General features: G+C 43.7%; 4 protein-coding genes across 6 annotated transcripts in view; 3 read left to right on the top strand and 1 right to left on the bottom strand.

Moving 5' to 3' along the window:
* The window catches only part of AGK (acylglycerol kinase), a 29,654-nt gene extending 8,813 nt beyond the window's left edge, over positions 1-20,841 (top strand). The window contains exons 4-15 of the mRNA XM_065742708.1: positions 1-76; positions 1,456-1,548; positions 2,432-2,464; positions 4,421-4,515; positions 6,658-6,727; positions 7,519-7,598; positions 9,582-9,639; positions 11,500-11,647; positions 12,904-13,001; positions 15,198-15,268; positions 18,598-18,682; positions 20,373-20,841. Of these exons, the coding sequence (XP_065598780.1) occupies positions 1-76; positions 1,456-1,548; positions 2,432-2,464; positions 4,421-4,515; positions 6,658-6,727; positions 7,519-7,598; positions 9,582-9,639; positions 11,500-11,647; positions 12,904-13,001; positions 15,198-15,268; positions 18,598-18,682; positions 20,373-20,510 (1,045 nt within the window). The 3' untranslated portion in view covers positions 20,511-20,841. The remainder of the gene's footprint in view (positions 77-1,455; positions 1,549-2,431; positions 2,465-4,420; positions 4,516-6,657; positions 6,728-7,518; positions 7,599-9,581; positions 9,640-11,499; positions 11,648-12,903; positions 13,002-15,197; positions 15,269-18,597; positions 18,683-20,372) is intronic.
* Positions 20,842-24,295: 3,454 nt separating this feature from the next.
* On the bottom strand, positions 24,296-37,370 carry DENND11 (DENN domain containing 11). Its single transcript, XM_065742707.1, has 9 exons — positions 37,127-37,370; positions 32,462-32,561; positions 31,284-31,442; positions 30,429-30,582; positions 30,034-30,172; positions 29,446-29,577; positions 29,113-29,263; positions 28,610-28,678; positions 24,296-27,566 (listed from the first exon to the last, which is right to left on the bottom strand). The coding sequence occupies exons 1-9, from the start codon at positions 37,368-37,370 to the stop codon at positions 27,371-27,373; spliced, it is 1,344 nt and encodes a 447-aa protein (XP_065598779.1). The 3' UTR covers positions 24,296-27,370.
* Positions 37,371-40,277: 2,907 nt separating this feature from the next.
* WEE2 (WEE2 oocyte meiosis inhibiting kinase) lies at positions 40,278-57,084 on the top strand. The gene is given in 16 exon segments (XM_065742721.1): positions 40,278-40,643; positions 43,106-43,302; positions 43,463-43,511; positions 46,306-46,478; positions 47,063-47,184; positions 47,696-47,842; positions 48,503-48,604; positions 48,914-48,999; positions 49,656-49,826; positions 49,903-50,059; positions 52,212-52,246; positions 52,742-52,805; positions 54,016-54,156; positions 54,742-54,829; positions 55,611-55,699; positions 56,938-57,084. Coding segments are annotated over 16 exon segments (1,992 nt in total). The 5' UTR covers positions 40,278-40,316; the 3' UTR covers positions 56,982-57,084.
* A 6,572-nt stretch (positions 57,085-63,656) lies between these two features.
* CREB3L2 (cAMP responsive element binding protein 3 like 2) lies at positions 63,657-139,058 on the top strand. 3 transcript variants are annotated; one of them, XM_065742700.1, is made up of 13 exons: positions 63,657-63,852; positions 101,418-101,634; positions 115,816-115,892; positions 115,932-116,021; positions 117,570-117,657; positions 125,426-125,607; positions 126,263-126,409; positions 128,012-128,070; positions 129,429-129,497; positions 135,934-136,033; positions 137,047-137,173; positions 137,823-138,048; positions 138,959-139,058. In XM_065742700.1, exons 1-13 carry the CDS (start codon positions 63,748-63,750, stop codon positions 139,032-139,034), a joined length of 1,563 nt encoding a protein of 520 aa, XP_065598772.1. In that variant the 5' UTR covers positions 63,657-63,747; the 3' UTR covers positions 139,035-139,058. The 3 variants fall into 3 exon arrangements, with proteins under 3 accessions (XP_065598772.1, XP_065598771.1, XP_065598770.1); XM_065742699.1 differs by having other exon boundaries at positions 115,816-116,021; positions 125,429-125,607; XM_065742698.1 differs by having other exon boundaries at positions 115,816-116,021.
* Positions 139,059-141,798: the final 2,740 nt, after the last annotated feature.

Here is a 141,798-nt window from a genome sequence, read left to right as displayed (position 1 = left end):
TAAAGCCAGGAACCTTTTTGAGAAGAATGCTGCTCCAATTTTGCACCTGTCTGGCTTGGATGTAAATATTGTTACGGTGAGAACCAATAGGTTCTGTTAATACAGATATAGCGACTACTTTGCTTTCTACTCTTCAAAAACTGAAATTCCATTTTAGATGTATTTGAAATTCCCAGTTGTCCTGCAGGCATCTGTTGGGAGGAAATAATTACTGAGATTTTTAGAAGACATTTAAACCTTTTAATTCACAGTTTACAAACTGTACTGAGTTGTAAATTGTCAGCTAAAGCAGTGCACATACATACCTGACTGTCTGAAGCAGCCCTTCTGTAATTCGTGTTTGAGAGAAAAATCTCTCAGTAGTTGAGTGCTGGCTAGTGGTGCATGCCCATTGCTGCTGAAATTGTCAGTTCTGCTTGAACTTGCAGAATTCAGAATTGAAGTATGTTGACATGCAGTGGAACTCCTCAAGTTAATTAAAAATAACTTCATGTTTTTACCCTAAAAATTTCTCAGTGTATCCCTAGATACTTCACAGAAGCAGAACACTGAGCTCTAAATGGCCTGACTTAGCAGAGAGGTTTTCTTTGGAAAGAGAAGAAAAAGTAAACATGAAGAGATCCTGAAGCCTTTGCATATTTTTGTGGCTGTGACCTGTGGATTGTTTAGTAGTCGCTCTGTCCTGCAATGTATATCTTTCTGTCTTGGGATATTTTTCTTAAGCTTCAGTTTAGTGTTAAGATATTGTTTTTTATTAATGCCTCTCTCTGATCATTGAAAACACATAGTCCAGCATAAGAGAAGAAAATGTTCTGCAAAAATTAAAACTAATGCTTTGTATCTTCAGATCTGGAAAGTGAACAGAACAGCTAGGCTGTAGCTGGGACTGAAATGTCCTTGTAGAAAGCATGCATTTTGCAGAAAACAGTCTGCTAGTTTAGAAACCCAGCATACTCTTTAATGCTGAATTAGTTTTTAGCAGCTTTCCTAGCCTGCTGTTGGGCAGCAGCCCGTGATGTAGCTGATTTGTGCTTCAGGAGATGCACTCAATCACTTTGGCTTCTAAAGGGGCTTTTTTCTGCAAGAGTGGTTTGTTTCTGGGTTTATTTAAATGTAAAACTATCTGCAAATTTGTTTATTGTTGGATATTCTAAATCTACTAAATGAGAGCCTCGTTAGGCTGTGTGTGTGTGTGTGTGTGTGTGTGTTTATTTTCTTACATTGTATTAGGCAGAGGACTGGATTCATAAGTTGAAGAAATTTCAGAATATGTTATGTAAGAAGCATACAGTACTGCATACTGATGTGAAAATAACTATTAATCAAATAGGTAGATTACTCTTTTTCTCTTTGGTATATTAAAAATACACAAACACATGCACACACACACACACAGATATATATATCCCGGAAATAGTCACCTGAGTTCTCATGTTTGGATTTCCATTTCTTCAGACTGACTATGAAGGACAAGCAAAAAAACTGATAGAACTGATGGAAAACACAGATCTGATCATTATTGCTGGAGGAGATGGCACAGTACAAGAGGTACGGCAGCAGCATTGTCCTAGTTTGCTGAGAATCATAGCAAGGCTGAGGGTGAGAAGACTGAGTCTACGTAATGTGGCGACAGCATCACAGTAGTCATTGCTGTACTCTACTGGTTTTTATTTGCCTAAAAGTGATGATGGGAACAGGACTGTTTGGCATAACTTTCACAGTTTTATTCTAGAACAAGAAAATTATTTGGGGATAACTGTTTCCAACTTTTTCTTTCTGTGTAATGTAACTGTAATGGTTTAATTTTCAAAGTTCATTCCTAGCCTGTCTACTTCTGAGGATGAACATAAGTTTTCCTAAATGGGAATTGAGCAATTTAAATTTGATATGGGAGTGATTGTAAGCATGGTATGCATTTAATAAATGTCTGTTGTCAAGACGATTAATGGCAGGAGTGTACAGCCAACAGAACTGGGGAATACTCTCTTTCAAGGCAGGTTGTTTTTTACTAAAGCATTTCCTGAAATGCTAAGTACTGACTTTGTCAGGCAATGGCTAAATGAAATGCAGTGATTTTAAAAGAAAGTGGTTGGGATCCATCTACAAGTTTCTTCAGCCTTAGAATGTGTTAAAACATTAATTGCACACTGAGCTGCACTGTTCTCACATCTGCGCAGGACTGTCTTGGTCTATTCTGTGTTAAAACATTCATGCTAGCATCAGATGTCAACACATACTCATTTACACTCATTTCTGCTGCTTCTGCCATGTGTGCTCACTGGACACGTGTCCTTTCCCATGCAAGCAATAGCAAAAAGAATAGCTGCTTCTTCAATCTTTGCAAAAGATAAATACATGTAATTTTTCACAGCTTTCCACTGTCACTGCAAAAAAAGAATTCTTAAAGGTGAGCCTTTCTCATGTTTTCTAGGTTGTAACTGGACTTCTTCGCAGAGCAGATGAGGTGAGGAAGCCTGTCATTATTTTAGTATTTTGTTTATTTCCTAGAAAAGGTGTCTTGTGCATCCCACCGTGATCTCTTGATCCAACCTGGCTTCTGCAGATATTGTTGCTTCCTAATCCCAGGCCAGTTAGCTGTGTAAGGACTCAGCTGCACTAGCATCCTGCAGTTCTTCCCGTTGTTGTTCTTTGTTCCCTTTCTCAGGAAGTACAGTGGCTCGCAAGCCATGTCTTTGGGAAGCTTCCAGCTACAGTGCAGGATTTGCTGAGAAGCCAGATGTGCAACTTTCGGTGACCTATAGACAGCTGTGTATGCTTTGTTTGGCAGAAATACTGGGCAAAAAATACAAGTTTTTCTTGTATTGGTGCAGACTTGAAATTGAATTTGGGTTTGCCCGTGCCCATGTTGCTTATGCTTGTTTTGCCTTTTCTTCAAGCAGTGAATCTCCTTGCATAGATAGCTGCAGAGAACTAATTGTAACCTCTAAAGGTAGAACACTCAGAATGGAAATCTGAGAGATTTTTCATTTCAAAGCGGGAGGACAGTGTTGAAGAAAGGAGGGGATCATTGCTCCCAAGACCTCCTGGCAGGAGCTGGCAAAAGCTCAACTAAATGAACCAGGCAAGATTATGATGGTATCCTAGGCAGTTAAAATGTATCTGTTGAGGCGTTCACCTTGCCTGAGTGTGACAAGAGAAACGCTGCAGCTCTGCCAGTGTTTCTTATGAGGTGCTGGCTGTATCCATTCTGAGACACCAGGTATTCTTAAATTGGGTGCTGCTATAGCTGACCTGAAACCTCTGTAATCTGGGGATTCTGGAAGAAATGTTTTGGAGGCTTTACTGGCTAGTTATTTCTTCTGCATTTTTGACTTACTTTGATGTAGCTCATGTTGATCTGCAGTAACATAGAAAATCCTGTAATCAGCACTATTTTGGGTGGAATACTGTCTTGTAATATTGCCACTGAGTTACTTCATGTCTTTGGCTCCTTGCCCTTCATATCACTGTTCTAGGAATAGAGACCTGCAGCTCAGTCCCTCAGTTTGTACTCTGCTTCCCTTTCTTGGGTATGTCATACCACTGTTGTCTGGATAAGGAGAGCCTGTGCACGGTGTTTCAGAAACATGGCTTCTAGTAGGCAAGGGAGCAGAGCATGACTGCATCTGCTGTGAGCAGCCTGTCTTCTGCAAGCTGTGAAGCAATGCTGAAGATGAGAGAAGGGTGTCTGAGATGTGTTAAGACTCGCAGGTGAGGCAGAGATAACAAGGAAGAGCAGGTAGGCTTAAAGTGAGAGGAATGTTATTTAGCTAGCATGGACTTGCAGTGGCCTGGCATTGCTGGTAGCAGCACCCGGGAGGGAGATGGTACGTTGTGATGTGCAGTAGTTTACTTTGATTTGCTGACACGATCCAAGAAGCAGAGTTTATTTTGAGGTACGATGTAATAACTTGCTCCTCCAGCCCTTTTGCTGAACTGAAAAATAACATGGTCATTTGAGTTTCAAAAATTAGACCTTCTGCTGCTTCGTGATTTGGATGCCTGAGGAATCAATTAATTTCCTTCGCTTAACTGAGAAAATCTCCTTTCCATACAAGGTTACTCTACCAGAGTGGCATTTCTGCAGTGGTAAATGAGATTCACAGATTCCTGTGCCTCCATCAGTTTTAAGAAAGATGGCAGATTGCTGACAGAATCCATGCATTAGTTAGAATGTGCGTGCCAACCTGCATGTAACAATACTTGCAATGATTACAGAGAGCTCCTTTGCACCCAGTTGGCAGTGATGGGTTCAGAGATTTGGATGCCATGTTCTGAATCATTACATATTACTGCCTCATTTAAGGAAGTGCCTGGCTGCTTAGTGCCAGAGGGGTGATATCAGACACAGCTGTGATCTCCACACAGAAAGCTTCATTCAGCTGATGCAAATATTATTTTACTCCCCTTGTGTGTCCAGGCTGCCTTCAGTAAGATTCCTATAGGATTCATACCTCTTGGAAAGACCTGCACTTTAAGCCACACTCTCTATCCTGAGAGTGTGAACCAAGTACAGTAAGTATTATGTGCTTCTGAAACGTAGCTTTTGTTTTCAAGGAGCAGTGCTTCTTGGTGGTTTGACGCTTTCTTTTTCTTCTATGTTGCATAGAAGTTGGCAGTCTCTGGGCAGAGCCTGATGATTCTCTGGACTTGCCTGTGTTAATGGCTTCCAAAAACTGACTAAAAAATAAAAGAAGGAAACGTATGTATCATTAGAACATGAAGCCATTTACTATGGCTAACTGCTCTGTGATCCTGTGATGCTTAGTTTGGCATGTTTCAAAAAGAACAAAAAATAAAGAAACAATAACAACAAAGCAATCAAAAGGGTCAAACCCATTAGGAGTATTCAGAAATATAATACAATAGCAAGGATGTGAGCAAACAAACAAGCAAAAAAACCCCAGAAGAAATGATACTCTTTCCAGCCCTGTTTCAAGAACTTTAGAAACCAGTCCCCAAGTAACCTGATGTGTACCTATGTAGTGAGGCGTAAGAGAATCTCTTTATGGAAGAGGTTGCATCCCATTACTGACTTCTGCAGAGTTTTGTACTCTTCTTGTGTTGGGACTAATGCTGGCAACCATCTAACACCCTGAATCTCATCTGTTGGTATCCTAGACCTGATCTGGTCTGGCAGTATCTTTTGCCTGCATTTTGGTTTGATATGATTGTTTTGCCCACTTCTGATCTGAATTCTGGCCAGTTAATCTTTCTTATCCCCACACTTCCTCCCTTTTCAATTTTTCCTCCTTCTCCCTCCATGCTAAAGAGTATATTTGTCCTTGCCTCTGAAATCTGTTCACCCTGGTTCTCCCAGTAACGAATTAGCATTGTTATTCACGAGACCCTTGCTGGTATCTATCACACATAAAATCCATGAGCCAACTGTTATAACATCCTTCATTAAAACTACCAGAGTGCTTTGAAGCTCAGCAGGATGGACAAGCCTGCAATCAGCAGCAAAGATTAAAATAATAATTTATGTTTGAGTTCTAAAGAAGCTGTTTGAAATGAGTGATCTTCTTGTCCCCAGGTAATGAACTGTGCAGGTAAGACTGCAGTGTACTGGTGAAACTGAAAGGAGTTTGGTCAGTAGGTTGCTGAATAACCCACACCCGTAACAGAACCTGACTTAAGGAGTGCAGAAGTGATATTTTAAAAAGAACTTGGACTTTGATTCCTTTGTCACTATTAGAGCTGTTCTTTGAAGTGTAGGAATTGCAGAGATTGCAGAGAGGTGGGAGCTAGGAGAAAAGAAAGGCTGAGGAAGAAACAGTTTCCTTCTCTGTCTCAGTATCCTAAGCCTGATGAAGCCAAAGGCAGTTTCACTTGTTGATTCGTGTAGATATTGGGCTGGATCTGAAAACAGTGTTTGGCTTGGTTGTTTTCCAGCTGAAACAGTGAAATGATGCACAGTGTGGAATTTAAATTTTACCCAACTTTGTTTAAACAGAGGAAAAAAAAGAGGTTCCAATGAAATACATGCTTCAAAGCCTGAGTATAGAGACTTCCTTTGTGAGCAAGAACACTTCTGTTATGAAGTCATTAGTGCTACCTTGTATGACAAGAAATGAGGCAGTATCTTAGTTAATGTCCCCAACTTAACGGAGGCCAAAACAAAATGACCACTGCTCATAGGTAGTTTTAAATTGATTAAGAACTTCAAAATGCGTTAGCATAACAAGGTAGTGCAGTCCCAGACACATGAATTGAGATGGGGGTCTCATGCTTACTCCTAGGTTGTTACACTCGCCACCATTAAAATAAGACCATGTTTGGATCCTTAGTATGTATCCATAACGTCAGCTAACAGAGCTGGTGCATGATCTGGTAGATCAGCTGAAGAAGGAGAAATCTGTCTGCAGAGCTTAGGCTGGGAACTTCCTTTTGTTTTTCTGGTCTTTGCTGTTTGTTAGGATGCCTTTGGGCTTTGTTAGGCTTTGCCACAGCTTGCACCCACCTGGTTTGCTTTCTCATTTCAAGGAAGTGGAGCACTTTGTTGGCATTCTTTTCTCAGGGCTGCATATAGTCTTTCCTACAAGAAAAAGCCCCATCAGGGTGCTAGTGGAGTCTGCTGGGAAAAAAAAAGTATAATTTTAAACCTTATTCCTTCTGCCTTCCTGTTTGTTTTCCTTCTTTCTTTTTGTTTTGCAGACATATTACTAATGCTACATTGGCCATTTTGAAGGGAGAGACAGTTCCACTTGATGTCTTGCAGATCAAGGTAAAAATATCTGCTTGTTTGGCACCCAGCATTCCTAAAACTTTCCCATTCTCATATTGTTCTGTTTAAATGAACTACTTTTCGTCTGTGGCGTGCTGCTATGAATTTTGGCTTATCATATCAGCAGTCCTGTCAGCAGTCATTTCTCCACTGTATACTATGACATCACTTTGTCTGAACTGGAGAAAATACTTGAATGGCTGAATATATTTTGGGGGGAGTTAAGACAGTTTTGATGAATGCAGAAGTTGCTGATATTTCTGTAGAAATAGTGAGAGATAACAACAGCTGTCTGAGCTGATTTAATAAGCTCATGTGTGTTGCAGAATTAATAACTTTCAAACTGAAAGATGCGAAATGGGAAAACCTTTGACTGCTCAGTATTGTTTTTTTAGTATCTGTTATTTTTCTGTTACGTTGTAGAACAGACATTTCTGCAGAAAGAACTTAGTGTTGCTGTGTAAGAACACCTTGCTTTTGGCTGACACTATCCACAAAATGAATATTTTGACTGCACACCTATTGCTGAGTGTGCAGTCAGACTCAGTCAACCCTTTAAAAAATGCATGTTTTATATTTCTCTCTGGGAGTAAATGGGATGTGTAGCACTTAAATTGAGGTTAACCTTTATGGCAGTTAGCTATTTATCATGCTTTTTCTGAGAAATTCCTTTTTTGAGATTAATCAGAATTCAGGTTTTATATAGAAATGAGATTTTTCTGCTTTCAGAAGACAAAGTTGGAAAAAAAGATAAGAGAATGCAATTTTGTGCTTTCTAATTTTCTTTACAGGGAGAAAAGGAACAGCCTGTGTTTGCACTGAGTGGTTTAAGATGGGGATCTTACAGAGATGCAGGAGTTAAAGTCAGCAAGTAAGAAAGCACATTTTTGAAGCATCTTGTCTAAAAAATAACCCTCTGTCACAAAGAAGCCTTTCTTGAATGTAGACATTTGACAGGCAGAAGCACCAACTCTTTTTAGCATTAGCATTACAAGAGTGTAAAACATTTCAGGGATTTTGCCATTCAAAATAAACATGTATTTAGTGCTGAGCATTTCTTAATGTAATTGCTTTCCTTTTGCCTTTTGGTGCCCATTTCTGGAACTTTGTTCAGATTGCATCAGTCGAAAAAACTCTCCCTTGAGTAAAGTCTAAAGTTGTTTTTCATCAATTGCCAATGAAAAGATGGAGATTCTGTAACTCAATTCTACCAAGGGACATCAGATGCAGTAGAAATGTCCTTCAGCTCCTGCCAGAAATGACATGGACCGTACTGTCTGATGATGGTTTTCTGAATGCTAAACTAATAATTGCTGGGTTTTCTCCAAGTGGATATTTAACGTGCCGCTGCCTGCGTATCAAATGACTAGCATTATCTGGTGAGGGAGCAGCAGGGCCATATCAGTCCACTTCACAGACTGCCATAGAGGAATTGCAGGACAGTAACTATGATCTGTTTTGTGAATGAGCTATCTTCAGGGAAGCAGGAGATAGCTGACCTCTGGTATCTGGCAGGTAAGTATGTAGGTTTGAGAGGTGATGTGGGATAGGAGAGATGCAGCAAGTGGTCTGGGTGCTTGTCTTTGAGAAGCATGGGATAGGTAGCTTGTGTGGGTACTGACTTAGCTATCCTGAGGACTCTCCTGCCAATTGTAGCCCCAAGATTAAGGAAGTACACTTCTGTCCCCTCTGTGTTCTTACTAGGCTTCCTGCCTATGCTTTGTTTTATATCTAGTGTCAGCCTTCACATCTTTTCCTGCAGCAACTGCCTTTCATAGGAGTCATGAACGCCATGCTGAAGGCTTGACAGCACCTCCTGTACTCGGGGTAGTGTGAATGACTGCAGACCTCATTTTTCCATGAATGTTTTTTGAGTGTCCAGGAGACACATCCAGCTTGGAAAACACTTCAGCCACAATTGAATGGAGACTTAGCAAGCTTGGGTTAAGGACCCTGTGTCCTTTCCTTTTTTTATACTTCTGTCAAAATGTATACATTTGATCCCTGACAAAGATATACTGGGGCTAAGTGAACTTTTGGTGTTCCAGTAAAGCTGAAAAGAAGGCACCTTCTACAAAGAGGAGTTGAGCTGTCAGCCACAGTTCCAGGAATGTGTCTAGCTATCCCTAAGCTAAGCCCTGTCCTGGTGAATACGTACCACTGAGTGTTGGTTTTGAGGATTCATAGTTTTACAGACAATTTCATGGCTTGATGGAAGTGGTGTGACTGCTGCACACCTTAGTAGTTAATGATAGCCTTACATCTTCAGTGTTGTTGAGCTGATGGTGCTTAATGTAAATTGTTGACCTTTTGTGGAGGATGGTGATCAAAATGTGTACCAAGCCTACCTAAGTATAGTCATGGATTTAGATTCTATACTGTATTTCATGACAGACAGGATTTTTATTTTGTAAAACGTCGATTTTGGTCTGAGAATACTTTGGGGCAAGTGAATGTTTTCTGGTTCTTATCTCTTGCTGATAATTTTTGGTTTGCTTGTTTCCTCCAACTTCATTCTTTATTACAGATTGTAGAGGTGCATCCCACCAACTAGTAGACTACAAACCTTTAAATTAGTCCCAGTTGTGTTGCATAACTAGGTAAAATTCTTCTACTCAGATGTCAGGCTGCCTGTAGGAAATGTATGCTTCACGTTGATGATGTGTAACTCAAGGATGGAGTGTCACTGCTAAGCTGCTGGTGTGTAGAAACTGGTGGTATCACAAGGCTAAAGACTGTAGGGAAGCACTAACTTGACAAACAAATCTATGTGCCCTAACTTCATACAAGATTTCTCCTTCCTCCGCTCTCATCTCCTGAATATCTTAAGAGTTCTTTCTATTCTTTTTTTCAGATACTGGTACCTTGGGCCTCTGAAAACCAAAGCAGCTCACTTTTTCAGTACGTTTAAGGTAAAAAAAAAATAACAGGAATGGAGGGGAAGTGTTTTTGATGATTGTATAGCTTGGAAATGAAAAGGCTGACTGCTTTGTACACATTATCTGCATTGTTATCTGAAGTTCTGGTAGCAGTATAAATTGGGAGTGAAGCTCCACTCATTGAAAAACCTAGCAGTCATTATAAATTTATATCTTAAGAAGGGGGAGGCAGAATACCTCTGCCTTAGAAAAAATCTTTTTTAAGAATCTGTTGCTGCAAGATCACCAGAGGGAGCCAGTAACCACGTTTGGAGCTAGGGAGTAGTAGTGGTTCTCAACATAGCACTTGTTCTGTCACCTTTTCTAAACAGTATTTCTTATGATAACATTTCATTATGATTTATTCATTTGGCAAAATTATATATATAATTTGACTGCTCATGAATGTTGATAATCAGGTTCCCATATGGAGGAAAATGAACATGTAGATTAGTATCTTAAGATCTCACCTTTAACTTGCTTAAAATTGACCCTAGAAAGATGAAAATTTGATCAGCATGAGAGGCAAAGCACTTTGACTCAAGTGCCTTTCTCTGCTCTCTGAACATGCAAGGAGCCTCGTGAAAAGGCTGTAGGGGGATACCTAGGAGCTGCAATGGTAGATGAGATTGTGAAGCCAAGGAGTTAGACTGTAATGTATTCATGAAAGATTACCCCCTGCTCCCCATCCCTGAGAGATTTGAGGTGATTCTGTGTGCTGATATTCTAAGTAGAAACTTAGTCTTCACCTCTCTCCAGCACCTTTCTCACTTTTATTGATGCCTCAGTGAGTGGCAGTGATAGCGGGTCTCACTGGCAACTTATTCATTCTGCATTTAAAAGATGTGTTTAACCTGCTGAAGGTTAAAGAGAAATGCTCACTTTTCTGGATATTAAGAAAAAAACGTTTCTACCCAATCTCCCCCAGTTGTACTATCCATTGCTTGTGTCTCTTATGTTACCGTTTTGTTAATTTCTATAAGAAATGGTCCCAGCCTGCTGAGTTTAATCTCTTCCAAGTTCGTCCTTGCTGCTGTGCACTGTATCTTTGTTGATTTGGCTGTAGCTGTCCTTGGAAATGGAAATATGTTTTTAAAAAATCATATTATTTCATCCATAAGTCCTCTGCTTTAAGCATATCAGAAATTAGTTTTAAAACAAAGTGAGAGAAGTGTCAGTGTTCATAGGTGTTCAGGAGCTAAGGTTCTGCTATAGCTCATCAGTTTTTGGCAGTGGAATGTGAAATATCACTGAGAATAATGCATTATTTTATTTCCTCAGGTGCTCTATAAAACTCTACTGACTTGCCCTATGACCTGTTGTGTACTCTGCAAGCACCTGACTATATGATCAGTCCCTGATTGTTTGAGGTGCTGAAGAACAAAAGCCTGCCAGATTTGGGTGCCCCTTGGCTGCATGCAGCGCTGTAGTAGTCTTTGCCTTTTGGCACTGGGCCACACTGCAGCTGCTCCTTGAGGTTCCCTTTGTGCCATGCAGAGAGCAGTCGTGTAATGTTGACCTTGCCAGTTTTGGTTGTTTCCCACAGCCAGAAGCAGCCATGTTACCCTGCCACACATCTGCAGCAAAGAAAAGATCCTTGGAACCTCCCTGTTTAGGGAAGGAGTAGATTAGTAGATTTGGGAACTGTGGGTGCTCTTATTCAAGCTGCAGGGATGTAATCTTACATGAATGTAGAGGCCAAATAGTAGACAGAGGCAGTGGCATCATCTGGGTAGCTCTGAAGCAGTGCTTGTCATCACATGATGAATAGGCTGTACGAACCCGCAGAATAAACAGAAAGGTTCTCAACAGAAGGCCCTCTGTCTTTTGTGTTTTTTTCCATGTAAATCCAAGGAATGGCCTCAGAAACACCAAGCTGCTCTCATGTATCTGGGTCCAACTGAGAGACCTCCAGAAGAGCCAGAGAAGAAGCCATCCAGGCCTCCTCTGTATGTGAGGCTTTACAGACGACTTCGCTTATACTTGTCACCTCCCCGAAAAGGTGAGGTGTGTGTGTTTTGGCATAAAGTCCCAGACAGCTTTTACTTATCTAATAGATCAGAGCTGTGGATTGTTTTGTTTTGACTTTTTCTTTCTTCATTACTTTTTTTGTTCTCTCTTATGTCTTTCCCTTTCCCTTTGTCTCTGCCTAAAATGCATTTTTAGAGAACTCACTGTTTTCACTGAGCTCACAGTTGCTTGCCACTGAAGTATCTCTGTCTCCTGTAAAATGACTTCTTTGTTGGGAGAAAGGAGCTTCTCTTATTTTTCTCTGTGGAAGGAGATACTGCTGAAACAGAACAGCTAACAATGATTAAAACAGAAGCCAGTAAAATTAGAGCTGTGCAGAAGCCTTAAGTATCTCATACTACCTCACTTGGAAACAGGCATAAATTCCCTTCTCTGTGTTCTGTGAGCCTTTCTGGAGAGGTTAGCTAGGCAATTCATGTTGCAGAGTGCAAAAGAAAAGGAGCGTGCACATTGTATCATAGGATCACAAGGTTGGAAAGGACCTAAAAGATCATCTAGTCCAACTGTCCAGCCATTACCATTGCTGCCACAAGCACTAAAGCATATCTCATAGCTCATCATCCAGATGTCTCTTGGACAGTGCCAGGGATGGCAAATCCACCACCTCCCTGGGCAGGCCATTCCAGTGCCTGACCACTTTCTGAGAGAAAAAGTTTTTCCTTATGTCCAATCTCAACCTCTTTTGGTACAACTTGTATCCATTTCCTCTGGTCCTGTTTGTTGCCTGGGAAAAGAGGCCAAACCCTCTGTAATGATGCAACCTCAACTGGTGCTTCCCCTTCCTCCTGAAAGCTAGAAGAGGTGATTCAGGTAGAGGTGTAGACTAAGTGACATGCATGTGAGAACTGAACCCTGGAGTTTTTTTCCTAAGGTACATGTTACCACAGCATCCTGAACATTGGCTATCCTGGTTTTTTTTGGTAGCTGCACTAAATGTTCCTGTAATGCTAGTCTAGAAGATTGGGTAATCCTTGGTCTTAAGAACTCACAGAGCTGCCAGGTAATATGCTTCATAGTCTTTCCTGCCACTGTGTGAACACCAGTGTTGTGGTTTTTTTTCCTTCAGTACTTCCAAATTTTTGATGTTTGAAAGAAAGAAAGCTAGTGGTCATGGTGGGTCAAAGTGATTTTTGTGTCTGGCATTGATGTTTTGTGCTTCTCAGCAGTGAAATGGTGATCTCTTTAAGTAAATTTCCCTTAATGTTATCTTCTGTATTGGCTTCATAGAAATCCCCCAGGAGGTAGCCCCAGAGGACTGGCAAGAACTGAAGCTCTCCACCGTCGAGCTTTCCATTGCAACTCAGAACAGACAGCTTGATCTGACAGTAAGACCACAGTATTTCACTGGACTCCAAATACTCCCTGCCCACAGTTTTCTTTTATTGCTAAACTCCCATTCTTTTGTCTTTATAAATAAAACATTACCCTGTGCAAGTTGAGGCCCTTGGTTGAATCTAGGAAAGGGCAAAAAGCAAAAAAGGCAAAAAGGGTGTAAAAGCACTGGAAATTCCTGTAAAACATGCAGTGTGATCAGGAAGGATCTCTGTAACTGGAAGGTGTCATTAATTCAGTGGGAGCCTTAGTGTTACCCAGGAGGCATTGGAAATGGATACTCCTTTCCTTCTTGACCCATGGGAGCAGCAAATCAGATACAAAACTTTTATCAATGTGTGCCGGAGTGCAGCTGTGAACATGAAAGTCTCCCTGGAAATATGGTTTCTTCTCTCCCTTCTGACTTGCAGAGCAAAGAATTAAGAAGAAATGGCACTAAAGAAAGGACAGGGGCTACGATGAGTTAAAGGACAGGAAATGTGGATGGTTGTGGAAGAGCAGAACAAGGGAGCAAGGGAACTGTTCCTGTGATAGCCTTCTGTCACATCCTGCCCATAAGGCTTATGCTCTTCATTGCGTGCTTTAATTACCCGTCTTTGGCTTATGTCTATGTTTTGGTGCATTGTCATTGCTATGAAAGCTTTTTGGGTAGATGCCAGTCTTTAATTCTGCTGGAGAATTTTAGCACAGTGATCCATTTCTCTTCATGTCTTCCTCTTGGCTGCAGGAAACCACAGCTACTATCCCAGATTGACAGGAGATGTTGGACATTCTGCAACATGTTTTTTGTACAGGCTCTTCAAAAGCCTGAAAATCAGAGTATTGTTGCTAGGTTATCCTTGTAGGATCAGACAAAAAAAAAAAAAAAGTAAAAATCAAACCAGGCAAATCTAGACTTAAAATTTCCTCCTGTGTTCTCCTTAGCCTGTACTGCATAAACGTTAGTTTCTTCTCCATCAGTGATTCATGATTTGCACTGCTGGTGTCCTGCTTATGGTAGAAACAAGACTGAACTACCAGGGTATTTTTTTTCTTTACTGATTCCCTATGTCCTTTGGACAAAATATCCCTTGTCTAGATGTCCCCTACACTAGAGTCAGTGATATGAAGTGAAAAAGACTTATCAGAACTGGAAAATCTCATTGCCACAGACTAGCCTGTGCTTTAATACTTTAATGCTTTAGTACTTTAACAAAGCAGCAGTGTAGGGTTCTCTCTCATTTCTCTTGCATATTGCAGAGAAATGGTTGACTTCATATTAAGACAATTAGACTTCTCTGTTTCTAGAACTGGATGTGTCTTAATCTTACATCTTTTTTTCTACTGATAGGTACCCCATATATCTGCCTTTGAATCCCACTTTTGAAGCTGTTGTCCCTGCAGCCATCAGAGCTGAACCACAATATTGTCAAATGGACATCAGGGCATATCTGCTCCATACTGCCAGCCAGTCATGTCTTTCTTTCTCACTCATTCCCAGGCTCTCCTGTGGAGCTGATAAAGTTATACAGGTGCAGCCTAGGCATTGACAAACTTACCTCTGCAGATACAGCAAAGGAATGAAACAAGTGTTACGCTACTAAATCTATTTGGTTTTACTTTTGACATTTTGATTGCATCTTTGCTAGGACTTTTGCCAGAGCAGAAATGTTTTCTTTAATTAAAAAAAATAATAATAATGATTTACATCTAAATCAAAGTTGCTTTCCCAGCAAAAGCTTTATTGTATACTTAGTTTAAGGACGTGCTGCAAGTGGAATAGTAGCTAAGTAACGAATTTGAAGGAGTGGTAACAAGAGCACTTTGATTTCAAATGTGTATCATTTGAAATTCTCTTACTGCACTGTTTGGTGGCCAAATGCAGCATCGTTATACTATTGCTTAAGGTCATGAAAAATCCACTGATTAGAAATCTGTGGACAGAGGTGACCCAACAGTCTTTAGTAAGTGTGCAAAACATAGCAAGAGCCAAATATGTGAGTCATTATTTCACTTCTTACAGCATTTATTCTTGAATAATCGTCAATGAGAAACTGTTCTCTATAATTTATAATCTGTGTCCCTCAAGTCAAGAAAGGAACAAAAGAATGAAATGCATATTTTGTCTCTTTCTCTGGGACAAAGAGCTGGGTGTTTTGTAATGTGTTTAATGTTAACTGCTTCACTTGTGAATCTTTTATTTTGCTTAGCGCACTGAAGACTTCATGAATATTTGCATTGAAGCAGATACCGTCAGCAAAGGACAGTTTGTGAACAGAGGGTGAGTATGGGAACACTGCAAAAAGAGGTCCAAATCTCCATACAGGTCAGAACACTGATTTTTATTTTTCTCTCTGTTTTTCTGCTGTGAAATTCTGCATCAGAGGTCATTTGTCAGTGATACGTCATGGAGATTGCTAGCTTTGTTCTTTAAAATTTGTACAGATTTTCTGGAAACAAGGCAGATCAGTCTACCTTGAGTTCTTCCTTGCTTCTCAGTTTCCTGTGGCTTTTCTCTTGTTCCCCACTGGAACTGAGTGATGCTACCTAGAAGACACTATAATAACCAGTGTTTTATAGGCAACCATAAAGACTGACTCCAGAATCTCTTATCTCTAGCTGTTCAGTGGTTTAAGAGTCACAGAGCTGATAAGCTTGTACTAGTGGTACCTGGAATTTCTGAACTCTGATAAGACACAGCTTTTAAGTGAAGGGCTCAGTAACTCTTCAAAGATATGAGGTCTGAGCTTGAGCCACTTTTGGAAGATATGAATTTATAGAAGGACTGTAATCAAATGTGTCATATGCGGAGCAGGGAATCTGCGGGTGTGAAGAAGCAGCACACAGAGAAAGAGTGAGCATGTATTTCTTTCCTGTGTTTGGGGTCTTGTCATGTGATGTGATTGTTCCTCTGCTCTCACCAAGTATAAATCAGAACTGCTTTTTCCTGCTCCTCCATGCTGTCATACCAGCAAATATATTGCATCTTCAGTGCAGTTTTTATTAGCAATTGGTTTTCTTACTAAACCCAAGGCTGCTCTTCTGTATGACCATTTTATTTCCTCATTCTGTTTTATAGTCATAGGGCTCCCTCTAGTGAAATCAGATGGAATACATTTTTTGAATACATTTTTTGCCTGATTGTCATCTCATGAGTGTCTTGTAATAGCAGAAGTGAGCCCCTTATTTGAGCATCTCTTGAGCCTCGGTGGGAATATGGTCTTCTGATGTATGCATACACAGTGGATCAGGATGCCACCTGCATCTGCTTTTAGGTTGCATGAGCCACGTGGTCCATGTGTGCTTTAGACTGAGATCTTGCTTTAAAGGCTACAGAAAGAAAAGGAGGAAAGACAGCAAGAGAAATTCAGCCTCTTAAGGGGGAAATGAAGGAAATTACAGCGTGATGGTTTCTTGGACACTGCTCCCTGAAAAAATGTTGATGGTTTTGGGTGATATAAAGGAGGGGTGTTAGGCTGTACACCCAATGTACAGTATCCCTCATGTGAGTTGGACGTGATTCACACAGTAGCGTGTCACATTTTTTTCTGACTGAAGTACACTGCTGTGCAGAAAAAGCTTCTGGTAAGCAGTGACACGCCCTGCTAGATAGCTCCTTGGAGACACCACCACCAGCTTTGAGCTGCTGTTCAAGCAAAGCTCAAAGAAGAGAGCTCTTTTGGTTAAACAGTGCCCAAAAGTCTGTAAGTAACAGCAAAAGAAAAGCAGGAGTGTATGTGTTGGGGAACAATAGGAGTACCCAGTTACTCCTACAGAGAAGAGTCCAAACAGAAATAAAACACTGATTTTTGAGGCAAAATCAAGGTGCTCTGGGCAGCTGTCATCTGCAGAATGCCCCTTGGCAGTTTGGTTTGAATCAAGCCCTTATTACAGGTTCCCCATTGCCCAGCACCAACAGGGTTTGCTTTTGGAGGTATAACAAAGAAGCCTTTCGCTTGTTTGTTTTGTTGTTAAAGCACCACCACAAGAATTTGGAGGAGTTGAAAAGGTTTTAGAGAAAATGCCACATCAGTGTGAGTATCCAGTTGTTTTTTTCTATTGAAGAGGGCACTGAGCTGATCAGAACTGGTGGAGCCCAGAGGAAGCCACACAACCTGTGTTTTTATGGCACTGGGGGTGGTGCATCAGAGCGCTGTGGAGCAGCTGCTATTGCATCTCAGAGAAAGGAGCAGTCATCCTAGGTGTATGTAAGTGCCCTCTGGATGCAGATCAGATTTGCATGAACAGGAACATCTGTAGCAGTGTAGTCATGGTCAAGTAGAGTTGTCAGTTCGCTCCTCCTAGCATTCTCCTTTGACCATTCTTTAGTTACATGTCTTGTCCCTGTTGAGCTAACCCTGATCCCATAATTGCATTTACGTGGATCCTCATTTACCATTGTGAATCAAAAAATCTTGCTCACCAGAGTGCAGTAAGTAGGACCTTACGTGTTGAACTTTGGGCAGGTTAAACATTAAGCTGGGAATCTTACTGCTTATGTGTATAGCTCTGTATGAACTGTATAATTGCATGCCATCAATGATTTATCATTTGTACTGCCAGGGGGATGTTTAATTCCCTCACATTCATTCATTAATCTTTTAGCATATCCATATTGGATTAAAAACAAACTTTCCATAGACAATATTGCTCCTGCCCGTTCCTTTGGTGCCTGAGCTTTTCTTCTTTTGTCCTTCAGTTATTCTCACCTCTTTCAGCCTTTTATCTCTTTCTCCGTGATTTTCTGTGATTTTAAGAGGAGCTTGCATTTCTGGGGCATGGAATCTTTGGTGTATAGGGTGTTTCTGACATGCTTTTTTCTGACATTTCTTTTCTTGGGCAAGATGAAGTTATTTTAATTATTACTTTAATTACAGTCCACAGAATGGACAGAGTTGCTGGGGACAGCTGATGTGAGAATTTCAGTGATTAACTGTGCAGCTGTGCTGCCCCCTTAGCTATTTGTGTGTTGTCTGTTTGGATGGGGACCAGACTGAGGGATGGGGAGTGGTGTGCCCTATGTGAAAAGCAACCCAAAAGGAAGTGTGAGTTCTGTTTGGAATGGATAAAATGCTGATGTTCTGGGGTTTCCAGACAAGAAAAATTGAAAGCAAACAATGAGAGACTTTATGCTGAGTGGTGTTGATGTGAGAAGACAGTTTTTTTGTTTGGTACTGTTTCCAGAATGATAATGCAGTTGCTCAGTATAACTAATTCTACCTTGTTGTTGTTAAGAGTTTTTTGCACTGCTGATAAGGGCATGGAATTTGAGGAGATGGCAGTCATCCACTGTGGGCATTGCACATTCAGCATATAAGTGAGGAGCACAAGACTGTGCTATAAGAGTATATTCAGATTTATTCAGCAAACCTCAGAGCAGAAGTTGGTTGGAGGCTGTCAGTGCATACTGATGCGTACTGACTGCACCAGCAAAGGCCATCTGTATTTTATTTTCTCACAGTTAAGCTCACAAGTATTGTATACATATATATAATCTTCAGGTTTGTCAACTTCATAGTGATTTACGAACCCATAACAATGTGTCAGCTCTAAAGGTAGCTGTTTCTGAAGAACCTTCTCCTTAGCTTACCTCTCTTTTGATTGAAACAGAAGTCAGAAGATGCGTGATCCACATATGTGTCCCGAAGGGAGTCAGTGCATCCAAGCCAGCAGATGCATCTTGCAGCTTCCAGAGGTGAGAAGTTGAGGGATTGGGGAAACTTTGTCAATTCATTTCCTAGTGCCACATGATACTGCACATTAAGAAATCACTACTTCAGATCTGGGAGGCTGGGTGTACTGTTCCTCAGTGCAGCATCTCCATCCCCAGCCACAAGGCACTTACAGCCCAAGTGGTTTGTAAACTAGAGGGGGAGCTTTGTTCACCCAGGAAATAGGCTGCTCCACTTCTGCATACATGACAGACTTTTTACATATACAGCAGTGGAGGTTGTAAAGATTCTCTTACTCAGGTGCATTTAATAGACACACCTTCTCTGTAGTACTGAAGATAGAATTCCTCATCTATGTTTTACCCTAAAAGGGACTGTGCCATAGAGAAAATAAATATCAGAATCTTTTATCAGAATAGATCAAACTGAAAAAGAAGCCTAAACAGTCTGTCTGAGTAGTCTAGGTTAGTCTGGTGTGACCTCTTAGAAGGAAGAGAATGCTGTTGCAGCTTTGGGATGAGTGTTTCTTGGTTTTGCAGGGGCACTGAGTCAATCTCATGGATCGTTTCTACCTTCAAGGACCTTCATACCATTAGGAAAACAAATTTCTTATTAAGGGAGAATGGAACTTGCCATAAAGGGAAAAAATCTGTACCTACCAAGTGAAAATCATTAGTCAGCATCCTAGTATTTACATCAAGTTAATATTGTGGCAGCCTTGTATTTCTGAAAGAGTACTCTAGAGTCTGGTCTAACTACAGATGAACCGTTAGTAGGGGTTGTGGTATAAAACGAGCTCTTCATGCTACGAGCTGAGACCTTCAGAGTATTTGTGCTTGCCACAGAGCAGTGTTCTTTGAATCCTTGATCTAGGGCTGATGAAGGAACTGGAGACAGCTCAAGCGATTTTCACCAGTTTTGAAATAAGTAGGATATGTTATTGATCCAGGTGGACTCCTATAGCTCTGTGATTTACAGGGACTATACTTTCTCCAGTCTGAGCTGCTTTGACGTACCAGCTCATTTGGAGCTAGTTTAAGAATCAGAGTGGCAGCCCTGCCTTGAGTGAATGAAGTGCGTGCAGAGCAGACACCGGATTTGTTTAGATAAAGTCAGCCTGCCATTTTGATGAACAGTTTTAATCACTGGTAATTTTATAAGCATTAAAGAAGAAGCTCGGAAAAATTCTGCCGAGTAATTCCTGACCTGTGAAATACTTTCATCTCACGTTTCAGATCAATATTGTAAAACAGTACCAAAAGGTGTTTGTAACGTGGATTTAATAGGAGTAATTTAACAGGCACTTCTGCAGATTAGCTTGGGTCACCACCGGCAGACCAAGAAGAGCCTAGCATGTATAATATAGTTCCAACAGCAAGGAGTCTTTCAGTATAAACAATGTGGGTCATCAAATCTTCCTAGCATTTAATTATCACCAATTAACAACTAACTGAGGTAACATCTTACGCCACAGACTCTTAGTACATTCCGTGCAGTGAAGAATTGCTTTCTCTGTGCTGTAGAGACCAAAGGGGCTGGAAGGCATGTGGAGGCTGGTTAGCACCCAATGAAGTGGGAAACTGTACTCACCTTGGTTAGCACCCAACAAAGTGGGCAACTGTACTCAATCAGTAATATCAGGTCTCAGTATTACAGCATCGCTGAAATAACGTTTGCTGTTTAGCCCTGACCAGCACTGTTGCCTGTACACAGGGCACTGAGGGATCCTTTGGCATTGATAACGAGGAATACGAAGCTATGCCTGTGGAAGTGAAGCTGTTACCCCGGAAACTCCGGTTCTTCTGCGATCCCAGAATGAGAGAGCAGATGCTCCGTGCAGCTGTACAGTGAGAATGAATATCAAAGGGGCCAGTCTTCACCACTCCTACCAGGTTCTCTTCAAGGCGTGTCCTCACTAACTGGATTAAACCCACCAGATTAACGAGCCATTCAGCTACTTTATGCACAAGGTACTTCCATTGAAGGTGGCTATTTGGCTAGTTTCAAGGGGGTTTGAAAACGCAAGTTAGAATTCTAAGAATTGCATGTTAACTCGATGGCATCTTTTTTTCCCCTGGAGTCAACGGTGTACCATTCACAGCACTACAGGCTGAGTGCTGTATGCCAGATGTTACTGCTTTAATGCAATTGTATATTAAAGCAAAATGAAAGAATACTTGTCCTTGTGTTGTAAGAGTTTACGTTTATGTATAAATTTCGGGAAAGCTGGGATATTGGAAAAACTTGTTTTGGGGGGGTCTAATGCTAAGTATGTGAAATGCTGGAATTGCTGTATGGAACAGCTGAACGGTTATCTACTCTGCCCCAAAATAAATTGGGTATCTGCAACACGATTTCAAAGGAAGTTTGAAAACACCCGGTATGTATCTATCCTGGTAAGATCTTTGTTTTCTCTTCACCTTACCAGATTCAATAGCACAGAGTCAGCAACATAGTAGAAATATATTCTTTTGGTCAAGTTTAGGTATGTTACACAGGAGCACACTGGAGAATCACCACTGACCTGGAGCTGTATGAAGTCCATGTGGAAAGATTCTTACCAGCCAAATGAGCCTTTCTTGTAAGTATTCCTTTTATTCCTATAGTAGCATAAAATAAATAAGAGCATCCAAATAATTTTTATGATTAATTGTTCCCAGTTGCTTTTCTCTTTAATATAAATAGTGTTCATCGCTCCTTATGTAACCTACATCCCTTTGAGCCCCAGTTCCATAATTCACTTTGTTGATTTTGAGGTTTTTTTTTTAATAGTTTAATTGCTGAAAGGAAATGTTACTGACTTCATCAAGGTTAGCTGTTGGCTTTATTATAACTTACAAGTTTGCTTGATTCTGTCTTGTTTACTTGAGAACAATTGATGGTTATTTTTCTGATGTGATTGCTGTTTGTCCATAGCCTCCATGCCTAGTCTAAATGTATCTGTTGATTCTTTCCTGCAGTCAGAGTAAGGACATTAGTGATTAGATTTCCAGTCATTTTCTTCAAGACAGCAACCTGGCTGTGTGCTGCTGCAACAGCATCCTCTGCTGTTAAGCATGCTAAAATCAAAATGCTTTGAGAAGGCAGAAACAGGTTGGTTTTCTGGGTGATTGTGGAACCAAACTGCATGCTGACCTTTCCTTAGCCCTAGTGTGAAGAAACTCATTACCTAAGCACTAAACCCTTTCTTGACTATGATACAGGGGAGTAGAGGCCTGTTTGATGTTCTTAATGACAGTGCTGCTGACAGAGCCTGTATTGAGCTGTCTTTATGTGATCTGCAGTCACAAATGTCCAACAGCTCCCTTGGGTCACTCAGACGTTGGCTGCGCTCTGTTCTTTTTGCTTGCCACAGCTACATTTGGAGTGTTGTTCTGCAGCCTCTGTCAGGGGCAGTTCTCACTAACTTAGTTTTTCCTGAAGCTGAGGCTTCTATAGGAAAATCAGTGTGTTTGCCCAAGTAGCAGGAAAGACAAGGCAGCAGCCATTTCAAAAAGGTAAGCTTTAATTCTTTTAAAAAATACCCATGTTTAATAAGCAGTTCTACTACACAGCCACAGGCCTGTGGGAGCAACCACACATCTGCGAGATGCAAATAACACCAGAGCTCTTATAACTACAACCAGCCTGCTTAAAGGGGCTAAGTAATACTTACAGCTTCTGGTTCATCTCGACCATTTCAAGGGGAAAATGATTCTCCCTTACATAGTATCAGTCACATGGCTCCTGCACAGTGTGATTCTTTGCTCAAGGGTAACCAAGAACTCTTTTCAGACCTCGTGTTGGTAATGTGCTGATGCTGACGTACCAAGGCCAGTCTGAAATACAGGCTGATACTTAAATACATCAGTGTAATCTGATTAGCTTATGTGAATATCATTCAAGTGATTTTTTCCCCTTCTTTCACAATTCAGAGGTCTCTCAGTATGAAGTGCTTCTAGATACTTGAATTGTAACATTCAGAGGGAAAGATGTGAGGAAATCATAACATAAAATAAGCAGAGGCTGGACATACTACCTGCAGTGTAGAAGAAAGGACTCTGTTCTTATGTTTCTATGACGGCAAGACAAATAACTTTATTTGTATGAACCCTAAGACAGGAAAGAGGAGAACACTAGGTCCCACTCCGTGAGAACATTTATCCTGGCTTTAATTTACAGTACGTTCTAGAAGGGCTTAAAATACCGTAACATAAATGAAAACGAAGGATAACAACCTAATAATGGAACAGCCCAAGGCACCTGTTTATTTTAACCACAATTAATCATTTCCATTTGAATGGCATGCTGCATTAACCAGGATCTGAAATCCCAGTTCACTGCTGTATTACCATTCTGTGTTATCAATACATTCCAGTCCCTCAAAAAAACAAACAAACAAACAAACAAAAAATCCTACCACTACCACTGTGTTGTCATCTCCTACCATCACCATTAGCTTGGGGTGAGAAGGAACAAGAAAAAACAAACCAACGGCAAACAACTTAGAAGTTACAGCTATGATGAGAGAATTTGGGGTACTTAGCATGCTATGTAACTTTTGCAAGAGTACAGAGTACTTTTGCCTTGCTGTTTCAGAAACCACTCCCTTTCTCCCTCCCAAAGTACACCTCTTCTTTGCCCCAGAAGAGCCACAGCTGCTTCTGACTTCTTGCCCATGAACTTCGGCACTTCTTAACATGCAGTAAGTATTATAGCAACACTGCTGTACTCAGTAAGCCTGTACAGTAAGCTACTTTGTTGAAAAGGTGATAGAACTTCTTTTTGCCCTTCAGAATGTTGGCTAGGAAAGCTCATCTCCTCTGACAGATGTCACCATACTTAAGAAATTACTTAAATGTTAGCTAGAAAAGAGTGTATTAGCATGTGTCTAAGATTAATCTGAAATCTAATTCAGTAAAATGTTTCCCTCCTATTATCTGCTATCTGTATGGGAACTGTTGAATCACAGCCTGAAGCACTGACTGATCACCTGAGGTGGGCACTGAGTCAGCCGCAGGAGCACAGGTGAAGGCAATGCACCTGTGTGACCAGAAGGGGTGGAGTCTGACTGCACCTCTCTCAGACCCCATTTAAGGGCTGACCACCACTGGGGAAGGATCTCTTGTTGGAGATCCCTCCCCTGTGGAGTTTTGGGCAAGCCAAAACGGGTCTGTGACGGGTGAGCCTTTCTTTATTTACTGGTTGTCTGTATACCACCCAGATAAGCCTTATAAAATATACCATCCACTCCCATTATTTCCTGTGGATACTATTCTTCTGGGTTATTCACCCTACGCTATTGTTCTTACTTATAGTTGGCTCAGTGCTGCTTGTTGTACACTTGCAGTGAGATTTTCTCAGAATTTAAATGCCTAACGTGGTATATCACTTACTGAGACTTATAAATTCATATTTGTTTTTTTTCTTCTGAGCTTTACTCCAGATAGTAAAAATAGTAATAATTCATTACTTAATTACATGTCCAGTACAACTAAAGATGCAGCTGTGAAGCTCTTACTCTTTCCTGTAATTGCTGTACTACGAAGCCAATAGGAGAGAGAAACTACCAGCCTGTGTTTAGTGGGGCACTGGGTAGTCATGGTTTCTAGAAGATTCAACCTGACCTCTGGTCACTTGCAACCAACCAGAGACATCATACTACGAGAATAAAGGCACCACTATGAAGGCAAAGTACTTCAACTGGAAAAGATCTTATAGTACTTGTCAATGTCATACCTTATGCCATACTTTTCTTCCTCTTTTAGTTTAAAAAGTACCAAATAACTGACCCCCCTCCAGCTGCCAGTACTCAAAAAAGCAGCTATCAATTTCCAAGGAGGAGATTTAAACATCTGTACTTAGTTCAAGGTAAGACAGTTAAGTTAGCTCCTGAACAGGAAAAAAATCAGTGAAATTGGTTCAAAGGATATGAAACAAAACCAGCCTGCTAAACAGGCCTTCATAGCACAAGCTTTAGACATTCTTTTGTATTTCTTTCTGCTCCGTCAAGGATTTTCTACATGCAACACCAAGTAAAAGCAATGCCTGATATTATTAGGAAAAGACACAGTAGATGAAGAGTTCATTTGCAAAGAAACAAAAAAGGAGAGTTTAGGCTAAGTCTTTTTGTTCCGTTTTCTATTTGGATACTTCTGACTTCCCTCCAAGAAAGACTGCAGAGAAACAGAATTACAAGAGTAAAACAAGCTGTAGCAGTCAAGCTGGGATGTAACATGAATGCTACTCCTGCAGTAGTCCGCTTGCTTTGCTGCTTCTGCACCCATGCCCTGGATGACAACTAGTTTCTTTAAAAAAAAAAAAAAAAAAAAACTAGTTTCTGAAAAGCAGAGGTTTAATAAATGTTAAATGATTGAGTCAGGAGGTTCTGCTTGGTGGGTTCTAGCAGTGCTGTCTCACGGCCCTGATGTTCTGACAGCTTGTGAACACGATGCTGTAATGCAGTTTGTTAGAAAAACTTGGACTGCTGAGGCCGTGAAACTTCAGTGACAAGTTAAAGGATTGTTCCTGTTTGGTTCAGCGAAAGAATTTCTGATACCAAGGAGAACAGAAAGTCATCAACAGCTGATCACAGCTAAGCTACATAGAAAACAAAAGAATTGTTAGAGAGTAGTTTCAGTTCTTTTTTTTAATATCTGATGGAAATTAAGTCACAGCAATATGAAGACTGCCAGACTTCACCAGAGGTCTTCACTGCAGACAGCATGTTAAAACTGAAGTGGAAGCAAGAAGGCATAGAGGTTGTGAGTTACTTTTATACCACGGGTGTCGATTTAAAAACAAAACCTTTCCTCAGGAGAAAAACAAACAATCAAAACCCACCAAAACTGGTAGTATAGGCAACATTGTTTTCCCCTGTGGAAAAGCATTCCAGCTCCTGAAAAGCAAGATGGGGATCAACTGTTTGGAAACAGATCACGAGAACATAATGCGCTTAAGTTCATACCAATGAACTGTGCAGTAAATCTTGTGAGGCCTCTGATCCACATCTCACTGAAACATCTGAATCTACAGCAAGCAAAATGGCACCTTTGCTGCAGGTAGCCTTCAAGAAAAAATGCCAGCCTTCTTCCTTACAGACAGACACAACCCGTAAGAAGTCTACTTGAGTAACATTTGCTTCTCTTGTTTTAAGAAGAATTAGCAGGTGAGGCATCTGAGGTTCAGGTGCTGTCTCATTATATAAAATGCTGTGATAGATGTATAACACCAGCTACAGTTTGCATTTCTACAGACTGCAGAAAGGCTTCAAGGTGCTGAAGTCTCTTATGGTCAAGGGAGCGATTAAGCAGCTATAGTGGTAGTTCATGAAAGAACAGTTAGCTTAAAGCTGATGCTACTACTGGTAAAGGATTTTTGACAAAGTACTGTGTCACACCTACAATGCATAGTTCCATTCCTGGACTTTGCATGGCAAAAGGATTACCCTTCACAAGTGTAGACTTTCTGGAAAAAACCTCTGTCCCTGTATAAAGTGACTGCTGCTCTTTCCCCTCCAGAAGTGTGAGAAACTCTGGTCTTCCCAAGTAGAAAAAGGCTTGCCATTCGCCATTGCTTCCAGCCAGTTAGCAACACCAAACTACAGGGGAACCTTTTGCTAGAAGGTCACATACTGCTCTCTGTCTCATACTGAAAGACAAGGACAGAGGAGGCAGTGCTGAAGACTGCTTGACAAAGGAGAACTGGCAGACAGTGTTAAAATAAAGGAGTGGTGAGTACTGTCTGCTACAAAGGAAAAGCTAGTGACATTAGTTAGGGCATACTTCTTCAATGTCATCCTGCCCAGCATCATCTGAGCTGAGGCTGGAGAGCATAGCAATTGCAAGGTGGCTCAGTGGTGTTGGACCCTCTTCAAATTGAGGGCATCTTGCTGGTTTGAAGATAATAACCCAAAGCAGCAGGTTTGATACAGCTGAAAACCGAAGGAAGGATTAAGTAGAGATGGTGCTCTTTTCCAGCTGTGAGATAGACAGGTATAGTCTTATAGACAGTTTATACCTTAAATGCCAGAACTGAAACAGTGCCACTCTGGTAAGCAAAGTCATAAGATCCTATATTGCACCCCCTTATCCCAATTTTTTTTCTGCCATGAATGAGAAAGGGTGGCTTTCTTCCACTTCACCCGCTAAAAGTTGGGCGAGGAGAGTTCGAAGGAGTCCCAGTCTTCATCGTTTGTTTAACTGTCCCCACCCATAAACACGGTGGGACATGAGATGTTTTGTGATACTGGGGCACTAACAGCCTGTGCTGAAGCTCTCTTAAGTGGAAGAGGGAATGACAGGAGGATTTTCCAGTCAAGTCTTGAGAGCTCAGCGGCAGCATTTCACATTGGTCCCCATCAGACAAAGTGCTTTCCTGAAGTCTTCAGCCCTCACGCATCCGTACTAGGCCACAACCTAGCTCACTGGCACCAGTGAGGGTTGGTGCAGAGATGCCACTGGTCCTATCTAAAAAAAACAAAAAACACAAAGAGAAAAAGAATAGGAGATGAAAACAAACAACCAAAAAAACCTGGAGTGGCTACTCCTTGGGAAAATAAGGGGGTAAAAATAGAATCACATTTTCTTTTAAATTATAAATACTTTCCATATAGAGTTATTAAATAAAATGAGACCCATCCAGTGGCTGTGGTCAGTTCCAGTGATGCTCCTATGCAATGTCTGATAGTCTTTAAAAAGTGATCTTTGCTCCCCGTTTCTCTTCCTCTTGGTTTAAGTGCAGCAGGGGTTGTCAATGACGAGCATAACATCAATGCCATACACTTCCAGTAGGTCCATAAGGAAACTTCGATCCCCCTGGGGATCCAGGCCCATGCCTCGTGCGTGGTCAGCTGTCAGGGTCTTGTCCTGGCTGGCTGACACCTCCATCAGTGTCTGAAATATGCGGTTGTTCTGCTCCATGAAAAACCTATAGGATAAAGTCAGCTGAGATGATGGCAGCGAAACCCCAAAAGACAGCATATTTACCAGAGAGCACCAAAACTGCATTTAGGCCACTGTAACCATAGATCCCACTCTCTTTGTGATAGTGCAGTAGATTTCTATCCACTCTATGACAGAGAGTAGAATAAACAAAAGCAATAACTTATAATTTACAGAGATGCTTCCATCTGGCTGACTTATGGTAGGCACTCGCCTCTTCAGAAGAAACCCACATTGTAAGCTAACGTACTTTGTGGTAACTAAGTAGGTACTTTAGACCTATAACTCCCAGAGAGCAAAGGAGGAGCAATGTTTTTATCCACCTAGTATGCCACTGAGTAAATAATTCTCCAGTATTGGAGAACACAGCAGTAAGAGCTGCTGCTTACCTAATGCTTTCCTAGGAACATGCAAGGCTGTGCAAGAAGAGTTCTGACTAAGTTCTGCCCTGATGGTCTTTCCAGTTTCATCCTATAACTTCGCAGCAGCTGCAGACTGTGACACAATAGCAACAGGCAGTGAAAAGCTGCAGAGATGTAAAGTGTGGTTTTCATCTAATTCTCTACCTCACAGTCTACCCCTGCTCTGGTTTCTCTGTTTCCCATTTACAGAGCCAGCTGCACCAATGGGCTAATCCTCCATGGTCTTACCTCTGCATTGTACCTCCCCCACAGACATTGGTGCTTTCCTGAGCCAAATGTTTCTGGTATGAGAAGTCCTATGGTGCTTATGCTTTCGGAACTGGGAGGGGAATCTTGCATTTCTGATTATGTTTTAAAAAATTTCCTTTTCCCTTCCAGCTTTTAAGAGACAAACATGGCTGCCTTTGGCTTCTCAGATTGCAAGAAAGATGATCTGAAGAATAAGAACCAGTTTGGCTCTTGGATCCCCTGAGGAACACAGAACTGACTATGGAATTACATTAACTGTGGTGTTTCATAATGTGCTGAGCTCGCACAGCATGAAATCAGTGAAATGTGTTTCTTAAGCCCAACAGTGACCAACTAAGCATTAGGGGTAGCCACTCACAGGATGAAAAGGTCCTCTTCACAGGAGCTACAGTCCTCACCCACCTCTTGAGAATACATTAACATCTGTCTGAGAGAAGGGAGACAGATTAAATGCACATACCTCCAGTGAACCTGAAAGCATTATGAGCAGACAACTCACACTGAGTTCACATCTGTTTCTTTTAGATGGTCCAGTTAGCACCACTGCCCCAGTATCTGAGGCAACACGGTAGTCTTTATAAGGTGCTGGGCTACAAGTCATGGCTTAAGGGTAATATTTTCAGGTCTGCTACCTATCAGTAATACATCACAATCTCTACTTCTCTTGCTGCCTTCTGTCTGCTTCACCAGTTCACTGGTGGAGCGATTAATATATGTATGCAGAGTACCCAGTGACTCTCATACAGTTGAACAGTGGTAGCAGAGTCTCAGATGAGCTGAAGCAGAAGAAAACTTGAATAACATGAAGACATCCTGCCTTACATCCCTGTCAGAACCAGGACTGCTCAGATCTGTTATTACCTCTGGTCATTAAGCCGCCGGTATTTCTCCTTATCAGCACTGTTAATTTTCAGGAGTGGTTGCAGACGCTCGTGATGAGTCTTCACATTCTGGTTGTCTACGTAGACATCATAGAGATCCCGTTTCTCCTCAAAGATCTTTTCTGTTGTACCTGGCAAAAAATCAGACAGGATTTTTGAGAACAGCACGTTGCTTTCCCTGCAGACTAACTGTTCTCTCTTGCTTTTGTGGATAGCTAATCCTTGCACGTCCTGTTTCTCAACAGTGTTAATTGATAGCCTGGTATCTCACAGCCTGAAATTAAAAAAGTTCTGCCTAATCCATCATACTTACAGGCCACATATGATACTTCTGTCTCCAGCATTTCTATGTCTGCCACGTTCACATAGAAGAATGGTTTGGATTCTGGGACAGTTCCTCCAAGACCAGGTAGAGAAACGTTGGCAAGGCAACAGCAGCAGTACACTGCAGACGAGAGAAGTGCGTGCTGAGATGCTTTCAGTATTCCCTGCAAGGGCATTATGAACCCTGCTTACTCAGTTCTCCCACACGCTCTTATGTAAACAGTGGTTAGAGCTTTGAAACGCCCCTGGACACCAGAAAAATCTCAAGTGGGAGCAGCATGTTTTGGATAGGAAATAACCAGTTCTCCCACTGGAATCCCATGTTCCAGATTCCACAAATTCATTCGGCAGCCTTATTTTCCAGCGTTTGATAGTGCCAGGTATGCCCTCAGCCAAAAGGCCTGAAGAAAAGTGTTTTGTAAAAAACAAATACGTTCAAGGCAAACTTTATCCCCCCACAAAGAACGGCTGTGATGGATTTTTAAGACCTGTGTGACGTTTTTCCCCTCAGTACCCACAGGCAATTTGGCAGCTCTTCAGCCTACTCTGTAGCTCTGTGGTGTCCCTGGAAACATACCTCTATAGCAGACAACTCCAACTGGGGGTGGTGAAAATATCAATATGCGCTTGCGCAGTAGGGCGAACTTCCAGAGGACAAGAATCTGCTCACCAAAGAATTTGATGAACTGAGACATACAGCCAGCAGGGTGTGTGATCTGCAGGTCGAGGGAAAGGGAAGAATACAGTTTAGAGGTGACACAGGGACACATGCACAGATGCTAAGTCTAAATGTGGGAGCAAGACCAGCACATGGCAATGACAGAGAACTACAGCTTGTAATAGCCCAAGTCAGTGTCATCTAAAGCAGCCTACAAAGTGCTGGAGTAACTTCTTACATAAAGAAGTATGAGACGCCAGTAAAGAACAGCAGCACACTGCACGTTCCCACAAGCTTCAGAGCCCCTACCTCACCTTCATCTCAGGGTACATGTATCTGTGGATGGATGGCAGCCAGTGGACTGGCTGCTGGGAGGTGGTGGTGCCCTTGCTATCAGGGAGAACACCTTTCTTGTCGTCATAGAATGCCTCTAGATGGGAGTAGTGCCCTGGCATCTCCAGCTGGTGTCTGGAAGAGAAAGGAAAGAAATGTGTAGCATCTCCGAACTAGCTATTCAATGCCTTGCCCCCAGTCAGTATCTGCTTTTGGAAGAAGCAAAGGAGCCCCAGGTGCCTCAGTTGCACGGGCAGTCTAGGAGGGCAGCCTGTGCGTGAGGAGTAACACCAGCTTTCTGTGCAAAGAACAGGCGGGACTGAAGCAGACAGTGAACTGATTTATGCTTAGGACTGATCCTCTTTCAAAATGCACTCGGGTAGGGACAGCTTTCCTTTCTAACACACTCATTTGCCTCACCAGGCCCGCTGAAACACAGCTGAGGCATACACTGAGACAGAATCACAGTGATGGGCTTTGAAGCCTCCTGTGAGCTCTCCGTAAAATAGTTTTCAGAAGGACAAGAGAGAAATTTGTCCTCTCAACAAGAGGACTCTAACTTCTTGTTGTCTCCCCTAGCAGTTGTGTCCCCACAGTGCTTCAGAAGGTTTGGATAGCATTTGATAGCCTGCTAGCAGTGAAGAGACTGCTGCTAAATCAGTTCCTTCATTCCTTCCCTATTGTGAATTGTACCCTCTCTCTGGTGAACCAGTCATTCAGCAAAGTTATAACTCAGCATTCCACTTGAGTTCTCACACATCTAAGACTGCTTTCCACTGAGGCAGTGTTACCTTTCCCAGGTGGGGAGCAACCAGTTCCTACCCAGGGGAACTTACCTGACCTGGTTCTCCAGGAAGTGCATGTACCTATAAAGCAGGGTGTAAGAAGGAGACAGAATCCCCACAGACTTCATACGGGCACCACGCTCTAACTCACTCTCCACAGGCATGTTGGCAAAGCAGGCCAGGCCAAAACACAGCCCTTTCCGGAAATAACTGGGGACAAAGATTTCACAAAAGAGTTAATGTTAGAAGAAAGTAAAGGAATGAAAGTATCCCGGCACCAAAAATACTGATTTTTGGAACACGGTTCCTTCTTTAAGGAAACCTCTGAAATCCCACCATGCAATCTGAAGGGTTGAGAGCTGGCCCTCTACAGGACAGGACAGGACCACGCAAGGGTGGAGTTTTAGTGCTTCTACCACCATCACCCCTACCAGCCACATCATTACATTGCAGCAAGGAGGGAAAGAACTGGGAAGATCACTAGGGGATGCAGGACACAGTCGACACAGTGCTGCCCTAAGGAAGAAGAGTGTATGATGCAAAAGGCTGTGAGCAGAGTCTAGCTACTTGGTCATTACTTTGGGTGCCAGCATGTGGAAGCATACTTCAGCTGAGTGCAAGCCTGCACGCCTTTGAGAAAGTAACTGACCAAAAGGAACAGCAAGAGTGCAATTCATTGTGAAACACTGTCGCATTGCAACAGTGGGCTAGTAAAAGCGTGAGAATGCAGAACTAGCCATCAGACTTTCCACCAAAGGAAGAAACCAGGGGTGAAGAAAGTGACTGAGACTGTTTATCACAACATTAAAAGAACCCAAAAGTGCTGACAGAATTAAGAACCATAGAATTTCTAAGTTCTGATCCTGCAAACTCCTTCCTATTTTACTTCTGCCGTCCTGTCTCCTTCACTATAGGTCTCTGCTGACAATTTGAACGTTTGCAGTGCAGTATGATTTGCCTAATAAGCATTAAAATTTGCACACCCCTGAGTAGCTGGCTGACCTCCATAGTCACAGCCATGCAGCAGATGCCATACAGCCACCTGGTACTGGATATGATACTGAGTGTATCTAAACAGTGTCTGACTTGGTGACATACAGGTTAGCAGCACAGCAGTGCAGGAGCTTAACTTCACAGGTGGTATTTTTCTTGCATGTTATGGGTTAAGGATGGTGGTGTAGATGTACAGCCAAGAGAAGGAAGAGGTAACCCAGCTCAGGCATACTCACATGAAGTCTGACTGGATTTTGTGGGACCCGCTCGCCATGGATTTGAATTCCACGCCTTCCAAGTCAATATCTTGAGGTAAACACCACTCCACCATGTTGCCTGCAAATAAGCACATTTATTTGGGTGAACGCAGACACGGTTCTCATTAGTGAAAAGTCAACACTAATGATAGCCAGCTGCTGCTTTTACATCAGCTCTGTGCTGGTAACGCTGAAGTAAGGCTGCTCCTGAACTCCCTCTGTCCTGGACAGAAGCTGCAATACTGTACTCCACTGTACTGTATCTCCTGCAAACTTGCACAATGCTCAGGTATTGCAGGACTGCTTTGGAACCCAGTGCTGTTTTGTGGGTTTATCCTTTATATGCTTTATCACAGAGCAGCTACCACTCTACCTCGCCAGGTACTGTGATAGTGGATGAGCTGTAATGTTAATACAGAAAGAACCTTAAGTGTAGATTGCTGATCCTTAGGATTAGTTTCTATGAGCATGCAGGGTAGGACTGCTCAAAGAGGAGCCCCTAACTAAGCCAGCATCCTGATCATCGCTATGCCCTGGAATTTCTTTTATTTGTATATTTTCAGGGTAGGAGGGGATCCCAGACACTGCATATTTGTACACGAAACAGTAACCAAACAAAAAAGTACACAGGTTACACAGCAGATTAAGATTAGCACACAGATGTCCCCTGACAACCCGGGCAGACAGCATGCAGTTCAGTGGAGAAGACCACCTAAGGATCCCAGTCCTGGAACAGATGGTATCAGTGACAAATCCCTAGAGCATACCAAGACGTGCCCTGCTGTGGTAGTTCACCACGGGTGAAAAACAGGCTTTCCCTTCAGAGCCTCCCTTACTCACCTGGGCACTCTTACTGCAACAATACCTGCTGTACGTTCAGCCACTGGTGGTTGAAACATGTTGAAACTTAGTTTTAAGAAGAGGAAACAAATGCTACTCTAAAGCAAGGACACAGGCACTCGTGGAGACGAGCATCCCCCTGCACAGACACTGCACGCATTTGGAAGGGGCCTGCCGTCAGCGAAGGCTTTTAGAAATAGAGGCCTCAGATTTAAATATCTCCGAGACCTGTGTCCTATGTTATTACTCATACTGCATAAGGACATGCATGCAAATTCACATCAAGTTGAGCGGTTGACATTTAAATAGGCTATATATATATTATTTTCCTCACAGATATTGTACTTAGCAGACCTCCCCCAGCCCTGCCTGGCGAGGACTTTAAAAAACAACAGCATGGCACTGGGAGAGATGTGGCACCCAGGCTGCCAGCCTGCAGGCACACAGCTCCCATGGGCTGGCTGAGCCATGCAGCTCGTGCCATCCCATGCTCTGCTGCAGCACGCCTTTGCCTTTAACAAGAGTGAAAGGCTGGCAGAGGGAAGCGGTGACATCATGCCACTGCACGGTCCCCTGTAGATTTTGCATATTATATATAGATGTTGGCTTTTGTTCTGAAGCGGTTTTGTTTTTTTAAAGGCACAGGACCCTTCCTTGAGAGAGTAAAGAAATGACTATTGCCTCCTAACCACGAGGCTGTGGTTTCAGCTAGATCCTCTTTTAATGCTCGCACCACAGAGGATTATGTGTTGGTCATCAGCTTTATATTAGTGCATCAGTAAGCAAAGGAAAGTAACTTTGTTTAGCTTATCAGAAGCTCTGCTGTCTGCCAGCCATGGAGGTGGTGGCATGGATATGGTTCAGACAACCTGTGTGCTACAACACTTAGGAAGGAAAAGGCGTCTTGAGAAGATTCTTATCAGCTGCGTACCCACAAGACCTATTGTATGTCATGTAGGTATTTGTCCTGGGCCCTATCATTGAGGGCTGACATCAGCAGCCCACACCTGCACTCCTGGCAGTTCCTCACACCGCCGTGCCCTATGAACATACAGGTGACGTGGCAGCCGGAGAGCCAACAGTGAGATAAGAAGACTTGAAGTCAGTCTGGTGAAACAGCAAACAAAGGACACGATGGCAACTGCCAGCCTGCATGAGAAACAGGAGGAGGGAGGAGAGCCACGCTGTAGAAAAACAGGAAGCATTTGCCTTCCCCTGCATACAGCAGCTCTCGTGCACACGGGAAACTTTCCAAGCAAGAGCTAAGCTGGAGAAAGGTTTTGTCGTGAGACAAATCTGGAGATCTTGTGGGAGCTGTTTCCCAGCACCAGGTCAGTCCGAAACAGCACTCTCAGTCACTGGTGTGCAAAGTTAAGGATGTTCTTCCACTTCTGCTTCTCTTTTCTTCCCCCTCACCAATGACACAAGCACCTGATGGCTGCAGTAAAGTCACCACCTGGCCCTCCTCACCAACTGGACGTTCCCAGACCTTGGTCTTTGGTCTGGGAAGGTCTTTGGTCTCCAAGGTCTTTGGGGTGTTGTTCGTGCAGTGCTCCTGTGCTGTACTGAGGCAGGAGATGTACCAGGTGAGATCTCACCACGTTCTGGCTCAGTTTCCCAAACAGAGGAAATGCAGGACAGAAAATCAGAATGTTTACATGCTTACTGGTGGGAAACCGATTCCTTATAGATTCATAGATTCGCTCTTTAAGCCAACAGGCTGTGCAGGACCTTCACGAAGTCAGCTACTATCTCCATCACAGAAAGAGGAGCTAAGAAGGTTCAGCCTCTTTTCCAGTATTCCAGAACAGTGAATGAGGCATTGACTTCACCTTTTTTCTTCTTGTCTCCTTCTTAAAGCAAAATTTATTGCCCTATTTCTTTTTCTTACCTTACCCAAGGCAGGTATGAGTGTAGGAGAGCACGTGGAGCCTAATGCCAAGCAGGTCACACCTACCGGATGTGTCCCAGCTGCTGCCCAAGGTAATCTTGGGTCTTCCATTAACTGCTCACCCCAGAAAACATCGGCACTGGGAAGTTCAGCAGCCTCACAGAAGCACCTTGTGACTGCAGTCTTTGTAGAGCCATGTTGGCATGGACCAGGTGCTCACACTTTTTTAAGTTGTCAGAACAATCTCAACCCTTTATTCCCTTAAGGGGAGGTTTGCTACAGGGCAGGGAGCAAGGAGAAGGCAGCACAGTTGGCTCCTGGCCTGCCATCATTCTGCTCTTCTTGTAACAGCCACCAGGAGGTCTCTGTCAGGTCCCACAGGTTCACTGTGCTGGAAGTGGGGAGAGTACAGCTGGGTTAGGGGCTGTCTCTGCCTCCTGCGTTCAGTGCTCACACAGGGTCCCAGGGACACTGGAGCTATGTCAGTGAGTTGGTAACCCCGTAACCTACCCTTGTGAGCCCAGCACATTCCCCTGACAGAAATATGAGCTCATCTGCCTCACGCCCTTTCAAATTTAGGAGGGAAGCTGCTAGAGTCTTTATTAGCGCAGTCACCACATGCTCCTTCTACAGAAAAAGATCCCTCATGCTGCTGTCTGCCTGTATTTGAGCAGATATTGCCAGTTCTGCCTTCTATGTGACTGAGTAAGCTTCTCCTGGGCAGTGCCAGCCTGCTTTCTGGCTCAGACACAGTATGGATGATCTTCTTCAGGTCAGAGCAGGGAACAGGTGCCCTTATGCTTATTACAGAAGTCCCTTGCACAATCTGACAAGCTAGAGCAGGAATTCCTCTTTCCAGCACCAGCAAGCTCCTACCGCTGCAGCTCTGAGAGCTTTCTTCTGGGTCTGCATCCTGCGTGGGGCAGTTTGTGAGTGAAGCTGACACATGATGTGCTCCTCACCTGGTACTCCTTGCGTTCAGCACCAGCACCGCACGGCAGCGGCACACTGACCCTCCCTGAACACAGCAGCCTGTTCCTGGGCCCAGGACACCACACAAACTGCACGTCAGATGTGAGAAGAGCTGTTGCCCAACTGTCCCTGGACTCCGTTCAAAGCAACAGCTGGCCCAGACAAACTCCTGAGAAAGCCAAGCTTTCTGCCAACCAGGAAACCTCCCAAATTCATAGAAGGCATATGCTGTGAGATGGAGAGCAACCTGCTGCCGCCACCATCCGCGCTACGCTGTGTTTTGGGTACTTATGGGAAACACCTCCCTCCCCATCTCCGGTTGGAAAGGCGGCAGCCAACCTCGTTCTGTGTTTTGGGGAGCCCCAAGCTTGTGACCTCCAGACTCTCCCTGTGGCAGAGCAGAATAAGTCATGTTTGGAGAGCCCTCGAGTGCCACAGGGCGCAGCAGGCACAGGTTGGCAGCGCGTGGTCCAACTGCATCCTGGAGCTCCGTTCTGCGCATCACTTCTGGGAGCTGCAGCTCCAGGCAGGGTCAACGTTCGCTTTCAGGGACTCCCACAAGCTCGGCCCCTCCATCAACAGAACAACACCAAAACAAAACAAAACCAGCACGTTTTACGCCAGGAATCCTTTGCTAGGAATTTCCCATGCGTCTATCGATAGAAAAAAACAACAACAAATAAGAGGACCCCGTTTGCAGGCCGGGCTGTGCGTGCGTTGCTGTGCTTCCCACGCTGCTCCCAAACTTCCAGCCATGCCCCGCTCCTGCCAACACCCCAGGGCCGCCGCCGGGCGCAGCCGCTGACCGCACATCCCCACGCAGCCGCCCGCGCCCACGGATGCGTGAGAGCGGCGCGGCTCCGCCAACGGCCCCCGACAAACCCCACGGCTACGGGGGATGCTCCGGGCCACCGGCTCCCGCCGCGCCCGCCCGTGCTCACCGGTGCGGGGGTCAAAGGTGACCACGAAGACGGCCACGATCTGGTCCTCCTCCGCCCGCGGCGGCCCCGCCGCCTCTTCCTCCGCCTCCTCCTCCTCCTCCTCGCAGCTCCACGGCGCGGCGCTCCAGCCGCCGCCGAGCCGCCGCCCGCCGACTCCTCCCGCCTCGGCCGCGGGCGGCGGAGCGGACACAGCCGGGCCCTCGGCCCAGAAGAGCAGCGGCGCCTCGTCCGCCCGCTCCACCATGGCCGCGCCGAGCCCAGCCGAGCAGCGCCGGCCGCCGGCGGGGGGCGGCTCCGGGGCGGGGCGCAGAGGGACACGCCCCCGGGGAGGGGGGCACCGCCGGGAGTGGGCGGGACCCGTGCAGCCGGGCGGGATCCCGCCAAGGGCCGCTCCCCTGCGCGGCGCGGGAGCGCTGCGGGCTGGCGTTGCGGAGATATATACGCGCATATATGTATATATATATATATATATATATATATGTGCCGCGTGAAACGCGTTGTTGAGGAACGGGCAGAAGCAGCTGTGGATGCCCCCGTCTCTGGGCAGCCTGATCCGCCTTGCTTCCTGGGCTAGGTGGGCTTTGAGGTTTTCTTAAGCCAAACTCGCTGAGTTCGGCTCAAGACAGAAACGCGGAGACACCGGCACGCCCAAGGCACCCACAGCAGCCAGCCTCACTGTAATTACCATCCTCGTTACTCTACCACCATTAGGCATCATTAAGTTTAGCTCATTTCCCTGGGAGTTTCTGATTAATTGGATTACCCAATTAAGCGGGCCACAATTAAAGGGAAAGCATCGCTATAAAGGCTTTAACTGCACAGCTTTTTGCCTGCTGAGCAGCTCCGTGTGTTCAATACGCCATTAAGAAGCTCACAATGCAGTGCCATCAGCATTTCTTTTTCTGTGACATCTGTGTCCATTCACTGTGGCTCAGCCAGCACCAGCACGGGCCCAGCAAAGTCACCCAGAGGAGCTGTGGGTGACAGTGGGCAGATAGAGGTATCTGCAAAAGACGATGGGCAAGGAAGAAAACCAAGAACCCTGCACAACTCTTGTTGAAGGGTTTTATAGAAAGGCCAAATTCTGCTCATACCCACACACGTTGCTTTCACCACATGGGCAGCGCCAAGCTGTGCTTTGAGGAAACTTTGCCTGTATGTTGCTGCTGACAGCTCGCTTCCCCATCTCTGTGGAGAGTTTAAAACCAAAGGCTCTCTGCTTTTGTACTCTGCTGAAATCAACAGGTCCCAGTCTCAGGGAATGTGGCCACACGAGGAAGAAAAGGTCTCCCTCTGATGAAGCACTAAGAATCATAGAATCCTTAAGAGTCGGAAGGGACCTCTGAAAGCCATCTGGTCCAAATCCCCTGCAATGAACAGGGATACCTACCACTAGATTCGTTTCCCAGGGCCTCACATTGAGAGTCTCTAAGGGACAGGGCATCAATCACATCTCTGGGAGACCTGATCCAGTGCTTCACCACCCTCACTATAAAAGACTTCTTTATATCTAACCTGAAGCTTCCCTCTTTGAGCTTGAAACATGAACTAGAACATGATCTCCATATCTTTGAGCAGTTCTTCAGGATAAATAAGAAGTAATAATGTGGTGGCTTTTAGTTAGATGCGAAATGAGCCTTCCTCACACTCTGACCAACGTTCCTCCTTGTGGCAACATCTTCCCATAGCCCCTGGCAATGACAAAAGGCAAACAAAAAAACAGTCTGAGAGGGGCAGTGAAAACCACACTGAGCACCTGGCACGTCCTCCTCACAGCAAGTGCATGGCCTGCCACAGCCTTAGCGGGCAGCTTCAAAGACTTGAGTGCCCACAGTTCTAACAGGCCAGGTACAAGGGCAGGGTGACCTCAGCTTGACATGTCCCTTTGTTTTACAGTAGGAACCTTCCTCCACCTGTGCTTTGGGAAGCACGTGCCCATGCTAACAAACCCTTATCTCTTCTGGACTGTGACCACTTCCAACTTCTGCATGGCCTTCCAGCAGCTCTCCCTGATGCTAAAAGGCTTCTTTGACCCCATTCCCAGCTCATTAAAGCTCATTCTGGTTCCTCTTAGAAGTGCAGGCTAACAGAGGCAGCAAGCGATGAGATTTACACAGAGGCTTTGTCCACTGAGCTGTGCTGGACAACCTACATATGCCAGTGGCATTGGCATGTTCATCCTCTCCTCTCCCAGGGCATTCATATGGAACACTGAGACAGGAAGCCACATGCAGACCTGTGTATCGTCCCTCATAAAGTCTAGCACATTAAGGATTAAGCTGCTAACATCCCTGCTCAGGCTGTAATGCTTTCCAGCCTAACACACATCTCAACACAAGAAGTTAAATTCAGACTTAAAAAAGAGGAAACACTGGATCCATCCCTAGCAGATTGAGCATTTATGTAAGCAAAGCCCACAGAGGCTGCATCTCTGGTGGGATTAACACAGAGCAGCCTGGCTGTCAGCAAACATCACCTCCCCACAAGATGAAGGAGAAAAGAGTGCAGAAGCAAGGGGATGACTCACAGAAGAGCTGGATGCAGGCACAGCATTCAGGTCCATAGCAAAACCCCAAACCAGCAGCACAGGCAGCCCTGCACAGGTGCTGCTGAGCTCCAGCTGCTTTCCATTAGCAGTGGTCCTGAGGTGTGTAAGGTAGTTATAAATATGCTGGGGTGGGAGAGGAATGTTTGTAGGGTGGCTGGTGGTTGCTTGGGGGTCTTTCTGCTTTTACAGCTGTATGTAAAGGGGGTAGCGTTTCCAGGTTGAGAAATTTAAGAGCAAGAAGGGTGATGGGAGGGTTGTAGCCCCTTGTTCTGGGGTGCTTGGTGATAGAGTGGTGGGTGAAGTTCCCTTTGAGGCTCACTGGGAAAGGCAGTGGCTTCTGAGCTGTGTCTGATTTGCACCAACAGGGTGAAAGCCCTATGTGTTATGTGAGAAGTAGCTGGATAGCATTATATGTGGGGATTTGGTGAAGTTCATCAATGCATTTAAGTGCTAGCTTTATGTACTCTGTGCCCCTGTGTGTAAATGGATAGGGGAATAGGCTCAATGAGTAAGACTGTCAAGGTGAGAAAGGGGCTAACTAATCTGACTATGTAATGTTATGCTGTCTTTCTCTCCTTCTGTTCCTCTCCCACCACCAGGCAGGCCAGGGTCCACTCTATCAGCTCTATTTCATATGGTGAAATGGATGACTGGGAGAACAACAATGACTTCATTCAGAGGCTGGATTTCTCCAGCTGTGGAGAAGAGGGTGAAGACAGAAGCATTCATGAGGAGGATACACTGAGTTCCAGCCCAATCAAGAGTTGTGACTTCCAGAAGTGGAACAGTCCCCTCCCTGCAACTCCTCACAGGAAGCTTGGTGAGCTTTTCCTGAGCAGGACAAAATCCTGGGTGAGCCCTACTCTGAAGTCATCCCCAGGTGTGAGCAGGACCCCTGGCAATGCAGAGACACCGCTGCACATCACCTGGAAGAAGCTGCAGCTTTGTGATACCCCACACACTCCCAAGGTACTGGTGTGCATTTCTGTGTCCAGGCAGGCAGGGGTTGTGGCATCACTGGGTCACTGCTGTGTGTGCATGTAATGTGGGAAATCTACTGCTAGCTCTGTGGGAAGTAGGTTTTTTTAGTGTAAATCCTTTTTGGCCTTCTCCTCTTCCGTTAGAAACTGGGCCCACAGGCTCCTTAGCTGATTATTTTCTAAGTGTGAATAGAAACCTGTGTGTGGGAGCAGGTGTCTTGGCACTATCCAAGTTGTTGGTGTTGGAATTAATTAATTAGTATTGATTCAGCCTGAGTTAAAAAAAAAACAACAAGCAGCCTTGGCTATTGGGTCCCTCATGCTCTGCATAATGTACTGGACACGCGTAGCATCTCTGTAGGTAGTATGCACAGTGCTACCAGAAGGATAAATATATCCCTTCAAGGTGCTAGTTACACAGGGGCAGCTTGGAGGCAAACCACTGCCCTCACTGTCTGTTCTGTTCAGCCCATTTTTGGATGCAAGTAGGTTTTCTCTTGATGAGAAGGTTGGAAATAATGCTGCTGCTGGGGCATACTTTCACTGGTGGAGCTGGAAACCTGATTATGTGGATAGAAGGATAGCCCTAAGGTCACATGTGACTGAATATGTGGCCATATAGGCTTGGAGAAGTGTCCTGCCTATTTTAAGGTGGATGTGGCTCTAAAGGACCGTATTCTAACAATCTCTTGCAATGATCCTCTAAGAAATCTTCATGAATCTCACATCAAAATAGGTGAGAAGCATCTCCTTTTGGAGCAGATGTGCTGCTGGTAATGCTGGGTGCTTTCAACTCCTGTGTAGGTAATGTTGGCTGGATGATTAAAGACATGTTTCGAGCTTATCAGCACCAAATCGATAGTTTTCCTTACCTTTGTATTCTGGGGGGAAATATCTTTGTTTCCCTGTATACTACAAAAGACAGGCTCTAAAGGCTGTAAATCCAGCCATGGTGGCTGCTAGAGTTGATCTTGGAACATCTGAAAGAAAAAGAACAGAGCCACATCTACACACAGAGATGCCCTAGCTAGACTGCATGGCAGAGTAGGAAGACAATCATATTTTATAAACTTATTCAGCCCTCAAAACTGCTACAGCTAATTATGATAGCTGCCTTGGTTTATGGTGAATATTAGCAGCTACTCTCAGATGATGTCACTAGAGACAAGTCTGTCAGATATTGAAGTAGAGCCCTAGTAGAGCAGTTGGTAAATGCATGCATGCAACAGCAGGCTGCAGTGATATTTTATATTCACTTCTTGATTTGTGGCTACACAAGAACATAGCCACAAGCCTACAGAGCTTCAGATTGCTGGGCAAGTAGTACTTGGTCCCATACTGCTTTTAATGCACCTATATGCAGAGCAATACAGAGTGCAAGTGTATAGATTGGACCTTGAGAAAGTGAGAGGAACTTCAGGGCTATAGTAAATCAGTGGTGACCCTTGCCAGGATGATGTTGAAGTGGAGGGATGTCCCAGAAGTAACTACATCCCTGAGTGCAACATCAGTAGGTTGATGCACCACACTGTGTAAAGCTCTTTTTTTCAGTCAAACATTGGGGGAAGAATAGAAGGGAGCTCTGGTTGTGATTCTAGAGTCATGTCTTCGCTCATGAGACCACTCTGTTGGACCAAAAAGATTAATATCTTGATAGTCATGGTGGGGAGTTCTTGGTTAAAAGCCTGTTTTTAAGAGCTTTTCAACTAGGTGAAAGAGAACTAAAAACCCCTTTAGAAATAAATCAAATCCAAATGAAATCATGAGACATTTCAAAAATGGGATCAAATCACTGTGAAAATAAAGGAGATCTTTCTGTCTTTAGATCAAGATGGGGTGCTTCTCTTAGGCCAAGGTTTTAGATAGGTTGACTGAAACCTAGTGGCCTGTCTTTTGTGGAAAGGTAAACTAAAGATCCTGGGGTTCTGAAACGGTAGTTTTCCTTCTCCAGGGAAACAGTTTTCTGTTCACCTTGCCAACATCTATATTTAAATATTTCTAATAACTTCCCCATGGTGATGCTGATTACCACTGGGGAAATGGAAGAGAACTTGGGTGGTGCCCCATCTCACTTTCCGGACAAACCTGTCCTGACCAAACTGATGCAACAGTCCAGGCTTGACAGAAATGGTTCTTCTGTCAATGCAACTATGATGAAATTTCTGTGGCTTTGTAGGTGGGGAAGGTGAACAGTTGGTTCCTCTTGAGCTTGCAGAAATGGTTCTGCAGCCTAGAGAGCAGGGAAAGGTTTGAAAAGGTTTGGTGAGGAATTCAACCCTTTATGGAAGAGGAAGAAAACTTAGGACTTGTTGTAGGGTTTTAGTGATTCAACTACTCTGAGAAAGGGAGAAGAGTTTTCTTTGATTTGCAGGAAATCATTGATTTTATTTTGACTTTTTGGCAACAGAAATATCTTGCTGCCTCACCTACTGCTTTCTCCCCTCAATACAGAGCCTGTTATCAAAGACAGCTTTTCCTTCACCTGGTGCAAAGGTCCCACCCAAAGGCCTCAGACATCTGAGATTTACTCCTGGTACTGACTTGGATGACTCTACCCAATCTTCTCTTGTCAACATTAATCCCTTTACACCAGAGTCGTACCGACAAATGCTCTTTCTTCCTAATGGCAAGCGGAAAGCCAGAGAGATGTAAGTGAACTACTCTTAACAGATGGAGTTTGTTTTCATTGTTTAGCTTGTTGAAACTTTTTTAGTACCCAGACTTATTTGCTAGTGATGAATTATTTCAGTAATATTTTTTTTGGTGCAAAAAGTGATTCATGTAGGCTTTCCTGAACTTCTGTTACAGAAGGAATCCCAATCTACGAAGCCAGGTAAAACAGGAGCTACCTACCAAGGTGAGTGGCTCTTCACAATCCCCTTCAATGAGATCATAAGCTTACTGAGTCTTGGTGCTTTGAGAAAGTTACTCAACTATTGGGGTTTAAATTATAGTGTGACAGAGGATGGGCACCTGTAGTAGAATAACATCAGACATTCAGCTCAGAATCAACATTTGAGACACCAAACTTGGAAGCGATTGCTAAAGTGAACTTGTGCTAAAGCAGACTTGAAACTTATACAAGTAATCCTAAAGCATCCATTTTGGTCAGTAGGTCATGAAATGGTTTGGACTCCTTGGGGGGGAGGGGGGGGTAATTACTGTATTCCTGTATTACTGAATGAGTCTTAATAGCGACAGTACCTGAGTGGTTTGAAGGAGGTGTATTGATGTAGATATGAATCCATATACTAAGCATCATTGTATGGGAATGTAATATAGTTTCTATATTGCAAATAATATATAGACCTATACCAGAGTGAGACAAATGACTCTGATGTGGATGAGTATTGAGGGCTGACTTTCAATTGCAGCAGTCACAATGGCAAACTCCTGAAATGATGCAGCAAATTCTTTAATCTCTCTCAGTAGGCAAATATCTGACAAGACCAACATCAAAAAGGCAAGTCAAGAAGATACTAGAGGATACTTCTGATTTTAGAATACCTCAAGTAGTGTTTCATGCTAGTTAGTGAATTTGGACAGCTTATGCCTCAGTTTTGTAAGGAAGCTGAGGTATGGAGAAGGGACTCTGATGTGATCTCAGATCTGAAGAGAGCCTGGCTCCAACTATGGCTTAAGTGATACCATCAGTAAATGCAAAGCTACCTAGATTCATAGCCCTGTATGACTCTGTTTTTCAGACTTGATATAGCAAGTTTTGACCCGCTGAAAATGCCACTCTGATTGGTGCATGAATTTGGCTTTAATGAGGCCAGCTGTGATTAAGTGTTAATCTGGCTCTCCACTGAAGCTTTGGTGATGCTAGAAAATGAGCTTGGCATACTCTAGTTAAGCCTCAGCTGGCTGATGTCCTTTGCTCTCCTTCTATGGGTGATCTTTGGGGTGGTCGGTAGAGTTGTGAAAGAGTATTTGGACTTGTTCTTGCCCACCCCCATCAAAGGCTTTCTTGTTCAGCTGGGCTGTCTGTGCATTTTTGGGTCCTTCAGAAGACCCCACTATATGCTTCCTGTATCTACAGGAGGGCAGATGCTGTTTTAAAATATAAAACCAAATTGTCTGTTTCTAAAGTCTATATTTGGCTGGAAAACCTCTGTGGCAGGGTGTGCTGGCCTGGCTATAAGGGGCAAGGAGCAAGGTTGAGTGTGCGCCTGGCCAGCTGGCAGAGCTGGGTCCTGCTGTCCTTACTTCTCCACTTCTCATCCTGCTGGCTTCTGGAAAGGAAGTCAAGTCCAAGTCAAATCTGTATTTGGGTGAGGTAAAAATCTGTTTTTCCTGAGCAGAACCTTTAGCCAGGCATCTCTTGTGTATTTTGTTCACTGTAACTGTGAAATAGGTTCACTGGAAGAATAATGTTGCCCTCTAGCCGATAAAAATGGTATTGCAGAAAACCCAGTCTTCATTGCAGGTGTATGACACAGCTGTGGCTTGTCTAGGATGTGACATTTGGGCCTGTTTAGAAGAAAGTCTCAGTTTGTGACTTAGTTTCAGTTATGATTAAAATGAATGCAGGAATAGACTTGTGTAGTGGGAGTTCTATATATTAACTCAGGAAATAAATATCTTTCTTACAAAATCTGGCCTGATGTGAGGCGCTGCTGTTTCATATAGGCAATGTCTTTCTGGCAGGGGGAATCGACTCCTCCATTTAAGGTCATGCTGAAGTCTAGCAGGAATCACAGCAGTGGTTCATGTGTAATGAAATGTGCGATGTGAACCACTATATTGTCACGGTAGAGGATGCAGAAGAATAAAGGGAAATTAGTCCTGTTTCTTGTTCACTTCATGCTCTACTACTTCTTTTCTTATCTCTCCTGCTGGTAGACATCACTCTATAAGCAGTAGCAGCAGCATCTATTTCCCTACTAACCATTACTGTAACAATAATGATGATCCAGCTGCTCTGCAGGCTTTTATCCCTTGGTAGAGAAGTGGCTCTTGGTGAGGAAATAGCTGGGAATGCAAAACACTCAGACCTGCTAAAGTGGAGATAGTCGACAGCTGCTGCTTCAAATCCAATGAGTGCCAGAGTTGGTGCAGAGTGTACTTGCTGCAGGCAAACCTGACTGCTAACATAAAGCAGCTTTTGTGTAGCTGGGGTAGCACCAATTTCTCCTGAGCTCCAAATAGTCAATAGCTCTCATTTAAACCCAAGCTCAGTATGGGAGTGATGCATATAGCAGTGCTGGACTTCCACATATGAAGGCTGATAATGAGTTTCTGCAGTAACTGAGCAAAAGGCAAATACTCTTTCTGCAGTTCTTTCCTGTTTGGCTCCATCAGTTGTGGGCATAGGAACTGGACAGAGCTGCTGAGAGAAGGGATGTGACAGTAGTTATCCAAGGCACATACACCTGACTAAACTGTTTCCTTACTCCTTAGCTGCCATTTTGAACCCTATGATTAGAATAAATATATCTTGACTGAGCTGGACCAAGATAGCCTTTGTTAGGTGGCCAGAAGGACCTTGAGGTAGGAGATAGCAGTTGAAAGACTGCATGCCTATGTAGAGTGCCCAGGATGGCAAATGGAGAAAGATGGGTATTTCGTATGGGTAAATAATTCACGTGTTATGTTACCTGCGTCTTTCAATTGATGCTTCTGTCTCTGCTGTACTTATGATCTTCTAGAGATGTCCTCTGAAAGACAGCAATATGGTTTCCCGCTACCAGAAGGAATTCCTGGAACTAGAGAGGATTGGTGTAGGGGAATTTGGTTCTGTCTACAAGTGTATCAAGCGCCTTGACGGATGTGTTTATGCCATCAAACGCTCCAAGAGGCCTCTGGCAGGATCCTCAGATGAGTGAGTGTGCTAGCTGAAATGATGGGAAAGGAAGGAGTGTGAATCTATAGGTATCTGAAGAGTGGTGGGAGCAAAAACTGGCTGCTGTTTAAATAAGAGGTGGGAGGGTGAAGAAAGATACCATTTTAGGACAAATGAATATGAATGTCTAAGAGAAGTCGCATGTGCTACAGAGTGATGTGGCAGCTTACCCAAACTCCTCAGACCCCGTGCAGCCAGTCTGTCTTTAAAACAACTGTTAAACAGAGTACCACAGGTAAGGTCCTGCCACACTGCCTGTCTGCATCCACACTGACCACCTAGAGTTATTCTGCATGAAGCAATGTCTTTGAAAGTACCTTTTCCACTTTAATGGAAGACTTGTTTAGTGTTACTTGTATTGGCAGCTGCTTGATGTATTCCTGAACATCCATTTCAAGGGTTTGCTTCAGCAGCTGTGGGAGTTCATCTGCCAAAATCCCCAAGTCCAAAACATGTCTGCTTTCCCTGTCCCAAGTTGGGCTACAAACCAGAACTCATTTTATGGTCCCACACAGGACACTGACACCCTGTCACCAATACTTTTTCCTTGCATGCTTCTCCAGGCAGCTGGCATTGCGTGAGGTTTATGCTCATGCGGTCCTTGGGCACCATCCCCATGTTGTGCGCTACTACTCAGCATGGGCAGAAGATGATCACATGATTATACAAAACGAGCATTGCAATGGTAAGAGCTGGGGCTTTTTAAAGGCTGAGACATTGGATGGGTGCAGTTGAGATGAGTGTATCTTATGTTAATATCTTGGCTAAGAGAAAAGGGCTCAGCAGGCTCAGGGATGGAACTAAGCAATGGGTTGAACTGTCCACTCATGCTACAGGCAGAATAGAATGCTCACCTGGATTTGCTCTCTTCACTTGAATGCTACCTTGGTCTGGGAGCTGTGATAAGTGCTGGTGGCTGTTTAGAGTACTGATTGTAAGTCTGGCACAGGTGATCATTAAATCATGGGGACTGATGTCTTCTAGTGGCTGACTAAAGGAGAAGAGGTGGAAATGAAGATGATGAGAGAGGCAATGATATCTGCTAGTCCTGTGAAATAGCCAAGCAATGTTAATGACAGCCACAACTTATCTGCTTCATTGTCATGCGTTGCAATCTTTAATCACTTCTGCTGCTGGAAATTTAATTTCTTTGCTCCATGAAGTCTTTGAATCTCAGACTGACTGCTTTCTTCTAGGTGGGAGTCTCCAAGATGTGCTTCTGGAAAATGCAAAGAGTGGGCAGTATTTTCCTGAAGCAAAGCTGAAAGAAATCTTGTTACAAGTCTCTATGGGACTAAAATACATCCACAACTCTGGCCTTGTGCACTTGGATATCAAACCTAGTAAGTGTAGCACTCTTCCTTTACCCTTTGGAAGCTGCCCCTTCTGTGCCTCTGTTGGCTAGACTTCTTACTGTAATTTAAAGGGGAGAGGACTTTGCCTTAGAAAGTGATTGTCTTGTGGGTTTTTAAGCTTTCCACCATCGCTGTTCTAAATCTGAACCTTCTGTGATAGTTGCTATCGTTTGGCTTGTCTTGTGTTTGTCACCATTCATGGGAATCCTTTCCACTACTGGAGGAGCTAGTAGGACTGCTCAAGGATGAAGACTTCCTTATTTGTTGCTGTTTTGTTGTATAATGCTTGATCTTTGTGAGAGCTGGAGCGAGAAGTGAATATTTTTTCTGTATCTGCCCTGAAGGATTAAATTTCTGTGAGAATAGTAAAAATCTCTTCTGTGCAGCTGAGCATGGGCATATCCACGGCAGGGTTCCCACCACAGTCATGTGGTTAGATTCTCATAGTGGATGCTATGTCCTGCTGAAATTGTGCTCCTAGTGCAGGGAGAAAAGGTGATTACAATGGGTTATTGTATATGTAGGACTGAGCAGGAGGCATGTTTGTAACTTGGTCTTTGAAGCATAGCTAGCTTTACAGATGGGATTTCTACAGAGTTGTCTGGCTGCTCAATTGATTTTTGTTGCTAAACTTCACTTGTCTTGCAGGTAATATCTTCATCTGTCACAAGCTAGTAGTTGAGGGCCAAGCTGGGCAGGAGGAGAGTGACAGTGATGATGAGTTCTCTTCTGGTGTGATGTATAAGATTGGTAGGTTTTTTGCTCACTTTACGACGACCTCACATTTAAGGTTGCCCATTTCTGTTTGATATTGCTCTGTGCTGGCTGATGAGGGGATTTCTATACAGAACTGACAGCATCATCCTAAGTAACTCCTGTACTTACCAGAATTAATTCCTCTGAAGTGACTGACTTGTTTTCCATGCCCAGATTTCTGTTTAGAAGCAACTTTCCTTTCTTTTGCTGCTTTTGGTAGCTCTGTTAGTATCTTCTAGAAAGCAGGATTTTATTCATCTACTTCAGTTTGCTCTTAGTCATTCTTTTGTTTGTTTTTTTTAGGTGACCTTGGCCATGTGACTTCAATAACAAACCCTCAAGTGGAGGAAGGAGACAGGCGGTTTTTGGCCAATGAGATTTTGCAGGAGGTAACTGTTGTTGATGGAGTGGCTTGGAGAACAAGGTAGTGAGCAAGCAGAGTAAGAGAAACTGTAGTTAAGGCAAGGGATGTGCCAGAATCATGATTTATTTTTTTTCCTACATTGGGTCTGACTGTGAAATTGGTCAAGTTAACTTAATTGGTAATAAAAGTGTTGTCCTAACATACTTCATATTGCTCTAATGTGCTTCAGAAGCAAGTTCAGATTATTGTAACTATTTTAGCTGCTAGTGGTAAGTCAGACACTTTTAGAGCACGTTTCATATTACACATCCAGTTGATGTGGAACTGCTGAATGTGACTACTGATGAATATTTGCACCTGCACAATGCCTTGTACACTGAACACTTATGAGGCAGTGTGGAGGGATGGGAGGCACTGCTGGGAGTTACTTGTCCTCTTCTTAAATCTACATCAGTTCCACCACTCTGGCCAGTGAACAAAAAGGAAATCAGTTTATAATACCAGCTTAGATGAATACCTGAGCTGATCAACACAAGAGACAGGAGGATAAATCTGACTTGGGAGCGGTGAAGGCTGTATCATGCATCTGTTCAGCTGCTGCTTTTTGAGCTGGTATGCCAACACACCTCTGTTCAATATAACAAGATGTTCCCTGAATAACTATTCCTCTTCACTCTGCAGCAATACTTCCACTTGCCAAAGGCGGACATCTTTGCCCTGGCACTCACAGTAGCTCTGGCAGCAGGTGCAGGACCACTGCCTCACAATGGGGCCATGTGGCACCACATCCGCAAGGGCAATATCCCATCAATCCCTCAGAAGCTCCCCAATGGCTTTATTGAGCTCCTCAAGGTGAGGCGGTAGCCTTAACAGGATGGTGGCTTTTCCAGTTGGCAAGGAGCTGTAAACACTGACCTTTGCCTTCTAGCTCATGATCCATCCTGACCCAACGGAAAGACCCTCTGCCACAGCTCTTACTAAGCATCCAATCCTCCGTCCTTCGCTCGGAAAAGCTGTGCTGCTCCAGAAGCAGCTGAAAGTGGAGAAGTGTAAGACTGCCATGCTGGAAAGGTAGGGCTTGTGTGGTTGTGAAGGGGGAGAAGATAGATTTGATCAGCTGAGCAAATGCTGATGACCCTGCTTGAATGTAGGGGAGGTGGTGTAGGGAGATCCAGCAGCAGAAATATCCCGTCAGTTACGGTGCCTGGATCTACAAGGGTGGCAGGGCTGTAGCTAGCTAGCTATAGTGCCAGTGCAGCTTAGATCAACTCTGGCTTTCGGAGTTTGGCTAAATTAGAGCAGTGAATTTGCATACCTACTACAGCCATAGATGATGGCAAATGCTAGTATCAGATCATCTGCCAGGATATTGTACTTAACTGAGATGTTGACTTCTGTGCTAAACCACCTCCCAGGTGGTTGCAGACACTCCCTTACCCATGCTCTTTCACCACTGCTGGCAGCGATGTTTTGAGATACTGGACCTAGCAGTGCTGGCCTGGATGCTTTTTAGTGACCTGATGTGCCAGTTACTTAAGTAAACCTTGGCAGCTGATCCAGTCTGCAGTAGGAAATCATGGAGAAACATCTAATTTTCCATGTCAGTGCTGGAAAAGTCAGCACTCCGCAGTACTGTGGTAATTCTTCTGTGCAAGGCAGTTCACAGCCTTCTGCAGCTGATGGGCATTCATGCACGATGTAGCTTTCTTCCATCTCTTCTCTGCAGGGAACTGAAAGCAGCTCGCCTCGCCCAGACCCTCATGAAGGACCAGCCCTTAGGAAATGCCAACTTGCAGGAGTCTGAGACCTCTCCGAAGAAGAACAACAAGCGCCTGGTGGGAGGGAAGAGCTGCCGCTCATTTAGCTTTACTGTGGGTTACTGAACTTGTTTGAAAGGCTCTGGCTGCTGAATGACACTGGAAGTGCAGGCTCTGCATGGACTGATGCCCCATGCTAGCTCTCCTTGTTGTGATTTGTTGTTGTTGTTCCCTCATTAACTATGGTGAGATACTGTCTGAGGAATGGGAAGAATGATTAGCTCTGAAGTGTAAGTTGTGATTTAAGAATATTTTCCTCAGTATTGTTTATTTTCTTGTGTAACTGGAACTGGTCTTGTCCTAGGTTAAGAACTGTTCTGACACAGAAAGGGAAGGATAGCGTTTCCTCTACATCCCTTTGTTTAGATGGACACTGATTTTTATTTTCTTACCACTGGCCTCCTGTATATCTTTAGAGGGAAGTCAGCATGTTGTGCTGGTCCTAAGGAGTGAGGCAGGTGGAACAGTGGTACAGTGTTAACTATGTGTTTGGAGGCAGGTCTGTTACACAGCAGTCCTGGTGGACTCAGGATGCATTTGGAATGGCATTTCATTGAGGGAGGCAAAGAGAAAAGGAATATCTTTCAGTTAAGGGGGCCTCACTGATTGAGCTGGAAATTTCCCCTCCCTTAACTTTGAGCAACGAGCACAATCACAAGGCTGAAGTGGCTGGACTTTTGCAGGCCAGTCCCTGAATCTTGGCTTGTGCTGATAGGAAAGGACTTGGTGCCAGGTCGGGGTGGTGCCTTCTGCATGCAGGTGTACGTAGGTGACTCTGGTGCCTGTAGGAAATGGATACTTGTGGGATCTTGCTCATGGAGCAGCTCCACCTGCCTGAAAATTCAGCTTTTACGCAATGATGACTGAAGCTAGAAATCATTTAAGCCTTGGCAGTTTGTTGTGCTTTTTCTTTCTTTCTCCAGTGTTGTCTACTTAAAGTGATTATCTGCAAGATGGGATAAATCTAATCCTCCTGCTGGACGTCAAGTTCTGGATACTTGTTGGTTGTGTGTCTGGCTGAAAGCCGGATGCGAACGGTGTACTGCTACGAGGGAGAGCATAATGCTGCTGCCTTGCCTCTTGTGAGCTTTTACCGAACCTGTGTTTGTGCTCAAGCGTTTGATGAAGAGTTCTGTTTTTAAATTATTAAATCTTATCCCTTTAAAAGCGAAAGGTGCCAATAAAGATTTTAACGCATGCTTTTATCGTATTTTGTTTTCCGTGCTCTCTTTCCCTAGCTCCCCCTCTCACCACGCACTCCACGAGCGCGGGCCCCACTTACTCCCGCCCTTCCCCAGCCCGTACCCGGGAGGGTCGTGTTTCCGCCGGAGCCGTCGCGCGCGGACGCAGCCGCTCCTTTCCGCTTCCGGGCGGGCTGCTCGTGTGTCCGCAGGCTTGGGGCGGCCGGGGCTCTCCGTAGCTGGCGGCGGCATGTGGCGGCGGCCGGCCTGGCAGGTAGGGCGTGCGGGGCGGGGGCTCTCGCTCAGCCCGGGCCCTGCTGGGAGGAGGCGGCGTTGCAGTAGTTAAGGCACGTCCTCCGAAAATGATGGCCGTAGATAAACCTCCTTAGCGGCTGTTTACTGAGTAGCCTTTGAGTAATGGTTTCACAGACTGTAACTTCCCGAATGGGTTGGGATGGAGGGGCCTCGAAGCCCACCCAACCCCGTCTCCCTGCCGTGGGCAGGGCTGCCGTGCAGCAGATCAAGATGCCCAGGGCCGCATCCAGCCTGGCTTTGGGCATCCCCAGGGATGGGGCACCCGCAGCTTCTCCATGCCTCACTATTTAGTGCAAGTGAGCTCTCCCTGTGTCCCTGCAAGTCGCTGGAAAAGAATGCCACTGCAAAATCTCTGCTGGCACTCAGAAGATGAGCAGTAAAGGCACGTGATGTGAGAAGTGCTCATGCTTTGCATCCTGGAAACTAACGAAACTAACTTCTGTCTGTTCTTCAGGTGTTCTGCCAGTTTGTGAGACATGAGTCTGGTGATACAGTTGGTTCACTGGTACTTGAACGATGTAAGTAGCTCCTGTGTGTGTGAGATGACGCGTAACTGTTACTCTTAGTTTTTATCCTGGTTTTAGAGTTGTTGAAATATGCCAGGTGAGGAACAGATACAAATGATAACTCATGACTGCAGAAATAGAATGTTGTTTCAAACTCGTGAGGAGCTTCCTGTCTTGGTCCATGTCAAGTCAAGCAAGCCCTTAAAAGGAAAAGCCAGTAAGCCCTGGCAAGGTGTGCAGCCTGAAACAGGATGATGGTCTTGCTTTATTAGTGGCAGCGAGTTGAATGTGCTGTTGTGTCAGAGTGGTTCTCTTCCACCTCTTCCAGCTTTCCTTTACCAAAAATAAATTGTCTATCTACTGCTGGCATATCTATTAAAATTAGCAACCCTTTAAATCAAAGGATGTAACGTAGTAGTGGAATGTTGTTTTGGAGGTATTATTTTAATTACAAAATGAAAAATGAACTGCTATAGTTTTATAGCTTAAAAGAAGCCAAAGTGTTTCTAAATAAGTGCAGAATAATTTCACATCATGTATAGGTGTTTCCTGCCAGTATTTTGGAAGGAACTTATAAGCAGGAGGAAGACTGGCTTTTTACATGGTCTGATAATGACAGAATAATGGGGAATGGCTTTAAACTAAAAGAGGTAAGATTTAGGTTAGATGTTAGGAAGAAATTCTTTATTCAGAGGGCAGTGAGGTACAGGCTGCCCAGAGAAGCTGTGGGTGCCCCATCCCTGGAGGTGCCTAAGGCCAGGTTGTCTGGGGCCCTAGGCAGCCTGATCTGCTGTGTGGCAGCCCTGCCCATGGCAGGGAGATGGGACTGGGTGGGTTTTGAGGTCCCTTCCAACTTAAGCCATACTGTGAAAAAGATGATGAAGAACCAGGAGAAAAAAAAGAACCTTCAGCTTTGTAAGTGAAGTTGTTTAACAATGATAACAATAATACAGCAGTAACTGCTGCGGGGTCTGGCTTGCCGAAAGTTATAACAACTGGAAAATGGTCAGAAGGTGTGAGAAGTTAGTATCGTTGACAAAAGTATCCTTGACAAAAGCTGCTGATTTAAGCCTTGCTGTGGTTAGAAGGATCGTAATTCACCTGTACAAGCCTCTTTGGATTCCTTATTCTCCTACTATTGAAGTGGGGGGAAATGACTGATTCTGGTTTACCCCATCCTGCTGAGTGCATCTTGCTGTGCGTTTACTGTTTTGTGTTTCAGCCATGAATCGTGTTCAGTTACTTGGTCGGGTTGGACAGGATCCTATCATGAGGCAAGTGGACGGAAAAAATCCTGTTACCATATTTTCTCTTGCAACCAATGAGATGTGGCGAACAGGGGATAATGAGGTAGCACAGACAGGTGAGTCTGCAACAACCTGCTGCTGTGTTCTGAAGTTTGCACATTCAGTTGCACTATGCTTTTCCTTCAGACTGCTCTGTACATCTCTCAGGTACAGGGAAGTTCCACTGAGATAGTTTGTGTGTCCCTGCCTGAATCTTCAACAGCATGTACCTAAAAGGGATTTGTTTTTTGACCCTCTGGAGAGGAGGAAAGAGTGCTGACTTGGCAGATCTTTCTTGTTGGGGTTGCCAGAAGTATAGCAGTTCTATACTCATTTGTATTCCAAGAGGGGAAGAAACTAATGAATACATTTTCTCTTTGATTCTTCTATTAGTCTTCATTTACAGTTGTCTCCTTTTCTCTAGCTTTTGTACAATGTGGAGTCTATAAGGAGAGGAAAAAAAAAGTCTTATAAGCTTTCAAGAAAACTGATGTCTTGGTTTGAACTGTGTTGTTAACACAAATGAGTGGAATATGGAGTACTACACAGTATACTTCCATTTTTTAAATCCCTTTTCGTTATTTGAAAACATCAAGATGTTAAAACTGACTTCTGAATCTTGCAGTTGTGGCATCCAGCTTTGTTATTTTTATGTACCTTAGGTGATATCAGTCAGAAAACAACGTGGCACAGGATCTCTGTCTTCAGACCAGGCCTCAGAGATGTTACCTATCAATATGTGAAGAAAGGGTAAGTGAATGTGATTGAGGACATAATGTTTTAATAATCAGTTGATGTAAGAATTGATAGAATCACAGTAACATTTAGGTTGGAAATGACCAGTGAAATTATAAAGTCCAACCACCATGTAACACTGTCAAGTCCACCATTAAAGCATGTTTTTAAGTGCCATATTCACACGTCTCTTAAGATAACTGTAGGAGTGGGTACTCTGCCACCACCCTGAGCAGCCCACCCAGTGCCTAAGCATTATGCAACTTGAGGCCATGTCCTTACCTTGTGTCACTTGTCATCTGACAGAAGAGCCTGAAATACACTTTGCTACGTTCTCCTTTCAGGTAGCTTTAGAGTGAAGTCCCCCCTCAGTCTCCTGTTCTCCAGAATAATCAGCCACTGTTTTTCAGCCATTCCTCATAACTCGTTTTCTAGTTCTTTCACCAGCTCCGTTGCTCTTTTCTGCACACACTTGAACAACTCAGTATCCTCCTTGTACCAAGGGACCCCAAATTGAGCACATACTCAAGGTGCAGTCTTAACCAGTGCTGAGTTCAGAGGGGCAATCATTTATCTCGTCCTGCTGACCACACTTTTTCTGATGTAAGTCAGGATACCATTGACCTTCTTGACTACTTTTGGTGACTGAGAGGTGTGCTAAGATAGAAGTGTGCTTAAAAGTAACTTAGCAAACATACTACAAACAAATGAGGCAAAAACCTGTGGATTCAGAATCAAATATAAAGGAGAAAACTGATAAATTTCCCTGAGTAGAACCAAATTGTTGTCTTTTCAGTTCTCGGCTCTATGTTGAAGGGAAACTAGACTATGGTGAATATACAGATAAAAACAACGTGAGGAGGCAGGCGACAACAATTATAGCAGGTAAGAAGCAGCACACTCTTCTGCTTTGCCTCTTTAAATGGAGAGGGGGTGGAGAACCTCTGAAATAGAGACTGGTTTGTCTTTGTCCTCAGAATCCGTGGGTTAAGGGGTTTTGAAAGAGGCTCTCCGCAGTTTCCAGACTATACCGCTAGATGTCCCCTAGCACTGCTTGTGAAAAGACAGAAAGTGAGAGTATATAGTTGCAGACTGTTGCATAGTTTGCTTACGCAACCCAATTAGTGGAGCAGGCAGATTTATCTGTTTTAAGACCATTGGCATGGAGTACTGCACGTCAGCTAGATTCTTTTTCTAGCCAAAGTAGAATTTGTTCAAGTAGCTTTCTCTCAGGTTTGGCAAGGAATTTTTTCTTCAAGATTGGAGGCTTCACCAACTTTAAGGTTGTGAAAGATGCTTGATGGACTAGAGTTGTCCCTTGGGTAGAAACAATGAAGAAAAGAACTGGGGAACTGAACTTTTTCTTGAGCCTTAAAATAGTGTGAGGATAGCTGAGGACAGTTTGCTCCTACATCTTTTCTATGGGTGGAGCTACTGCCTTGTGGCTTTTGAAGGAGAGCTGAAATAACTGGGTAGTAAAGCAAACATTTCTGTTATGCAACTGTAGCTTAACAAAGAATAAAACTATATATGACAAGAGAAATAATGGATGTTTCTACAATCCAGCTTCTTTAAAGCAATAGTAATCTAACTTTTACATGAGCACTTCCAGCTAGCAGTGCTACAGGTTGCTGCTTATAAACAGCTCAAGGGGAGAAGCAAATCTTCATTGTTTTAATTTCTGTTTATCCCAGTGTTTTTTTGGTAATGTTCAGTATCTCAAGATGTTCCAGAAGCTACTGATCCTTGGTGAAACACTAGTTTTTACATCCCCATGAGCTGATGGCATGGTAGTGCATACTGAGAATAAGAAAACAAACTGGAAATAAGCTGTAACTGACAGAGATCACAGTCAAAGAATCAAAATGTTATTTCAGAATGCTTTTGTTATCTCTGTTCTGCAGATTTTCATCAAGTTAACCCATTTGCTTTATAGCATATCTGGTCATCTTGAATTGTCATCTTTTTGAGGAGATAAAGGCAGAGCCTCGTATCAGACAGTTTATTCTGTGAAACGTTTGCATTTATAGCTTATTTTAACACAAATAGATTATCTTTGTGGTTGTGCAGGCATGCAACATTGCAAAACAGTCCTGAAGATTAAATTCTCTATTTCTTTTCAGATAACGTAATTTTTCTGAGTGATAATATCAAAGAAAAGGTATGAGATCATTGGAGCTTGGACTGAGGCCGTTTCATTCCTTGCGCTTCACAGTGCTTCATAATTCTGTAATCATGTATATTGCTGTAGTTTCTTTAAAAAAATAAAATGTTTGATACACACTTGGGGTGATTGTGTGTATTTTATTGTTTAGTTTTCCTGTGTGCATTTTCTTTCTTTTTCATTGCTTTTCCTTTTCCTTCTTAAGGAGAAGGGCGCAACCTAGGAAACTGCATTAATTCCTGGGTGCATGGATACAAAAGTGGATGTGATCTCTGAATCTTCAATTGTTTTCAAATCTTGTGTCATTGGCTGCCCTAATAACCTCTCTTCTGTCCCATGGGACTGAGCAACTTATTCAGCTCTCTGCTGACCTATAGCATTTGATCAAATTAGATGCTGACTTTCACTAAACCCTGCTTTAGTCAGGTATTTGTTTTCAGTATTACGGCCTTTACATTTTGTGACCCTAAGATGGCATCATTGCTCTTGTTAGGGTGCTATGCCTATCATTTGCCATCAGGAGGAGCTGGAAGAATGACTGCCTCCTTTGTTCCTTTTGAGAGGCCTGCAGTACTGTGTGGATCCAGGATTCTGTGACTAGGGGAGTGATAGTTATTATAGTGTTATTGGTGAAGAATTATGAATTCAAAGGTGCTTCATTCTGGTACATGGGGAACTGGTAAAATTCCTACTGTAATACAGTGTGATGTGAATGGGGGAAATAAAAACATTTGAAGTGAAAACCTCTGCCTTCAAAGCTGATGGGATTTTGTTTCTCATCTCTCTTTGCTTCTGCTACAAATCATGCTTGTTAGTAGAGTGTGTAGCTCTTTCTCCAATAGAATGGTTTTAGTTTCTCTACATAAGCATTGGCAGTACTACCAAAAAGCTAAGTTACTTCACTTTGGCATTTACTTCTGGATGAAGTTAATGCATTAGCTAGTATCCTAGTCCCTGTCACAGGCATGCTTAAGTGTCAGGTGCTTGAGGAAATGCTAAGTTGGTTAAATGCATTATCTGTGTAAGATTGTGATACCTTTTAAAATAGGAAATGTAGTCTTTGTTTCCAGTAACTGCTCTTCGTTAGATCTGAGCCTGTTGGGAGGTTCAGATCTGTATTGCTAGAAAAAGTGCTGCCACTTTTCCTAGTGCAGTTATCTGCATGAGGAGCACGCCATGCTTTTCAGAGGCTGAAAAGAGGAAACACTTTGTGGTTACTTCCGCAGTATGCATTAAAGCATAGCTGTCCCAAGCTATGAACTCTTACCTGGCAATTCCTGCTCTTCACTGGCTCTTCCATCTCTATACCCAGTAAGCTCAATGTGATATACTACTGATTGTTATTTCAGTGTGGTTCCATGTTGCTCTCCTACCTTAAAGTCAGCCTTTCTACTCTGAAATCATAGTACTGAGGTGGCAGTAATGATTGCCTTTGCTGCTGCATGTGCAGGTCATGGCCAGTACTCCTCTCTGCCAAATGCCTCATCCAAGTATCTGCCCATGGCTCAGGATAAGGATAGTGTTGATCTAGCACAAGGTATGTGATCAGGCGCCAACAAAGAAAATTTGCTCAAGAGCTTCCACCTTACTTGCTTTTCCAGTTCTGTTTAAAGTCACTAATTTTTTTTAAAGATTGCTTTGTTGTACCTGCTACAGAGATGATGCATATCTATCGTGAGAACAGAGTGCTTGAAAAGCCACACAAGATCTCAAATGTTCATCACTATTTTGCATTAGGGTAGATTTTACTAAATGACACTGCATTAGCAAGAGACAATAGTTACAATATCCTCCTGACACCAGTTATTTTTTGCTGTATGTTTATCTTCTGTGCCTGCTTTACAGCCATGGGACTAAGCTAATGTATAACAGTAGTTTTGGTTATGAGAAATAGCATTAAATCAACCTTCATGTAGCACCTTGTTTGTTTTCATTGCTTGTTATCTCCTCTGCAAGGTAATGTTAAAGAATGGAGTGTCTACCAAGTTAAGTACCTTGTTTATTCCTTGTTTATAGCTAGGCAAAGAGTATTTTTCCATTTTATCCCTGACAAATGACATTCATCTTTTGATTGTTCCTGCTCACCTCTTGTGTAAACCGGATTAGGTATGATTGCTTGCATCAGTTAGGGCTTTTGTACATGTTTGACCTTCACAAGGAATTTATGTATTTATGAAGATAGATTGGAAGAGATAAAAAAAAAAATGCAGATTTCTGTTAAGTATTTGGGCCATTTCTTAACAGACTTGTGACACAGCTACTTTGGTCAGTGAGGCATCTCAGCATCGTTCAGTATTTCCGCCAGTCTGTTGTAAGGTGGAGGAAACTCTTTTCTGAGCTTGTTTCGGTGGTTGTAGTGCTCTGAGTTGAGAATGCTGTGAGCATTGTGGCAATTAAGAGCTTTCAAAGTACGACACAGTGAGAAATGTTTTCACATTTAAATGTTTGAGAACGAAGATACAAATGCCCTACAATTCAATGTAACAGCAGGACTTGATGTCTTTGGCTGAACCAACTTACTATATTTTGATTTCAGGACTCAGTTTCTGAGGACAGAATAACAACATGAATTAAGCATGGCTGAGAGCTTGGACTAGTACAGAATTGCTTGAGGTTTTTACCATCAGGTACCTGGTTTGACTTCTGACATGGCCAACAGGTTGCACCCTGCTGATCACACAGTATCTTGCATCATGGGTAGGTGTCTGAGCTCCATCCCTGCTCTGCTGTGAAGATTAGCATTGCCTGTGGAAGCACGGTGAAGGCTCATGCAGAGAGGCCTTGAACTGTCAAAGGCAGGAAAGCTGAATTAGTGCTTTGAGAAGTCCTGAAGTGCAGGAGGGAGAAATATTCTGGTAAAGGGTTCTTGTGTTTCTGTCAGTGTACTGATTATGTGGTTTCAGTAGCAGGCAGCCTCCGGTACTGGCAATCCCACATCTTTCACAAGTATTCATGTCAGAAAATGATTGTAATGCCAGGATTTTGAGAAGAAAACTGCACTGTTTTCAAGCACACCTTCTATTTTTAACTGAAATTTCTGTGGTGGGAGCGTTTTTGCAAATAGTTGAGTCTGTACAGACAAACTAAGACCCGATGGCTCTTCAAACCAGGTCCTGTCCCATTTTCCTGTGGTGATGGTGAGCTTCTTCACACAGCAGATCTCATTTACATAAAAAAAATTTACTGTGTCAGTTGCTGGCTAGTGTGAGTAATGTCTTTAATAACAATTATGCAAAGAAATCAGTTTTCACAGGGTCTCTACAGAGATATCCACTTGTGGGAAATGCATATTAGTGTAAGATTTTCCTTCTCTCGTTCACTTATTTCCCACATAAAAATCAACTCGTTACCATACTTAGGAATTTCAGAACAATCTCAAGCAACCACTGTGATTAGAAATCGATAGGCTGGACATTCTTTTTGTTGTTCCTAATCCTGATGTTTCTGCCTTATGCTCTCTGAGAAGTGCTAATTTTTGTTTGAAGTCACCTTTTCTACATATGGCCACTTGCTACGCTTTTTAAAGGGTAAGACTTTTTTTTTTCATTTGTAGCTGTCTTAAAATAAAAAAATACAACAAAAACTTAACAGTTGTTAATCCTGTAGGCTCTGTTGCTATTTGTTCTTGTTGACTGACTTTTCCAACTTATTTGAACAAAATGGCTTTAGAAAATTGATGGTTATCTTGATCCTGGTTGTCACAAGTCAGGAAAATGTCATTGGTAAATATTTAATGAGCCTTTGTGTAACTGACCTAATCAAGAACTGGGTAAGGATGCAGTCATAGGAGCCATGCCTTCTGTAACAAGGGTCTGTGAAGAAAGTGGAGTGCCTTTCCTTTGCCAGGTTTTGTGACTTATAGGCTTGCATTGTAACTAGCTTTCTTCTTTGATATTTAAAGCAGTGATCATTGTTTGGAGCTCTACATTAACAGCCTCCTCCCTCATAGCTAGTTAGGTTTTCTGTGTGGTTTTTCACTTTGGGTTTTCTGCTCCTTGCATAAAGGAGACAGAATGCTGAGTAGAAGAAAGCCAGGCTCTCCCCACTTCCCCTCAGCTGCAGCTCTGCAGACCATAAAACCCCACCTTTTCATCTTCTTGTATCTTGACACTCAGTTTTTGTACTGTCCCCCTGTGTGGGAGGGTGAGTTTGAACATAGTTGAGAAGTCTGTGGTGACAGAAAATGCTCACAGAATTAGCTTTGTTAGAACTTAAAACTACTACTAAATTAACACAAAGAGGAAAGTTAAACAGCTTTGATTTTTGTATGCTTTAACTACTGAAATCTACAGTTTAAAATCCTCCAAGCGATACAGGGAAAAGTTAGGAGGATAGGTGTATCTGCATAACATTCTTGATGTTTTTGTGGTGGTGTGTGTTTCCTGGTGCAGTATCAGCTTCTAAGCACTTATACACAACACATCATTGTGCCATCCCAGGTGTTGGTTAATTAATGCTCCCTGGAAGGAGTTAATTTTCTGTCACTTTTGTCTTCTTTCTTGGTGGCTTCTACACATTGCCAATTTTTCAGCAGACCTAAGAATAACAGGTTCTGCAGCAAAAAAACTTCACAGTGGTCTGTATGCCATTCGTTGCCCCCATGCAGGCCAATTGGTCGTGGTTCCTCATGAATTCTTTTAGAAACACTGAAGCTCAAGAAATGAAACATAGCTGTCAACACTGAGGTAACAAGGCTGGGAAGGAATACCTAGTCATGAATATCTTGCTACTAGTTACCGATGTTCATTAGTGAATAGCCCCAGAAATGGGTTGTGTCCTTGTACTGCAGTATTTCTGCAGCTAAAATAATCTTTGACATAATCAGCAGCACTGTGTACCACAACAGCAGCCATGTCTCAGTACTGGTGTTACAAAAGAGCCCATAGGGAAGTGCAGAGGGGAGAGGGACATGATGTTTTTTATGACCCAGGAAGCATGGAAATCACTGGGAAAAACAGCATGTTTGCCCGGTGTGCTTAATTTCCTGTCATTGCTTTACCCAAGGAGAGATGACAGATGTACTTACTGTACAGCTTGTATTTCTTCCAGAGAAATTTGTTAGGATGAGAAACTTAAGACCAGTGCCCTTAGTCAAAGCCAGGGTTTATGAGACCCTTGTCCTCTGCATGTAGAGCAGATAAAGATGCAGTCACCCAGCCGGCACCTTCTTCCTTCTTTAAAGTGGCTTTTCTTTGTCTGTCTGATTAGGCAAGCATATCTCTATAGTCACAGCAGTGTTTTTGTAAGCATTTAATGCTATCCAACAGAATGAGGGAGAGCCTTTTGTTTGGCTGGTTATATCATAAAGCTGCAAAAGCTTTAGAAGTAAAAGAAATCCAATGAAAACAGGGAGTTTCTGAACGAGGAACTGACCTTTACACATTTCACAATCTATGCCTCAGGACTGGCACAATGTAATTGCTTTGACAAAAGAGCATAACAGTGCCAGGATGCACGGAGTGTGTACCTCAGGCTGGCCTTGCCAGAGCAGTGGGTACCCATTCAGGCGTTAGATATTTGGCTTCGGGTTCTTGGTGCTGCTGAGGGCATACGCTGGGCTGAGTTTTTTTCACAATAACTTGAAATAACTCCTCTTTGCAGGAGAGCTTTGGTTGCGGCAGCTAGGGATCGTCCCTCCGTGTTCTTGACCAAATAATGTGGCTTTTGTTGAACTTTATTTTTTTGATCTAGTCGAAACCAAAAAGATTCATCGCTCTCACAGGGTAAACCCTGACAAAGTCACCATTATTCCTCCCCCTCTCTTTGCTGCTGTGCCTGACGGGTGATGGGAGAGGGCCCACCCATGGCCCCGCGGGGAGGTGGCAGTGAAGTGGCATGTCACCAGATGGAGCCCAGGGGAATGTCGGGACTCTGGTTACAGCTCGGCCACAATGTGGGATGCAGTGCCAAGTGTTGGACTGACCCACAGAGAAAGGCTTTGAGCGTGTGCCAGCAGCTGGATCTCAGAGCTGAAGAATGCCCCGTGTCTTGCAGCGGAGCGATGTGGCATTCTTTGTTTTTAAATGATGATGAAATGTCAGCGTTGTCTAGGCGTGGGACTAAGGTTAAAACAGCAGAGTTCTCTACTGCCTTGGGGTTCTGCACGCTGCCGCTGACAGGCACGGGGGAAGCAGGGCTGGGCTGGGAGCAGTGCTGCTGCAGACCTGAGGAGGCAGTTACTCCAAAGGCAGATGTTTATTGCACGGGCTGTCCTGAAACATCTCTAACAGACACGTGGGCTGTACTCGTCAATACCAAACTTCGTATTTTGCCCTTAACGCTCTCTTCAATTAGGTGAAGGGCCTGGCGTATTCCCAGCGCCCGAAGCTGGGCTGGAGTCCGCTCCGCCACAACCCGGGACCATAGTTTCCATAGTGGCCGCGGCCGTTCCTCCGCCCACACGTTGTGGGGAGGGCCGCCGCTCTCCGGCCGCAGTCTTGTCGCTGTCTCATTGGTTACTCTATCCGTCGCTCCCACGAAGTCCCGCCCACATTCCCCAGCTGGAGCCGTGGGGGCCCTCGGGCCGCTGAGCGCCGATTGGGGCGCGGTCCACCGCCCCTCCGCGCTTCTCGACCTCCATTGGCCATCTGGGTGGAGGGGGCGGGGCCCGGCGGGGGCGCGGCGCGCAGCTGGCGGGGGCGCCCCTCCCGACCCGGCACTCCCGGCTCCGGCGGGGACGCGGCCTCGGAGCGGCGCCGGTGCCGGCGGCGGGCGGCCCGCGAGAGTGGGCGGCGCGGCGTGAGCCGGGTGCGGGGCAGCCGGGGCCGCCATGGAGGTGTGCGAGAGCGGCGAGCAGCTGCCGCTGCTGCACTGGGATCGCAAGCTGAGCGAGCTGTGCGAGCCCGCCGACCCTGACACCCTGCTGGGCCACACGGTGAGGAGGGCAGGGGTGGCGGCTTCAGGCCGGGCTGGCGGGCCCTGCGCTCGCTACGGGCGTCCAGTGATGGTGACACGCGCGTGGGAGCAGCTATAAGGGCAGGCGAGTAAAGTTTGGGCTTTTTTGGCCCGAATTCTACTTGGCGTGTGCACACGCCAAGAGGAGCGCCCCACGCCGCTCATCTGCTGTCCGTCCGAGAGCCGAAGGAGCGGCCTTTGGGTGCTGCTGCTTCGGGACAGCGCGTGCTCGTGGGGCGGCTGGTGGCTGCATCGCTGGTGCTGTGTGACCGTGTAGGGCTTGGTGCCTCGGGGAGGCCTCAGCACGCTCCTGGCTTCTGCTAGCGCTCCTTGGGAGCACACTGCGTCCGTGATGGGATAGCCGAAGAGAATGGGACAGCCACATCTTGGGAGCAATGTGGCTGCAGGCACGGGACTCTTGGTGTTGGCCTCAATGAGGGGATGAGGAGACCTCGCTCGTGGAGCACCGTGGCCTCGCTGGCACACGGCCGCAGCTCCCAGCCCAGTATCAGCAGGAAGCCAGCCTGCTGCACATGTGGCCATCCTCAAACACTGCCTGCTTTGCTGGCTTCAGGAGCTCTTGCACTTACTTGCATGGCGTGCTGCTCCGGTTAGGTCCATTAAGAGCAATTGGATGTTGGGTGGTGTCTTTTAAAGACCCACTGGGAGTTCTTAGCAGTGGAAGGCCCTTCCTTCAATGGCTGTGCTGCGATGGTCCTTTCTTTTTTCCCCAACAGGACAAAGAAGGGTGTTGTGGCGAGGTGACAGGCCCACTGGGTGCTCCAGCCACGCCGTGTGGTTGGGATCCCTGGGAAAAGAACGTAGCTCTTCACTTCTCCTAGTTCACATTCTCATATTCCTTTAATTAGTGCCCTGAAACAGATCTGGTGCTTGTGGCTGTGGTTGTACAGAAATGTGTCACTGCCTTGCTTCGGGGAGCTGTGGCTTGGTTTCAAGTGTTGCTTGACAAACAGAATGCCCCATGGTTGCAAACAAGGTGGTTATCCCTCTGCTGTTGGGAATGTTAAGCACTAAGCTCTACCTTGAGGAGGCGTGTTATCAAGGGGAAGAGCATTGCTCAGTCTGCAGTAACATGGGCTGTGACCCTCTTTGTTGGGAGCCACTTTCTACCATGGGTTTGGGTTTATTTTCTTCTTAGATGCTTATAAATAAAAGGTTTCTTCAGGAGCCGTCCTAAAGTCTAATAAAAAGCATGTAGTCAATTCAGCTTTTGTTCTTTTTGGAAGAATTCCAAGAGAAACCAAGTAAAGAAATACCAAAGCAGCAAAGTGCTGTGAATAAGGTAGATGTAGCAGGGTGCTGGGAGCTGCAATGGGGCAAAAAGAAAGCTTTCTGTAATGATCACTTTGCAGGGAAAAAGCACGTGTTTCTACTTGTTGAGCTTTATTTCTTCTGCAAAAAAGCGTGCTGTTCCATGCAGAGGAAAATGCCGTGCTCGATATCATGAAACACAAGCTCTCTGTTCACCTCTGGCTAAAACTTCATAGGATCACTGAAACAACAGCACTAAACAAACAAACAAAAAGTCTGTAAAAACCACCACCCGAAAAAAGCCCTCTGGATGAAACATCTGTTATTCTCCTGCCTTCTGCTTTCAATGTGGGAGGACTGCTTTGGCCCAGCTGGTTCTGCTTTGTTTGTAAACTTGTTTGCTGGTGTTACTGAAAAGAAAAGGAGGAAAGGTGGAGAGCTGAGCCTCCTATGTGCTCTCTGCTGAGAGCTCACCTTTGCAACTGAGCGATGTGTGCCCTATGGCATCTTCTGGCCTTTGCACAGCCCTAAGGTGCCCCGTGGCTATGGGTGCAAGTTATTGCCTTGCTTAGATGCACATTACCATGCAGGATGGACCAGCAGTGATGCCTGTGGAGCTCAGTCCTTCAGCAGCGTGAAACTGGTGTCCTGCTATTAGATATGGGTCTGACTCTTCCATACGCTTGAGTGTGCCAACCCTTCTGGACATGTTTGGGAAGGGTGTTGGGAAGAGCTGCGAGGTCCAGCAGTGCAGGGAGGGGAGGCAGAGGCAGGATGGTATGGCTGGTTGGGACGCATGGCTGCAGGAACAGGGATCCACTCCTTCTGCAGGCAGACCTGTGTATGCACATAGATGAGAATTCTGTGCCGGCTGTCTTTTGTGTATTTTAAGTTAAAATTTAACCTTTTAATGACCACAAAGGCTGCACACGGTCTGGTGGATTTGAAACTATTGGGCAAGTGTGGAAGCATGCATATACTTAAAAACTCAAACACTACATTAAACTGTCCCAGCCTAATTATCAGGGCTGAACTCCAGCCTCCGGAGGTTACCTTTCCCTCTCTGCTGATGATTTACCAGCACCTGTGTGAGGAGGAACCAAGCAGTCACTGACTGCACTGGGAAAAATTGGGCCCTCGGGGGGCTCAGTCTGGGCTGCAGGGGGCTCGTTCAAGTCTATGTGCTTTGTGGGTGTACCTGCATCACAGATAGCTTGGCAGCAAGTGTTTTTTCTCAGAGTTGATGAGTTTCTCATGGAAGAAGGAACAAGACTGGATAAGAGGGAGTGGCCTCAAGTTGCACCAGGGGAGATTCAACTTGGATATTGGGAAAAATTTATCCTCAGAAAGAGTGATGGTACATTGGAACAGTCTGCCCAGGGATGTGGTGGAGTCACCATTCCTGGAGGCATTTGAGGAAAAGGTAGATGTAGTAGTTAGGGACGTAGTTTAATAGGGAAATACTCATTTATTTCAGGTGGTAGGTGGATGGTCGGAATAGGTGATCTAAGAGGTCTTTTCCAGACTTAATGATTCTTTGAAAAATGTTCTATGAAAAGTCTGAAAAGCTTCCCAAGGGTTTATTCATGGCTAGCTTGCTAGGCTTGTGTGCAACTAATGCTCTACCCAAGTATTTTGCAAGGCGTTATTATTGTAAGTTTTTTTTATTTCTTTTTCCTGGCAGTCAAGCAATAAGGGAGTACACAGCCTGCTGCAGCCTGGGAGGGAGGAGGAGCACCACAGGCTGCAGGCTCCTTGCTCCCTTCTCAGCTGCCAGCGAATTATTGGTAGGCCCCAAGCAGGTGGGCTGGGGCTGTGTTCTGGCCTGATCTGATTTTCATCCTTTCCCAGCATTTTCTGTCTGTTTTTAACACCTTAGCTACTGGCTGCTTCTAGTGTGAAGTCACCCAGATTTCATACCCTTGATCAGGCCTGACACCAAAAAAATTGAAACGCCCCAACCAGCACATCACTAGTGCTGTTTTTTGAGTAGCATTAGAGCCCAACCAGCCCATCGGTGTGTCACTGATGCTGCTCTAGGCACCTCACCCTCGGGCTGCACGTGCAACACGACCACTTTGGTTGGTGGCTGCATCATCATCAGCCCTGCGAGCTCAGCGGTGGCAGTTGTCATCCGAGATGGTTGGGAATCTTGGAGCCAGCCTTCTTCCTTCAGATAAAAATTGCCCATTGCGAGCCTCTGAGCTCCCCAGGAGCCGCCGGTGACTCATTTCCTCTGCCACAAAAACACCGCTGGCTGTTGCTGTGCATGCTGATGATTTCTGCAGAAATGGGGCATCTGAGCGAGCTGCCGTGGATGGCCTGCAGTTTTCAGAGCCACGGCACTGCTGAAGTTTCACTGAAATGGAACACAGTGCTTTGCTTTTACAGGCTGTGTGTATTCAGTTAAAAGTTGTTAGCGCACAGCAGATGCGGCTGTGGAGCTGACTGTGTTTTAATCCACGGTGGTCGCTTGGACATAAGGTAGCTGTGTAAAACCTGGCGTCGATACGGGCTGATCCTATTTATTTATGCATTTTATTTTGGTGGGGAAAAGGCGATTCATTTATTTGAAAGTGGGGCTTAGCCCGGTGCTTGCGAACAAGGGAACTGAAATCTCTCATTCTTCCTTCTCTCTACACCTGCATATGGAGGAGCAGATGGCTAACTTGAGGTGGAAAATGTGTAAAATCACTGCATTTGAGGATTATTGCCAAACTCTTCCAGCAAAGAGGAGGAAGAAATGAAAGAGATTTTTTTTTTCGAAGTAGTTTGTATACAGAATTTGTGCAGAGTGTTAAATTTTGAGAATAGCTCCCCATATGAAAAGCATCAGGGTCACCACTGATGAACAGCAGAACAACTTGTACTTGGTGTTCTGCACCAAAAATCGTTTTTTCCCCTTCGTGTTTTCTTCCAAAATTTAAATACAAATATCATTGCTGTTTGCCAAGGGACGTGCCAGCTGCTCATAATGGCTTTAAACAATCTACAGTTCCTCTCAAAGCTGAGATAAACACACATGTGATGCTTTGGAACTTCTCTCATACCCTCATATTTTCTGATAGTTAAAATCAGAAGAATAATGGTATCAACTTGCTGGCTCGCTGTGTTTGGATTGTCTGTAACTGTATAGAGAACAGCTAGATCTGCAGTGAGGACAGCGGCTGGAAAAACTCTTAGTCTGTCCTGGAACTGACTTTTAAGCTTGGAAGATGAGAATGCGCCAGTGTTTAATGTATAAAAACACTTCTCTTTAGGAGCATGCGTGCCTGTGGAGGAGGAGGGCTAGCTGTGAGGCCAGCTGGGTCACACAGCGTGGTCTGAGGGTGCTATGTGCCTTTCTCAGGAGCTGACCCCAGCTACAGTCGTATGTACTGTTCTTCTCCTCCATGATCCTTGCCTTCACTTTGCTTCTGTGCAGTGAGAGCTGGTCACCCTTGTGCAGGCAACAACGAATAAAATAAAGATGAAATAAGTATAAACATAAATCACATAGGTCTGTGGCCAGCATGCCGCCAGCTGTGGCTGTCTGTCCTTGTCCCTGCTGCTTGCTACCTGGTTGTCACCTGTGGTATCCTCTGCCTGTCACAAGCACTCTACATCTGTCTGACTGATGTCGGAGGGAAGGAATTGCTGCAGGAGAGCATTGCTGGATGAGACTTAGCAGGTAGGGATAGCCACCTTTCACAGGAGGAATAGCTTATTTCTGTGACATGCTCCACAGTCTGTGATGTCTGCCTCCCATGGGCTTACAGCATTCTTCCTCTTAGTTGTCCCATTCCTCAGAACAGCTTTCCATTCCCCATGGGATATGAGTTTGGGGAGCATCCCCTTAGGGTCCTCTTGCAGTACAGCTCTGCACCTGGTTTTCTGGGGACAGCACTTTCAGTGCTGCTGTTGCTCCCTGCGTCGAGCAGGTGAGATAATTAGGGCTGTCTGGATGCCCTTTGGCTGCGTTTTTTCTGGGTGACAAGACCTGACAGTGCAGTTCTGCACCTGGATGTATCCACAGGCTGTTGCGGCAGCTGCCTGAGAGCTCATCCAGTTGAAAAATGACTTTCTTGCAAGACAGAAAATAGTTTTCAGCGGTACGTTTCCTGATGCAGCTTGCTTTGTCGCAGCTCAGGTACTGGCACTGACATGAGAGGGCAGGTGGGAATGCTTGCCTGGGGAAGAGACTGGTGGAGTTGCATTTTGGGCTAAGGCAGCATACACTGGGAACAGTCTGACCATCTTCAGGATTGTGTGCCTAGATGTAATCCTGGTGAATGTGGGAGATGTAATGCTGGTAAGCGTGCATATATTTATTTGATAGCAACGGGCTGCATTCTGGGAAGAAAATGGTTTTCCTGGAGGAGACTGCTGCTTAAGGATCATCCATAGGGAGAGGCTGTTTGTGAAGAGCAGTGGACAGAACCCTCGCTGCTGTGCACATCCCATTTCTGTGATATGTTTCTGAGCTCTCCATGGCAGGGATGGCTGCTTCTTGTGTCTGGGAGCTCTCAAAAGTAGTTTGTGCTCTCAGAAAGCTGAACCAAGTTACAACCTTGATGCTAAATAAGCGCAGGAAGGAAGCAAGTGCTCTGTCAAGTAAGGAATGCTTCCTGTCAGGAGGGCAAAGCAGAAAAGGTAATTGGACAGACTTAGGAAAGGTAAAATGGGATAGACCTGAATTACTAGAGCTGTCCCTGTAGCTATCACCCAAATGTGTATCTTACTCGTGCTGCTGAACTTTTGGTGTCTCAACTGCGCCTTGGAAGCTAGTCAGTTTTCATTCTATTTTTTTTTGCCATCTGCCACTAACCAGCTTTCAATCTTCTGTATGCGATCTGGCTCTGCTGTGGTGACAGGCAAAAATCTAATGGACAAATGTGACATCCACTTCATCTATTTCCTCTCTGCCAAGAAAAAGCATTCCTCTTCTGACATGCTGGGGCTGGCCCTGTCCTTCCACACAGTCTGGTAGTTGTATGGGGTGGGAAAGGGAGACTGTGTGGCTTTTGGGGAGCTCTGAGCAGGCCCTGATGCTGGGAGCTTCTTTCCTGAGTGATGTCAGAGTCCCATTACAGCTGTGAACCAAGGGACTGCTTTATTTAGGAACTGCATTGCAAGGCAGGAGTCTGATCCTGAAGTTTTCCAGATAAAATTCAGAACATCATATCTACGTGCTCCTCTGTAGTATGATATGGTCATGTAGGAGCCTGCACCACTTGCTTCAAGGCAGTTCATCTTTGTCCAACCTGCTACCTGCTAGGATTATCTCCTGCCTGCGTGATTTGCTTTTTGTGGCTAACCCTAGAGTTGGTGTGGGTGTGAATATCTGCCTTTGCTATCTCGTGTGTAACTGGCCTTCTCATCAGGATTGGCCATGAGTATTATCAAGTTCCCCTTCCCTTGCCCTCCTCTCTGCCATTTCTCCTTGCACAGCAGCACAAGGGATCTGGGGTTGGGGCTGCTATGGTGTGTGGGGGAGGCTGTCAAGCTGCATTTCTTCCAAGAACAGGCAGAAAGCATAGACGTGAAAGAAAACCAAGCCAAACCTGCCCACATTAGGCTCTGTCAGTGGGCTTAGCTCCCTGTGCACTGCTGTGGGGGCTGATCACGCTGTGAGGGACATCCGTAGTGGTTGGCCCTCTGCCTTCTGCCCAGCCTCAGGGATGTGACTCAGGGAAGTGTTTTCCCTCCAGACTCCAGAGATCTGTGCCTGCATCTCCTTCTGTCCCCTTCTCCCCCGGCACCGCTCTCTTTCCCTCCTCCACCTCCAGAAGGCAGTGAAGCTGAAACAGTGTGTGAGCAGCGCGAAGGTCTTGTGCCTGTAGTTATCAAATGACAGAGCTCTGGGAGAGAGCAAGCTGGAACCTGTGGAAGGCCTCCAAATGTGTGGTTGCTAGGGGGTGCCCACCTGGATGGGCAGCAGCTGGAGGGCCACATTTGGACATGGCTCCCCAGACAAGGAAATGCACACAAGTTTGCTATGGCACTGCTGTGAGGGGACAAATTTTCTGGATGCGGAACTTGTCTTCTCCTGCCTTGATGCTTTGCACTTCCGTTCCCAGTTAGTTCTTCTGCTCCTCAGAGAGTTCAGTGGATGGTTTCATTTAATTGTAGAATAGATTAATTTAGAGACAAGGATGATGGAAAGAGAAAGAAAAGGAGATTTAGATTATATGTCAGGGAGAAATGTTTTACTTGAAAGGGTGGTGAGGCTCTGGCACAGCTGCCCAGAGAAGCTGTGGATGCCCCGTCCCTGGAGGTGCTCAGGGCCAGGTTGGATGGGGCAGCCTGAGCTGCTGGGTGGCAGCCCTGCCCATATCAGGGGGTTGGGGCTGGGTGGGCTTTGAGATCCCTTCCAACCCAAACCATTCAGTGGTTCTATGAAAAGTGCTGCTTCTGTCATTGCCTGGGGTGACTTATGGCTGCTCATTCAGCTGTCCTGATTTTGCACGAAGTTTCAGCTGAATTCTGGCTTGCAGTATCTTTCTGCACTGAAAAAGTTCTGCAGGGAGCCTGCTTGGGGAATTGGGAAAATGGTTTCCTGTTGCTGTTACTTGATTGTTGGGTTGCTACAAATATTTTGCAAAATCACAGGGGAGAGGACTTAATTTATGTTGCTGTTTTTTCTCAGATAGAAACACATCTGCAAGACCAAAAGCAAAAGAAAAGGGGCACTATGATATTGAAAACTGTAGTAAATGTCTTTAAAAAATGATTAAAAAAATAAAATTAGAAGCGTTTCATTCTGAGAGCATTTTTTTTTAAGCTTTAATGAAAAAATGGGGGAGAAAGACATATGGACAGCTCTGTCCACAGTAACTTGGTTGGAACAGCTTTCTGGCAAGATTAATTGAGGATGAAAAGCCCTACTTAGTTTTAAGGTACAGCTTCAGTGTTCATGCAGGCATTATGTGATATGGTGGTGAAGATGACGGGAGGAGGCAGCTGAGACATATACAGCGCAGAAAGCTGTACAGTCTGCATTTGAAAGGGCCCAGGGTTATAGCTGTGGATGGCTCTGCTGCTGCCACAGCAGTGCTGAAAGTGCTAAAAAAGTACGGTTTGGGGACTTGCATAGGAGCCTGGGCCAGCTTACAGTTCAGCTGTGGGTTTTTTAGTTCTTGACACCTGGATATCTGAAAGAGACTAATTGAGAGGAACTCAAAGAAGAACAGTAAAATAAGTGTCTGTTGTTGCTGGTTAGTGAGGAAAGATGAACTATGGTGTTGCTTTGGCAGGTGTTAGAAAGAGGATGGGGAAGCCATATGATCAGAACTGCTTATGTTAGGTTCATGCTACTATTATAGAGGCTTCTTTCTCGGTTTCAACTGAAATATATAATGCAGTTTTCATTATCAGTACCAGAATAGAGGATCTGTGACAGTGCTTTCAGCTATGGTTCTTGTTGCACACACGTAATGAAAATCTCTGCACTCTCAGCTGATCTCTTTATAGCTCTGTGCTTGGAATAAAATTATCGTTATCATGAAAGGATGTGTGAATCCAAGGCTATAATTGTACTATTTATTTATTTATTTATTTTTGTTAATGTCCTCTCAAGAAAACCTCTTCTCTTTTTGCCCTATGTGTAGTGCTCACAGGGTAGATAAAAATGGAGCAAATACTATCAGCGTGAAGTAGACTTGGTGAAGTGCAGAGGAGCTAATAATGCTCAGCTCAGAAAATTCAAAGGGAAAAGGCAATGGTGGCAAGTCTAAATGCTACAAAACTCCTTGAAACCAGTGAATCTGGAAATCCAATTAGCCTAAATTGTCCTAGAGAAGTCTGGCTTTTTGACATTGATTTTCTTAGGGTTATGACATCATGATGGAAAGATTGAAAGCATAAACTGATTAAGGGAAAGAGTAAGAGGGAGGAAATATGAATTACATGCACTGGGAAACTTGGTACCAAGTGTATTAAAAGTGCAGAAAAGCTGATAAGGGATCCTGTAGGTAGAGTAGGATAATCAACTCATGGGGTTAAATCATTTTATGAAAAGCAGATACAATTAGATGAACTAGAGATTTCATTCTTTGAGATGAAAGATTTGAAAGTAAATGAAATCTCTTTGGAAGTAATTGGTGATTTATTCTGCTCTGGTTGAAAGTACACTACAAAATATATAAGCAACAAAGGAACTGACTCAGTGGATGCTAGAGGATAAATTTACTGGGTTATGTGATAAGATACGAGGCTGGAGGCCTTACTCTTGTGAAAAATGCAGAATGAGGATCAGCAGCTGGACCTCAAGGCCCAAACAAGAAATAAGATTAGGACTTCAGCAGAGACAATAACTGGTGAAACAGACTACAAGGATAACGGATCAAGTGGTAATTTCTCAATCGTTGCAGCACACCATGTGCTTCTCTGGAAGTTGTATTTCAACAAAGGGCAAATTATCAGACTCTGTGAGAAGGTGCCTCAGAGAAACTTAGTGGACTGGATGTGTTGGAGGGTCAGACTGGTAAGGTTTCATAGTCCTTTCTGGCTTTGAATGCTATAAAACTTTATTGCTGTACCTGTTGACTCTGGGTGCTGAGAGGCAGACCATACAGCAGCACACATAGTGATTCCTTGTATCTGTCCAAGTGCGTTGCAGCTTTTGGCTGTTCTCCTAAACACATTGATTTCAGCAAAGTTCAAATAAATGCTTGGATTGCTTTGAGCTATTTTGAAGCGCTTCTGTTTATCATGACATCTCTTGGCACATAGAGAAAGGGAACAGCACTCGAAGCATCTGGGAAAGGGTAAAACTTTCTGGTAGAGGAAGGCATTTGTCTCAAAATACAAAGTCACTTTTACATATACTTCCTTGTTGAGGTCAAGTAGCAAAGACTGCCTGGCGTTTCCTCTGCCTGTCTCAGAAACTTTCTAAAAATGCACCTGATGTGTAAAATGACACTTTGTCCAGGATCTTCAGGTGTTACAAGTAAAAAGGGCTCTGTTCTAAAGGCCGAGAAAAGGAAGAAGGCAAAGCAAACGAGACAAGAAAGGAAAAGCCAGCACATGAGGTAAATACCCAGACAAAGAAGGAAGGTCTTTGTCTTTCATTTTAAAAGTAGACCTAGTGGTAGGTGGCTGCTATTATGATCCCAGTTGTATCAATGGTACTAACTTTTGCCTTCTTTTATAACAGTGGAAGATTTTCATTGTCCCCCTGCCTATTTTGCTGTGATACTACAATCCAGCGCTTTTCTCCCACCTGGAGGGAGCTTAGAATCTGTTGTCTGTGGCAGACCTTACCTTATTGCTGTCTATCCAGAACCTTAGCATCATTTTCTTGGGCCTGTAGTTTGTTTATTGATTTGGAGTCAGTCTCCAGTAGTTTATAGGGGATTCCATTTCAGTGTTGGCATGCAGGTTGAGGCAGAAGAAGGGTGACCAGGATGCATGGGAAGGGTGAGAAATGCTTCTTCCTTGACATGCTCCATATTTAGGTAGGTAGCATATGGAAACTGCTGCCTTGAACTGCTTTTGTGGCATGGCATCATCTTCCCTAATGGCAGTGCTGTTTTGTTTTATTTGCTTCTTTGAAATGTGCTAGCAGGAAAATACTTTATTCAGAGTGGACAGCAGGTATGATCTGAAAACCTGTATGAAAGCTGTCTTGGAAACAATAGCAGTCACCAGAAGCATGTCCAGCTTCTTTCAAGCAGTGCTGCTTCTCCTTTTGGCGCGCGTTGCATCTGTGATGTGTTTGTGTGGGGAGCTAAGCTAAAGTGAGCTCTTCTGGCCTGCTGCTCGGCATCTGGTGGCCTGGTGGAGAAGTGCTTACAACAGGCCTGGCTGGGAATGCAGCTCCTCAGCTTGATCTCATCAGACTGGCCAGGCTCTGATCAAGCAGGGTCAAGTAGGAGTGGCTGAGGCTACGTGTTCTGCTGGGAGCCACTGATTCCACCTGTTGGAGGACAGAACAGGTGAGCAACTGTGGTCATTCAGGAGTAGCTTATTTGTTGGGCAGAGGAGTGCCTCTGTGATTGCTCTTGCCATTCTTTTGCGGGGAGATGACCTGCAGCAGCGGGATGATAGTCCAAGATGGGTGCAGCACTTCAAGCCACCTTTGATGCCTGTAGCCTGAATGTGTGCTTAGCCCACTCCTGTGATTGACACATGGTAGCTTTATCTTTGGATTTTCACTTCTTATACCAAGTGCAGCTGAGCACCTCACAACAGTAAGAACAGCAGTGCGCAACTGGCAGATGAGGAGCAGATCTCTTTTTGGACCAGATGTGCCCATACAGAAACCATCTGGAGGGCTGTTGCCTTCCTTCATTGCTGAAGCACCCACATGGGAGCTGGAGGCTACTTGGGCTACATCCAGTGAAACAGAGCAGAAAAGATGGAAATAAAAGCAGAAGTGGGAATTAAAGCTTGCTTTCTTCATAGAAAGCGGGGGATTTGAAACAGCTCTGACCTCTCAGAGTTAATTCTGGAATGCCTTAGAGCTGACCATTTTCAATGATAAATCTTAATTGAGCCTTTTTAAGGCACATCCAGACAGGTGTCCCAAAAATCTGGGTTGGTGCTGCTGTGGAGATGTCTGAGTGGAGGTCTGGTGTTTGAGCCAGGCAGACGGAGCTGCGCCAGTTTAGTCTAGCAACAGGGAAGGAATGTGAGTCGAAGGTCCGGGGCGATGATCACACTGAGCACAAAAGATGCCATAGAAATTCTTAACCAGGCAAGGGTGCTGAGAAACCTTGAGGCAAACACGGCAAAGAAGTGCACAGCCCTTCTGTAACTCTGATGATCTGCAAAACAATGCCCAAGAGAAACGGCTGAGAAACAGCTCTTCAAAAAGCTCTGTCACAAGCAGGTGCTGTGCTGCCTGACAGCTTTAAGGTCGTGGTACAGTTATCCGGAATGTGTCCCTGTGCCGCCTTGAGCACTTCCTTGAGTGTCCCCTGTTTCTCTCCTGTTTGTTTGGAGGGGAGGGTGCCTGGTTGCATCACACCCCTGAGCCTCTTCTTGGAAGCTCGGTGCAGCCCGCCTGCTTCCAGGCAGTGACGCAGCGCAGGGAAGCGGAGCCAAGCCAAACAGGGACGTTCCCGCTTATGGGCTGAACAGCGGTTCCTCTGTGCCTGGTGAGCCGTCCACAGACAGGCAGCGTATTTAAATGCTCCAGACCGGTGTTAGCTTCTCAAAGTCCTTGTTTTACTTTTAGTAAATATTTTTTTTCTGTCCCCAGAGGTATACCCCAGATGTTCATTTGAAGGGAAAAAAAAAAAAGAAAGAAAAAAGGTGAGAAGGGAAGGAATTTTTCTTTCTTCTTCTGTTGTTGTTTATAGTTTTAAGTGAGAAGTAGCTCTGCCCTATTTAGGTCTTTGCTCCACTATAGAACTGTAGAATGGTTGAGTTGGAAGGGACCCTTAAAGGCCATCTAGTCTGCCCCCCTTGCAATGAACAGGGACACCACAGCTACATCAGGGTGCTCAGAGCCCTTCCAGCCTGACCTGGAATGTCGCCAAAGATGAGGTGTCCACATCTCTGGACAGCCTGTTCTAGTGCCACACCACCCTTAATGTAAAGCTTTCCCCTTGTATCCAGTCTAAATCTCCCTTCTTTTGATTTGAAAGCCTTTCCTCTTTTCCTGTCTATTACCTCATACACAGTGCCTTGAACTTGTGAACAGACTTGCGTGCAAAGGCAGAAGTGTGATAACTGTAGTGGGTAAAGGTTTCTAGTACTTAACTATGAAGTGATTTAGCTGTAGGATATAGTGAGGAAGACCAAGAAACAGCAGAGGGAGTTGAAAGACACTGAGGAATATTTGCTGCTTTAGCTAACCCCTGCCCTAGAAGCTGGGTTGTACAGGGGTGTATTTTGGGACTGCCCTGTGGAGATGTCACTTCTGCTCCAGTGGTGCTGGTTGTCTTGTGAAGATGGATTGTATCTTACCCAGCTACTGCTGGCTGACTTTAGATAGGGAAACTTCCTCTCCTTACAAAGTAAAGTTTGGAGGGCTCTCCAGAGGGTTCTGTCCTTGAGGGGTTGGGTGAAGACAAAGACTGCCTGCCCACCAAGCATTTTGACTGAAGAGGGGAGCAGAACAGAATGGAGGACGCACTGTAACATAACAATAAAGACTGCTTAGACCATCCAGGAGAAAGGATAAGGAAGTAGAAACTGGTTGTGGTTTCGCTTATGGGTGAAGCTGAATTCTTCTGACTTCATATCTCTAGGATATGCATTATGTGTCTAGCATAATCTTAATCTAAAGGTCATGTTCTATCTTTCTTTTGCAGATATTATGCAGTTGCGTATGTAGATACCATTTTGGAAAGCTGGGCCTTCAGCTCAGACCTCAGGAAAGCACCGTCAGGAGTTCAGCGTTTCATTCCTTGGTCAAAGGCTAACTCAACCACGTATTTTGGTTGAAATGCTGGCTGGATTTATAAGGAGGATTAAAATGGGGAGGGAAAGGAGAAAGGTAGATAAAAGATATTTTACCAGAAAGTGGTGTAAATCCAAGAAGATCCAAATGTAATTTCCCCTTCTCCAGAGGATTCAAGGGGTGCAGTCAGCTTTGGCAAGGATTAACAGCATTCAGCTGTCCACTCGTGTATTGTTTTTGTTGGAGGTGTGTGGTATTTTGGAGAATGTTTAGGGAAAGTACAGGTATATGCAGTCCAAGGCAGAGTATATCAGAATGTTGTGCTTCCATGCTAGATAGAATGGAAGTCTTTCCAAAGAAGAATGTGATGTAATAACTATTTATTAAACTAATTCATGTTACAAGTTTGTGGTCGTTGCTAGCTGACTCTGATCCTATAATGAGCTAGAACAACATGGGAAGTACCCTGCTGTCGATTGTAAGGTGCTATCCAAGTTGCTCGTCTGTATTTCTCAGGCACTGTGTGGATTATGCCCTTGCTCAGAAAACATAGATTTGGTATCTGGGGGGAGGGGGTGGGATCACTAATGCTTCTGCAACAGTGGCATCCTGGCTTGTCATGCTGTGTAAATAGTGAGGGAGGGATTTGTTAGTTCTCGGGTACATCTGTGGTGTGGGAGGGTGGTTACCGACTTGGCTGGCTATGGGAGGGCAGCCGAGTGAATATTTTACTGCAGTTGTCACAACTATATATGGAAGACCAGTAAAAACACTGCAGTGGTCAGGCTGCTTACCAAAAGAATCTCAACTGAATTTTCTTTTCTAATTGCTTCAACGTGTCTGGTTTGTTTCTCAAGTAAGAAACAAGTCAGGTATTTTGTTTTTGATGGATTGCAAATGGTCTGGAGAGCAGCAGATAGCTCAGCTTGAGGCTGTCCATGGTGATCAAAACATACTTTGCCACCTAGCGAAGTCTTTTCTAATGGCATTTAAGAACATCACTGGCTCAAATCAGATACCTCCTCAGTAGGAAGGGATGACACATGCACGTGCACACTTTTCAGGAAGCAGCATAGCTGGTGTTCTTCCAAGATTTGTGGGGGCAGTCATGAAAGTAGAGCTTGCAGGACTGACTCTGCAGATTTGAAGCATTTCTGACATCTCCACCCATCAGGGGTTTCAGGGTTGTGGTAAGTAGCCTGCGAAGTCATAACAGGCAGTTAAATTCCGTTGTTGCAACATATTAAGAGACAGCATGTTCTGATCAGGATGCATCATAGCTTGAGAAGCTTCACGCTGATCCATGAGCTCACAGTGAGAGGCGACCACGCAGTGGTCTGTAAGAAAGAGCAATTTATTCTGGAGATGTGTTATGATTACACAATTAAAACTTGGAAAATATGATTTATTTTTTCCTCCTCCAGTCACTGTGAGATGACAGTGCAGTGAAATTGGTCTTCAAAGTGTGTTTTCACACAAAGAAATTTTGAGAAGTTGTTAGCAGCCATCAAGTCACTCATCCCATTGAACGTCAGAATTTACTCATAGCATGAAACCTTTAAAGATGTTTACACAGTACAGATTTTTTTTTTTTTTCTGGAGCTGAAGAGCAGACATCTGGGTTCCAGCCTCATACATCCCAGTAGATAGGTTTACATATCCTGGTACAGGAATACTCAAGTTCATGCTTAATTTCCAGTGCCAAATGCTGCTGTCGTTACAAGAAATCACTTGCATTCCAATATCTGGAAAATAAATGTTAAAGTTTCTCAGCAGTTTGTTTTATTGAGTAAATACAGAAAAAGTAGGGCTGCCCATATTGGTGAGAAAGATCATAGAATCATAGAGTGAATCGTAGAATGACATGGGGAAGGGACCCTTTAGGTCATCTAGTTCCAACCTCTCTGCAGGGACATTTCCCTATAGACCAGGTTGCTCAAAGCCCCATCCTGATGCAAGAATTATAGGTCTTATTTTTGCTTTTAATTGCTGTGAAAAAAGCACTGCCAATAAGTTCTGTGGACCTCACCCAGAGTGGGCTATTGTTGCAATTACATCACAAATTACATCATCCTTCACACCTGTAAAGGGAGCTGTGCTCTGTGCAAGGCAGTGCTATTTATAGGAAACAGCACCAGGTTTCTAGCAGCTATGAGGGTATCTCCTGTCCTCTGATTTGAGTTCTTCTCTTAGAGGAAAGTGCTTTTTGATCAGACAATAAATCTGTTAAGAGGGTCTGCTAAGCAGTTTGCCTTGGTGGGCAATCTGGTGGGAGCAAAAGGCTGAGTGGACTGAGGTGACTGTGTGTGGAAGCTGTTTTTTTCTGGCACCAAACTACTGCAGAGACAGTGCTTGTGCAGGTTGTGGATTCAGCAGATGTAGAGGAGCATCTGCTTCCAAGGAGAACAAACCCTCCAAGTTTGACTAGGTTTTTGCTCTCTTGTCTGTTGATAAGTTTGTGTGTTTGTAATACTTTCCACGAGCTACGTTTCTTCTGGACTTGGTGACCTCATAACGAAAGGATTGCTGGAAGGATCTAAGTCTGGGGAGTGCTACAGATAAAAGGCAAATCCCAGGTGCAGTGTAGTCTGGGAAGAAATCCCCTGCGAGGCAAGCTGCCACTGTAAGCAGTGCAGTTTTGAGAAATGGATGGAAAAAATGCCTTTTTTTCTTGGAAAAGCTTGAATTATGCAGCACTCAGTGTTTAGGCTGCTAGTGAGCAGCTGTGAGAAAATCACAAAACCATGTTGATTACCTAGCTGGCTTCTTAAATTAGATTTTTCCTGATCAGCCACACAGGTATGAGAAGGTAAGAATTATTCTTAGGAGAGAAAGCAAGTGGCAAGGTGACTGAGACTCTAATAGATGCGCTCTTCTTAGAATACCAGACCTGTTCTAAGGTCTGCTGGCATAACTGATCCTGGAGCAGCTCCCTCATGCTGATCTGCTAAGATGATCTGCATTAGCTTGAGTGCTTCAGTAGAGAACCTCAAAAACCCAGCTCGACAAAACTGGATTGGAGCAGTGAATGTGGTAGGTTAAACTGTCCCCTCTTAGGGTACAGTGACCTCTGGGAAGGATGGTGACTTAATCCAGCTCAGTTCCTGGCAAAGGGACACATCCTTGCAGATTATGCTCATTAAATAATTTTATCTTCAGTTAGTGATGTAGCAATACTGAGATTTGTTTTGGTGATACTCCTTGGAGTACCAGTGCTGCAGGATGCTGATAAGAACCTGAGACAGTTGGACATCCCCTATTGGTGAAACTGAAATTCAGGTCAGGATGTAAAAAAACTGCATATTTCTTGATTCTGTTGGCATCTGAAATCTGATGTGATGGCTTCAAACCCAAACCCGCCTGGACGCCTACCTGTGCTACCTGGTCCAAGGAAACTGCTTTGGCAGGGAGGTTGGACTCAGTGATCTCTAGAGGTCCCTTCCAACCCCTACAATTCTGTGATTCTGTGAATAGTTGAGGTTTGGACATTCCTCATGTTCAGTTTGAGTTTTGATAATAGAGCTGGAATATCTGACTAGTTTGCATGTGATTGCCTGGACTTTCTTGGTTTTCAGGATGTGCTCTCACGCACTGCATCTGGGCCTCATGCACTGTTAAAAGACGTTGCCAAACTATGTTGCATATCTTGATACTGTTAAAATGCTCTTTGACACGTACTAGATTTTCCAGTATGTAAGGTTTTTCTGGCTGTTCCTTTGGTTTTATTTGCGCTGGTTTATGTAGCCAGTGAGCCCTGCTTTATCCACTGGTATAGGCAGAGAAAACTAATTTCTCAGTGTTCTAAAAGAAGAGTGTTGCACAAAAAGGAGGGTTAGATAAGACTGTGATCATCTGGCATGGAGGGTGTCTCATCAGAGCCTGCAAGACAGGGACTATGAATAGGCTGGGGAGCATGCCACCACCACAGCCTGCATTATAGATGCTCTCCTCACCCCACCCACATCACCCCCCCCACCCCATTCCACTTAAAAGCAAAGCTCAAAAAAAGAAACCTTGAAAAAACACCCAGCCAGGACAGATAGAGCCAGGCAGCCTGCAATTAAAAAAATCTGCGTGCTCAGTCACAGACATTCCTGCAGCTGCAGGCTCAAGGGGCGGTGCTGGGGTGGCTGGGCCCCCAGCTGGGACAGTGCATGCCTTGGCCCTGCTGTGGCCGGGCTGCCCTCAGGGGTTGGCAGTAGCCCCCGATCTTCTCATCCCAGAGTTGTTGCTCTTTCTCTGTATGGCAGTGAGATGGAGTTTCCAGACCCCTGCTGCTGCTGCTCACCCCTGGCTTTTGGTGTTGACCCCGACTCCTCAGTCTGCATGAGCTGAGAGTGAGCAGTGGTGGAGGAGCTACTGGGATATGCTTTCTGGCATGTGCTCATTTGCTTGGCCCAGGATTTTCTCACTTTTTCTCTGTGTTTAGTTTTCAGGCCTCAGACAGGCTGCCTTAATGAAAGAAAGAGCCTCAGAAACCTGCTTGAAGGGGAAAGCAAACACTCCTCCCTGCACTAGTGGGGGGTTGTGCATGAGGCAAAGCCCCCAGGCCCCACGCTGCCCATTCACAGCCCCTGCTCTGCTGGCTGCCACAACAAACACTCCTGTGTTTCCTTTTGGGTTGGTGGGGAAGGAGCTGCCATCGGTGCCAACAATCGGGCTTTTCAGAGCCTGGGACTGCTAAGACTCATGTATGTGTGTAGCTTCAGATGATGTAAATCCAGGGTGTTTAGCATGTCGGGCGTTGTCAGTTCAAAATAAAGCATGGAGAGCAGGCCAAGTGGGCCTCGGGCTCTGCTTGGGAAGGATAGGCACCTTGTTTTATCCCATGGACAGAAATGACAGAGGTGAAGATGTGTTCCTCCCAGCATGTGTGAGAATGACAGTCTTGCCCACAGCAGGTGGGGCAGGGAACAGGAGGGCAAAGTCATCTTGAACTAGGGCTGTATTTCTGGATTTTTTCCAGAACTTGTTTGTCAGAGTTCTTGGACAGTGATGGAAGGATGTGGGTATCCCAGGTATGGGCAGATACCATAAGCAAAAGGCACCTCAGAGGTGGCTCCTTGCAAAGTATCATCCCTGTCCCCTATATCTCCACGGCTCATCTCATCGCAAGCAGAGTGCTCTTGTGGCTTTAGGCTGAAGGAGGTGAATGAGTGCGTGACCTCCAGGTTATCTTGCCCAAGATGAAGCTTGGGTATCTCAGCAGAGGAGGCTTGCCTTGTGGCTGCTCCTGTACTGGTTGTGCAAGTGGTGTTTGGGATAAGAAACAGTCATTGTCAGGGAAATTTGAACGCTGAAAAGCAAGATAAGGAGCTCTGCACACCCCTCACCTGCTTTCCTGTTGTACCCTTGTGCATCTTTTTTGCCCATCACATTACCAATGGTCTTAGCCAGGTCAGTGTAATTCATAAGTACTGGCAGGCAACCTTTGTATAGTCCTTAACTGCTTAGTTTCTTCTCTAATCAAAACACCAGCTTCAGTGTGTTCCAGGAAAGCATGTACTGTTTGTCTGATGGGCATCCCATAAAAGTGAGAGATTTCACACAGTTTGTCTGGGTCTGTAGCCAGTTTGCTTATCATTGCTCTGGTTGCACCTCTTGGAGCTGCATGGCAGCAGAGCTACATAGTAATAGGAAGCTTTATTTACAGTGGATGACATGGTATGATAAGTCCCCTCAAGTTTTTATTCCTGCAGTTTTAGCTCTGCATATGGCTGCTACCTTATCAACAACAAAAAATAATACAGACTACAATACGTCAAAAATGGCTGCTTCTCAAGGTGTATCTCTGTTTACTTCCAGAGTTTTTGAACACTGGCTTGCATCAAGATCAGACAAATCTGCTTAATTAAAAATGGCTATAGTGCTAAACCTCTAAAAACAAAATGTCACTGGATTGGATTTTTGGTGGGGAATATGCAGTTCGAGTTACTGTTAGCACCAATGATCTCTGTTCCTTCCCTCCCTCCCAGTAGTGTGCCAACTTGTAAAATACCACATGCGATCACTGTGCTGAAAGCTGGAAGGTCCATTTAAATTTCTTTTGTCTCTCATCTGTTTGCAGTCTTTTGAAGCATGGCTGGCTGTCCCCATAAAGCTCTAACTTGATGCTTGTGTAACGGAATCATCTTGTGGAACAAAGCAATTAGGTCCTTTTGTTAAATGGTCTTGTGGGCTCCCTTTACAAAATGTGACCCTGTTGAACCATTAGAAGTGTTACTAAATATTGTTTATTTATATAAATATGTGTATATATACATGCATATTTATATAAATATTTAATATAAATATTTGTAATCCTGGGAAAATAAATAGGATTGGTAGTAGAGAAAAGTTGGACAACTACTCTTTCGAGTTCTTATTCCTCTATATTGTCCTATCCTTGAATTCTCAGTGTCTGTATACCAGCATCTTGAGACCATTAAAGAACAAGTACAACTGAGCTTATGGAAATCATAGAAATGTTGAGTTCCCATTTGGCATTGGTGCCAGCCATACTCATTTTGACTCTTGCCAAGGACCTGATCTTCCTGAGCCATCTGGGAACTGCAGTTTCTCAGTGGAATCAGCACAGTGCTTTTCAATCCCTTTTTTTTTCTGCACGCTGATCAGTTTTCTAGGGAAGTTTGCAGACACTGCAAACTTGAACTTATTTGATGTCATTTAGTTTTCTTTGTTATCTTTCGTAGGTCTTGCAACAACAACAAAAAATAAAACACAGTAAGGGGAAGGAGTGTTCAGCAATTCTGAAAATGTGAGGAGTTTAGTTCTGGCAAATTCAAGTGTTTTTGTTTTGGCTCTGCATAGGCAAAGCATGGTTAGTATGAGCCTGGATTTATAAAGTCTTGCAAGTTTACTGAATTTAGATGTAGCTCTCAGAGAAGACTACAGCTAAATAGTGTGTTTGGTAATTTAATTTAATGAATAAAACCACTGTGGTGTTTATGAACTTCTTTTTTAGATGGGAACTTAAGATACTCTATTGTAATCTATTTAACTTCAAATACCATTTTCAGTTCACTGGGGCAATCCCATTTTAACTGTAAATCTCTCATGCTGCACATCCTGAGAACTTTTTTTCTTTTAACGATGCTGAATTTTAGCAGTATGAGATCACTGTCTCTAGCCATCTCCAACCCCAGCAGGAAGTAGCAGTTTTAGGATCACTTCTGTTTTTTTTTTTTCCTTCTCTTTTTTTCCCCATTAAAAGTACCTTCCTGGTATCACACATTTGTCAGTGTACCTTACGCAATGACTCTGTAAAATCCACTGCAAGTTTCAAATTCCTCAGGAGTCCTATAACGCTTCGCTCTCGTTCCCTCCTGGTCCAGATGGTCTTCAGCAGATGCTCGCTGGAACTGTTCTGCAGCCAACAGTGCCGTATGAAAAACTGAGCTATATTTAATACACAGACACATGCACACACACGTACGTGTGTGTATCCTTAACTGGCTTTAGAGTTACGCATTGCTGATAAGAACTGCAATGTTCCCCCAGTTATTTTTCTGTCCATATACCTTTCTTTTTCTAGTACCTGACAGACTCTTTTGGTTCCAAGAAAGTGTTTTCCCTCTGCCAGGTGCTCTCTATCTGAGCTAGCAGAAAGCATAACGATGGGGGCTGTGCTGGCTGGGTGATAAACAGGGTTTCACATGGCTGTGCTTTGCAGCTGGCTTACAGAACACGTGGAAAAACTGTGACATCTTCAGTTTGAATGAAGATTGCTTTTTGATTGTTGCTGCTTTGGGCAAGAGAGGAGAGGGATCTGTTGTTTCACAGTGATCCACAATCATGCCCAGGTGAGCTTGTTTGAGCCTGCATGTGGTAAGCCCCTTGGTGATCTTGCTTTTTACCTCTACATATCCTTCTAAGCCTAACGTGGATGCCTCCCTCAATTTCTGCTTTTGTGCGTCTGTGCTGTGCCACAGGAAAGAAACGGAGGCTTGGGGGAGACCTTATGAGTGTCTACAACTACCTCAAGGGATGTAGTGAGATAGAAATCTGTAGTGAGGTGGAGGGATCACTCTCTCCTTTATCACTCAAGAAGCAATAGGACAAAAGGAAACAGCCTTAAGTTGTGCCAGGGGAGATTTATGTTGGATACTGTGAGAATTTCTTTGCTGAAAGGGTTGTGATATGTTGGAACAAGCTGCCCTTGGAAGTAGTGGAGTCACCATCCCTGGAGGTATTCAAAAGGTTTGTGGATGTGGAATTTAGGGGCATGATATACTGGTAAACTTGGCAGAGCTAGGTCCATGGTTGGACATGATGATCTTAAAGATCATAACCTTAATGATTCTACGATTCTATGTTTAAAATCCCTTATACCTCAGTGTTGACCACAGTGCTATCTTCCATGTCACTGGCCCTGAAACCCCGCCTGTCAGGAGAGCATCACTTTGTTACCACTCCTGGAGATGTGCAAGCAAGAGGTGAAGGCCATCTGCAGGCTTTTGCCTTCAGGGATGGAGTCCATGGCTGACAGCTGACTTTGGGCCCTCACTGGCATGCTGGTGCCAAGTGGAGGCACCAGCGTGTTCAACATGGCTCTTGCCTGTTGCAGTTGGAGCAGCCCATGGTGTGCAGTGCCACCAGGCTGTATTTCTTTCCTCACAGAAAACCCACCCAAAACAACCATTTTCTGTCTTTTTAAGCTCTGGGATAATCAGTATGGAAGCATGGGCCAAGCGGTCAGCCTGTGGGAACTTGGGGCAAGAGCTTGCAAGATGCTAGGGTACTCATTTGTGAGAGGGCTGTCCATCCTTCCCTTCAGCATGGGCTGTGCCTTTCTGTCCCTTTTCTGACTTTCCAGTTGCTTCTGGGTGGCTTGAGTAGATTTTGGCTTCAGCTCGCATGGGTCTGGGTTTGCATTAGCTGGGATAACGCCAGTGAGTGATTACATGTGCCGGTGATTATGCAATGTCTGAAATTTCCCTCCACTTGTCTTTGTCCCCAGGACTCTGGCAGAGTTCTCTGTCTGTCTTGGGAGATTTGCCTTCTGCACCATGCAGTGTGCTCACACAATATACCCAATTAATTAAATCTCAGCACTGCAAGTGAAAGTGGTTTTGTTTGTGCATTACTGTTTAGGGATATGGATTGGGAAGGGGTATGTGTGCTTGCTGGAGGCGTTGACTGGAGAATAGTTCTGCTTTTTTCACATTGCCTGGTGGAGTTAATCCTCTAATTAATCTTTGAAACAGGATGGAACTCCTTCTTTCCTTAAATGCTCCCTCTGCTTCCTCTCTGTCATTTGTTTCCTTTCTTTATTAGAAAGAAAAACATGAAGGAATCTTTATACTAACAAAGGAGTCCAAGCTATCTTGTTCTCAGTGTTTCTGAGAGCTTTATGTTTGTGCTCTTTCTCAGGTTGAAAGTAGCAATAAAGTAACTTGCCTCTGATAGTCTCCGCTACGGGTTGACTTCTGATGCTTCAGATTCAGGTGTTTGGAAGGAGGGTAGGCCATGAAGGAGATACCCAGACACCTGCAGCTTTGCTAACTAGGAGATGTGAAAAGGACACTTGGAGAAGAGCAGCTGCTAAATTAGTTCCTGTGAAATCACTCCCTCCTAGTAGAGGCTTCCTTTCAGTTCCCCCACATAGCCCTGGCATTCCCCTCATCTGGGTCACTGGGAACTTCCCATTGCCACTGAAACCAGATGTCTATTACACCTGGATTACTTGGGAATTCAGCGTGGGGTCTGAAAATGATTGCATAGCCATTTGCTTGTGAACTGTCATTTGCCTTTTGCAGGTTGTTCCAAGCTTTACTTGTGCTTTGGCACAATGGCAGCTGCCCCTTAGGAAGAAAGGATAGGGATTGGTTTGTCTGTGAGGGTGTTGCTGAGTGTCTTTGTTTCAGTCTCTTTGACTGAGAGTCCAGTGCAAGCCTGCAGAACTTTTTACCTGTGATCCTCTCTCAGCACTTTTTCAGGGCGCAGCCAGCAGTGATGTGCTTCTTCTTCTTGCACCCACTGCTTGTGATAGTCTCTGCTTCCCTGGGCTTTCCCCAGCCCTCACCAGACCAGCTTGGCCACGGGGAGCAGCTCTCAATCACTTCCCACAGCACAACTCGGGAACCCAGCCTTAAAAATAAACTGTGGGTGGTGCTGCAGGATGTGCCCGCTGCTTGCCTGTGTGGGTTGAAGGGCTGAATTTATTGAGAGCATTGTTTGGAGCTTGCTCGTGAATGGGTGGGTTGTGTGTAGTGGGAACAACCTTTGGTCTTAAACCTTGCTTCTTGAACTGTGTTTCCCAGCTGCCTTCCAGATAAGTGTTTCAAGTTACCTGGAGTGTAGGAATTCAAAGCAGCATCAGCAGGTTTCTCAGCCTTAGGTTTATATAGGCTTCTCCAGATTGTGCTGCTGTTCTTGTAAACAGTGTTGTTTTGTTGCAAGGAGGCCAAAGGAAACTGTTATGATTAATTAGTTTTATGTAAATTGTGGACTGTAAAGTTGCCCAGATTGTTTCCTGTTTGAATTTCTGCATATCTTTGCAGGGAGACCTCTTGTCTTGAACTGACACTGTTCCTTTATGGTGGCTGATTATCCTCCCTCTTTCTAATATTGTGTCCTTTTCTAACCACAGTGAATGGATCTGGCTTCAGCTTATAAACTTATCTGCAAACTGCTAGAGCTGTTTTCTAAGGCTTATTCCCAGTTTCAGTGCTTAAAGTTCCATGTTCTGCATTCATTTCCTTTTCAACAAGCTGAATATACTGGTTTCTTCTTCTCTTATTTGCTGTAGTATTTCCTGCTGTTGCAGAATTTGCAGCTCTACAGTGATTCTGGTGATTCCCTGTCTGAGCACCATCTTTTTTTTTCCTCTCCTTTTTTTCCTTTTTGGAAGTAGAGGATTTGAGAGTAGCAGCTGCATTTGCAACGAGCACGGAGAAAGTACATAATTCCTTCACTGCCCTCTGTCCTCTGAGGTCCCTTAAGTCCCCGTGCTCTGGGTTGTGTGCTGGACACGGACTTGTGCAGTGTGTTACGTGGCTCCTTTTGTCTCTTCTCTCCCACAGTCTCAGGTCTTTTTGGAGATCTCTCCTTATGATTGCCCACTCACCCATCACAAGAGCATGACTTGGGGCTTTTTGCTGGCTGCAGTAAGATTTTTACCTTTGGCTTTATTTAAAACATGTTGCTTGTTTATGGCTGCTCAACAGGTAATCCCTGTTTTGGTTGTGACCTGACCTTTTTATTACTCACCACTCCTCCTGATGCTACATTATCTGCAAGCTGGTGGAGGTGACTTTTCCTCTCAGGTCATTGATAAAATAGCAGAGTTTGTGGCCAGAGCTGATCCACTGAAAACATATGGTGCAATCTGCTGGTTTTATGTTTCACAGCTAAAGAGTTCTTATTTCTTTATCCCACTGAATGTGCCATGCTGACACAAGATTGACAAGATGTAACAAGCTCATGAGATTATTAGAAAAAGAGATAAAATTTGAAAAGCTGAATTATCAGTGTGGAATTATAAGCATAAATTAGATTTCTCCCCCTTTCGGTCTCAAATTCTAATTACTCCCTTCCCTTCTCTATCTCTTCCCTTAATCAGGAGCGAACAGCAGGTAGGTTAACTTGCTGTTACTTTGGCTGCCTTGTTTACACTTAAATATTTTTGTATTTTTTCCAGTCCAACAGTATTGTTTCTTACTGAAAATAGTTTCAAGGGCTCCTTTGCAGCTCTGTTCATACTTTTCAGATGGAGATTTTCTATGCCGGCTAATTAAAATGACTGGCTTTGAGTAGCTGTTGTTTTTATATTCTCCTTAGTTGTTGTTGGGTTGGAAATCAGTTCATTACCATCCTGTGGGATGGCTGTATCATCTGTTACTTCTCATATAAAAAGCAGTAATTCAGAACCACCCCCTCCCAGGGGTGTTTAATTAAACATTTTGGTCCCTTTCCCTCCCCCCACACAGCTTGAGACAAGAATTTGCTTGATATATAATTAACATTCTTCTAGATCCTAACAAACTCAGAAATGATCTTGTTCCCCTCTGAATTATATTTTCTGTTAACTCTTTTTTGGTTTCTAGATTCTGATTTATGTTAACTCTCATTAACGTTTCCTTTCTTCCAATATAATAAATATCTAATGGGGTTGGCAGGTGCTTTAATTTCCCTGGTAGGTGCAATTGTTTGCCTAACGTGGCCTGCTCCTTATGTGTTATGGTGAGTTAGCAGGATTTGTTTTTGTGGTGTTTTTTTTTATTTTTTCAGGTGTAAGCTGAAATGGTCATAAAAGATTTGCAGTCCGTGCAGAATTATAGAAAAGCTCAGGTTGGAAGGGACTCAAATTTCTGGTTCCACCTTGATGCTTCCTGTTTAAAGGCAAGTGCCTCTGCTATGAGGACAGTAGGGAGGTAGCTGGATGCCTGTGGGTGTTGAGAGTATTCGTTACAGATGTCATGGTGTTCTCAAGAGTAGAGGTGGGAATCTACCCTCTGCGGACTCTGCCCTTGCGCTTCTCTGTGAGGAGAAGCTACTAAACAAACTGTCCCACCGGTCCTTGTATCTCTGGATAACATAGAGAGCTAAACTTAAACTGTTTTGTTATAATTTTAAGACCTTATGTTAGGATGCAGATGTTTCCATCTACAGCTATTTTGAGTCCTGAACCTTGATTCAGTAGCACTCATTTGTTTTGTTTTTAATGAAGTTGACTGAAGTAATGTTTTCTGGCTCTCTGACAAAAGAATTGTCATAGGAAGTTGGAATACTGGCTCTGAAGCGAGGAATGCCTTAAAATAATTTGTCTAGACAAATGCTGTGCATGCTTTTCAGTGTATATTTATTTTATCTCGTTCACATCCTGTTTCCTTTCTCTCTTCAGCTTTCAGTACAGTTTCAAAACAAACTAGTCTGCCTTTGGCACAAGCAATAGCAGGCGACCCCCACTGCTCTTGTGTTGATGTAATACAAAACACATTTCTTCTCAGAGGAGGGGTGCTGGAGTATCAGCACTTACGAAAGCATTTATCCACACAAAATGAAGAGTCAAAATTATTTTTGTGAATTCTTTTGTAGTTTTCTGCAGAAGTATGGCTGTGCCTGTGCAGTAGGGGTGTCTTGTAGCCTCTATCTCATGATGAAGAGGAAGCTTCAGGGAGATGTTGTTGTGGCCTTCCAGCACTAGAAAAGAGCTTATAAGCAGGAAGGGGAGTGAATTTTTACATGATCAGATAGTGATGGGACAAGGGAGAATGTCTTTAAACTAAAAGAGAAGAAATTTAGGTTAACTGTTAGGAAGTAATTCTTTATTCTGAGAGTGGTGAGGCACTGGCACAGCTGCTCAGAGATGTAGTGGATGCACCATCCCTGGAGGGGCTCAGGGCCAGGTTGGATGGGACCCTGAACAGCCTGATCTGCTGGATGGCAGCCCTGCTCATGGCAGGGGTTTGGAACTGGTTGAGCTTTAAGGTCTTTTTCAACCTAAACCATTCTATGATTTTATAATTCTGTGATTCTGTGTATTGAGGGTCACCAGAGTCAACTTGAGAACATCAGGCATCTTGCTGTGGGATGGGTTTGGGCACAGCTGGCTGCTTCGACGCAGCTCTAGTTTCATGGCTTCAGCACAAGACAAGGATGACCTTCCAAGGCATTGTCTTCTGAAGTACCATTGATCTGCTTTCTTAGCCTCCTGGAGCAGTAGTTGTTTGGACATGAAGCACAGGGCACAGCAGCAAGCTGAGTTTTGACAGTTTTGAAAGGGAAATCTTTAATTATTCCTGTTGTTGGATCCATACAGAGCTGATACATTTCCCCAGTGTTTTGTCTTAGTGAAAGTTTGTGGAAGGGTGAGATATACATCAGATCAAAACTCAAGATGTTTCTATTGAAAGGCAGGCATAGGACTTGCTTACTAGTACAGGGTTCTTTATTCTGGTGGTTTGTTCCACTGTCTGGCTAGATCACATGTGGGAATGGGATTTGACATCAAACATACAGTTTTAGTGCGCGTACTTAACATGTAGTGCTCAGTGATAGCAACGAAGAACACAAAGTCCTGCCAGTGTTTCTCTTTCTGCCTGATAGTAGATATCTGTCTGATAGAGGGAGCAGTGTTTTCTGTGGGGCAGGTCTAAGCCCTGTGGCAGCTGAGGTCATTGCTAGCTGAAGGCTGCTGATCCTTGAGCTCTGAATCAGGCAGGGGACTTCATCTCCCAGGTAAGGTGACGTGACCTATGGATTTCTTCACATTTAGATTGCAAAGCCACACTGTTGTTGTTTTTTCTCCTTACACAGTGATCAAGCACCTGCCTTTTGAGTTCAAGGAAGGGTGTGTGGTGTTCTTTTTATTTTTAAAGCATGACATGCGTCTGCAATGTTAACCATTATGGTCTATGAACATTAGATAGCACTTTGTAAAAGGTAAGTCACGCTTTCCATAATCAACTCTGCGAGTCTGACATTGGAGATTTAAGGAGAGTTTGACTCTTCAAAAATTGTGAGCACTGAAATAAACGTAAGAGCTTTATTTTGTGTCCTTTCTTTTCCAGCCTCAACTTAAGTGCTTCTGCTCCTAAAACAAGCAGACAGAAAAACCACACCCCACACTCATGGTGTAAAGGATTTGTAAAACAGAACCTAGGAACTCTGTAGTGAAATCATAGAACGTGTTGAGTTGGAAAGGACCTCAAAAACTACTAGTTTCAACCCTGTTGTCACAGGCAGGGTTGCTAACCACAAAATCAGGCACTAGATCAGGTTACTCAGGGCTCCATCTAACCTGGCCTTGAACACCTCCAGGGATGGGGCATCCACAACCTCTCAGGGCAACCTGTTCCAGCACCTCACCAGCCTCTCAGTGAAAATTTTCCCCCAATGTCTAATCTAAATCTCCCCTCATTTAGTTTAAAACCATCTCCCTTTATCCTGTTTGGATGAGGTGCTAAAGGATTTAATTTAGTAGTTGAGTAGAGATAGTGATAGGAGGATGGTTGGACTAGATGATCTTATGGGTCCTTTCCGAACTTATGAACTTATGAACTGTTGTTATCTACCCATGTAAGCAGTTGATTTCCCACCTTTTAGTACTGGAAGGCCATAAGGTGGTCTCTTCAGAGCAGTCTCTTCTCCAAGATAAAAAAGCCCAACTCTCTCAGCCTGTCTTTGTAGGAGACATTGTGCTCCAACCCTCTGACCATCTTTGTAGCCCTCCTCTGAACCTGAAGTGCAGCACTCAGTCTCTCCTTAAGCAGCCCAATACCAATAGTAAAGCTGTACTTATTTTATAATAATGAGGCAGCTTTTAATTAGAGAGCTGAATTTTGATGGGTGGCATGTAGGTCTGCAGCCAGTGCTAAGAAAATGAAGGAATGATAATGTCAGCGAGCTGAAATGCTGCCATTAAACTTTGCAGCCATTAAAGAAAGTTCTTGAAGATGAAAATAGCAATTTTTATTTTAAAAGTTAAGTGTCCTGTCAGTCACGAGTGGCAAGCCAGAGCATGCAGCAAGCTCTGCTGATGGAGAAGTTCTTTCCTACCTACACTTTTCAGACTAATTTAAGATCCTCCTTTGAAAGATACTGGTTTGGTCCTTAGGGAGGAGGCTGTTGCGAACACTTTCCACGTGAAAAAAAAAAAAAAAAGGAGCTGGAGAGCATCTGTGTTCTGTAGGAGGCCCTCTGCAGCAAGGGGAACCTAGGCAAGGAGTTCTGATGTGGCTGGCCCTGCTCTAACAGCATCTTGGTGCAGCGTGCCTGCTAGGGTGGTTGTTTTTGGGAGGCTGTGCCCATGGCCCAAGGCTGGCAACTTAAGTGTCGCTCAATATTTTGGGAAAGGAAAAGAGACCTTGTGGGGTAAGCAGATAATAAAACGCCTGCAAGGCAGTTTCCATGAATCATAGAGTGGCTTTAGTTGGAATGGACCTGAGGGATCATAGAGCTCCAGTTCCAATGCTGTTGACAGGGTTGCCTACTGCCAGCCCAGTGCCCAGTTCTGCCTGGCCCCGGGGGTGGGGCACACACAGCTTCTGTGGAAAACTTGAAAAGCATCTCTGCTTTAAGTAACTGTCTCTGAATGGCCTTGCTGGGGACAGGGTTTTATCTCTGTCTTCTGATATCTTTCCTCGCTTACCCTTATCTACTTTCTGTTACACATGTAAGTCATCTTTAAGATGGGTGTGAGGCTAGCGATTCTGTTTAAAAGGCAGGGATTGCTCTAGTTGTGCCCTTTACCAGAGGGTTTATTTGTGCCCTTCAAGAAGTGTTGCTGTTACCTGAGGACTCAGACAAGTACACTTTGCTTTCTTCCCCTCCTCTTCCTCTAGTGAGGAAAGGTCATAAATGAAACCAAGTGGAGTGTGCCCAAACATTGTGAAATACCGTTATAACATTAAGGTCTCTCTGCATCCATTCAAGAAGAAAACAGAGTAACTGTTTCTTTTCAAAAGTGGCAATAAGTTAAGCCAGCTGTGCAATGACAACATGCATTATCCCCGCTGCCTAGCTCTGGGGCAGCTAATGAGACCTTAAGTGCCCACTGGTGAACAGTAAAATTTGTAAACAAAGGTTTCAACTTGTCTGAAGGCTTTCCTTCACTGCTTTTTCTTTTTTTTCTGGGTAAATGCTGGATCGTTGCCCAGTAGACACTACTTACATGTAAAACTTGCAGTAAATGCCAGTTTCTTCCAAAGAGCCAGTATGTGTCCCAGCCTTGGGGCATAACCCAGCAGATTTGCATTAGCTCACAGCAAGCTTTTTTTTGACTTGGCATTGTATATGTGGAACGTAGCTGGGGAGAAAAAAAAAAAGCCAACAACTACATCTGTTCCTTTCTTTGCTAGATGGTTTTAAAAAACATAACATTTATCTTTAATCATCTTGCCTGGATGCCAAAACCATCAGAGATCCCAATGACTGGAGTTTGGCAGCTGAACTCTGTCTAGGTGAGTCATGTTACTCTCAGCACAGAGGTGCTGAGAGAAGGCTTTGCCATGGCTCCTGGCATTTTGGGGGCTCATGAAAGGCACAATTAGCAGTCAGGCTTGTCTCACAGCCTCCAGAGTCACTCATGATAAAGAGTTGTGACCGTGCTGCTCAGAGATAGAAGGCCACTGGGAAAAGCGAGGAAGAATAGTGTTCTGTAGTTCTGTTGCTTGAACTGGCAGCCCAAGAGCTGTCTTATGGGTGATACAAATGGAATGTACCTGGTGTAAGAGAAGTTTTGTGGTTTTTTTTTTTTCCTTTAAAAACAAACCAAGAAAACCAGCGGACCAAGAAATGGCATCAACAAGAAAAAAAACAGCAACCTAAAAATAGGAAAAGAAAAGCCAGCCTTAGTGGCTAAAGCGGAAGAATGAAAACAGCTAACCTGAGTCCGTAATCCAGATGCTTGCTTGCAACAGAGAATTGGGAATGTTTTTGAGGTCTCAGCTGGGGACCCAACCAGGGAGCTGCCCTGAAGGGTTCCCAGCTGGCTGACATACTGCCCTGCTGTGCTGATCCTAGTGACTCACTTCTCTCAGACTTGAGTTCCTATGGGGAGAGGAAACAGCAAAACATGCACTCAGCCTGTTGGAAAGCGAGTCTGGGTCCAAGAATTGTGCACTGGGGGAAGGGCAGGGGAGTGTGACAAGGATTTTCCTATTTTAAATGACTCCCAAGAGGCCTATGCTAGGAATGAGCAATAGCATCCTTTCCTCTGCCTGCGGACAGTGTGCTTAAGAGACACCGAACTCCAGGGTTGCTGCTCACCCTTGCCTTTTTCTTTCATTCTCTGTTTACTTCTAGTTACTATAGTGTTTAATTTTGTTTTTAATTTACTCTTCAAATCCAACATTCTTTGGAGAAGGGAAGGTTAAAGAAAACCAAAGAATATTTTGAAACAAGGAAAAGCAAAGGAATGAATATACTTCTTGAAAAGTCCCCCATTAGCTGAAAATAAATATGCTGCTGCTTTGCTGGTTGTGGGCTGGAAATACTTGAGTGTTTGCAATGGGAGTGTATGCATGCATGTGTGCGTAATGGGGTGGATTATAAGATTTGCTCAGCATGAACTTCAGCATTTCCAGCTGTGTAACCTGAGCAAGTTGGGAAGATGTACAGATTTAATTACCATGTAAATCCATTAGCTCTGAATTTCCTGGCATTTGTTTTGCTGATGACACAGCCTGAATGTTATTCACGTAGTGGATTTTTTTAATCCATCCAAATTTTTGGGGTGATTAAAGTGAGTAATTGCTGGTGCGAGACTCCAAATGATCATATCTGCTGTTATGGTGGATCTCTGTGCTGTTTTCAAATACCAATTTCATATTACCCTTCATACTCTCCTACAAATGGGACAATTTTAGTGTAATTAATAACCAGACAGTTAAAAAAAGAAATTGTGGTGAAGTAATTGGCCTTATTCCTCTATGCCTTGGTTCTGAATTTTTTGTACCAGAGAAGATACACACCTAGAGATGTGAGGTTCCCTCTGTTTGTCCATCACAGGTGCATAAGCCAGGGTAGTGCCAGTCTCCACTGTTTTATCAGTGTATTTTAGGTGTGACCTGGGGGGGGACTATTTACATTCCTCAGTCTCCCTGGTTTCTTTTGTTTGCTCTATGTAACACATTTTTCCTGCCATCAGAAAGCTTTTCCAGCTGTTCTGCTCCTTAATCAGGCTAGGAGGAGGGATCTCTGTGTCTCTTTTAGGAGTAAGCAGTTAGATGTGCCTACAGTTGCACGCGCATTCATACTGACTATGGCCTGTTCAAGAGGTCTGGCAGCCAAGATTTCATCCAGTTCATGTGTTGCTGGATTACTTGTTTTCAAATATTCACTGCCAAATGTAGTTGGTTTCTTTTTCCTCTTTCTTCTCCCTCAAATTAACACATACCAAAGGTAAGCAACCTGGTATCAAGTTGTATAGGGTTCAACTATCTGCTTTTCCACTCAGTTTCCCTGTGGGGATGCTGGGAAGGGTTGATCATGTCTCTCTTTCAGCCCTTATCTGTGGAATCAGTATTCTGGAAAAATACTGTGCTGCTGCCATGTTGTCCTCCAGGTTATCATCGTGGAGGTGAGGCTCTAGGGAGCTCCATTGTTAGCCCTCCTCAAAGCTGACAGGGCTGAGAACCACATGATCCAAGCTGTGGCTGAGTCTGTAGAAGAATGAGGGTTGTCCAGCTTCCCTGTTGCAAATGTTCAAAACTGCCAGAAGAGGAAGAAATTGAGGGATGTGATGTACCTGAAAATTTGCAGAGTTTTTACCTGAATCTGTGTAACAATGTACTGATGCACAAGTGCCAGTGAGTGCTGAGAACAGTTCTCTTGATCATTTGGAAGTTGAGGGAGCTTTTCAGTATGTGTCCTTGGGTTTGGGCATGCAGGAATTTGTGGACTTCTCTGCTGCACCATCATCGTTGGTAGGACTGCATGTGCAGTCCTCCATGAGCAATGTCTGGGCATGGTTCTTTAGCTGCAAAGGGCAAATTTCAGCTCCAGGTCCTTATAGAATCCCAGAATAGCTTGGGTTGGAAAGGACCTTAAATCCCACCCAGTTCCAACCTCCTGCCATGGGCAGGGCTGCCACCCACCAGCTCAGGCTGCCCAAGGCCCCATCCAACCTGGCCCTGAGCCCGAACGCCTCACCACCCTCTGAGTAAAGAGTTTCCACCTGATGGGTAGTTGCTGCACTTGTGCACTTAAGCAGAACTGTGTATGATGCGTTTTATGGCTCTTGCATTAGAACCAAATTTAGAGCTGAGCCAGTTGAGAGTGAAAAGCATGTATGTGCCATCCTTAATAACTGGCACTTTGCCTGGATGCCCCAAAATTTGAATCCTTGTGTTAACAGCTCTGTATTCTATTCTGACCTCCTCGAATGCCATGTAAGCAGATGCCTGTGAGATGTGTGTTTGGTTGCTTGAAAAGGAGATGGTATCTCATCTCCATGTAGCCTTTCTTCCTGATGTTTGATGCTATTAACTAGAAATGGTCCTTTCTATATTTTATCTTCTGTGTACCTTTGATTATACAAACCACAGAAGAGCTAGTGAAGAAGTGATTCCCTCTTTTCTCTGTTAACTCACAGTGAGAAAGGAAACTGGAGATGAAGACAAATTCATGCCTGGGGTGCACCCTGGCACAGTATGTGTAGGCCAACATGCTCTGGGATTCCTGAAGGGTGGGCTTTGGTTGTACCCCTGCAGGAAGTGCGTAGGTCTCCTAGTGGGTATAGTACATTTTACAGGCTTAGCAAAGCATGTCACTTGTTTAATAATTTAAATGTAATTATGGAGTGTCATTTGGAGCTCTCCATTCCTTTTGTTAGTGAGTTATTTGAAAGCCTGTTTTCTGAATTTGGCTGTTTCAGTCTTAGTCCTGATAACACAACACCTTGAGATAACTGGTACTCTCTGGTCTGACTTCAGGCTGGAGAAGTCAGCACTCCCATGGAAGCACCCAAACCTGAGTCTATTTCACTTCAGCTGTCCATTTGAGCAGACAAGAAAAAGTCTTTTCCTGCAGGCAGAGCTGGAGAAAAGGGGCTTTGTCTGGCAGGAACAGTCAGATGCTGTGAGAGCTGCAGCCTGCGGCTCGTTTGGGCTGCAGCCAAATGTGACTTTCTAAAAGCCATCCAAAATCCACCATGCTCCCGGATGCAAGAGCCCTCCTCTGTTTGCTTACCATGGGGATGATATCTGTAGGTGTTTTGTGTTCTCCTAAAGCACCTGACTTACAGGTGGGAGCAAAGGCAGCAAAACTCTGTGGAGCTGCAGCTTTCTTCCTGCAAACGTGAGCCCTGGTGTTTTACTTGTTTGTAAAGCGTTCTAGGAGGAGAGGAAGATAAGGTTATATCTGTCCTAAATCCACGGCTTTTTTACAGAAGTTAAAATCCCAACTAAATGCATCTTCTTGCTATGCAGAGAGAATAGCTTATTAATTCAAGTACACTCCTTTTACAAACATGTCTGTAACTGGTAGTGGGGTGTGAGGGTATAGAATTATTAAGGTTGGAAAGACCAATAAGATCATCTAGTCCAGCCATCAACCCATGCCTATGACTAGTCTAAAGCATGTCTCTATGTGCCACATCCATGCATTTCTTCAACATCTTCAGGGATGGTGACTCCACCACCTCCCTGGGCAGCCTGTGCCAGTGCAGCACCAGCATGGGCTTAGCAAGGAGCCGCAACGGAACTATATTTTATTAATAAAAGCCATCACCACCACCACCAACAAAAAAGTCACCACATTTTTGAAGCACGTACTCTTTTTTTTCCTTTTTCAAGGATAAAGTCTGTCGGGGAAAGATGCCAAACTGAAAGCCACAGACAAAGAATTCCTTTCTTTTTCAACCAAGTAGATACTGTGTTTCTGGCACTCTTCTCAGCTTCCTCCCTAATTTGACCTTTCCTTCTCTGGAGAGCTGAGGTGATTGCTGCAGTATCAGCATGGAGGGCTGTTCTGTGGATGTTCTGCTCTTGAAGTGGCCGCACACACCACTGACCACTGTGCTGTGTGCGGAAATGGTGGGAGGGATGGAGAGTGTGCCTTGAGAAGGCATAGAGGAGCAGTTTAAGTGTAGGTGGGAGCTGTGAAGAAGTTCATGTCTCACTGTTCCATGAAAGCTTTGGCTGTAGCTGCTGCTCAAATACTTTTTTGAAACCTTTAATCAAAGGGAGTTGCTTTCAATGAGACTGTTTTCTAAGGGAAAGAAATAAAATATAAAAAAGCAAGCTTGGTGTGTTCACTGTGGTATAGATGTGTGTATTCCTGTAACTTGAGCGGTATTGTTTTCTCTAATCACTGAGAAGTCCAGACCCCTAAAGCTGTATCTCTCAGTGGAGTCCAGCAGCTGTGTGACCTGGCCTGTGGCACTCCTTTAGGTCTTCTGAGTTCAAAGTTATATTGCAGACTTTAAAAGTAAGATGGAAACACAAAAGCAAAATTAGGGAACCGTTTGAAGAATAGATAGAGCATATATTTGCCGTCAGAATTTCTGTTATACATGCATGTGCATTTCTTCCATGCAGCTTGTCGCTTGTCAGCTTTGCAGATACAGCAGGAAAACAGAGCACGCGTGTTGAGGAACATGTTGGATGCCCTTCCCTGCCCCAAGGCCCTCCTTTTTTTTGTTGTTTCTTTTGGAAGTTGAATGTTTATTTCCATTGCTGCTTTTCCTGAAGTGGTTTTAGGAAAATTCCCCATACAAAAGGGAAGAAAAGTAATCTAACTTTACTTCTTGCATTTGCCTGAAGTTATTTACATAGCAGTTGATACAAATTTCTTCTGTATTGAAGCAATATTATGCAGAAATTTTGGTGTGAATTAACTAGAGATAGCCAAGTGGCCCATGGTCACTTTGTCATTCAGCTGTGTCTTGAAACCAGTATGCAAATACTGAAGCAGTCATGTTTTAGCTTAATGCTAATCAGGGAAGTGTAATTTATACATTTAGCAGATGGGAAGCAGCTCTAGTTGTGAGAGCTAGTGAGTCCTTGTGAACTGAAACTAAAACAAGGTTTTCTGAGGTGGTTATGACCCCCTTGTGGAGTAATTTCAGAGTTAGTTTAGTTGTTTTATTGTTCACAGCAAGTTAATAAGAAACTACAAATCCATTTTGCCATTTGCAAAAGCCTTGTTTTAGATAGCTTGCTGTTTGAGCATAGTTAACTGTGTTCCTCTGTTTACTGCCTTATGTTTAGTAAATATTTTCCTTACTGCCTGTCAGAATTGACTAAAGGCTTAGGAATTTTGAAAGAAGTCCCAGTTAGTACCGGTGAACATTTGGAAGAGGGGCTATGTCTCTGTGGGTGTTTGGTGGGAGTTCTGTCAGAGCCACCTGAGCTTGGCGTTTCTAGCATCAGGCTTTGAGGCTGTGAATGCTACTGTGAGGTAATGGGCAGGGGAGGAGTGTAAGCACACTGCTTCTCTTGTGGAATCATACAGTATGGACTAGTTTGATATTTAATTTAGCCTACAGGAAGCCAGATCTTGAATTTCAGTGTTTGTTTCTGCAAGAGAGAGCAAGATGAAGGGCCAAGATCAATGCTGCCTGTGAAAACAGAGCAAATCAAGCAGATTTAGACTTCTGTAGGACCAGGCCACAGTTGACAAAGACTCCTATATGAGATGGTAGATAATGCCTGATTGTTTGGAGAAACTCGTTACAATTCATTGCGCAAATATTTTTGTACCAAAATAGATTTCTCTGTGTGTAAAACAAGGAGGAATGGTTTCTTGCAGTACAGTATCTTCTGTAGTCTTCTGACACTTGAACTGAAAACAAGAAGAGCTGCAGAGTCTTTGGATATCATTGGGAACTGCACTGGTGTCTCTAGGAAGTAGATCAGTAGATTTGGTTTGTGCTTGTTTGGACTTAAGAAACAAGCACAAAGTTATCCTAGAGCATGCAGCCATATCATGCATTGCTAGTGTAATAGGTAAAGTGGTAATTAGCCGTGGCTGCCAAGAGCTCCAGCTGTAGAGGGCCTAGAAGCTGAATGTGGCTAGAATTCTGTGTCTGAAATAGATGTATAAATTCCCCAGGAATTCTACTGTATGGCAAATGCATTGCCTGAGCACATGCAGACTCATTCTGCTCAAGTGTGGTATATGTTCTGTGCAACTAGAATTGTCATATGTGGTGGCAGACAATCTCAGCCTGGGTTGTTTTCTTTGTGCTTCAGTGGCCAGCCATATATTCTATTCCATACACAGCACATCCTAACAGTAAATCCTGCAGGGTGTGTAGGGAGTACCTCTAGGGAAAGAAAGGAGACTACTTCAGGACATGGCTGCTGTGCTTCTATTTTTGTTTTCATTGTGTATTTATAAGTAACTCTTCTGTTTTGACTGGAGCAGGGCTGGTGGTTCCTGCTACTGACTGGCACGGGTGCCTGCTGCAGATACTGGGATTGTTCTGATCAGTGCTGTCCTGTTGTTGGCAAGACATACAAGGAGACAGACTTTTTCCCTTTTTATCTTCACAGCACTTCACAGAGTTCCTGGATGAGTTCTCAACGGATGTCCTAGGTCAGCTCTTGAATGATCCCTTCTTGTCTGAGAAGAATGAAGTGATGGAGGTGGAACTGTCTCCGGCATCCCCAGCACCCCTCATTCAGGCAGAACACAGCTATTCCTTGTGTGGGGATTCTCGGCCCCAGTCACCCCTGACCCACATCTCGACTGATGACAACTTCAATGAAGGTAGTACTGCTGTGTGCGAAGTCAATGTTGACTGCTTGTCCTTGTTTCCTTTCCACAGTGATGGAGTAGCGGTGTGTTCCTGGTGGGGTAGTGGTGCACTGAAGATACACTGAACCTTCTGTGCTAATTGAAATCCCTCCAGTGAAGTTACAGATGGGATTTATTTGATTTCAGTCTGCAGGTATTGTGTATCAAGAAACTGGTCCATAGAGAGGGAAACTGTACTCAGCAGAAATCACTGACTTTGCACTGTATTGCATTAAAACTAAGTGCTTGTCCAAAAGAAGTGGGAGAAGGTTCAGAAATACACTTGTTTCCCTGTATCTGAATCTTTGGTTGTTGAAGATAAATGAAGTCCAATAAACCAAATGAATCAAATGAAGACCATCGTGAAGTTTGGGTGCTGTAGAATATGATGTGTAAGGAAAGGGTGGGACAGTTTCAGTCTTCTGGAGTAGAGGTAGAGGGGAGGTCTTATTGCAGTCTGCAGCTCTCTGCATGGATGCAGAGGAGGCAGATCAGGACTCGTCTCAGAGATGCAGTGATAGCACAAGAAGTAATGATACAAGTGGCAAGAAGGGAAGTTCTACTTAGATATTGAGTAAACCTTCTTCACTATGAGCATGTCAAACCCTTGAACAAGCACCAGAGACCATGAAGTCATCATCTATGGAGGTATTCAAAGTTGAGGCAGGAAAGGTCCTGAGCAAACATACCTGAGCTGCCTGTGCTTTGAGCAAGGGGCATATTTCTACAGGTCTCTTCCAACCTACATCTCTTCAGGTTTATTAAAAAAAGAGAAAAAAAAAAAAAGAACCTCTTTATAGTTGCTTTCAGTAGTGGAACTTTCTAGTATCCAAAATGAAAATCAGCTCCTTTTATTTGTTTTTTTCAAATGTGTGTATAGGAATGAAACTTCATGTGTGTTGGTCTTTAAACCTGTCTTGGAAAGTCCTGTTTTCTCTCTTTTGTACTTCTAAGAAAAATGGGAAATAGTGGTGCACAGAATAAGAGGAACGCCACCAGTATTTTTTAGCAGCTTTGTTTAATTCAGCAGTTGTAAACATCTGGAGAGGGAAAAGGGAAATGCAGGAATGGTGAGAGGAAAGAATCCAACCTTCTTGTTCTGATGTGTGAATGCCTACTAGCAAGAAGGGAAGTTCAAAAGCTAGTGCTGATGGAGGAGCAAAGCCATGAAAAACTGGCAACTAACTCTTAGGAGTAATCACTGTGGCAGTCTTTAATAATGCTTGTGTTTTCAAGGTTAGCTTTGTAGTGAAATGCAGTAGAGTACTAAACCACTGTGCAGTAAAAGGGAGAGATTAGTATGTATGTCTAAGCATTAACAAGCTAAGCTGTTTATGAAGATCCAAGATAACAGTTTTCAAATGCTGACAATTTTGTAGTCCAAAGCACTCTCTTAGAACAAGGTGTGGCCTGTTAGAGATTTCACAGATTTGGTGTGTTTCACTGAAGACAATACATAAAACCTGAGAGAAGGCTTTTTGAAGTAAGATGAGGTTTTTAGAGATCATTTGAAACATCATCTACATAAAGCCTTGCCTTTCTATATTTCCAGACTGTTTTATGTGAGTGTCTTTAAATTAATGCGCAAAGGAGATACCTTTACTGTGGCAGGAGAGCAAGCAGAAGAAAGTTCATAAAGCAAACTTTCCTAGAAGTTAATAGAGAGGAGCTGCAAACTAGGCTAAAAGTGAGGGGAGTTTCCTTTGGGAAAAAATCCTTAAGAAATTTGTACTGCTGAGACTACTGGGTAATTAGTAGAGCTCTGGTCAAATGACTTGAAAAAGCCAAGAAACATTAACAAGTGAGTTTAAAAATAGAAAATGAATGGAAAGCATTTCATCTTCTGCTCATTCTGCAGTGTTTCGTAAGAGAGGAGGAGGAGGTGGAGGAGTTGTTCCTGGTGTTTGGGATTTTATTTAATCTTTACCCTGGAATCACTCTTAACAACCTCTCTTGACTCTGTGGGAGGGGGAAGGATAGATTTTGCAGGTGGCAGCACTGCAGGAATTGGTGCTGAAGATTGAGATCATCTGAACTGTTAGATGGTAGAGGTACACAGTGCTCTGGGCAATGCTGGTGAACTCCAGTTCCCTTGGCAAAAGGGTTCATGTAAAGGATAGATAAAAAATTCACCTTTTCAAAGTAACTATCCCACTGGGCAAATTGATGAGCTCTTGCTGTTGTCAACAACGTGATGTTTCTTCTTATAACTCTCTTTTTAGACCTTTTGTGACTGTCCTAGCAGTGAGCATTGGTGGCTTGTTCCCCAGAGTGTGCAACAGTGGTAACCCGTCTTGATAGCGGGAGCTTATGGACAGATGAAGAGGAGGAAAGAGAATGACAGGAGGAAGGAGAAGGTTTTCTAGGGCTAGACTCCTTAGCCTGTCTGACTGGGTAATATGTACTTGAAAAAGACACCAGTTATGGTCCTTACTGGAGTTGTCATTCGAGTAGGCGTTCTGTTAACATGACCTGGAGCTGCTAGCTCCTTTCCGCCAAGGTAACTTCTTAAGTGCAATGTGCTTGGGTATATTTAGATGCCAGCTGGCTTACAGTGTGTCTCTTCTAACTTAGTGAATTTTAATTATGTGAGGCCAATCTGCTGCTCAGCCCTTGGGTGCCACCTGAGAGCTGCAAGTGGTTGCAGAGCCCTATACTGGTCCAGCCTTCAGGTGGGATGTGGCTTCACTGGAAGGAAGATATCCCCACAGAGGGTAATGGGTGGATGGATGGGTTGGTCTTGTTCTGCATGGATCTGGTGTCCAAAAGGGTGTCCTTGCCTGTCTGACTTAAAAATAGTCTTTAAATATGAAGTTTGTTTCCATGGCAATGGGTGCATTGCAGATAGTGGTGGGTGTGCGTCCACAGCCCAGCCAAGGCTGGGGGCTCCTTTGGGAGCAGCACATTGGGGTGGCTGGAGCAGTGTCCTGCTGGGAAATCTTGCCTAAAGAGTTTAAAAACAGCAACAGCAACAGAGCTAGAAGTGTAAAGCTTGGCTAGGGTCTGGGTTCAGTTCTTCTGAGGAGTCCTCATGACTGCAAAGTGGAAGTGGATCTGAATGTTCATAAGATCAGGATCCCAATGCCAGTTTTTCCTCAGTTATTTATTCCAATTTCACTGTTTTTAGATTATTTCTACAGCTTTATATGGAAGACCTTCTCTGAACACCTGCAGGTTTTTGCTAACATGCACTCTCTGAAGGCACCAGTCCCTAAATCTTCAGTTTATGAATGCACTGACAAGTGTAACCACTTTAAAGCAGTTGTTTGCAAGATGTCTGTTATGTATTTTTTTCCCTTCATAAGAATCTATTATTATATTCAATTTTTCATAAACTTTTAAGACTAAAGATACGTGAGAGAAGTTTATAGGTCTGGGCTTCTTTCTTGTAGCTTGCTGACTGTACACTTGTGTTAGTTGGAGCTGGAGAATAAGGATCCTGGCCTGAGAAGGGATGGATATGGATACTGCCACAGGAAAGGAGGCTGCATCCCAGGTATTGAGGAGCTGCACTGGTTCTGCCACCCCTCTCAGAGAAGGTTTCTGCTTTCTGTTTGTGAACTGTAGGCTCTAAGAGGCAACTGCAGTTGTAGCTGTGACGAAACATGGTGGGTTGTAAAGCAGAAAATACTTCTTGGGAGGATATCAGGAAGCTGGGAGGAGAGGCTGAAGACAAGGATGACTTCATGGTCCCATCAGGGACTTCAGGGCACAGGTTTACTTCTGACAGTCATAAATGGTTAGGGAAGAAAATCTTTGCTTTCTATTACAGTTGGTGCATGTTTCTCCACTCTGTCTCTGCACCCTTTGGAAAGGCAGGCTGTAGTCAACTAGCAAGGATAGCCAGGAATTTCATCAGAGACTCTGGTTAGCCTCCTGTGTGACCTCAGGTGCAAGTGTAGAGTCCATCCCCTTCCTCTCATCCCTTGCCTTATGTGTCGTGGGCACAAACTTCTTGGGACAGGAGCTGCCCCTTAGTTTGGTTGTGTGAGGTCTGTAGGTAAAACCTAGTGGGCAGGAACTGCAGCAGCTGCATGGGGCTTTTCATCCTCTAGGATCAACTGCAGCAAGTGGACAGTGTCTCAAGGTTGGCATGTGTTTGGGTTTTGTGTTTGTTTTTCATTTTGGTGAGCCTCACAGAAGTGAGAGGGCGGACAGCTCCTCATCAACTACTCATTTGAATGGATTCTCTCCTAGAATTGTGGTCAGGTGGCTGGGTGCCTTCCTTCCCAAGTCCCTCAAAGACTCTGTTTCTGAGGCTTGTTTTTGTCCTCACCTGCCCCTCCTGCTCAAATTTTCCTTCCCAGAAATGCTTTGAAGTTGCTCTTGGATTTGGAACAGCTTGCCTTGGCTAAAGGTCTGACAGTGATTGTTGCAGAAATTCAACTTCTTTGTTTTATGTTTGCTTGCACCAAAACTCAGGCTGACCTGTATTGTTATTGGGCTTTTTATTATTGTTATTGTTGTTGTTGTTGTTACTATTATTATTATTATTATTATTATTATTGAGGTTATATTTTCCTTCAGTACACTTTTAAAGCCTAAGTTTCCTTTTCAGCTTCAGCTCCATCTTCCTATATGGCTTAGGAAAGGGGAAGGAACCCACAAAATTGCTCCCACTTCTCCAGTGCAGATAACTCCATAATGACAAATTCAGTCCTTATCCTCGACTGTGCTTTGTACAGAAAAATGCTTCTTCATACATAGAGTGTGCATGTAGTAATCCAAGTCATATGCTATCTTTTTGCGTAGAGGCATCTGTGGGCTGAAGGCTCAAGTATGTCTTCATACGTGTTATATGCAAATGCATATATATGTGTAATATGTATGTGTGCATATATATGTAACTCATGTAATACATATATATATAATACATATATATATAGATTATATTTATACATACTGTCCTATTTCTGTCAATTTTCTCCCAGTACCTAATCAGTTTCCATTGTTTGCATCTCATTGAACTTCATCTGCTCTGCTTTGTCAAGTTCAGTTTTCTTCAAAGAAATTATCTCATGTTCTGAAAAGGTGCTGTGAAAGCCATACTGTTAATTTTTGTGAGAACATGCAAATTTTTCTGTTTTGTTGTTGTTGTTGGTGGTTTGTTTTGGTTTTTTTTATAATGTATATATTTGTTTATTTTCAGGGAGGAAGCCATTTGGCAATGGTAATTTGAATTTGAGCATTTTTTATGTGGAAGGGTAGCAGTCAGTCTTTATCAGCATCTGCAGTTTTGAAGTATGAAAAGGTTTCTGACCTTTAATGTGTCTGAGGTCCAAAATCTGTATAGCTCACTCTGAGTCGGGCCTAAAACTTCTGCATCAGTGCATCTGAAAAATGTCAGTTCTGATTTAGAGGTGGGCATTTTGGTGATCACTTATACTTACAGTTTTAACATATAACTGTGTTGCAGTCAGACGTTCTTTAGCTTCCAGTTCCATATATCAGGTCTCTTTATGGCCTTTTCCCTGCTGGAGCAGAGAACCATCTGTTCTCAGGAACCTCCTTCCCTGGGTGTTTGTGGGCTGTGATTAAGTTCTCTCTTGAGTTCTGCTCGGATACAGTTTAAATGAGCAGCACTTTTGAGCTGTCCTATTTGGCTATTTTCTGGACACTGAACTATTCTTGCATTTCCTTTCTAAACAAAGGAATGTTTGCAGTTCCTTTTCAAAACTCTCCATAAAGTAACCACAGGAGCCAGTTTCACAGATTATGAATATTAGGGGAATACTCCTCCCACTTGCAGTCCTGTTGTTTCTGGAACCAATGATCTCATTCTCTTGTAGCTATACAGTTGCACTGGGAGTTTTTGTTCACTTAGTGGTTTACTGGGACCACTAAGTCCTTTTCATGTGCCTCAAAGCCTGATTGCTGCCTTCATGTGGATGGATATGCCTTCAGAGCATCCATGTGGAGAGAAAAATTCGTGAGGCTGAGAGAGTACTGTTTTAATGGAACATAGTACTTTAATGAATAACTTTCAGAAGAGACGCCAGAATCTTTTATAGGACAAAAATAAAATATTTCATAGAATCACAGAATCATTAAGGTTGGAAAAGACCACTAAGATCATCTAGCCCAACTACCAGCCCATCCCCACCATGCCCACTAACTGTTTCCCTTAGTGCCATATCCATGCAGTTCTTGAATGCCACCACCTCCCTGGGCAGCCTGTTTCAGGGCAGCACCACTCTTTCTGAGAAGAAACATTTCCTAGTATCCAACCCAAACCTCCCCTTGTGCAACTTAAGACCATTCCCTCTCATCCTATCACTGTTACCTGGGAGAAGAGGCCGAAAAGTGGTGCTACAAAGTGGTGGAAGTAGAGCCTGAAACTGTGAGACATCTCCTGGTTGGGCTTACATGAGTAGCTTGATTCTGCTTTAAAAACTGTCAAGTTTCCCACTAAAAGAGTATTGATCTTGCTTCTGTTAGATATGAGAGGAACAGTGTCTTGGTTGCTTTGGTAAGGGCTCCAAGTAACCTGAAGTGCTGGGTGAGTGCTGAGAGGGGAGAAGCAGGTTTGTCTGGTTCTCCTTTGTTGAAGGGATGGTTGCTTCTGCCATATGTTGGCATGACTGTGTATCACTGCTCCTCATCTTTCCTCCTTTATTTTTTATTTTTTGTCTTCCTGGTGCTTTATAAAGGACACCAGTGTTTGCTGGTCAAACAGTGTTGTGTTTGTGGAGGCTGCTTCTAGGGGTCTGGTGTCGTTAGTAGGGGTGGGGATGGCTGTGGGCTCTCTCCTCTCTGAGAGAAAATGGGGCTCATGTTTTTGTTCTGTGAAGGGGTCTTATGTCTGCTGAGGGGCTATGTGAACCAGGACATGGGAAGGGACAAGGAAGCAGTCAGCCTGCCTGGAGGTGAGTTCAGACAAGGGCCGGATATTGGCCAAAATGCACACACAAGACTGTGCTGCAAGCACGGCTCCAGCCCTGGTTCAGAGTTACTTAGGCCCTGCTCATCATATGTTCATACATTCTAGCTATTTTATCTATTGCTTGGACAGTGAACTTCAAGAACGCATGGACAGCCTCTTCATACTGCTTATACATGTAAGGATAACCTCAAGTACTTGTCTTATCTGCAGGCTTGTTTCAAATGACATCCGTCATATACATCTGTTTTCTGTGTGATTACAATCCGGCATGGTAGTTATGATGGTATGCTTCTTTTGTCTGTGCGTGTTGAAGATTAGGTTCAGTGATATATACTTCATGTGGCTCTGTTTGTCTAGTGATGCCATCTTCCTTTTGACCACAGAAAAAAAAGAGGTCAAAATCACTTTTTTTTTTTTTGCTAAACACTTGCATTCTTGCCACTTGGGTGAGTGCAGGTGGGAATGTGTAGTGCATCTCTAATTTCATTTACTGAAAAATACAGAGCAAGTCACTGATTCAGCTTGGCTATGCTTTCAAAAAGAAGCTCTGTTAAACTCTTCAATGAATAGTGCTGAATTGAAAGTAGGGAGCAAGGGAGATCTTTTTGTTATTTCATTAGCTCTGTTCCTCTGTACATCAATCAGAGAGTGAAATTTAGTCAATATCAGAGATGATTTACTTTTTCTCAGGAAAGGAGTTGGTATATTGTGTGAAATCGAAAGATTCATCTTTGGAAAGCAAAGTATAATGTTGGATAGAAGTAAATAAATTAAAAATAAAAATAAAGGGAAAGCAAAGCCAGCTAGAAACTCTTCATCTGGGAAATAAACTGTACAGATGAAGTAAGCACTTCTGACCTTATTTTTCATTTTTACTACTGTGCTTTCCAATAGCATTCTGCTGAAAAAAGAAGTAAAATGTTGCAGCTCAACAGAGAAATATGAGTATCCCAGAAGGTGGCACATGATGTTGTTAAGACACTTAGTCTAAACATACGTATATATATAAACAAACAATATATAATACTTTTTTAATGTGTGCATTAGTAGTAACTATTAATCTTGCCATATTTTGATGAGATCTTAATGGCCTTTTAGACAAATCTGAGGGCAAAAGTAGTTCTGTCCTCTTAAGTTATCACAGCCTCCAAGTTGCTGTTTTAAGAGAAGGAAGAAACCTGGCTTTTTCCTTCAGCAACTGGCAGCTACCTGAGAGCTCTGTGGGAGCGTTTTGACTGATTTTCATAGAAACAGGACCAGATAAATATAGCAAAGCATGTGAGTTACTTCATTTTGTTTTCCTTCCCCCTCCAGTTCCAGAATGCTTCATAGAAAACACTGGCAGCTGAAAGTACAAAATTAGGAATCAGTCTGTAGAGGTGGTGTTTTGGTTGCTGCACAAACACAGCCTTTTTTGGTTTTATGTTTTTCATCTATGCCTAAGTAACATGTACTGATTATTGCTTCAGCTGTGATGTTTAGATGAGCTCTGATCTCCATTTTTATTGCAGACTACCATCATAATATATGTGGTGGGCAGCACATAGAGAAATTAAAAACTGGAGTGTATTGTGCATCAAAAGCCAAGCACTTCTGTGTGGCTCAGTCTTCATAATGGATTTTAAAGGCCTTAAGCTTTCAATGAGCAAAATATTGAACAGCCTTTTCCCTTTTGGGTGTAGTGATCTGGAGAAAGGAAAGGTAAAAGGGCAAGTCTCTTTATAGTATGTGAGGTAGATCTGACTGACACTGCCTATCTTAACAGGAGGTGTTTGAACCAGGGACAGTATTAGGGGTTTTGAACTAAAGCAGAAGGACAGAAGGGGTTTGCTTTCTACTTGGCCAGTTTGTGTAAATATGCACCATGTGCAGTGCTTATACTTAGAGCACAGAGGGAAATACATCTCATTTTGAGCTTCCTCTCTGGCTGTATTACGTGCACATTTTCTTATACGTTACCTGTCTTATACCTGGGACCAAGCAGGACACATGATGAGTGCAGCTGGGAAAGGAAGGGTCATACTTAAACTTTTTTGTGTTGCTGATTGAACTTGCTTTGGCATGTTGTGAGGCTCCTACTTTGTTTTGATTTTGGATTTTGTTTGTTTTAAAAGAATGTGGAAAACGCTAAATGAGTCTACAGGAAAAGTGAGTCAGGCTAGTGACAAAAGCAACACATATAAGCTTTCTAAAGAAATGTAATTTGTTATTGGACATGGGAGATGGTAGTTTCAAATGCCACAAAACCATGGTTGCTGTGATGAATTGGATTTTTTGGATGCATGATTTGAAACTGGGGGTTAACTTGCAGAAGTGCTAGATGCTCGTAGCTGCATCTGAACTCAGTGCATACTATCTTTTGATTAGGTGAAGTATAATAGCAGTGCTAAATCACCTGAAAAATCCAATTGCCGTTGTCTCCAGTTGGTCATTTTAAATTACTAGGTACTTGGTGGCTTTAATCTCTGCATGGCTCACTTGGATTTTCAGGAACACTCTGGAAATTAATTCAGGTTGGTGAAGTATTTTGATTGTGCCCGAGGAGGGAATTAAACAGCTCTGTGGGAACTGAGTTTGAATTGCATTTGATAAAGGAGAGATGATACTGTGCATGAGAAGGCAATGAGAATAACAAAACATGGTAGAGCTTCTCAGTCTTCTCAGTTAAGGGAGTGCTGTGCACTCTGTGTTGGGTAAGGCATGGGTTCTGAAGAGAAAGCTTTTGATAGCATCAAGACATTGCTATTTTTAGATTTATGTAATATACAATAGAACACTGAAACAAACCTTCATAGATATTTCATAATACTGGGGTGCTTTGCAAACTGTAATGTTCAGTTAACATACTCTGAGCATGCAATTAAACACTGCTTGTGCACTGCACATAGAATCTGAGATTTTGTAAAGTACATCCTGCTTAAGTGACAGATTTCATGTGCCAAAATGCTTGGTATCCATGGACTTGCAAAATGGCTTTCAGCTAGAGTCATTGCATGGCAGAGCTCTGAGATTCATAGAAATACTGGCTGGCAAGGAGATCCTAGCAGCCAGGATCATTTGCTCAGCATTGAACTTTGTAAGGATTTTGAAGCATGAGAAGAGTTCTTTAACAACTGAAGTGACAAACCTTAGGATGTAGCTTTCCCTACATTCAGCTAGCTAGATCTCTCATTCAGGCTTTCTTCTCTGAATGATTTGCAGCATATTTTGTCTCCACTTGGCAGTGCAACATTGTTTTATCAATATCCATCTAGAAGGGCATTTTTTCTGTCTATTGTTTTGGTCTCTGCCTCTGTAGTTCATGTGTGCCTCCTGGATCGTGTTGGATGCAGTGATGAGTACTTCAGTTTCTAGACCCCAGTCATGTACTGCTTCCACAGCATGTCTCACTAGGTTTGGAGAAGACACCTCCTTTATCCTCTGGTTCATTCTCTAGAGCCAGTCTCCATCCTTTAATTTGATGATTTTACATGTACTGTTGTGCTTGTTCTCATCCTTCCATGAAAACTTTTCCATGATTCTTCAGATCCCTACACCAGAACTAATGATGTCTTGAAGGGTGTACCATGCCTTTATTACTGGTATTCTGTAGTCTGTTCAGTTTTTCCCCATCTGCCTAAATTTGTATTGTCTTTTGCAGTTTTCTTGAGGAGTTTTGGGCAAGGACTCCCCCTTTGTTCTGCTAGATCAGGGCTTGGCAGAGCAGATTAAAGCTTTTAGAAGTTGCTATAGGAATAAACTAATAATGATTTTCAGGTAGTGTCAACTAACTGTGCTCAGGAAGTGGAGAAAGAAGAGAGGGAAATGTCCTTGAAGATCAGAGGGGAGGTTGTGGGTGATTTAAGAATGCATCAAAAGAAAGTGACTCATTGCATAACACCAACTGTGATAATGGCTGTGTAACGGGGGCTTGGGAAAATCAAGAAGAGGGGAATGTGAAGGTGGGATTTGACCAGTGTGTTATTCCATCCCTTCTTTTCAGGGGGCTGGTCATCTGGAATGACAGCTGTCACCATACTTAAAAGGCAATGTCAAAGACTAGATAAATGCAGTTCTTCAAAGTTATCTCAGCGTTAAATGCACCGTGTTGCTACCTCTGAAAACCTGTGAGCTGGTCAGAATAGCATGAATGCCTGGAATAACTGGGAGCAGTTAGTGCAAAGCTAACATTGACGGCAGAGTGTCAGGTCAGGCAGCATGCTCAGGTCCCAGCAGAGGAGAGTGATGGGCTGATGGCCAACATCCTTGTGATGAATCTAGGGATTAGAGATGATAAACATCACAAAGCATAGTCTTAGAGGCCGTGCCCTGTTCCCCTGGGCACCTACAGCTAGGCTTCTCTTCCACTTGCATAGTAATACAAATCTCGGAAAGTTCAGGGCTAATTACTTGGTTCACTGATAACTCTCATTTACGTGTAACCTTCTCTCCCACAGGGAGTCTAAAGTAGCTTGCAACTGCTAGGTCTACCACAGTGCAGTCTGAACTGGGGGTGAGAGGCTGCAAGTGCACAGTGTCCTGTTGGGGAAGCTTTGAAAGAGGTTATCCAAACAAACATTTGAAAGTTGCATTTTCCCCAGGATTCTGGATTTCCAGGCAAAACTTCCACTCTGAAGTTCTATCTGAATGTTCCTCACACAACAAACTAAATCGTGTCCACTGACCACCTGACCATTGATTGCTGTCAGCAGAACAACACTAAGGATAAGAAGACTGAGATTCTCAATGGCTTTTTCTTTCTGGATAGGAATATCCAGAGGTGGATTGCTGGGTTGAGGCCAGTGGGATGAAGTTTAACATGACCAAGTGCCAGGTTCCACACTTTGGCCACAACAACCCCAGCCAGTGATATAGGCTTGAGGCAGAGTGGCTGGAAGAAATGGACCTGGGGTTGTTGATCGATGCTCAGCTGAACGTGAGCCAGCAGTGTGCACAGGTAGCCAAGAAGGCTGATGGCAACCTGGCTTCTATCAGAAATAGTGTTGCCATTGAGGGAACAGGAGTTGTTCAGTCTGGAGAAGAGGAGGCTCACAGGAGACCTCATCACTCTCTACAACCTGAATGGAGGTTGTGGCGAGGTGGGGGTCAGCCTCTTCTCCCATGTAACTAGTGATAGAACAAGAGAGAATAGCCTCAAGTTGTGCCCAGAGAGATTCAGATCAGATATTAGGAACGATTTCTTCTCCAAAATTGGAATGGGCTGCACAGGGAGGTGGTGGAGTCACTATTCCTCGAGGTGTTCAAGAAACGTTTAGATAAGGGACTTAGCTTAGTCTGGAAATATTGGTGGTAAATGGATGGTTGGACTAGGTGATCTTAAAGATCTTTTGCAACCCTGCTGATTCTATGAGTCTGGGATTCTGTGGATGACATTCTTGTGTTGATGAGTCGAGCAGTATTCCCCCTCCCAAGTTAACATTTAGACAGTGCTAATGCTACCTGTTTGTTGTTGGTGTTTGTTTGTTTTTCTTTTCATAAATACTTTTTTTTTCATTGTTCTGCATTTCCTGGAAAGCTTTGGGACTAAAAACTTCAAACAATTTAAATACAGTGCTTAGCCCTTGCCATACAGTTCACTTCTTGGTGGAGCTGGGCTCGCTGCTCTTGAGCATCTGATTACAGGATACATATTTTCAGTTTTAATTCCTTGGTGTGTCTTTTCTCAAATTACCTCTTTCCTTGCCAGTGGTGGAGGTGAGGTCCACCACAGAGTAATGACTAGCACTGGCCATGTGCATACTTCTCCCTTCTTGCATCACTCAGCCCCCGCCCAGAGCCTGTGTGCCAAATGCCTGTGTGGTCTTAAAAGTAGCTGAGACAAACGCAGAGGCTCTCAGACCACTCTTATTTTTGTTACCTGCCTACAGCTGGTGACTTCCTACCAGCTCAATCCATTAAAATGTGTAAAGGCCTTGTTTCAGCCTCACAGACTGTGGGTGGCATAGCCGCAGTGCCCTGAGAAACTCCTAGCAGATGATGCTGCGCCCAGTTAATTCAAAACCATGTTGCTGTGTCCTAACTGTACATCTCTTTGTATACGTGCTTGCTGCTTTAATTCCATATATGCAACAAATACTGACTGTGAAAGCAGGGAGAGCTTTGAAAGAGAAATCAACACCCTTTTCCTTTATGTATGTTTGTCCTTGCAAACTAACTGCTTGATTTATGGATGTGCCTCTTGCAGCTGCTGGCGAGTTGTGGCAGAGGACTGTGCTGTGGTGCAGCAGTGGGGGTAGTCTCCTGCAAGGGGAAAGAAGGCCTTCTATAACTGGACTTTAGCAGTTGGAGTGGGATTTTTTAAAGGTAGAATTGCAATTGCCAGAATATATATCTACTTTTCTTCATGCAGATTTTAATAGCCCTGTGAAATTATTTGAGAGATGGAATCCTTCTGAATTCTTGATCCTCTATCACACCTTAGACCCAGCAGAAGAAATCTGTTTTCAGCAAGCCAAACATCTCTCTCTGTAGTGACTCCCAAGAATACAAGTGGGAAGGAAGCAACTTACCATACCAGCCTCCTTCAAGTTCTTGACTGTGCAAGGCAAACCTTTTAGCTTTGTTCAGTGAAAGATGGCAGTTAGCATGCAGAAGTTGGTCTCTGCTGTCAGTTCTGCCAACATGTGATGTGCATTTCATTGCTGCCAGTCTGAATGCATCCTGTGCTGTCCAAACGCTCTGGGGAGGAAATTGGTGCAATCACCATAGCACTGTTCTCGTGAAATCATCAGAGCCACTGTCCTCTTTATGCTTACTAAATAAATCCTTTGGAAAAAAAAATCTTGAATTTGAAAGAATGAAAAGTCCTTTATTCTTAGAAGTGTAATATCACTGCTCCAGGTCTGTGATGACTGCAGGTAGCAGAAGGAACAGAAGGCTGGCTAAGCACTACTTCTTACAAGAAGGAATAAAATGGAGTCAGTGAGCATCAGGTGTGTAGGACATGGCTCCCTGACTATTCTACCCAACACTTCACTTGTTTAATCTTGTTCTGCTAGGTGCTAGCAGTTTTTGGCAGTGTGCAGTGATTAGTGCTCTGTGTCTTTCTGCACTGTTCCTCTGTGTATCCTGGGGCTAGGATTAGGTTACATCCCCAAAACAGCACAGTTGTCTGCACTGACTGAGAGGTGAATAGGAAGGGCAGAGCGTTGATGGACTGAAATGTCTTCTGTGTTTGTTTCCCTTCTCTGGAGGAGGGATGACATTGTTTTCATTTGTTGTCTCTCTGTCTCTGACCTAAACGTGTGGTGTCCAATTTCCTTCCCTGGCAGGTGACCTGGAAAATGAAGACTGGTGTCTGGGTTCAGAACTGACTCCAGCAGCAATAAAGACTGAGCCAGTGTTGTGCCTGACTCCAGCAGCAATAAAGACTGAGCCAGCGTTGTACGAGACATCAGGCCTTACTCCCTCTGTCAGTCTCACTGTCACTGCCACATCGCTGAAGGAGGAACAAGCTGAGCTGCATACTGATGCCCTGGTACTTGCAGACTTTCTCTTCTCTTTCTGCAATTAGATACAGATTATCCTAGAACACTGCCTTCTCTGTGCCAAAGGTGTTGATTCAGGTTTCTCACTATAGTCTCTGCTTTAACATTTTCTAATGCTTGCTGATGACCCACTACTGCTATAGAGTTTGTATTTCAAAACTCTTACCTGCATCTTCATGTTTTACTTGTTAGATGCATGGCTTTCTTTTATGATAGACAATCAAAAGCCTGGAGTTGATGCTTTTAAAAAATGTTTAAACAGTCTCAAGTGAACCGGGCACAGGTGAAGTGACTCAGTTGTCCTGTGGGGTCTGTAACAAGCAAAGAGCCTTCCGTAATTACTTGCTTTATTGCTTCTGTCTTTTCCCCTAATCAGAATGAGACCTCATGATTGAAAAGTTTTCCTTTTTGCCTGCTGTGTCACTTTTTGCCAGATCTGTCAAACCCTGACACTTTGAGGTGCTGTTGCTTCCATATCAACTTGCTGAATAAGACACCTGGAGCAGCCAGTGGGCATTCATGAATGCTAAGTTTGGCTGTGGTTGAGTTCAGGAGGATGAATGGCAGCAGCTGATGGCTCACCCTCAGTGCAGGAAGTACTGTGACACTTCTCAGTCCCCCCGGTGTGCAATTACTGTGGGTGGAGCTAGGCCATGATGAAAATAAACATTCCCTCTTGGATGGGGATCAGAAATATATGCAACAGATTTTTTTTCCTTCAGAAATTGGGTAAACTGAAAAACATTACTTTCTCATAGTTGTCTTGTAGTCTGCATATACTATCATCAGTAAGTGGTCCTGTCACAGCTTGGGATGCTGTGATAATACAAGTTATATCTTGTAACTAACTGCTAGCTCATTACCATTGCACAAATTAGTTACACTGTTTTCTGGGAGAGATTTTGGCCCCACTGAGCATGTTGAGGTGCCAGACTAACTTCCTCAAGCCTGCAATTGTAGAATTCAGGCAGACTGGATGGCAGCTTGGCAGCCTGGTGAACTAGCCGTGTCAACAAGCGAGCCAGATATCCTCCAGACATCACTCGGCCATGGCTGTCTCTGTTACAGTTCCTCTGCATAAAAATGAACTTAGGCTCAATAACACAGTGCTTAGCAAGTGGCACTTCAGTCTCACTCCCAGGTGACAGTGGTCTCAAATGGGTTCTCCTTGCTGCCAGGATCATTGCTATCTCTGCTCAAACTGGCTGTATAGTCCAGCAAATCCTAGCGGGAACTCTGTTGCTAAGGGAAGTAATTTGAGTGGGTTGCTTGCTAGCTTTCAGTCTGAAATGTCATCTCTGAGGCATAATCTTTTGTTTAACTAAATATAGTAATAAAAAAAGGCACAGCAGGAGTAGTCAGGGCAGCATTTTCTGTAGCCTGGCTAAGCAGAACTGTGTGAAGCACTTAAAGCTTTGCCTGTACCAAAGTAGGAGAGGGAAATCTCTCAGCTTATGGAGTATTCATCTTTCTATCCTTCAATTAAGATCTGAAGATGTGTGCTTTGGGTTTTCATGCTCTTAATTTCTCTTTTCTAGATGAAACCACTGAGCCAGAAAGCTCTTCCAGAGATTAAATTGGAGCCTCATGAAGTGGATCAGTTTCTGAACCTCTCTTCTAAGGAAGGTCTGTTAATTACCTATCCAGTATGCAAGGAAGATGACCAGAATGCACGATGAGTGTACTTTACCCTGATTAAATATTTGGCTTCCTTGTTTGCCATGTTAATCTTTACGCTGAAGCTGTTGCCTTCTAGGGTTTTGAATCTGACTGCTAAAAAGCCAATCTTTCTGACCTAATTATGTGTGGGTTTTTTTTTTTTAATTTGTTTTTGTCTTGCTCTTCACAAAGAAAATGATCCCTATTTTGTCTGTGATGTGTTAACAATTATACAGTTGCTGGCGGGAGCTTGAATCCTTAATGTATAAGATTATTTAGATTAGAAGACGTCTTAGGAGAGAAGATTTCTTTTCTAACCTAAGATGGGACTTAAGGAGGCCTAGAAAATAAGAAAAACACAAGTGGAAACCTTGCTGCTTTTACACCTCTTTGCCCTAAACTGCAAAAACGAGGATGTGAGTTTATATGAAATTAAGTGCATCTGATTTTAGTGTATTTGTTTTAGTTCAGGTTTGAGAACCACCAGGGTCCCTTTGTACTATATACATGAAGCAGTAGGAAGAGTGATGATCTCTGTCCCTACTGTAAAACACAGCTTTGTGGCACATAATCTACTGTAGAGTAAATAACTCCTAATGACGATACTCCACCAGGGAATAGTATAGAAGATGGTATATTTCAAGTAGTTCTATACAAACAGTTATACAGGTAATACAAAAGAGAAGATGGCTCACCTTTAAGATGACAAGGCTCGCAGAGGACTCCACATGGGAGGGATCTCCAAGAAGAGATCCTTCCCTGGTGGTGGTCAGCCCTTAAATGGGGTTTGAGAGAGGAGGAACTAGGCTCCACCCCTTCCACCCACACAGGTATATCACCTTCACCTGTGCCCCCATGGCTGACTTGGTGCTCACCTCAGGTGACCAATCAGTGGTTCAGGCCGTGATTCAGCAGTTCCCATACACTCCACCCCTTCACGACATGAACCACTGATCAAGTAACCATAAGGTGAGTTCCCCTTGATACAGAGACCCAATACATCGCGACGCTTACATAATTGCCCGTCGCAACGCATGCTGATGTAATCTGATATGAGTGATGATCGGCGCATCCGTCGAACTCTTCTTTGGGCCAGTGCTCGGTGGTATCTACTGGAAGCATGTAATCATACAGTGCAGGTCCATCTTACGTGTCATCAGTCCCGGTTAGACCATCACCAGATGCTTCACATGGTCTTATAACAACTCTGGAACACTGCAGTATTGTTTTGATTCCTTCTGGTGATTCATAGACTTATGGGGAGTAATACAAGTGTTTTAGAGGTACCAAGAGGGGAAGATCCGCTTTCCAGGGCAAGATACAGGCCGTATTCCTGTCTTGGGTTAACACTTCAGCTTGTACAGGGGCACGCCCTGGTCGCCTGTACCAAACCCTTTGACCCGATGTCTGTGGCTGTACGACTATATCAGGCACCAAAGGGGGTGTCCTGATCTGCCACAGAGACATGATAGGGGTCCCCTTAGCAATGAAGACTGGAGTGTTAACCATTATTTCAGTAGGCCATGTACCTATAACCGGAGGAGCTACCGAACCCCCCACCTCCAATAATCTCCCCCAAGGTGCAAGTAGGCCGCACCATCGTGGTCCTACCTGCACCTTCCAGGGCCATTTTATTCTATTGGTACCTGGTTCTAGGTCCTCAGGGGCAGGGAGCAGAAGGTTGTTCTCATTGCCAATCTGAGGTTTCACTTCATTATCGGTGCCCGTAATTTGGATCCTAAGTGGGGAGGCCCATATTGTTTGTAACATTTTCAAGGCACTGGGTCTGCCATCTCTAGGTCTTTCATTCAGGTCCCGCAGGGTCTCATGGAGTCTCTTTGTCCACCCCTGCAGGGACTGAGAGTCTGTCTTCAGGGCAGCCTTGAGAATACCATTGTAACGTTCGATAAGGCCTGCCCCCGTTGGATTATATGGCAGGTGGAATCGCCACTCAATATTATTTTCTTCTGCCCAGCGTTGTATCACTGCACCCGTGAAATGACTTCCTTGGTCGCTCTCGATGACTTGCGGTGTCCCGTAGGCAGCCATCAGCCTTGTGAGTGCCTTGATAGTGTATGCCTGGTTGGCTTTTGGTACTGGATAGGCCTGCATTAGCCCACTCGCGGTGTCGACACAGGTTAGGGCATATCTCGCCCCCTCAGACCGAGGGAGAGGCCCAATATAATCAACCTGCCACCTCTGTAGAGGATTGTGTCCTCTAGCAAGATGGGCTGTAGTTTCAGGCAACGACCTCGGTCTTATCTTAGAGCAGGCGTCACAGTCTCGGCATGCTTGAGCGATGTCCGATAGTTGTACGGGCAGTCCCCACGCTTTAGCGGCTGCCCACATGGTCTTCTGCCCAGCATGCCGCAGCTTTTGATGTAGCCAGTAAGCGATATTCTCAGATGGAGAGTTCTCAACCCATCTAACTCGGGCCAGTGTGTCGGCTTCATCATTTCCTGGTGACTGTAGGGGTTGATGACCAGAAACATGGTAGACACACACAGTTCTGTGTTTGACTGTATTCCATATGTCTAACCACATATCTTTGCCCCAGATCGGTCGGGAGTGGATAGTCCAATCCTGGGTGGCCCACTGTGCGATCCAAAGAGTGAGCCCCCGATACACAGCCCAACTATCTGTGCAAATATTCAGGATACCATCACCAGGTTCTTTGGTTATAACCATCCACACCGCCCGCAGCTCTGCCCACTGGCTGCTTTGACCATCCCCCTCTTCGAACCAGATTGTGTCTGTGGCAGGATGGTACGCTACTGCTCTCCACTTACTTGGGTTGCCCTTGCTGGACCCATCCGTGTACCAGGCATCTTCAGGAATAGGATATTTTCCTTCCTGGACGGGACTCTTCTGTGGTGGAGCAACCGAAGTTTGTTTTGGTGCATCACTATGATACGTTACTGGGCCAAGAATCTTCTGAAGCTCTTCTTTCAACGGTGAGGAAGATAGACTACTCCTCTGACTGAGATAGGCAACCCATCGTGCCACCGTCTGTGCCTGGGCCACCCCCGTCTTAGGAAGGTGGGTCAGATCTCTTACCCACCCCTGGATTGGCAATGTAGTCTTGACTATAACTTCGGCCGTTTGGGTTATTGGCTCTACCGCTTGTAATGCAGAATAGGCAGCCAATAACTGTTTTTCAATCATACTATATCTTTCCTCTGCTCCATGCCACACCTGAGACCAAAATCCAATGGGGGTCCGAACAGAACTCTGACGTTGCCACAGGCCCCAGCCAAAGCCATCTTGAGTTACGTGAACATCAAGCTCAGCTGGAAGGGTAGGATCAAATATACCCAGTGCCTGGGCTTGTTTAACCGCCTGTTTCGCCTGTTGAAAAGCATCCTGTTCTGTTCTCCCCCAGTCCCATAATTGGCCCTTTTTGGTAAGTCTATATAAAGGTCTCAGCAGCTGCGCCAAATGAGGTATAAAGGAACGCCAATATCCCAATATACCCAGGAATTCCTGCAGCTGCTTTGGTGTTGTAGGGACTGGAAATGCCTGAACCTTATCTATGACGGCATCAGGTAATACTTTGGTCTTTCCTGACCAGACTACCCCTAGAAATTTTACGGACAGTCCTGGACCTTGCACTTTTTGAGGATTGATAGCCCATCCTCTTTCACTTAGGTAGGCAGTTAATGAATCTGCTGCCTCCCCTACTGCTTCCAGTGAGTCGGATGTTAACAGGAGGTCATCAATATAGTGGTATAGGTTCACACTGTTTGGTTTCCTCCAATCAGCCAGGTCACGTGCCACCAAATTATGACAGTATGTTGGTGAGTGCACGTACCCCTGTGGCAAGACCTGAAAGGTCCACTGCCTGCCTCCCCACGTAAATGCAAATTGATCTTGTGATTCTTTAGCAATAGGTATGCTAAAAAACGCATTCGCTAAATCCAGGACACAATGGTAGGTTTTAATTTCCCTACTAAGAGTGTCCATTAAGGAGGCAATATTGGGTACGGCCGCATGGATGGGCGGCGTGACCTTATTCAGTTCCCTATAATCCACCGTCATTCTCCATGTTCCATCCGACTTCCGTACTGGCCATATGGGGGAATTATATGGGCTGTGTGCAGGCCTTATAATACCTACTTTCTCTAATTCCTGTACTGTTTTTGATATTTCTTCTTGTCCACCCGGGAGTCTGTACTGTCTTACATTAGTAATCCGGCGTGGTTTTGGCAAACAAATGGGCTCATGTTTCGCATGGCCCCTCAATATTGTCCGTATTGCCCGGATACTAATGTACCTCTGCCGTAGTCTGAACTCTCCCACAGTTGTCTGGAGAGCCAGACCCCATAGAATGTCTATGCCCAAGATATATTCTGGAATTGGGGCAATCGACACCTTATACTCCCGGGGCGGGAGACGCCCAACCCCCAATTTCAGCCACGTCTGGGTGACTGGAATAGTCTGTCCCCCAAACCCACCAATCATCACTCTATTACCCTTAAATTTCGTTGGGTCTCCATATATAATTGATGTTTCTGCGCCAGTATCCACTAGAGCCATCACCTTCTGCACATTTGTCCTGGACCAGAATATTGTTAGTTCTACATAGGGCCTCCGGTCACAGCTAGAGGCCCTATGGGGACCAGAATTTTCCGTTAATCCATGAATTTTGCCAGATCTAAATCTTTTGCCACAGGTGGCTCAGGCACTGTAGCCTGTGACACCTGCGGATTTTTTTTCCTTCTGTTCGGTATTATAAAGTCAGCCAAATTCCAGGTTGTTGTTGGTGTTTTTTCTATAATTCGTACTCCCGATTTTCTGGGAGCACTCTGAAATTTCTGATCATTTCTAAGCTGTTTCCACAGCTGTAACAAAACATGGTTGGGTTGCCCATCAATTTTGGTAAATGCAACCCCAGCCCGTATGAGATCATTAAACATAGTCCTCCGGGATACCCGTACGGGGCCTGATCGGGGCATCCGTGGAGCAGGCTTTTTAGTTCTAATAGGGAAGGCCTCAGCATCTTCCACTATACGAACATTACGCCTGGTTCTTACGCGCTCCGTCTCCCCTAAGTCTGCTACTAACTGGGCTGCCTGCTGTACGATGGCTTCTGATGCCACCAACGGATTTAATATGGAAACCAACATCCCATATAGGTGGGAGGGGGCCTGCTGTAGTATTAGATCTCTCATGCCCGCTGTAAATTTTTCCGTATCGGGGCTTTCAAAAGTGTCCGCATACAGAGCCTCCCTCATACCCAGTTCTCTGATATAGGTCTGGAGGTCCTCCATAGAGGACCACAAACCAGTATTAAGAGGGATATCGGTTTTGTTAGGCCATGTTAAGCGGCATGCAGCCATCAACCAATCTATAATAGAATGGTTTTCCTCATTATAATGGACAGCTGCATATAATCTTTGTCTTAATGCCGGGTTTATCGTTATAGATGCTAATTTTGACATTTCTGTTCCATTTACTAAAACACTTTCAGCTCCTGCATCCCATAACCTTAGGAGCCATGATGGTATGCTTTCTCTTGGTTTCTGATGGAACCGCTGTACTAGGTCCATCAACTCATTAGCTGTATATGGACGAGCGGTCACATGGAGGCAGGTTTCTGCAGGGGGCCATTGATCAGGAGGCACCCCTGCTGGTCTATCCTGTACCTTCTTTGTTTTTTGAGTTATAATAGGCCGAATCTCGAATGGGTCCATCATAGATGGAGTTTCGAGATCTGCCTTAGAGATCTTTTCCCCTGTCATATCAGAGTCTTCTTCCTCTGATTTTGGGGTGTCTTCTACCAATATATTCCTTATTTGTCTTGTGGGGACATTTAGGCCAGGCTTTTTGGTTGTTAACGTACCCAGCTGTTGTTCCAGTTTCTCAATACGGTCTCGTAATAACTGATTTTCAGTCTCCATATTAACATTTGCGACATCTAACTTGAGTATGGCCATTACTAATGGCCAGGCTACTGCAGAGGCAGCTAACCGCCGCTCCTTGGTAATAAGTATGTCTTTATCTAATCCTACAAAGTAGTCAGTCAAATAAGATGGAGAAGGAGCGGCAGTCCCTGGAACCCGCATGGGTCCCCATTTCTCAATAACGGATGCCAATCCATAGTAGGGTGACCCCATGAATCCTGGAATTAGACCAGGGATTGTCTGTTCTAGGGGGGTAACGTTCTCCCCCTTGGCCCATTTAAATATACTCCAAATAAACGACATTATGGATTTAGTTAGAGCTGCCTGGCTCGCCAAATGTAGAGTAAATAACTCCTAATGACGATACTCCACCAGGGAATAGTATAGAAGATGGTATATTTCAAGTAGTTCTATACAAACAGTTATACAGGTAATACAAAAGAGAAGATGGCTCACCTTTAAGATGACAAGGCTCGCAGAGGACTCCACATGGGAGGGATCTCCAAGAAGAGATCCTTCCCTGGTGGTGGTCAGCCCTTAAATGGGGTTTGAGAGAGGAGGAACTAGGCTCCACCCCTTCCACCCACACAGGTATATCACCTTCACCTGTGCCCCCATGGCTGACTTGGTGCTCACCTCAGGTGACCAATCAGTGGTTCAGGCCGTGATTCAGCAGTTCCCATACATCTACTGACCCCAAAATTTTGAAAGAGACAAATATTCTGGCTGAAAATTAAGAAGATAACTGCATCACAGAAGGAACACTTGATTTTCTGTTGGTGCATTAATTTATGTAGATAAATAGAACTGCCCTAGGAAGGGAAGCAACTGACTTAGCAGGTGGGACGAAGGGAGTTTGTATCTTAACCTAAAATGTAGATGAAATTGCTCAATTTCTGAGATTAAAGACCTTACTGTCTTGCAAGACTAAGCAACTGCTAGAATTAAGATGCTAGCCCAAAGAAGCTTGTGTAAAATAACTTTTTCGTTACTCTTTTTCTCTCTTTGTTCTCTACCACTTGATTTTTTCGTCCTACACCCAACCGTGATTGCTGTAAATTTATTTTTAAAAAAGTAGATGTCCAAATCAGCCATAATTCAGTTGTTCATGAAATCTAAGTAGGTAAGACACTGTGCGCTTTCTCTTGATCTGGTCCCATTTGGTCATAAGCAGCACTGGGCTTGCCAGTTGTAGCACAGGTTCTCTTGGCTGCCAGTGCAGTGCAAGTTTCCTTTTGGCTGTGGATAGCACAATGTTCAGAGAGGTTCCTAGGGTTGCTACTTTTGCTGCTCCTGGTCCACTAAAGCCTTTGCTGTTGAGAGATTTTCACTACCAACCAGTTGTGTCAGACCATTTCCTTAGGGGATAGAATTTCTTCTTCCTTAACATGTTGTATGAACATTGTCTTCTCTTGAGAAGTGCTGGTAATTTGTTGAATCCATAGTAAGGTTGGGAAAGACTGTTGTTTTTGGAGAGAAGGCATGCCAGCTCAGAGCCCTCTCTGTTAATGTGGTTTCCCAAGCAGAGTATTTATGCTGGAGGCTTATACTTAAATCTCAAGGCTTTTGGAGAAGTGCAAGTGTAGGCAGAAAGGCCTGGAGCAGATGAGCAGATTGTTGTTATGTCTGTTGGACCTAAAGATAGCTGTTGTGTTTCATTCCTCTTTTGGAGACCTGCATGCTCTGAAGATCTTCCAAGTTGCCACTTTTGCTTGAGCCATCATCCAGCAAAGGGTCCAAGTCCTGGAAAGTATCTGGTCCTGGAAATTGGCTGGTGAAAGCTTATGTTAGCACCTCTAATCCTTACGCTGTATTTCTCTCTTGCCATGCAGCAGTTGATCCCCTGCATTTGCCTCCAACCCCTCCCAGCAGTCATGGCAGTGACTCTGAGGGAGGGCAGAGCCCAGCTAGATCTCTCCCTCCTTCAAGCCCAATCCAGCTGCAAGCCACAGCTAAAGTGGCATCACGTACAGCATCAGCGCTCTCCAATTCCCCTCTCCTGACTGCACCACATGTAAGTTGAGCTTTTTTTTTAACATCTGTCAGTTGGGTTTTTTTTGTTTGTTTGTTTTTTGTTGTTGTTGGTGGTGGTGGTGTTTTTGTTTGTGTGTTTTGCTTTTGTGCTTTTAAATTTCAGTTTTTTCCATACGTTTGCTAATTTATATTATTCTTTGGGTTAACCCGGCTCTGGCCAAAACTGCATATCCAGCTATTCTTGCTCATTTATATATCCTGTTCCCACAAGGAATGACATGTGCCTCTCTAAACTGAGGCGGGGTTGAGCATTGTCATGAAGTTTCTCCTGGTATGGATTGTTAGGACCCAGCCCTGCTGAGTTAATTTGTCCCTAGTACATCTGCATCTGTCCTCTTGTTGCTATGTCTTGGAAATCAAGTGGTGACTTTTAGGGAGGGATTTTGAGCAATGCTTCTCATTTGTCTCTTTCCTTTCTTGAGCCAAGAGAAGCTTTACTGGTGGCCTCGGCGTGTTCAGAGCTAGGCTGAAAGCATCTCAGTCTCTAAATGGAAGCTATCTAAAAGGTCTTCACCCTCCATTCATTCCAGTTGCAAGAGACTGCCGAGTTAGTATGTAGAGTCTCTGTTCCCTAACACCTTTTCAATGGGGCTTTGTGCACTTAGTGTTACATTTCATTTCTGTGACGCTTGCAGAAATTGCAGGGGACTGGCCCACTCATCCTGACAGAGGAGGAGAAGAGGACGCTGATAGCAGAGGGGTACCCAATCCCTACCAAACTGCCCCTGACAAAAGCAGAGGAGAAAGTGCTGAAGAAAATCCGCAGAAAAATAAAGAACAAGGTAAATAATGTTCATTTAGCAGCTTTGCTGGGTAATTCCTGCTCAGCCTTCATTTAAAAATGTTGCAGGGTTTCAGTAGCAGTGACCTGTGGTACTGCTGAATGTTGTAAGATGTCTGTTAACAAAGTATTTTTCTTTGTTCCTAAACACATCTATCACACTGTGGCAGTCCCCCTCTGTCTTGGTATTTACCTGAACACATGAACAATGGAGTATTTAGCAAGCAGGGTATCAAGTTGCCTGGCTCCATTTTAAAAACTGTTCAGTCTTTTCCCTTATGGATAGGCAAAGACTTCTGTGTTCTTTCCATGGTGGTGAAGGTGCTCTTTTTCACCATTTGAAGTTTTAAAGTCTGACTTTGTATTTCATTGCCCGAGTCTTCTGATCACTGAATTCCTCGACTTTTAAATGAGTAGTTTAAGTGTATAAATGAGTATCTTCCCAAATAGCAAAGAACTAGTGGAGGAAAGCATTTTTTCAGACCTAGCCAATTCACTCATTCTGGAGAATATTAGCACACTTTTGAAGGTTGACGTATTCTGTTACTGGTTTTGCAGACAGAGGTGTAAATTTGCCCACAGTGAATTGAAATATTGTCTATTTTTTTTTTCAAAAAAAAAATTTCCTTGTGCATTTTATCATGTGCATTATTAGAGACACTCGTATTGGGGGAATTGCTAAAGGTCTTTTGATCCAACTCCTTGCTCTGAAAGCAGAGTTAGCTTAGATCAAGTTACTAAATGGCTTGTCCAGTTATGTCTTGCTGTTTGAATGATGAGTCCCCAGCTTCTCTGAGCAACCTGTTTCCGTATGATGTTGCTTTTCTGGTTAAAAAACATAATACAGTCTTAATGTTTAATTGGAATTTCCTTTGTTGGAGCTTGTATTTGATGTTCTTGTCATTTTGCTGTATAATTCTGAGAAGACTGACCTAATCTTTGCTACAGCAATAGGATTCCCTCCTTACCTTTCTCTTTTTAAATCTGAACAAACCCAGATTTCTTTGCCTATGCTGACACATCATGTGCTCCAGCATAATTATTGTAGCAGAGGCTGCCCTCCAGACTTACTCCAGTGTGTCCCAAGTATTTATTTCAAAGCCCCAAACTTCACATGGTTCTCAACTGTGGTCTTGCACGTACTAAGTAGATGGGAAGAGATACTTCCTTTGGCCTACTGGCTACACTCTCGTAACATAGCTCAGCTCTGGTTGATGTTCTTTGCTGTGTGGACACATTGTTGATTTACATTTGACTGCTTTCCCATGTATGCATGGGTTTTCCTTCTCCCAGAAGCAAGACATTCTCCTGTCTTTTCGCATTTGTGCTTGGATATTCTCTGCAGATGAATCTGATTTGCTTTTTAAGGTTAGTTCTGTAAAGCAGAGAGTGATCTTTTTTCTACTCCTGAGAGGAGCAGTCTTGCTTCAGAATGTGGAAATGGACCAAGTCAGTATTTGCTTGCCAAGAATAGGAACGAGAACGGAACTGAAGCCTGAATCTAATAATGTCAGGGCTTTTTACTAGTTTATTAATTCATCTCTGCTGCTTTTATTTTTTTTTCCTTTTCAAATATTTGGTGTTTTGCTTCCCTTTTCCTTAGATCTCTGCCCAGGAAAGCAGAAGAAAAAAGAAAGAATACATGGACAGTCTGGAAAAAAAGTAAGCCAGCCCCCTTCCTGTTTCAAATGGGCCAATGGCACTGGTTGCTGAAATAGGAAGGGATCCAGCTGCTGCTGATGGGACTGTTTTGTGCACAAAGTGCCAGCTGCCATCTCGTGGTTGTGACTGAGAAAAGGCCCTTCTTTAGTCTGCCTATACGTTTGCTGAGGTGCTGTGTACGTAACAGCCTATCACCTGCACATAGCTAATGTGCTGGCAAAGACCTTGAACATTATGTAAGACAAGACCTGTCTACTATTAGCCTTCCACTCAGGCAACTGTGCTAGTCTAGTGGAGAGGCATTGCCCACAGAAAAGTAGGGTTAGGGTGAGTATAGTCTGTCTTCTGGTGCCAGTGTAACCAGAAATAGGAAGTGTGTGAGATAAGATTTCCTGGGAGAATAAGCAGAGAAAAACGTGACCAATTGCCTTCCTTTAGCAAGAAAAGGCCAAGCCCTCAGTTAGTGATTTATATCCTAGATTAATCTTTCTTCTAAGAGAGAAATGTTCGGTATTTTTCTTATGCACTTCACCAGATGGATCTGCTAAAAACCATTAACTATTTCTTATGATGATACCCTTGATGTAATTTACTTTTGTTCATATCTCTTTATGGATGAGCCTTGATTTCTCAGAGTTAAGACTCTTGTGAAATTGCAGCATATATGTACAGATATTAAAGTAGTTCTCTTTCTGTTTTTCCTCACAAAGCTATTCAGGATGGTTCTGCTTGTCTTATAGGAGTCCCATATTTTTACTTTGACTTCTTATGTCGCAGGTCAAATGATAATATTCTTTAGTTTAGGGGAGTTTTCAGGGACAGTGAAGAAATGAGTACTCTCTTGGAAGTGAATCTTCTGGCTTATTAACCTCTATAAACTTGAAATTCAAGGATCTGATTTCAGGAGATTGACATTTGTTGCATTACTTAGTGCCTTATCCTAACAATGAAATGTACACATGGAACACTGTTGCACAGAATAATTGCTAACAATGCAAACATCATATTCAGTGACATTTGGAGTATCTGTCCTGTGGTCTGATGCACATAGGAGGTCATAGCAAGGTCTTTCTTATTGCTATTTCAAGGATTAAAAAGTTGTTATAGACCACCCTGAATAAACTGGGCCAATAGTTTAAGTACTATGAGCTGATGTTCTGCAGCTAGTAGTATCTATTGCAATGCCAACTACACCATGAATTAAGATTAAATATTATCACTGAATTTAGTTGGGCTAGCTTTTTCATTAGATATAGGCAAAATCATAGAGCTCTCTGTGAAAGAAAATTTGGGTTGTTTTACAAGTTCTTGAATGTAAAAAACAGTCATTTTTTAATCTTTCCTTGTGTTGTCTCCAGAGTTGAAAACTGTTCAAATGAAAACAGTGAGCTACGTAAGAAGGTTGAAGTCCTGGAAAGTACTAACAGGTAAGGTATGAAAGGATTAAAAAAAAAGATGGAGCGTGATATTACAGTAAAAAATAAAATCTAAAAATTAAGACATCAGTTGAAATGTGAAGAATAGCTGTATCTGATCTGGCTAATGTCAGAGAAAGAGATGGAGAACAGTTATTGTGACAGTGCAGTGCAATGTAAGACATAGGGGCTTTGATATCAGCTCTTAAACCACCTCCCTAGCCTGTTGTTTGTTTACCTTTTATTACCCTTCTTTGTGTTCTTCCTTTGCCTAAGGAAACGTGATTAATTATTGATACCAAACAAAAAACTGCAGCCCAATTCTCCAGATTGTCCTTTGTCAGTGAAAGACTGCTTTTACAGAAGGCCTTGACCTGCAACGTGACACTTCAAGAACTTAGTCGCTTAGTCACTGGACTGCTAGATACCATTGCAATTGTTGTACACTGTTCTGATCGTCTGACACACCATTAGTATCTTTCATTTTAGGAAAGAAAACTTCCTTTGTAGGGATAATCAGCTTCCCATTTCATCATTTTGGATATTATCCAAGAGTGGAGTGTCAGTCATGGCTTATGCTCAGTGTGTTCTCTAATGAAGGCAGGTTCCAATGAGTAGGTACTAGATGAGTCAATTGTTAATACCTTCTGGTTAGAGGCATTTGAAATGATGGTTGAATATTGCTGCTGAACGTGATGGTAGCAATGAAGTGTGGGAGAAGGCTGGATTTTATAGATAAGACCCACAGCCATGAAAAATGGCCCTAGAGGTTGTCTGGCAGCCAGTGTATTGCTAATTGAGTGGCATGTGTTGTTTCTAATCTCCGGATCCAATCTCTAATTTCATGGAGCCAGACCCTCTAGCACTGTAATTTGCTAGAGAGTGTCTCCCACACACTTCTCATGCATAAAGACATCTGCTGCTTGTTTGAAGGGAGCCTAGCCATTTCTGTCCCTCCTGTATCTTCCTGCAGGATTTTACATAAAAGAGGCAGGAGTTGTTCTGTAGGTGTGGAGTAGAGTTGACTCTCAGAATCTGTCCCAGTACTGAAGGTGCTGAAACCAGCTGCTATAAGGAAGAGTCCATCTGTGAATGACCACTCAGGGACAACCTGTTGTCAAGCCTTGAATTTTCTCCCTAGTTTGCATAAGTTTGGTCAACTATTTACATCTATTGAGTTGTTGAAGCTATAGTTACAAGAACTGCTTTGTTAATGTTTTTCAGTTTTTTAGGCAGGGCCTTTCGCATCTTCTTGTTATTTTATCTATTCCCTTTAGCATCTTCTTGTTATTTTATCTATTCCCTAATGCTAACTGCTTTAAAAATACCTATCTGTCTATGTGATATTATCCCTCATGCTCAGAGCATATGCGATGAGTTGTATTGTTTTCTTTCTTCTGCAAGAGCACCGATACTGATATGCAGTCTCCTGCAGAGAAGCAGATGTTCCTGACCCTCTGCACAAAAATTCTTGTATCTCCTGGTGATGCTGGTTTGGGTATTAGATATAAACTGTACCTAAAAACTGCTAAGGCTTCAAATTTGAGTACTGAAAAAATTGTAAAAGTTCCTTATTTTTCTAAGTTCCTAGCACAGTCATGCACACATATAATTTATTTAATATGCCCAAAACATGGACCCAGTTGACTTCGGTTGCAGCTTTGAGGATTTAATGCAGTAAAAAAATGAAAACTTCTTTTAAGGTTTTATTTAGAAGTAGATCTAGCAGTGATATAGCTGGGTTGTTGGTTTTTTTTTTCTTTTTTTTTTTTTTCCAGAAAATCAGAAGACTTGAAAAGGATAAGAACAGGAAAATAGTACTGTGATTGCATGTGGAAATGCTGACGTATTCAGTGTAGATGAAGACAAAGTTGTTATGCTTTTTAATGTTGGAAAATTGGTCTGTAGTTGCTCACCTAAAAGTTTATGCGAATGTATGTGCAGTCAATGTGTTTTTATAGTCTGGCTGGAGTTGAGAGGAACTGACAGGCAATTTCCTAAATACACAACTATTTAAACACCAGAGTTTTCCTTCTGTATGTGCAACCAGTTTTTCAGAGTATGTTGTTATTCTCTATATATAGAACAAATTTTGCACAGATACATACCTAGGGAACCCTGCTTACGTTTTCTGGCTCCAAATCATGGAAGTGCTGCAATTTCTTCTGATAAAAGCGTGGCATGAAAAAATTTAGAAGAACCTTCCCTGAGAGACTGCCTTAGCCTGAAATTCCAGATCTGAAAAGACTTGACGTAAAAGCTGCAGATGTGGTCCAAAAAAATTGCATCCAAAAGTATCTTCTTTGCCTTTCATATATCTTAAAAGGCAAGGCAGGAGTCTGGGGATCAAGATGCAGGGGCGTTTTTAATTCTCATTAATGTGAGTGGGTGTCTGCAGCTTTTTTGGCTTCTTCAGTATTAGAACACTAGCATACGTTTCCTCTCCTAATTTAAGTGACTCAGCCTCTTACAAGAAACCCATCCAAGTTCCTTCCTAGGTAGTATTCTCAAAACTACAGGAATACCTTATTACTAGCGTGTCTTTTAAGTCTTGTAGCCCCAGGTGAGCCAGGATCTCATTGGCTTTGGGTCACTGATGTCTTAGAAGGATGTGAGAAAAAGCTACATCAAGACTTGAGCTGACTTGTCTCCGTTGCCAAGAAGGCTTGATCCATTCATCTGGTGACACTGGGACTGAAGGCAGAAGCTGCCATTAGTGTAGGCTTTGATTGTTCTCCATGACACCAGTGCTGTGTAGGTAGGAGCCATGGCTATTTGGGCTTAAAGACAGGATTGAAACACCAGGTACTGTGTGTGTGACACACGAGAAGTACCTTTGTTCTTCACTTCTATTAAATCTGTATTTAGAAATATATTGGTGGTCACTTGTCCTGGAGAAATTGGTAGAAATAGGGATTAGCATGTGATTATGAGTGTAAATATTGCTGAGACATGTGAACAATGCATGCAAGTAGCTGCTAGAGTTGCTCTGGTGAAGTAATGACTAGTAAGTTGTGCAGATGTCCACTCTGAAAGTACCTTAAAGGCAGTGGTTTTATAAATACGATTGGGATGTTTCTGCAGTGCTCTTGCTTCTGCTTAAGATGCTGTTGTAACTCTCAGTCAAATTGAATTGCATACCAGTCTGACCCACCAAGGGTTTATCGGCACCAAAACTGCCTGACTTGGCTGGTTTACATGTCTGTTCCTTCATTTGAGGCTGATAAGCCCACTTTACCAAGCCTTTTGCAAGAAGGCTTTGCATCTGGATTTAAGTTACAATGAGACATTTTGCACTCTATACCACTTTCATAACAGCTGATAAAGGTTGGCAGCACTGGAGCAACTCCTTGTTTTTTAAGCATCAGGACAGTGTTTTTATGCGGAAGCATCTTTGATGAAAAAAATACTGGGATTTCTTGTTTGTGATTCAAATTAGAAAATTAGAGGATTGTTTGTTTTGTTTATTTTGCTTTGGAGTGTTCAGATCTTTCAGTGAAAACCTTACCTTGACTGGGCAGGCAGAGAAGTAATCTATGTGTAAAATTGGAAGAGAATGTTTTTTCTCCTTTTTTATCAATCAAAGTTAAGTTTTGATCCTTGAAATACTACGTTGAGGAATATTGTATTGAGGAAGCGTCCCATATGACTAGGTCCTGCAGTGACAAATTTCCTCTGCTGACTGAAAGCATCACTGGAAGCAGAGGGGAAGCCTTGACTTGTTCCTTACTCTGATAATGAAAAGAATCCTTCTGAAGAGCGTTTTGTGAATGCGTACATGAAAATAAGACATCATGGGCAGAGTGGATTTGCTGGGAGTGTTGGAAAAGAAAGCAGGAGTCTTCAGTTACTTTACAGCTTTCCTATTAGGTGGTTGTCTTGGCAGGGAAAAGCGTGAAAGCACGTTCACACCTCCTGCGGAGGTGACCCTCTAATTGAATATCACTGCGAAATGTGTCAGACACAGTGAAAATAATCCCTGTGGGTACAAAGCCCCTTCTGCACGCTGCTTTGGGATTGCATTTTCTCTTGTTAGGATTTAGCCATTGGCAGTATGTTTCACTAAGAGCATTCTTAGTCTTCCTACTGAAGTTTAGTGGGAATATCTTGGTATAAGCTTAGTCCCTGTTCTTCAGAGCAGCGAACTGCTCCAGGGAACTGCTCCTTAGCCCTCTCTTCTTAGTCCAGGTCATTGCTGTAGTCATCCACTAACAATGAAGGCAGCTTGAGTGTGGGAAAGATCTTTTCACCTTGGAATCCAGTGTTCCAACATTTCCTATTCAGATAGAGCATGAAAGCTCCCATTTTGATGATGTCAAAGTAAACTCCTATTGTATCATATCTGAGCCAGTGTCTGTTGTCCTCTCAGCAGACGTTCTGTTGAAGTGAACAAGGGAGAAAGACATTTCATGTGAATGTAGTTGGTCAGAAAGGTGAGAGATGAATCTTCTTCTGTGTATACCTCCATAATTATACTTTTCAAAATGAACATTTTGGAATCAGCACTCCAGGCCCACTCTTCCCAGCAGGTTGTTTAAATGGGACACAAAAAGGCAGAGATGAGCACAACTACGTATTCTCTCTATTGGTATTCTCAACAGCCATTAGCTCTTTTCTCACTGATGCCTCCACAGAAAGAGGCAAGAGTGATCAGCATTTCAAGTCTGCAGCTCTCAAGCCGAGGAGAAGAGCTCCTTTCTTCTCAAGCCACAGAGCTCTTCTCTGTCAAACCCAATGACTCAAGCCTGAAACAGGTTGGGAGTGATTTAATCTTTCATAATAGCACAGAAATTGCAGTGCTAAAAAGGCATTGCTGTGTAACACGGCATGCGCTGGGAATACTGTATGTAGTGTGTACTGTGCCATGAAATGATATATCCTCTGTATGCAAATCTTTTTGATCCCTGTGCTGTGAAGTGGATGGAAGGAAGAGACTGGTGAGAGATGGTAGCAGAGAGAAGAGTGTTAGGATGGTTTCACTGACATGATGGATGTTGTTTTCATCTCTTAATTTGTCTGTGGTCTCTAACAGTGAATGAAGGACTCAAATGCATCAATTTCTTCTTTTTAATACTGAGCTGCAGAATAACCTCTTTTCTCGAGAGCATGCAATACACCCTTAATAAGCTGAAAAGGATCTGCTGGCCCAGATAAATCTGTGCTGTGAGCATGCCTTGTGCTCATTTCAGGATGCATTCCTGAAGTCCTTGAATGCATTAAACTCTAATTAGCAATGATCATTGATGATTAAAAAAAGTCTATAATAATGCCAGACAAGTGTATATTGAGCTGTAAAGGCACCTCTGGGTCTGTCCTACAATTAGCTTTTAGCTGGTTTGATCTTAAAATAATCTTTCTATTTTCTCTGACATCCTAACCTTGCCTCTCATTCTAGCATTTGATGTCATGGTCTCCAAAGTTATTGCCTGGAGTTCTATGGGGGTTACCCTCAGAAACAGATAGTGAGGCTTACGTAAGAAGTGAAAAATAAAATTGGAAACGAACAGCAAAATTGATGTCTTGATGCAACATTGTATGATATTTGACTGTGTCCAGGCCAGATGTTTGGGTTGTTCCTTCTCTGTTAGAAAGCTCATATGAAAACAAAATGGAAACTGTTGTGAAAACCCAGTGTCAATTATTCTTTGAGATCGTTTCCCACTTAAATGATAATATCCTGACCGTAGCCATTGGTGATGCTACAGCAAAAGAAAACCAGCAAGTGAGGCAAAAGGATACCCTCCTGGTGCACAAGAGTTGACTCTAACCAGCAGAGAATTGCTGTTGTCATTGTTACCTCTGAAAGGCATGGTCAGAGTTGCTGCTTCAAGCAACAGTGTTTTTTGTAAACTCCTGGAGAGTTTGGCAAATAGCAATGAAGTACTTCATTTGGCAAATGTATTTATGGGAAATTAAGTCTACGCTTTAAATCCCTTTCTTCAAAAATGATCCAATTCATTGTACAGCAAGTTTTCAGAAGAACAGTGTAGAAGTATACTTCTACCACCAGTAATAGCAATGACAGACTTGCTTTTGCACCATTTCAAATAATTGTGAAACTTCTGCTCCATTCATGATAGGTTGTACAAGCAGTCACTCATTTGCACATAGAGCAATTCCTGTTGTTCGAACACTTTCCAGAATTTCCTAGAGAAAGTCTGGAAGTACTTTTTATTTAGAAGGTCTGAATAAGGTAAAGAAGTTATTGTTCAGGACCTTCAGCTGAGGGAATGGGAAAAGATCTTTTTGAAAGATCCACTACTAATACATACTGGATTTTGTAAAAATTAGACGCATTCCTTACTTTTAATTTCAAGGGGAGGACTTCAGTCATCTGTGTCTTATTGTAACAGCTAAACATATTACTGCCAGATAGGTGTAGAATTTGAAGCAAAAAGCAAGTAGATCAGCACATCTGATGCTCACATCTGTTGTCTTTGCTTTCTAGAACACTTCTGCAGCAGCTGCAGAGACTCCAGGCCATGGTTGCTGGGAAGGTGTCCCGTTCATGTAAGGCAGCTAGTACACAGACAGGGACCTGTCTTATGGTGAGTACTCTCTAAAGCCAGGGATTGGAGAGGATGAGGTTCTGTTTCCACTGCTCAAAAGCACAGCCCCTGTTCTGCTAAGCAGAACACTTAAAAATTCTCAGGTTGGGAAATTTCTCTTGATAATTTAACACTTGATTCTGAGGGAGGTGAGACTCCTGACTTATGAAGGAAATGCAATAAATTGTGGAGGAGGCCAGGCCTGTGCTTTTGCAGGTCTGCTGCACCACTGAAGGAAGCAGCACTACTCCTCTTGGTGACCTGTTTTATTGTTTCCTACAATTTTTTATGTTAGAAATGGTATCTAGAGCTGTAAAATGAAAACAAGGGTGCCCTTTGATTTTTAGCTTTTAGATACCAGTAAAAATAAACTTTTAATTCTGAATAAAAATATGACTAAGGCTGTAAATCTACTTCTGTTCTATTTCAGTAATGTCTGTCAGGATAAGAAAGGGGTTAGTATGAAGCTCTTCCTTCCTTACACTCAGCCAGCAAGTTCCCTTTATGCTTGTGCTATAAATTGATGGAAGTTATATTCAAGGCCTATGCTGTTTTCATCGTTTGCCAGCCTCTCCGTCACTTTTAAGCAAGACTGAGGCCAGCAGCAGAAATAACCTTAGAAATTCCCAACAGTATCTGTAAAACACACATGGCAGTTGTGTCTGCTTTTCAGCTTTGGGAAGAAATAAGGCAAGAGGCCAAAATGATGTCAAACATTGAAGACAAGCTCCAGCATTAAAGTGCCGAATTCGTTCTTGTGTATGTGCCTTTGCTAAGAGGTGTTGTAGGTAGTGACAAAAATAGCCTCAAGTAACTTGTTTTGATAACATATCAGATCTGCTTTGTGTCACTTCTTTGTTTTGATGTGCATGTGGCACTGAGGTTTAGCAGGCATGGTGTGGATAGGCTGGTGGTTGGTAAGATGATCCTAGTGGTCTTTTCCAACCTTTATGATTCTATGTGTGGGTCGAGAGATGGTGCACCTAACCTCTTTCACCTTCTCCCATTGCCAGATGGTGGTGCTGTGCTTTGCAGTTGTTTTTGGCAGCTTCTCTCAGAGCTATGGACCATATCCTTCTGCTACCAAGATGGTGTTGCCCAGGCAGCATTCCTCACCAGAGTCCTACACAGACTCCATTGGTAAGTGACCACCGCCTGCTCTTCATCACTTCTTTTCCACCTCCATCCCCAAAGCCCTCCCCAGGCACCTCTTGCTTTTTCTGCTACTTAGATGGCTGTGGTTTTCAAAGAAGATATCTTGGCAAATTATGCTGATGACAGCAGACTTCATAAAGATTAACAAAGCCCTTCCTCACCAATCTGCTCAGTACTTCAATTTAGAGCCTTTTTGTTTCTGTTTGAGGAACTAGTAGTCTGTAAGAGGTAGCTTGGAGAAAGGAGAACTTGATTTCTGCTCCTTTCCACATGTTCATACTGTCAGTAAGAACAACTATCAGCTGGTGTTTCTTTTGCCAGTGTCATCTGAGGGGCTGAGGATTGAATGGGAAGCTTAGTATTACATAGCAGTTAAGAAGTGGTTGCATTAAACTTACATTATTAAAGTGATTACTTCATTTTGCTCTTGTTCTGTGAAGAACTTCCTTGATTCCTGCCTGGAATATTGCTGCAGTGTCTTCCCACAGCTATCAAACCACCAATTAATCATGATGAAGAGACCTTTGCGTCTCTAGTTCCGCTCTAACGGTTTCCATTTCCTGAGATGACCAGTGCTGTGCTCTTTGACCTACTTGTTTCTCATCTCTCTTTTGCCTTCTGTCTTCGTACCCAGTGAGATCACGGAGTTTGCTAATTTATGAAGAGCCTCACCAACTGGAGGAGTCGTCCAGCCCGATCTCATCTGCAGATCGAAACGACAGGCATGCAGATCCCCCTAAGTATGCGGCGCTAGCTCTGGAAGCTGTGCCGGTGATGCAGCGGGATGATATCATGGAGTTCACAATAGCCAACGAGACGCGGCTAGAGAAGGCGGTGCTGCTGGGCCTACAGCAGCACAGGTGAGTGCATGGTGGACTGTGTGAGTGAGACAGGTGTTTGAGGTCTCTCTCATGGAGGCCAGCAGTAAGACTGTGCTATTCTGGGCACTGTGCAACTTGAAGTAACACTTCGGTCTGTCTGAGCAGCTTATAGGCAAAGGTACTGACACCCTTGTCTGGAGAAGTGGTTGCAATAATACTCCAGTAACAAAGCTACTGAACTCAATGCTAGCCCCTGTAAGCCCATTAGTTCTGCCTCCTCCACTTCTTTAAGCAGTTATGTGCATATCCCCTAAAGGAGTAAGTTTTTGCCAGTTCGGTGGAAGTGTGAGGCTATGATTCATGGGGCTTTGTAAGAGTGTAGGGTGTGAAGAGCTGAAACTTCCCACAGCAGCAATCTTACTAATGCATGCTGAGGAAGGTTAGCAGGATTTGACTTAGAAAAAAAACAAACAACAAAAACCTGTAAGGTTCTCTGAACTGCTTAATGTGGAATTCTTTCATAATTTTTTTTTTTATCATGAATGTATGTTTGGGTCCTCTGTGAGGAGAGATTCACTAGTAAAATATATGGCTGCAGTTTTTCTTCCAGTGGACCTTTACTTGTCCTGCCACTGTTCTGTTGCCTCAGGTCTTGGTCTCTGTTAACAAGCAGTAACAAACACATCAAAGAGTTGGATTGTGTTAGGAGGAATGCTTTTCAGACGTCTAGGTTGAGAGTGTCACCCCAAGTGCGCCTTCTGAACAAGTGTGTCAGAGTTATACCAGGGCCAAAGAGATGACTAATTCAGTGTGTTATCATACTGCAACTGACAACTGCCTGTTAAAATACTGAGTGCCTTTTTTGGATTAGCCAATTTGAGCAGGATGTGCACTTTTAAATATGACTATTAGTGTTAACCTTCGTTGTTGCTTTTTTTTTCCCCTACAGAGTCAACTCCGAAATAGAAGGAAACGAAACATTGAAGATAATTGAAATAGATAGAAGAGTCAATGCCACCTCTTAAAAATAAAAAGGCCTTTTTTCTTGACTTCCCTCTTTCCCAGGTATTTTCAACCAAAGTCCCCCTGACTTGTCATCCTCAGTGAACCAAAGCACAAAAGAGGGAGTTGACCAAATTCTGCATTGACTGGTGAGATTGTGACTGCAGATGGAATCTCTCGTCTTGTGACTCCCTTCCTTACTTCACAGGATCCCTACATTTGCTTTTATTTCTTTCCTGTCTGATAATACAAGGGCAGGGTTGAGTTATGATGGCAAACGATACCAGCAGTGTGCTGATGATTGCTCTCTGTATGTGTGTCAGTGCCTGCATGTATACATTGTCATCTGTGTATGAAGTCATTGGGTAGAAGAGTGGAATATGCAAAACTGATGGGAGCAAGTGGTTGATGACTCTCTTGAGAGAATGTAACTGAGAGAAATAGGAGATGCAGCGTGCTGCTGCTCAAGCTTGAGTCATGGCTCCATGCCCACTGGTCTGTAGTACTTGAGATTTTTTAGAAGGAGGGAGAAGCATGTGCTTCATCTGCCTATAAAGGCACAAGAATGGACCCTGATCCTGTTTGGTTAACAGCACAGGCAAGAGATGTATGGACAATGACGGTGCTGAATTATCCTCCCTTACATCTTTCTCTCTTCTCTTCAGCAGCCCCTATATTGTTTAGTGAAACAGGTTTCTCTTTGCATTGGAAGCAAACCTGGTAGGTGTCCCTACTGCTTCTACCCTTGTGGAATTCAAGCAAACATCAGTCACTGTCTTGTCACACTGTGTGGGAGAAACAGAGTAACTTAACTGACCCTGTTTAGAAAGCAGGTTTTGTTAACTTTAGGCAGTGATTTGAGTGGATGTTCTTTAGTCTGCTTAAGGCTAATCTGTTTAGTTCGGATCAATTCCTTCCCTACAAACTAAATCAATGTTAAGTCTTAAACCGAAAGTGCCTCCTGAGAAGACCATATGGATTTTATTTATTGGCTTCTAGTAGCGTTTATGGAATTTCTCATGTAGACCAAGTCTTGTGTTTTCCTTTTTGTTTTTTTTTTCCATCTTCCTGTTACTGTTGTAAATAGTATTTATTAGCTTTGCAAGATTTTGTTCAAGGAATTATATTGGATCAACATTCCCTCCCTTCTAAACTTGAATTGCTCTAAAATAGTCATAGGCCTCCTCTTCTTCATATGTCTTTTTCTAGGGATGAGGTCTTAGACCAACCAACTGTTTGTCCAAATAAGATGCATACATTTCAGGCCTGGAGGTGGTTAAATGCTGTATTTAATGTATGGCAAGGCAGCTCCTGACCTGAAGAGTTGGTATGCAGGCAGCAGACAAGCCAAAAAAGGAATGAGGCAGGCACATAGGGAGGTAAAGTGACTGACCCAAAGTGTAGTGGAAAAACTAAGAACGATATTAAAATCTGATCCTAGTCCAATCCACTTTTTACTTTGCCGTGCTTCCTTCTTCTCCCATGTAGCTGTTGCCTAGGACTTGTCCTTCTATTGGTACCCTGCTCATGCCTTTGCCTGACTTGTGCTTCTTGGGTTGGCACAGCCAATTCTAGCCCATGATTTGAGCAGGGATTGCTCTTATTGCTACAGAATGCCAGATTTTATTGGGAATGAATTTAATGTGAAAATCTTAATTCAACAGACTAGCATAGCTATTTTACAGTTTAACGTAAGTCCATTAAGAAAAGGAAACAACAAAACAATCTTATAACTCTTTTTTTTCTTTTTTTTTTCCCTTATGATGAATAAGGGAAAAACTAACTAACTTAGCCTTACAAGTAATTTTTTTACTATGTACAGTAGATATTTCCTGCAAGTATTCTGTTTTGTAAAATATTGGATTTGTATTTTATTGTAGCAGCTGCCACGCCTGCTCCTTTCTTGTTCTTCATCCTCTTTAGACTTTCTTTGGTGTCCTTTTTGCTACCTGCTCTTAGACCTAACTCAAAGCTCTATGAAAGAAATGGAAAGAATTTGGTGGATGACAGCGGGCTTTGGTTTGGCCTCCACTGTGCCATTTCAAGAAGGTATTTCACCTTAGTGAGCGTGAAATGTGTGCCCGATTCCATGAGCTAATAGTGAGTGTTAGTTTACAGATGTACTTTTTATTTTATGTCCTATTCATCTATGCAAGCATCTTTTTAATATTTTACCTTTGATAGAAATGAGAGAAGAATGCCATTGTTGACCATTTTGCAAGAATTCCCTCCTTGGCATGGATCAGCGACCCCTTAAAACTTCTTTCCCTTCACAATGATCCTGTTTGGTTCTCTGCATCATTCCAGTATTCCACAATGGCTTTTAGATGGTTTTTTTGGATCAGTGATCCAAGGCTTCACCTAAATAGCAAACACTACTAGTGGGTGCCACTGAAGGTGTCACAAGGGATGCTGCATAGTTCAGCCACAGGAGGTCAGCAAAGTGTCACAGAATCATAGAATGGTTTGGGATGGAAGGGACCTTTAAGATACTCTAGTTCCAACCCCCCTGCTATAGGCAGAGACACCTCCCTCTGGATGGTGTTGCTCCAAGCTCCATCCAGCCTGGTCTTGAATGCCTCCAGGGAGGGGGCATTCACAGCCTCACTAGGCAACCTGTTCCAGTGTCTCACCACTGTCACTGGGGTGTCAGGAGAAAGGTGGGATTGAATGTTCCACTGTGATATGGCTGGCCCATGTAGGTGGGCAGAGTCATAGCTTAGAACATTCCTTAAGTGATCTGTTTGTTTCAGAGCACCCACGGTTTGCCACCTCTGAGTGAAACTG

The sequence above is a fragment of the Cyrtonyx montezumae genome, unplaced genomic scaffold, assembly GCF_038088225.1.
Source record: "Cyrtonyx montezumae isolate F1298 unplaced genomic scaffold, pur_monq_1.0 scaffold_3, whole genome shotgun sequence".
Classification (NCBI taxonomy): Eukaryota; Metazoa; Chordata; class Aves; order Galliformes; family Odontophoridae; genus Cyrtonyx; species Cyrtonyx montezumae.
This window is presented reverse-complemented; position numbering and strand designations above follow the sequence as displayed.

What these genes read in the sequence shown, in the direction of transcription:
- CREB3L2 (XM_065742698.1), top strand. Translation starts at nt 63,748, where the DNA reads ATGGAGGTGTGCGAGAGCGGCGAGCAGCTGCCGCTGCTGCACTGGGAT. An exon ending in ACACCCTGCTGGGCCACACG is followed by an intron (nt 63,853 to 101,417) that starts GTGAGGAGGGCA and finishes TTATCTTCACAG; the next exon opens with CACTTCACAGAGTTCCTGGA. An exon ending in GTCCTGGAAAGTACTAACAG is followed by an intron (nt 129,498 to 135,933) that starts GTAAGGTATGAA and finishes TTTGCTTTCTAG; the next exon opens with AACACTTCTGCAGCAGCTGC.
- DENND11 (XM_065742707.1), bottom strand. Translation starts at nt 37,370, where the DNA reads ATGGTGGAGCGGGCGGACGAGGCGCCGCTGCTCTTCTGGGCCGAGGGC. An exon ending in TTCCTGGAGAACCAGGTCAG is followed by an intron (nt 30,583 to 31,283) that starts GTAAGTTCCCCT and finishes TTTCTCTTCCAG; the next exon opens with ACACCAGCTGGAGATGCCAG. An exon ending in ACATGTACCCTGAGATGAAG is followed by an intron (nt 30,173 to 30,428) that starts GTGAGGTAGGGG and finishes CTCGACCTGCAG; the next exon opens with ATCACACACCCTGCTGGCTG.